Raw genomic sequence first — 102674 nt, 5'->3', positions numbered from 1 at the left:
CTTTCGTTAGCTTTTATTTATGTAACACTAGCGTACCCAGCCCGCTTCGCCGGGCTAGATTTAGCTTTATTTTATTTAAACAATAAACTTACATCATTAAATTTTTAATTTAAGTCTCATAATATATTAAATCATTTATTTCTCTCCGTATTCATTCTCTTCTATTCTCATCTCGAGCGGGTGAAGATCATTATCTACACCCATGTACACCCAACAATAGAATATCATCATAGTAAAGAATAGCTGTATTTGACAGTTTGACAGTTCAAAAAATAGGAGTGCTCCGAAACTTTACAGGATTCGGTCAGGCCAGGTCAATCCGGAGATTCCCTGAAAGTTTCATTGAAATCGGTCCAGCCGTTTCGGAGCCTATACGGAACATACCCACACACTTTCTCTTTTATATATATACTTAGATAAATAGATATCTAGGTATCTCCGACTTTTGAATAAGTACCTTATAAAAGTATTATAAGTAGTAAGTAATAAAAATATTTGAATTGAAAACATCGTGAGGAAACCTGCATGCCTGAGAGATTTACATAATTTTCTTAAAGGTGTATAGAGTTCACCAATCCGCACTGGGCCAGCGTTGTGGACTACGGCCTTAACCCCTTCTCATTGTGGGAGGAGACCCGTGCCCTGTAGTGGGCCGGTAATGGGTTGAATGTGATGAATTTATATATTCCTACTTATACGTGACTACGGCTACACATTTTCTAAATGTACAAGACTGTACGGTGTTGCCCGCAACTTTTCAGTTTTATTAGAAACCCCCGAGTTTCTATTGTTTTCCGGACAAAAAAAATACCCAATGCCAGTACTTCTTGAGGATTATAGAGAGCGTAGCATGCTTACTTTGCCCAGGTTAGAGTTAGTGTTAAAACTGATCTATTACCTGTCTCATTAATGTCAGAGAAATATTTCTATTTCGACTAGAACTTTAGTCTGAGCAAGGACTCTTATGCCTTAGCTTTAGAATAAGTTTTAGTCTGGGAAAACAAAAAGTTCTCGCAAATGTTTTAAAAGTCGAAAATATTTTGAGTGGGTGCCGGGAATCAAACCCTGTCTTAACGAAGCTCTAAGCTAATTATTTATCTAAATTATTAGTCTATCACCGCTTCTGATATTCAATTAATTATTGGACGAAGAATGATTCTTATTTATCTATTGTATTTTACATAAATAGTAATGAATTAATATGTATCCATACTTTGATAGCATCATGTCCAGCTTATCTTCGATATTTAGGTACCTACGTCGATAAAGAACAATCGAGATAAGTAAAAAGAAAAATTATCTTTTAATTAAAGTATGTGCGGATGTTAAAATCAGTGTAGTGGTTGAGAGAAACATGGGTAGCAGACACTTTCATCGTAATCATCAATAAATAGCCTTTAACCCTGTCCGCTGTTGGGCTAAGAGCCTTCTCCCGGCCACAGAATTTAGAACATACAGAACCCTCATTCAGGCATTATTGCTGAAATATTACAGTACATTGTGTCTAAAAGCAGTGGACACATCGCGCGTCTTACTTCACAACCGCGGAAAGCTCACAAGCATTGCCCACGGTTTCAGCATGGCTAGCATGGGCAGGAGAATTATGTCCCCGGGTAAAGGATATAAATTTATCTTTTCCCACTGCTTTATCAACTCTCAGTGCACTGGCGCACAAATGGAAATAATGCCTATATGTGTAATAATAAACGGCGGTGAACTTCTCTTACTCCATGTTCTCTCGCTTTAGCAAGTGGACACTTTAACCCCTGTCAGGGGATATAACCGGGGGATATAATTTTTGTCTCCTGCCTGTGCTAGCCCTGCTGTATGTTCCTATTTCTGTGTGTTTGCTCATAATCAACACGCTGAGCAGACGTTTTAGTGATCGCAGTAGGTAAATAGTATTAGTAGCAAAGAGGACGCTGCTACCCGTTCTTATTTATATTGCCTTAGTCGCCTTTTACGACACCCCCGGGAGGATGAGGGGTGGTGACAACTGTATTCAGCCGTCACCACACCGCATTCGTAATATTATATTTGTTATTGTATAGGTTTTTCAAATTCCAAAGTACTCGTTTGATGATACCTGTCTACCTTATAGAGGGGCTTACGGTTACTGTGTTGCGTCCAAAACGGATCGCCTTTCCAGCCTAACCTCAGAAGATACGACCACAACGTTTATCAGCCCACAGACTATAGAGCTATGCCTCCTGCCACTTGGAACTCTCTTAGCTACAAATTAACAAGCAAAAAGACACTTTGAAATTAGTTTTTTTATTACTCATGCGGGATAAGTAGTATCTTAGTACTCGCTGTTGCGGTTGAAAAAGAGCTGTTTGCCCATTTTAAAATTGACGCGTGAGTTTTTTCGTAAATGAAACTATTATGCGACAAGTTTACTTGGCGCACGTGATGGACACAGGGCGGCACTTTGTAAGTAGAATGGCATCCTTGCATGCCCTGCAAATGCTTGCTTTGTTTATAAGCGAAGGTGTATCGTGAGGTGGGCTATATATGTACTAGGCCCGTTAATCTTATACTAATATATATATGGCTGAAGTTTGTTTGTTTACTGGAACGCAATGATCTCAGCACCTTCTGGTCAGATTTGAAAATTTATTTCAGTGTTGCCCATTTATCGATGAAGGCTATAGGTTATATATCATCACGCTGAGACCCAAAGAAGCATCAATGAAGAATGTTTCAAAATCGGGGCTTTTCTCCTTTTGAGAGCTTCCGCTGCGTGCGCTGCGTAAACGATTAAAGTTTCGATAAAATCATGTAGGACAAAGTTGTTCCCTTTAAGAGTTCTAAACATACGCTACAGCATATGTCTATCTTTTAAGATTGATTTATACGCGGAGGAAGTCACGAGGGATTGCTAGTTATTACTATAGAAAAAAATCCCGAGAGCAGGTAGTACCTATACTATATAAACGTAGTTACAACGTAGTACCTACTACCTATAGGACCTATAGGTAGTAGGTACTCTTTAACTACGTTTTCATTTAGTTACCTATAGTTGAAATCGGTGAACAATAAATGGTACGTACCTGTTTTGGTCAGCCGAATCTTATCATCTTTATGACCTTACAAAACCAGTGAATTAACATATTATCATCTATAATTAAAGATTAAATTTTACATAAATTATAATCCAGATTTCTTGAATCTCAGCGAACAATAGTGTGTGACGATAAACTTGTGATTACTATCTGTGGTCAAAACCAGCAGTGCGGAACTCAAGGGGAAATAAGACAACATAAGACGAATATCCTAAAGCTCTTAACCTCTTGCGAATAGAGAACATAATCAAACAAACTCCTTTAATGTCTTTGATATTTACTTCATGTGAAGATGTTCTTTAGACATTCCCACAGCTCTGGTTCCTCGATCGACTCTGATTCATAATCAGCTAATTACACTTGACCCTTGTTAAATTAAAATATCAGTTTTTACAATTTTAATTCATTTGCGCCATTCGTGGGAAATCTTTTTTTCGTATTCGTCTTAAAATATCGCATTAATTAAAATTATTACTGAGCTGGTAGGTACTCGATACGTGCATAGATGCATATCGACTTTTATTATATTTTTTACTAAAATAACGTGAGATTTTCCGTTTTCCTATTCTGAGATTCTATTACTTTCTTGATTGTGGATTATTCTATAAATTCTTCATATTTCAGGCTAGAAAACACTCACAATGTTGATTTATAAATAACATTTTTATTTGCAAGACTGTTCATTTATCTGATTCGAGAGGTCTTCTGGAAGAAATCTACCAAAGAAAAAGATACCGAAGTTTTCCTTGTACACGTAGTGTCCTTCTAATTTTAATCTTTGGTACTAAATAAATAATAAGGTACGGAGTGGGGGTGATTTCAATAAAAGATAAAAAATTATTTAAATTCAGTTTTACTAAAATATTCATGTTTTAGAATTACTGTTCCATAATATCACATTACCGTAATTACATGAAATACAAACAATAAAATTCTTAAAACATGACCATTATATTATGTAGAAATACCAAAATGTAAAATGATAGAAACGCTTCGAGTAAACGGTAAAATGCCTGAGAAATCGCTTATTTTCATACAAATTGACGTCACATTCTTCGCGTCTAATACTAGTTCCTTGTAATACTGCTACTACCAATTCCATAAAATCATCAAATTCAAATTAATTATGAAGTGAAACTTCTTTTGACTTCGCAAGAAAAAGTTATTTAAAAATGTTCGATAAAGGCGAAAAAAAAATTGAAACCTGATACATGAAACTTGAAACTGGCTGAACCCAGACCGGACTTTAGCCGATCGAACCATAAGTAACGACTCAAAATTTGCTTATTTGGAACATATCGAGCCGTATTACGTAACCGAAAAATTTTTTTTGCCAAAAGAAGGTTTGTTTAAATATTCTTCAAACCTTATTTTGGAATATTGTAGATTTGTCGGTTATGTAATTCAGCGGTAAACACTCGATATTTCCGATTCAAACCTGGCTTTTTATCCAATATTACACGAGTGTATGAAAAATAAGTTAAAGAAGTTTCACTCCTTTCGCGTATACAAAATTACGTAATACACGCACTTTTTGTTTATTTTTTTATAAAAATATTTTTTGTTTTGTACTTATTACACTTTCCATGTGGAATGTTCGAAATCACACTTGGTATCCTAAATACACATCTTCATCAAAAAAAAATTGTACAAAGAAACGATTTGTATTAAAATAAATATAATTTCAAATGTACGTTTAAAAATAATTTGCTAAATACATCTAGCTACTTATCTACATTGTTCATTAGATTGTCTGTTATGTACTCAAATACACACAACGACGAAACGCGCCATGTAATCCGAAATAATTGCGTAACAAAACTCAAAAAGAAACAAATCATAGGTTCTTTCAGTGATATTATAAGTAAAAACAAAGAGGCAAGAAGTTTATGTAGACGTAGAATGCGCACAATAGTGTCATGTTAAAACTTGGGTAATTAGCAAACCTGAATTCAGTCTCTCGTCGTGACACATTCCTACTGTAGATAGTGTTCAAAATGCCCTTTTGACAAAAGAAAACTAACTTACACTTGTAAGTAATGTGTTGTATTTTGACTTTATAATATTGTTCCGAGTGGCATTACGTCGTTGACATGCCTCACCGCATAATTAATATTCTTCAATAAATAATGACAAACTATTTTTTGTATTATATTTGTAAACAAAATGCAGGAAGTATTGTCGTTACAATTAGTGCATAACCTCAAGTTAATAATAATAGTTATAAACCTCACTTGATGAAAATTAAATAACGTAATGAGTACCCTGCTATTATATGTGCAGGTATATTTGTTTTGTATCAATACAAGAGATGTGGTTCTTTGGTGTTTTCGCTCGATTTTAGTAATATTATAATAGCAAAGTAGTCGCAGTTAGCTGGTTTTATTAAATTCGTTTTGTAATTGTTAATTAAATTTAGCAAAAATATACCTATCAGAGACGATGTGTCATAACTAGTTGTCTTTAATGTAAACTATTTACCTCTTTACTTATAACATCATTGGGTTCTTAGATAATATTTCAGTCGACCTACCATCAACTTTTAATGACTTTTTTTAATATATATATATATATATATATATATATAGGTCCGCCCCGGGTTCGCACAAGCGCAATGTAGATACTAAATGTGCCCCACATTTGGAGTGATTGCAGATACGATTCCGTAATACATTAATTAAATCTATCTTGGAAGGTTTAGGTGGCGTTGTCAGTGTAAGCGTACAAAAATATGTTTGTTACGAAATTACTTATTTATTATCTTTGGATTTTTTTTCTCTGCTTTAATAGACATGTTTACTATATATAAACCTTCCTCTTGAATCACTCTATCTATTGTTGAAAACTGAACTAAAATCCGTTGCGTATTTTAAAAGATTTACGCATACAACCAAAGGGGAGCCACTTTGTTTAAGGGACTGTGTCCAGAACATAAATTTGGGTGAAATATGTTTTTCTCAGGAGAACAACTATAATTAAAACTGAGAGAACTACGCGACGCAAGAAAGTAAACGGAAATGGCTGACCAAGATACAAAGCCTGGAGCTTATCCAGTATGGGTACCAAAATAAATTATATTTATTGACAAACTATCTGTTGTCCGCGCTCTTCGACAGAAACCGTGCACACGACTTATATTGAAGCATCAAAAACCACTCCACTTTAGCAAAAAAACGATCACCCTAAAAAGGGAAAATGGGAAAAAATTTGCAAGCTGGCAACATTCCGCGGCTGTAAAGTGAGACGCGGGGCGTTTGCACTGTTTTTGGACACAACGCACTGCATAAAATAATTGATTGTATATGTTTTTAATTCAATGTTGGGGTCCGCTTTTTTCCTGAGATAAAAAAGCCTTTGCTATTCTCCGTCTTTTAAATTAACTTCCATGCCAAAAATCAAGTTCATTGGTTGCTTAGTTAGGGCGTAAAGTAAGGACAAACAAACACACTTTCGCATTTGAAATATAATTATGGAACATTTACTTTGAATAAACGTTATTTAATTTAAAAAAAGAAATCTATACAAAGTACTGTTATAAAATTAGTAATTTTTGTCATTGATGGATCACACAAAATTTAAATTTGAAGTCCTGCTGCCCATATAAATATTCGTATCTTATGTGATTTATCTAAAAGTGATGGTAGGCCTTTAAAATACGAAATAAATCTTCACTAAAACTATTACGTTCGCTTATAATATAACCTATAAAATTTATATTTGCCTTTTTATGTACCTAATAATAGCTCCCAGATATTCTAGATGCCTTTTACTTGTACACGCATAATCAAATTCAAACAAATTCACACCCTATGTTAAAGACTTAAAGTCCCATTTTCAGTGACGCTCACATAAACCTTGGTACATACACACACTTAATTGCAATATAATAAACACAATGACTCGTCATGGATTTTACAGCTATTTGGCCCCGAAGAAATATATTCAAGAGCAGAGAGATCTCTGTTTTATTAAAGTATATTACTTATAATTTCGAGAATGACGCATATTAAATGCTAGTTTTAGGAACTACCCTCATAAACTTTTCTTTTAGATTAACGATCTATTCAGACATATCAAGGTTAGGCTAATTCTGAAGTTAGCCCTTAACTGGAATTTAACCTAGTGGTAAGTAATGAAATCTATCGTCCGTTTTATATATTGAATCTGTCTGTAAACCGAGCAATGTTGTTATTTGTTAAAAATGGATATTTTTCCATAATAACAAAGTTGCTAAGAAATAAATCTATAGATTACGTATAGATTGAATACAGGAAAAGGACATAAGATAGTATGTTAAGATCGATATTGTGCCAAACATCTTACGCCTAACTAAATGTATCATCTATATTTTTGCGACAATCCCTATGATTTCACTGATATGAGTAAGGTGAACGACGTCATACAAATTTTAAGAAAGCAATTTAGTTTCCCGATAAAACAGTGAGCCTTATATGTCTGAATCGACCACCATGCAGATGATAATTGCTAATTTGGTTGTACAAATTCTTAAACTAAAGTTACAAGTCTAAATACAAGGAGACTTTTTTTTCGTCGTACAACAGTGACCCATTTAATCTGCCCAGTGTTTACTATTCAATAATAATAATGGGAAAGTTTAATTAATAGTTTGGGAATTAGAAGCACCCTATATCAATTGCAAGCGGCGCGGTGCGGGGGCGTTATAAATTCAAACAATTGCGTCGGAATCGCATGGATTAAAGGGACTGTCGTGTTTTTGACGATAAAAAAATCACTATGTATAGTGGTATCTTTTCCGCAAAGAACTTCGTGCAGCGTTTTTGGCAAATAAATTTAGTTTAGCGAAGTTTATTGTATTTCTTTTCATAGAAACACTCTCATATAAATAATTTGATCGACTTTCTTCTTAGAACAGTTTAATATTAACCACGACACAATTTACATATAATGTAATTTACTTAAACGATTATTATAAAAACAACACATTATATGGAAAAAATAAAATCATACCTAGAATATATTTACAGTGCATTTAAAATATTTCAACCCATGGGGTCACGGGTAACGCTATGCCTATTCAGTGTCTCGCAATAATATGAGATTTTCTACCTACGTTAACTTATTCGATCACGTGAACGTTATCTACATATTCGTATTGAATCGATATAGCGCCAACAATTTACAATACTTGGAGACAGTATTGACCCTGGATGGCACTTTTTCGATTCCGCTATTCAAAATTCACGCGAACAAATAAGTAAACGTAGGTAGAAAATCCTACATTTGGCCCTCAGGCTAAACAATATATGTTGAGACTGAGAATAGCCCACAAGAGTTTGCTTATCGTACGCGTCACGAAAGTTGAAGTCAAGTAAGTAAGTTGAATAGCAAGTTGCGCTAAAACTATGCCTTTGATTAATGTCTTGTATTGCATCTCATTTACCTTAAATGCTTTGATTGTTTTACTGCTTAGTTTCAACTTTCGCGGCGCGTGTAAAACCCTTATGAGCATAAGAATAACTAATTCGTATGAGTCTAAAAATGAAACGTCGGAAGCATTCGGGCTCGATAGTAATTAAAAACAATCAGTGTTTAGGACTCTATACATTTTACACTTTCCGTTGTTCCCATAGAATAATAATGACGTTGTACACCTTTGATTTTGTACAATTCGACTGAAATTTTGATAGAGATATGCTTCTTTTCAGCAAAAAAAAAACCATAGTTTGCAATAGCAAACTTCCTCGAAATTAATGATTATATTGAAATAAATACTTGTCACTAGATTGCTAACACACAGCTCGGTATTTTATAAAACTGGCATCTACAGTTTTTTTGAAATGTGTAACGGTCAAATACTAGTAGGTACTTAATTGGGAACCTCTGTGGTGTCATAGAGCAACATCAATGCCAACGGCTTGTGCGCGGCAATGTCAGGTCATAGACTAGTTATTCTTATGCTGAAGATACAATAAACTTACACAGAGCATTTTGGTGTTTAATCTCGACAGACAATCAAATCAATATGTCAATTGAAGTCAAAAACTTGTAGGCACTTTGTATTCTTACAAAATTGCCAAGACTTTCTAGCTGGCTCTGGCAAACGTATTTTCACGCAACTTGGGTATTATAAAGCTTTCAATAACTCTTTTAATATAAAATATCCTTAAGTCCGGACCATTTCTAAGAACAGTACCTAATGTATTATATCATATCAGTCACTGAGTCAGTCAAATTTACCGTTTAATGGCCAAAAAAAAAAGATTAAATCTCCTAGAGTCCGATGCTTGGTTTTGATATATGCATACAGCACTGCTTGCCTTAAAAACCTAAAGTATCCATAGTGCACTATGAATCGATGGTTCAGTTTTGGCTACCGATACCCTCTAGCTTCAGAGTAAAATAGAATCTATCCATTCAATGTGACGGTCCATTTACATGTGACGTTACTTTGTTTCGATACTCAAAAAGGTATCTACGATTGCGAGCGTTCAAAACTATGCTAAGCGTACTGTGTGTCTCATGTGAGATATTCTACTAAGTTACTGATTCGATCCCGTAAAAGTTTACTACTTTTTGAATGGAATCGAAAGAGTATATTGTGGTCATATCCGGATGTCCTTGGTCACGCGGGGGTATGGGCCTCGAGGCTCCACCTCCTTACCGGGGTTATTAGCGCGAAGAAGAACATTTTCCCGGTTTTGTTCTTTGAGTCTATCTAATCTACGCTGCCGTACGCTAGGGGCCTAAAGGTCATCATTCAAATCCAAGACCCGCTGAGAGGTTCGCTGTCATGCGACTGGGGGATACCGATGATGATGCTTGCATCGTTGTGATCCTCAACGTCGCCAACTCACTAAACCTGCGGTTTTCCGCGTTAGTGAGGTTAACAGGAGGAGCTTCCAGGGTATTGGACGCCCTAGACGAGTAGCGTTGCTGTTTCGTGCTGGTCAGCATTTCGATAGAGTGCATCTAATGACAATACTGTTTCCCAGTATGTTAACTAGATGGCGCTCTATTTATTTCATACAAATATTAAAATTCAAGCGATCCAGGAAGAAATGCAAGTAAGTAATTTCAAACGCCACCCATATGACTCGTGATACAACGCTTTTCTATTACTAACGCACGTGACATATTTAGCGTTCACGTTTCCGCTGAAGCACGTCGATGCATCCCACCCTTAATAGAATAGGATAATTACGACTAACACGATATCATCTAAATGTGATACATCCTCGATAATTATTCAAATACAATTATATAACTATGGTCGTTCCATTATGCTATTTTCTATTTGAAGTTTGCATGCCATACATTAACAATCCGAGAAACATGTTGTAATTAACAGGCAATTTTGCCGATTCTTTTGTACACAAACCTCTAAACTACACTATATTGACAGTTCTAATAAATATTCTGTCTTTTTCATACATACAGACCGGAACGCAACAATGCTGCTTGGCAGCAGAAATAAGCATAGGACATTCCCCGGACGAGCTCTACATGTTTTTAAAAAGAAAATGGGGAAAAAGTTTGCGTACAACGAAATCGACACCATTGTAAGTCTTATTTCTGAAACTGAATCGTTGTACTTTAAGCATTTAATGCGATTCTTCGGATGTACCTTTTGACCCTAGACAGCATAATTTTTCGCCACTATTTAGTGGCTTTTTTCGTTTACCATATCACACTTTTCTAGCGCAACACCTTCAGAGCTTTAGTCTGAGGTCAATAAAGGAGTACCTCAGATTTAAGAAACAGTCAAAACGAGACAAAGCTAAATGCCCGACATAAACCTGTATATATTTGATACCTACTTTACGCTGTACGGCTTTGTTGTACGAATTGCACGCTTACAATCCTAGAGTCTTGAGTACCGAAACAACAAAAGGTCAAAGTAAACTGAACCTACAATTATTTGCTTTAAAGCCGCACATTATGCACTAGTGATTTTAAGTTTATTTCTATTCCACGGGAGCGCTGGCTGAAGAAACGTAAGCGAACTTAACCTTTAAACAAATGTGTCTAAAGTCCATTTCACTCTTGTCGGTACAGTTTTTTTTGATACTTTCTGACCCAATGTCGTTACGAACGACGTCAACAGCATAGTCTATCCGAGCATTGGTGGTTAACTTTTACCGTCGTTTGGTTACTCACAGTTTAAGTTTGAACTTGGAACATGACAGACAATATAACATTAGTCACTGAACAGTCACGAAACGTGCTAGGGTTGTCACGCTATTGCAACGCCTCGGGCAGCCGATGGGCGTCGTGCCAAGCGTGTTCGGGCCTCATGACGTCATCGACAGGCGGGCACGTCGGCCGCGGGCCGGGCTCCGGCGTGTACGTGAACGTGAGCCCCGTCGCATAGATTATACCGTCATTACGGACTAGTGACACTGGCACCTGGGGGAAAGTTGCCATTGTTAATTCTCTCCCGCTATCCACTACTGGGCAAACCTCTTACGTCATTTGGGAGCTACTTCGTTGATCTATTAGTTAAACATACTGAATGTTTAACTACGGATCACCAGGAGCCGAGTTCGATAGCTGGATAAGGCTAAAAACTGAGGTATTGAAATTTCCCCTGTAATACTTCCAGTTGTTTTATATACTATACCTTGACGTCCCAAGAATAAAGAATGTTATTATAAAATAAGAAATTCAACAATATGAAAATAATACTGTTTTAGGCGATCGTAGTATCATTTTTATTAACCCATTGCCAACCCAGCACGGTTACTCTTACAGAATGAGAATAGTTTAGGCCTAGCGGACTGGTACACCTTACACACTTTTATGAACATTATGGGGAAGTCTCAGGCGTGCATTTTTCCCTTACCGTTAAAGCAAATGATATTTGATTGCATACACGGAAGTTACAGGGTGCGTGCGTAGGATCGAACTCCCTGGAAGGAAGGCCGAAGCCCTAACAACTAGGCTATCCATCAAATCTGGACTAAAGGCCTCTCCTAACGGGAGGGTTTACCCATAATCACCACGCTGGGCAGACGGGTTTGTCATCGCAGTAGATAACAGTAGTAACACAGAGGACGCTGATGCCCGTTCTCCATTATATTCAATAAGTAGCCTCGCACGACACTGCACCGGCGCGAAAAGAAAGGTTGGTGACAACTGCATTCTAATCTGCCGTCACCACACGGCAATCTAGGCTATTTCACCTACATAGCTATAATTGTATTTTTTTTTAAATTTTAAGTAATGTATATACATCGTCAGGAAACCTGCATGCCTGAGAGTACTCCATAAACTTCACAAGGGTGTGTGAAGTAGCAATCTGCACCTGGGACTAGCCTAAACCGAGCGGAGACCCGTGCCCTGTAGTGGGCTGATAATGATGATGATTTTGAACGGCACGATTGATGAATTTCTTAAAGACAAGGCTGCTTGGGAACAGGCCGCTCCGCTCACATATCTCACAAGATAGCGAAATTCTAAAGAATGTTAATGTAAAATGATGTTAAAAAAGAGCAATCTGCTGAGTTTTATGTCGGTTCTTCTCGGTAGAATCTGCCTTCCGAACCGGTCGTAGAGTCGCTACCAACATACGATATATGACATGACGTTTCAAAAGTGCTTAGGTATAAACTAGGTGATAAATGAATTTTGAATTAAATCTCTTAAAAGGTTTTTTTTTTAAATATTTATGAAAATTAAGCTTAATTTGCTATACTCCGCAAAAAGCTTTAAACAATTATTCATTGTAAAGTCAACATCACTTGATGATGCTCCGGTTTTGGAGCGAAACGTGCGTAGAGGGTACATTGTCGAAGATCTGTTCGGTGTGGAGTATAAAGATTAAAGAAATTATAAATTACAACATACAGATTCTCCTAATTTCCGCGGAGTATAGCAAATTGGGCTTCATTTTCATAATATATCATGGAATCCCGCAAATTTTTGCTTGCTCCTATCCAAATGAAGACATAATGAAAAAGGACATAGGTACCTGTGTAGGCTGCCGCACCCATAGCCACTGTCCTCGGAACTGCGAGATGTCCGGTACGACGCACAGCATTGACTCAGCGCAGCGGTACATGGTCTCTGCTTCTACATCGCCGAACCACACTTGGAGGGATGGCGTGAAATTGTCCCCGGCTAACTCCAGCATAGCTACGTCTCCGCCCCCATTTAAGTTCAGCGAATGGACCAAAGGCACTGGTGTTACTGGAGATCTGGACAAACGTTTTGCGATTTATAGTAGCTATCTCACTTCAATCGCGTTTAAAAAAAAATTATTATTTTTATTTAAGTATACACTACATTATTCAGAAAAACAAAAAAAAAGAACAAGCATTTTAAGAATGTAGTAGGATACAAAAGGTTGCCTTAAGTAGCGATCTCTGCCAGGCAAGGATTAGAAAGACTAAAAAGAAAAACGAAAAGGTGGGGTACACTGCTTAAAACATACATACGAAAAACTACAAACAAATACATAAACCAGACTATAATAATACAACAATACTATTGATAAATATTACTAATACATACTTTTAAACATACCATGAATACATAAATATGAGTTAGAGTAGATAAATAAATAATAGTCGTCTTTATTGAGCTATATAATGAGCCTTAACAGCATTTTTAAATATGCCCATTGACTCCTTTTTTTATACAAATTTAGCCCAAGTTTGTACTGATGTATAACTCGCGTCCAAATAATTACAAAGTTTACTGGATCGCATTTGTTTTAAAATTAGCAATAACTTTTAGTTAGTTATTTCAAGTTGCTTTAAAGTACTTGAAATAACGGTAATTAAAAGTTATTGTTAATAACTTTACAATTTTTTTTTTGGGTTTTTTATATTTTCCGGAAGCTTTCTTTCTCTATAAGACAAGGCGTGAAAATGTCTAGGTTTAATGTTAAGGCTCGCAGCTATACAGGCCATGCAGTAAATCGTTTACTAAGGCGAGCAATTTTCATAGTTACATTTAACATTAAGGAAATGATAATTAGATCATTATCTACTCCCAAAATGAGAAGGGGTTAAGGCCGTAGTCCACCACGCAATTTGTGGACTCCACACACCTTTGCGAACATTATGGAGAACTCTCAGGCATGCAGGTTTCCTCACGATGTTTTCCTTCACCTTTGAAGCAGGTGATTTTGAAATTGCATAAAACGCACATAACTCATAAAGTTAGACGTGCGTGCTGGGGCTTTTTTATATTCATATTATAGATTAATATGAATATAAAACAGAATAGATAGCAGTATTACGTCTACAAGTATATACACTAGTAGCGGCAGCTATTCAATGTATATGGTTACTTGATGTAATGACATGTAATGATGGGAATGACGGAGGGAAGCTAGGACTAGTACGCAGCATTGGGGACGCGGTCAATTACCTACTCAAGAGAATATTTTGAATCATAATAAATTCTTCGTTGGTAGAATACAACTTTAATAGGATTTGAAAATCTCACTGGTCAGTCGTGAGCGCTGTGGTGTTATAGGACCTCCAGGCAGATAGGGTCTATTTGTGAATTTACAATTTCCGAACTTTCTCTGGTCGGGTACAAATAAGGGTTTCATTATTTATAGTTCCCATTATTTACGTCTCACTAAGCTAAGTAACTTAAAGTTACTAAGCGGTGATAGACTAGTGGTTCGGACTTCGGCCTCACTTTCGGAGGCCCGGTTCGAATCCCACGCACGCACCTCGTAACTTTTCAAAGTAAAATGCATATAAATTTTAGCAGATTAAAATATCTCTTGCTACAACGGTGAAGAAGAACATCGTGAGGAAACCTGCATGCCTGAGAGTTCGCAAAGGTGGATGGAGTTCACAAATTCGCACTGGGCCAGCTTGGTGGACTACCACCTATAGTGGCGTGCACTAAGTTTTAGACCTAGAGTAGGCATAATTCAAAAACTTGGCAGAAAATAGAAAAATCCTCCTGGCAGGCAGTGCTTCCGTGCATGTATGAAGTAAATGCCACTGTGGACTACGGCCTTAAGTCCTTCTCATTTAAGGAGGAGATTGGTGCCCTGTATTGGGCTCGAATCTATAAGGTAACAGTGAAGTTAATGCTATGGTTTTTTTTCCCCACCACAAGTTAACCCTTGACCGCAATCACACCTGGTAACTGATGATGCAGTCTAAAATGGTAGCGGGCTAAATAGGTCGCTACGCAATATCAAACCGGAGCGATTTACTAATAGCTAAGCGGCACGTCTTTGTCGGTCGGGTGGTAACTTTACACGGCCAATGCCTCCCACCAGACCAGACCAGAGAAAATGCAGTAATTATAGATTCCCAAATTGCCTCTCCCGGAAATCAGGAACTCATACTTAAATTCAGAGCGCTCGCCGTTGAGCCAGGGAGGTCGTCAAAAACCTTTCATTTTTCGGCAGTTTAGTTATTTTTTCTACTTGCAAAAATCTTAATAAATATATCAGTGAAATATTCTACACTGTGGTCTAAACCGCATCAATCTCCGTTACGTGGTTCAGGAGTAAGCTGATAAACAGACAGACACGGAAATAAACTTTTTGTAAAAATGTAAATATAATTACTTTTAACCGACTACCGACGGCTCAGTTTGCTCTCTAAGCAAAGTTTCTTTGTCTAAGGCTAAGGAGAGGATAGCACCAGTTTCTAAAATATGGACTGGAATTGAAAATTTCTAGATTGATAAACTGAATACCAAACATTGACACGACCTAGGATTCGAATCCAAGATCTTTTGACCCATAGTCTATATATTCATTTTTATTTTTTAAATATGAATCACCCAAATTCAATTTTTAACATTATCAACTACTTTAAAAAGCTTATAATTCGCTAATCACAGTCGCATGTTTCCGCCTTCATTTAAATAGGGACAGTAATTTCGTGTACGGTAAGTCCACAAAAATTAGGTACTTTATCAATTTTATTTACTGTAATAATCACATGAGAAAACTTATTATCAAACCATTATTATTAACTGTACAGTGTCAATAGGTACAAAGTTATAACTGTGATTATGTTGCAACATTGGCTGATATTGTGATTCCTAAGTAAGTGTTTATGTCTTATATTTTTATGACTTATACTCTCGCAAGTTTGAAAACTTAGCACAATGTAAAATTTTGACTTTTAAATTCAAGAATATTGAATTATTTTGAGTTATTAGTTATGATAAAGAGAAATACACATATAATCTGATATGATGTACTTGATTTTTAGTTGTAGAACATTAAATTATGGATAAGTAATGTTTTTTAATGTAGATGAAAATGTCAAGCCTATGCCCCAATAAGAAGGACTGGCTGGTATTAAATTTAAATTGAAATAATAATTGTGTGTAGCATTGTCACGACTTAGAATTTGATTTTGCCAATTATTATCATTTAACTTTGTTCTTTATATGAACGCTGAGACTAATCTGTGTGATTTAAGAGAAAAATTTTTTTTAAATAAACTATCTATTAGGAAATGGTGATAGCCAAGTGGGAAGGAGCTACATTTTTGGAGGGCATAGTTAGAATCCGAGCACGCACCTCTTATGTTTTGAAGTTATGTGCATTTTAAGTAATTAAAATATCACTTGCTTCAAAAGTGAAGAAAAACATTGTGAGGAAACCTGCATGCCTGAGAATCCTCTATAATGTTTTCAAAGGAGCGTAAAGTCCACCAATTTGCACTGGGCCAAAGTGGTGGACTGGGCCTGAACCCTTCTCATTGTGGTAGGAAACTGGTGCCCTGTAGTGGGACGGTAATGGGTTGATACCATGTATGAGGAAACAAATTAGCTCAGCTTGCAATAAATCTTTACCTAATGAACACAAATTCAAAGTGAATGAAAATGGAATAAATTGCTATGCAGTGATATGGCTGCCAAATTGTGTTCATTGTTTTGATATACTTTTTTATACTTACTTTTTTTATGTACTTTTTGTCTGTGCAATAAAAGTATATTCATTCATTCATACATACAAATTAGAAATACAAAGTTCACAGTAAATATATATCACAGTAATATGCAATTTTTGCATATCTATATATTTATAAGTAAATTTTTGCAAAATATGTTCATAATATTTATGGTTCTTACCTGACAGGACCCATGCCTTCATAAAATTGGTATTCAGCCTTATCAGTAGAAATAATGGTCCAACAGGCTCCATCATTAATCATTTCTTTGTTTTGTTCTTTGGGGCATGGAGTGGCTTGGAACTGTATGATTCTCTCTTGTGAGAGGCATAGGTACATTCGCTCTGTATCTTTCATGTAAAATGCACATTTGTGGAGCTGGGATACTGGATCATCTGCTTCTAGGAGAGCCATTTGTTTGTCGACCTATGGTCAAAATGAACAAATAAATACCTGTTTTCTCAATTGGCTTTGATTAAAAGTCTGACACTTTTTCTTGTAAGATAAGTTTGCATGTCTGGTGCATTATAAATGAGATGTTTTAATACTCTAAAATTACTCAATTAAAATACTAAATTTGTTGTTAAATTGTTTATATTCAGTATTTGTTTATTTATATTTATGTTATAACAGGTGATAAATATTGTCTTAAATATATATTTTTTAAACAAACATCATTAAAAAATACTATATATTCTTCATGACTTCAAGTTTGATGCCTTAGCCCTTAAGATAGTACTAATTCACCCTAATAACTAAATGGTAATGTTAATGTAATGATAATTCTTCTTTTTATTGCAAACAATAATTTTAATGCAAACTTAAAGTTCTTGAGAATTAAACAAAGAGAGTTTTGTTTCACCATTAATTAATATTTTAAGATTAATTACCTTGCGAATTATAAGTCTAGGAAGTGCCATTCCAGTTACAGAGCATACAAGCTTTACAGTGGACCCGTAGTGGACATATCCATCTCTCACTGCAAACTCTTCAGATTCACTCTCGTTATCGTCAAGCAAGTGTATAGTGAATGCACCCCACTGTGTTGATGAAGCATGAAAGTTTCCATTCTCAACATGAAGGTACCTTGTTGATACTGTTTGTGACCTCAGTCTATTAAATAAAGCTACCTTAGTTCCACTAGCAATACATAGATCTGCATTTTTCAATGACTGTTTCTTTTTTGAAGGCTTAGATATAACTTTTATTCTTTTACTATTAAATATACCAATGTCATGGCCGTTGCCATAAAACATTTTTACAGAGAGCATGAAATGTTTACGCTTATCTGAATCAGATATGTACAATGTTTTGGCAGCACAGTACTGTTTCCCGTTGTTTAAATCTAGTTGCTGCATATCCTGATCTGAGTTGCCTATGCCGATAAATGCGCATAGCTGGGAAGCCTGCTCAGTTTCACCCTCACGTAGCATGCGCTCGCGCCTCAGTCGCCAGCCATCTCCAAACAAATATATACAGGGCGGAGGGCAAAAGAAGCGTTTCTCGTTGCCGTATGACTTTTGAGCGACTTTGGCGTGTAGGATGACGACAACCATGTCGGAGCGGTCACGAAGGTAACGTTCCATAGCTTCGCGGGTGAGCCTGCGCTCCTCCGGGCGATAGGCGCCGGCGCCGGGGCCCGCGGCGGCAGCGTAGCGCGGATACAGCGCGCCGTGCTGCGGCGGCGGCGACGGTGGACCCCCGCCCATGCCACCCGCGCCCGCGCCGTACTGGTGCGGCATGCTCGCCACGGCTCGCTCTCACCTCGATTCCAATAGCATAATGTGTAAACTGTGATAGCGTTCAGGCATAGTGCCACTCTTACATTATTATTATTACGAGAGAACAGTGTTTCTTGCTAGGGCACATAGTGTAAACAAGACTTTTAGCTTTTAGCGTCTTCTTATCACCTCAATGAATTTGCTTGTTTTACACCCTTCCACAATGTTGTGCTGGCTCCTTTCTTGGGAATAGCCTTCGTTACCACGATCGATACACTTGTATTCACTACACCATAAATAAATAATTACGATGGGAACTGCTGCACACATTCATTCAATAACACCTGTTTGACGGGAGAATTTTCAGACAGTCCAATTAACGTCTCATAACCGCATTTCTATAAATTAATTACTTACGAGTGTTTATTATTAACTACTCATTTACAATGAAAAATATTAACAAAGATTCTTACGAAAAACTTATTAAACATTTATGTTTATTCCAGTAATAAATACGACAACGCTAAAAATACGAACTGTCAATGAACGCCATAGACACCGAGGGATGGGTAAGGAAGAGTGTTGTCGGCTGAGTTGTCGATAAAACGCGCGCGAATAATCGAGTGGGTAAAGGGAGTTCGGTCGACTGCGGCACGTCGACTGACAGACAGCCGGTCGTAGGATGTGGGGTTACGCATGGGGCGTGAGAAAATAAAGTGTGGGAAAGAGTGGGCGTCTCGGTGTAGTAAAACATTTGATATTGTATGTATATAGTGAACCGAACACTTGCATGCGCCAGTAGCAGAGATCATTTCGTATTGTTGTTGTGTGCGTGATAAATAAGCCGAGTTCACGGACCGAAAAGGTTGCAATGTGTGAGGAAGAGACCGTCGATTGACCGGAGATCTCGTGGGAAACGACCTTTGTTATGTACACTGTTATATAGATTAGTTAAACAAAAAATCAGTTCTGGAATTTAATCGCACGCGATGGGAGTCACTGGGCTGTGGCGGCTAATTGAGCCCGCCGGCAAGCCTGTCCCAGTTGAGACATTAGAAAACAAGATTTTGGCTGTAGGTGGGTTCAGAATTTTTTAATAAATGACTGAAGTATTATACAATTAATTCTTTTCTAAAATTCTTTATTGCTACAGATATTTCAATTTGGTTGCATCAGATGGTGAAAGGCTATCAAGATGCCAAAGGAGCACCTTTACCCAATGCTCATCTTATAGGATTGTTTCAAAGACTTTGCAAATTATTGTATTTTAGGATAAAACCAGTATTCGTCTTTGATGGAGCATTCCCAGATTTGAAAAAGGAAACCATTGTAAGCTTCCTTCACTAATAATTTTTGTTACAAGCATTTTATTGATTTATGGAAATCTTAAGTTGCAATTAATAAACATAGAAGATTTACTCATACTTGCAACTGATATAGATATTGTTTCACTGTACGAGTAGTTTTGATGAAGCTATTGTTTTCATTTATGTTTTTTATTACTAGAACTTAATTATTTGTAAAATTTAATTAAATTTTAGGCTAAACGTCAGGATAACAAATCAAGATACAACTCTCAATCAGAAAAACTGAAGAGGGAGATTGCTCTTTTGCTGGGAAAAAAGACGGCAATCAGTGCCTTATTAGGCAACCAAATTTCACCAAAAAAAAATAAACAAGTTGAAGATGGAGATGACCTCTTTAAGTTACCTGCATTACCTGAAAAAGAATCCCAATCAGAATCTGAGTATGTTAATAAATTAAGGTGTATGCTTAAAATAAAGTAAAATAAAACAAAATTTCTTAGACAAAAAATAATGTTTCAGATCAGATGATGAACAGAATTCAAGTGCATCAACTGTTGATTTACATTCTGTGGATCTGGAGTCCGATAAGTTTAAAAATATGCCTTTGAAAGATAAATACGACTTATTGGTAGAGCTAAAAGAAACTAGAAAAATGAATTCTTGGGGAAAAATTCACACTTTGCCGAAGAAAAGTGATAACTTCTCAGATTTTCAAGTAAGTACTTTTGTGATTCTTGTTAAATAAATTAACTCAATGCTACAATGGCTATCATTTATTGTTTTTTATTGAATGAACTTTACACTGAAATGAAACAATTGTCCTGATTGTCAAATTTTGATAGATGCAAAGGTTGCTAAAGAGAAGGAAACTACAGGAGTGTTTGGAAGAAACAGAAAAAGAAATAGGGGAAGGTGGAATGTCCTTAACTGAGCTTGAATCATTACTTAATGAAGAAGGTATTGATACTAAACTTGAAAGTCTACCTGGTAAGAGAATAGCATCAAATAATACAACAAGGTATTTACTTATCAGTAGTGTCAAGCAGGCTTTGGAAAAAGCCAAGAAAAAAGAAGAAGCTACGAAACTCGAAGATCAACCAGGCGCATCAACAGATAACAAAGAAGCATCTTCAAATCAAGATGAATTAGAGGATGACTTACAGAAAGCCATAAAAATGTCATTAGAATGTGTAGATGAAGCTGATACAAGTGCGTGCGCATCTAAAACCGATGACTCATGGACATCTCTTTTAACTGATTCTGATTATAGTGATGATGAAGAAGCTGATGGGTATGAACAACCAGATATATCATCAGCAAAAGCATATATTATGCAGTACAGTGATTTTACACATAAAGCTATAGATCATATAGTTGCACACAAAAATAAGGACAAGCCTAAAGGACCTAAAATTGATGAGATAATTGAAGAACTTAATCAGGAAAAATCAATCATTGAGGAACATATAGAATTAACCTCTAGCGAAGACGAATCTCTTCAGAAAAGTATTAGTCAAACAGCCTCTAACGAAAAATCACACTCTGTTGTTGATGATAAAATTGCTCCATATACAATCAAGCTGGAATATGATAGTTTTAATATGAACGATACGCAGTCGTCGGTGGTGTGTGTTGAAAATCCTAACGAAGAGATTATCTCACTTGAAACGAGTATAGAGGACACAGAAGGGCAAAATCCGCAAGAGGAACAAGCTAAGTCAAACGTCAGCCTAGAAACTGAATCCAGTGAAGATGATTTTGAAGAAGTATCTGATAATGAAGAAAAATTAAGAAAGAATGCCATTCAACTGACTTTAAATATGGTCAAGGAAATAGAAGATGATATTTTTGCAGATATATTTGAAAACACTGATAACCATTCCAATATACTTCAAAGTTCAAAGTCGAAAAGTGTAAATATATCACTAAGTGTTCCCGATGGACCTGTAAATACAGAATTAAAGAATTGTTTAAGCAAGGAGATGACAGAGCAAGAAAATCCAAAACCGATTGAAATAACGCAAAAGGTAGAAAATGTTATCAGTCATAATACATCCACGAATAAACAAATAGACGCCGTACCTAAAACCTCTTGTGAGAAATTACACAACAAACATGAAATGTCATCTGAAATTACTTCAAAAGAAATTTGTACAGAAAGTATTAATAAATCATCAAACAAAGAATTCTTTACGCTTGAAAACCTTAATACATTGGCATCTGAAATTGAAAATCAGGAAGAAGACCTACTGCAAGAGAAGGGGCGACTGGACCGTATAGGGCGAAATATTACACAGCAAATGACCAAAGAAGCTCAAGAATTACTACAAGTTTTTGGCATCCCATACATTGTTGCCCCAATGGAGGCTGAGGCTCAATGCGCATTTCTTGAGAATGCAAAACTAACAGACGGGACGATTACAGATGATAGCGATATTTGGTTGTTTGGCGGGAAAACTGTGTATAGAAATTTCTTCAATCAAAAAAAACATGTTCTCCAATTTCTGAGCGAAAGGATAGAAAAATCGTTTAGTAAGTTCCTAATTTGAATGTTATTTTATTTATTAAGTTCCATGACGTATTTTTCATTAAATCCGTTAATCTTCTTTTAGACCTTAGTCGAGAGCAGTTAGTGCTTCTGTCTCTTCTGGTGGGAAGTGATTATACTACGGGAGTATCAGGTGTAGGTCCAGTTACTGCTTTAGAGATATTAGCTTCATTTCCATTTAACAAGAAAAAACTAATAAATGAACAACCAAATCAGAATTTATACCAAGAACTTGTAACTGGGTTACAAGAGTTTAAGAAATGGGTTAAAGCAGGAAAACGAACGGATAATATTAGCTTGAAGAAAAAACTTAAAAATGTTAATCTTTCTGATGATTTTCCGAGTGTACGGGTAAGTGCCATTTTGTAGTATGTTACCATTTGATAAGCAGTATAAAAATGTATTCAATGGTATGCTTTTTTTCAGGTGGTACAGGCATACTTGGAACCTAATGTTGAAAGAAGTGAAGAAAAATTCACTTGGGGAGAACTAGATATAACAATACTAAGAGATTATACAAAATCAAAATTTGGCTGGTCCCAAAACAAATTAGATGAAATAATAAAACCCGTCTTGAAAAGGATGCTTGAGCGCAAGAGCCAGAAAACAGTTTACGATTACTTCAAAAGAAAATTGGAATTCCAATCATTGGAGGATCAAATGAGTAAAAGAGTGAAAGCTGCTGTGCAAAAAATGGACCCTTCTGTGTCTATTCAAAAAACAAATGAATCAGAAATGACAAATGATAAACAAGAATCTAAACGAAAGCGGAAACCTAACACTAATAATTCTAACGATGCAGGTCCATCAAAATCAAAACAAGTGAAGACAACCGCAGCCAATAATGAAACAGAAAATATTGATCAAGTTGTTAAATCACACACAGTGATAAATGACTCTGGAAAAGGCTTTGATGTCAATGTTCCAAAAAGTGAACGATACCAGGAAATTATACCACAAAGGGAAAAGGACAAGAAAAACTTGTTGGAAAACAAGTTGAAGGCTATAGAGCTATTCCGGACAACAAGGATAGACCGTAAAACGAAAAAAACTAAAAGAAAACTTCCCGTGCCTAAAGAAAAAGCTGAGCTTTCCGAAAGTGATAGTGATTAATTGTAATAGCTGACTCAAATTTGTGAATTCAAGTCTTGTCACGCGAATGTTTCACACCAAATCCGATAATGTAGATATCAGCCAATATCGAAATGCAATACTGAAAAATGTGTCGTTTAACACTCAGCTCGTAATGTATTTGTAATAATGGGCAATTCCGTTTCCGTAGGCAATTTGAAATAGTGGTATTTGGTATAGAGTAAATTGATCGATAAATTTTAATGTCAAAATAACTTTTCGTTTCCAATGTGGTGAAAATGTGTGAGATTTCAACCAAAAACACTACTGAAGAAAAGTTGTTTCAATTTGTTGCATATTTTTTAAGATGCGAGATATTTTGTGACGTTCTTTCCCACTACGGAACCATTCACTGCGGGATCCGATGCGCACTTGGTCGGTTTTATTTTTGTTTAGTGCATGGTTGTGCGAAACGTTTAATCAGGCAGTTATTTGGCATTATTAAAATTGGCTTGTAGAAAATAAAAAAAACTTTTATAAAATAGTCGATTTATTGTTTACATTCAACTCTTGATGTGACAAAGAACATTAAATATAATGCAGTATATAGGAAAATAATGTTCAATGGTTACACACTCATAATAAAGCAAATAATCACAAGTAAGATAATAATTATGCCTATCTACCATAATGGCTATTACTAAGTGAAATCAGAGGAATCTCTTCTCAAATGAGGCAAAAGTAAAAGCATTGGGTGATGTGATACAAATAAATAAGTAAATTAGGATAGCATAAGTTATGATTTTACACATCATCAAACTGAATTTGAACAGTATCTCACAGCATACTTTTCACAGTTCAATACACTTAGTATAGGATTGAACGTTCCTAATTTAATAAACAGTTTCGACTATCGTTACTCTTTAACGTCGAGAGAAATTGAACTTATGCCACTTTCATAACTCTAATTCGTCCACAGTTCGACATCAAGCGCTCTTGTAAAATAAAAATCGGGATTACAGAATTTTCGACCAGTACAAGTAGCAAAAGGTCTGTTTTGCTTTGAAGTTAGTGTTTCGATATTCAAAAACTACTATTGGAGTGCAAATCTTGAACTATGCGCACAATCATAATTTCTTAACAGAAACCACTGCGGCATGCTGGCGGCTCGTATAGACTGCCACTGCGGCATGCTGGCGGCTCGTATAAACTGCTTATTTCGGAACGTCGATCACGTATGGATTTTCAAATAGTGAAATTAATACTCTTAATAATACGTTTAAGCTCTGGATTTAACGCCTCTAAAGAAAAAGCAATCTCGCGGCAATTCTTGTATCACGTGATGCATATGATGCATAAAAAAAAATTTATTCAATAATTTGTTGATAAAAACACGCCGCTCTATTGAGTTACTGAATCTCTGCAGGTTTTGTACCTTTTATTTTTAATTCCACAATAAGTTAGCCCAAGCCGTCTAAAATGGTAACGCTAACTCGCTAAATCGGTTTCTACGCGATATAGTACCGAAACGCTAAATCGGCGCATATTTGTCGGTAGTGTGATAACGGCTAATACCAGGATAACTAACCACGGCCAAAACCTTCCACTAGATAAGACCAGATCAAATTCAGTAAATTCTAAATTCCCAATTTGCCCCTGCCGCGGATAGAACCGGAAACCATCCACTTGAAACCACAGCACTCTCCGCTGCGCTAGGGAAGTCGTTAAAATATACTGATCGGAAATTTGTGATTAAATAGACATTAATTGTCTGGACAAGGTTTACAGAGTTAACAATTATTGTTCATTCTTACGTACTATACGATGCAATTTTAAGTTGAGCCAGGGAGGGGTGTTAAGTTTCAGTTGATTGTGCATATTCGTACCTAGTATACAGAAGGTTATAAGAAATAAATAATGAATGTCCATCTCTTACATTATTTACAATAACACTAAGTGTAGTTACGTCACAAAAGTTGAAACAACGAGCGACTCCAACATATGAGGCGCTATAACCGCAAAATAAAGTACAGAAGACCGGCTATAGAAGATGCACGCAAGCTAACTCCCAAAATCAATAATCCATCTTAATCCAACATTTTCAGGTGGCAATGAATTTTTTAGTTCTATTCTTTTACTACTTAAAATCTTATCTACAGAGAATACTCTGTGGATAAGATTTTGGCATACATTTTACTTCGGTAGACGATCTCAGATCTAGTGCTAAGGAACGTTGTAGGTACTGTTTTAAGTGTGACTCGGTGACATCTATACATACCTATATAAAAGGAAGTTGTGTTAGTTGCACCATTTATAACTCAAGTACGGCTTGACCAATTTTAATGATATTTGATTTTTTGGATTTCTCTTAGTCCGGAATAGTATATAAGTATTAAAATATAACATTTATCAAAAAAAAAAAAAAGATTTGCGGTACTAAGTTCGCCGGGACAGCTAGATAATAATAAATAAGCGGCCATATTTTTGCTGTATATTTAATTGAAAAAGAACTAAATACACAATCATATTCGTCAAAATTATATCAATGAGAAGGATGTAGGTCGTAGTTCACCACGCTGGTCCAGCGCGGATTGGTGGACTTCACACGCCTTTGAGAACGTTATGGATAACTCTCAGGTATGTAGGTTTTCTCACGTTGTTTTCCTTCACTGTTGAATCACGTGATATTTTAATTACTTAAAACGCACTAAAACTTACAAAAGCGTGCTGGGATTCGAACTCGGCTTCCCGAAAGTGGTGAAGCTGAAGTCCTAACCAATGGGATATCACCGCTTTAAATATTCAATAGCAATTATTTATTTCATTTAGGTAAATATGTACCTCATTGTGGTAGTGTCTTAGGTTGCTTATGTTGCTTTAATTTTTTAACAATTTTTACAGGTACTATAATTAATATCAAGAATAGACCGGCCTTCTGTACTTGGTCCGCTAGATCGCTTGAAATCAACTACTGCATAGTTTCAACTTCCATGATGCTAATTATAATATCTCAACGGGAGAACGCTATATAAAGTATGAAGTTTTCCAGATAATTGAATCTTTTCAAATTTTTGCTTGATGAAAAAAAAATTATCTAAAAAATCCTTACTAACATAGCATAAAGCAGAATAATATTTTATTATATTTTATATATACTTAAGACATCCATCAAATTAAAATAATACTCTTTAAACTCTACTCTTATTATATCAATGCCAATACAATGTCGTTGATTTTAATCAACATGACTAAAACAACAAAAATTATACAAATATTCTACACAATAGTCCCTGACCCACTATTTTAAATCGCTCAACCGTGCCTTTACTTTGTTTGCTTTGCTCCAAAATGTACCGTGATGATTGCGCATTAATAACCTTCCTCAAGAATGATACCAAAATATATTTTTCAAATCTTATTGTTTGCAAGTGACACCACAAGCAAGCAAAAAATAAACTACAGCTTTATTATTAGTTTGGATAAAGCTTCGGATTGCTTCTAATGGTTACAGATCATTAGTTCGAAATAAATGCATATCAAAAAATTCCCGCTGAGATAATAAACAACTTAGATCCTAAAACTAAAATAAATGGACATCAAATCGTTTGTATGACTATCAATTTATTTGCGATAATTTTTGTTTATACATTCAACCATATTGTGTACAGCAGTCTCTCAATCCTTATATTCACAATGGTGATAAATAGGTAAACATTTAGAAAATATAATAATAGTGCCTGGCACAAGGGTCGTAAGCAGCTAAGCGCAAATTACGATTTTCATTCGCGACACGTTGTCTTGCTGAAAAAAACCGCAGTGCGCGCTAGTCCTAACTGCGCGGGATTCGAACCGATTGCTGCACCCCAAAAATTGTACCTAAAATCGAGTACTGCACTGTTTACCACTCGTGTCTTAACAGTTATCACGGTAAATTAAATATATAATATTTATTTCTATACGTGCTATATAGAAAAAAAAAAATTCATCACAAAAGAAAAAAATTGGGTGAGTGTCTAAAGGGAAGGCTGAACCTAAAAGTTAAACCTGCGCTCGCTGTCGTGTACAAATATAAATTCCATGACTGAACAATGGTCAACGGATAGAGATAAGCAACGTTAAGAAATTTTGACATTTCCGAGAAACGAAAACAGATAATGTCCTTTTATCTAGCACGCAAATAACATCAAGGTTTAATAACATAAATTATTACTTTTCGTTGGCTATTATCAGTCCTATAATAAACGAAAAGAGGTAATTAACCTTCACAATCTTTGGTGTTATTTGCGAGCGAGAGAAAAGGAAACAGACTCCTTCCTTCTCGCTCGAAAATAACGTCGAAAGAGAAGTTTGTCAATATTATATAAGGTCGTAGTTTAGCTAGTGCCGCGATTATGCACACCGGACGCATATTTTTACGCAACCGCGGGCGTAGGTTTGCTGATTTGAACTGGCCTTCACTTAAGGGGCTACATGAAATAGAAGTGAGACTTTTTGGAGTATCGGTTCCTTGATTTATTAAGTCAAACAAGGTCGAAACAGCTTATAAACTGGCCTCTACAAATTGTTCCAGTCAAGATCAGGTTGGGTCAACACAGCTTATATACTGTCCTCTGCAGATTTTTCCAGTCAAGGTCAGGTTGGGTCGAAACAGTTTATATACTTGCCTCTACAAATTGTTTCAGCGTTTTCGATCAAAATCTCATAATCAAACTGATTTTTAAATCCCAAATAATTATCCTTTCTTTCTACTTTAGTCTATTTTGCTACTAAAAAGTTTCACTTCCAAAACACTATTGCAAAAAGTTCCCGTATAAAATTAAGAATCTGGGTGTTTGACAAACGAAAAAAAAAAATGGAACAGAACTCTAAACATGTTGTCTTTCCGAGAGCTTTTTTTTCTCAGTTAAAGTAAAAATCTTAATTAACCATCCTGTAACATACCAAAGGTACGGCGTAGAACAAATCACAGACTAAACTAAAAAGATAGAACATTTTCATACAAGTATCAACTCACTGGGTACGGAAATGTTACAAATTATATAATTTTTCTTAAACGTAGTTATTTTGATATCAAACTCGATACTTTACTTTTTATATACTATCCGCCATTTTGGATTTTTCATGACAGACAAATACTGTTGTCGCGTGCTAATGACGTCAATTGTATTTTCAGTACAGGATAATTCAACATTCTGCCGATATTCAAGATGCGTTCAGCTTAAGCGTTTATCATTTTTTTTTAGTCTGTGAAATTATTATACAGCAAAGTTTAAAAAAACTTAAGACATTCTATCTTCGACCTCACCACACAATCCGCTGTACCAACGCAATGTTCCTTACGCTAAACTAAAAACTAAACTAATCAACTTTAACCACACTATATATTTTCCTAACAAACCAGAAGCAAGCCATGAATCCTATGGTGCCTGTGAGTAGGAAGAACAGGAACACCATGATGACGGTGTAGCCGAAGTAGAGGAAGGTCGAGGCGGCGTCGTCAATGTTCAGCTTGGTCACGAAGTAGTGACAGCAGTACAGGAAGAGGTACCCAGCTGTGGAGCCAGAGCTGAGGAAGGCCCGCCACCACCAGTGGTAGTCTTCGGCGCAGAGGTGGAAGTAGCAAAGCAGTATAGTGGTCTCGGAGCAGGTGATGACAAGGATCACGAACACGAGGAACAGGAAACCGAACATGTAGTACATCTGGAAATTAAATTCATATGTTAACTACAAGTTTGAAACAATTAAAATATCACTTGTTTCAACCGTGAAGGAAAGCATCGTGAGGAAACCTGCATGCCTGAGAGTTCTCCACAAAGTTCTCAAAGGCGTGTGAAGTCCATCACTGGGCTAGCGTGGTGGGCTACGGCTTTAACCCCTTCTCATTGTGAAAAGAGACCCACCACAGGGTACGGACCCTGTGGTGGGCCAATACGGTCGTTAGAAGAACTTCACAGATCGAGATTTTACGATCGGCCAGGTGAGTGTGGTAGTGAGAGTGGGAGGTCCCGGGTTCGATCCCCGAAAGGGGCAATTTGAAAATTTATAAGCGATTAATTGATTAACCGAGTAGGAGTATGACTACTATGCTCACTAACAGGTTAGCCCGCTGCCATCTTTGACTGAATCATCACTTACCATCAGCAGGGCTAGCACTGGCAAGGGACAGAAATTATATCCCCTTTCAAGGGATGTAAATAACGTGTCTACCTGCTAAAGCAGGGGAACATGGAATAGGAGAAGTTCACACCCGTTTATTATTACACATATATTATTTGTTTAAATTATTTCCACTTGTGCGCTTCTGTGGGAGAAGATACATTTTTATCGTTTCCCCAGGGAAATAATTCTCTCCTGCTAGCGGTGCAGATGAGATGGCATTCAAAGGCTAACTTGTAGTAGAATAGTTACCTGACTGGACCAGAGCGAGTTGAGAATGAAGAAGAGTTGAATGAAAATGCAGCCAAAAGGCAGAACGCCTCCCATCACTATGCCGGGTACAGGTTGCGTGTACAGCGACTGTTCGGGGATCTGCCGCGGGATTTGGTTCGTTCGCACCGGGTGCTCCAGAATCTGCATAAAAGTTAACACATTACTCAAATATAAAACACTAGCAGTCCCACGCAACTTCGTCCGCGTATAATGGCGTGTGAAGGTATGCACAGGGTATGCAGATGATATAAAATTATAAAAATCTCTAGTACGAGTTATAAATACTTAAGGGTGTGCTTTTATAACTTTTACAATGCCTTTCTTAAGTTTTTTATAGACACCTTGAAGTTAGCTATAAGGTTTGACAGGGTACACTTTCAATTGTCAAAGGCTGCGGGCTCTTTCCGATGATTATCTGATTCAATTGTACAAAAATCTCAATTTGAATGTTGAGTGAAACTTGTCGTCCGATGAATGAGTCTATAAGTATTTTTGATATTTTAATAAACTTTATTTAACTAGATTAACTAGATAATGCGTTATAATAGAACTTTCAATGTATTAAATACCTTTTTTCTATTGTCAGTGTAGTTTTTCCTACAAACGTAGAATAAGGCGAAAGATAAAAATCTTGAATGGGTTTTTATCTTGTTACGCCAAAGAAGTATAACTTCTTACGCGTGGACATAACGCACACAAATTTTTTTTTACAAACGTGGGAAAACGTTGTTTTATTGAGATAAAAAGTAACCTATGTTACTCTCCTCTTCTCTAATGACTATATGCCAATAATCAACTTGATTGGTTGCTTGGGGCGTCAAAGAATACAATACACAAATACAAATAATATTTAGCCCAACGGCTGAGTCTAGCAATTCAAAGGGGCAATAGCGCCAGAATTTTGGGTACAATGCCCATAAGTGAAAAGTTAGACGACTTATTGCATTCTTGAATTCCTTAATGACAAGGTTGCTTGGAAGCATCCGGCTCCGCTTTCATCCCTCACAAGATAGAAAAATGAATGTTAAAATGTAAATTGTTTATGTTGGAAAAGAGCAACTGCTGAGTTTCTTGCCGGTTTCTTCTCGGTAGAGTCACTACACACAGACAGACTTGACGTTTCAAAAGTGCTTATATTAGGCCTACTTGAAAATAAATGGATTTTGAATTTTGTAAATATTAATTTTAGTTTGTAGTTATTAATCCTTATAACTTAAAGTCTGATTTTGGATTTAAAAAAAATCCAAATATAATAGCCAAAAAAAAAACACTTTCGGATTCTGATGATCAAAATGAAAGTGAAATTACCCGTTTCCTAAATCCGAAGTAAGCGCCGATGAAGGTGAGAGGTACCGACACTCCGAACCAGAGGGCGAGCAATGCGACCAGCGTGGAGAACGGTACAGCTGCTGAAGAGCCCTTGCCCCACAGCACCAGGTTCATTATGAAGAACAGCGAAAACACCACGCTGCGAATGGACAAAATAATTTCAACGGTAAGTTAGAGCTTTCAAGTGCGTAACTTAAAAACTTCATCATTCAACCATACTTATACCCTTTTTTTTTATTCATTGAAGCTAAAAGTTAGCCCTAAACTGCAATCTCATCTGCTCGTTAGGCATGATGCAGTCTAAGATGGTATCAGACTAACATGTAAAGGGGTACGGCAGTTATATAAACACATACACATAACAATAACTTGACTTTACTGAAATACTGAACTATATACATAACTATATTAGCAGTAAAAATATACTTGCAGTGCAGTTAACTAGGCTGCATAAAATTAGTAATTCATTTAAGGGTAATTGTTTGTTATTTTATAACAAATTACCAGATGAAATCCTTGAGATATCTCTCAATAAGTTCAAAGTTTTTTAAAATGTAAGCCTATAGAAAAATCCTATTATAATATTAAGGATTACATGAATGATAAAAAAGCTCTTAACTTCATAGCTCAACAAAAAAAACCTGGCTAAGTTTGTTGTGGGCTCTTCTTAACTCAGGGCGCGTTTGGAACCATCCTAGCTTTAGTTTTAAGTTAACGAATGCAGTTATCACCATCACTAACATTAGTGTAACATGTTACGAATGTAGTCGCCACACATTTTTGATGTAATCAACGCATCAGAAGTGCCATGTATGTGCATATTTGAATAAAGAAATATTTTACTTTACTTTGAATATTAGACAAGCAGTTTATATGAGTTGCCTAGTGAAAATCGATTGGTGAATGGAATATGACGTATGCCTAACAATCTCCTTTTATTCGTCGATAATGGAAACGGGCATAAGGAGTTGTTTTGAATTCTTAAGAGGACTATTGCCGAGCGCGAGTTTCTACATACCCTGGGCACACCATGGACGTGAGAAGTATGTTGCTCTTCCACCGTCGCCCGCCGAAGCTCTTGTAGACTCGCGCACTGACGTAACCAGCAGCGGCGCCGAGTAACACCCACGCGACTAGCGCGCAAGTCATCAGGGCTCCGCGGTTCGCCGGGGACAAGAAGCCGAGACAGGCGAACGCGAGGGTTACCAGCGTCATGCCGAATACCTAGTATTAATAACTACATTATAAACTTATTCATGACCCCTGTGAGAATTATACAGGCTTAAATTAAAACGTGTGAAGAGGGTACATTGCCGAAAATCTGTTTGGTGTGGAGTATAAGAATGATAAATTACACCATACATATTCTCTTACTTTTCGCAGAGTATAGCAAATAAGGCTTAACTTTTATAATAGGTATATCATTGAATTCTGCAAAGTAACGCCTGCTTCTATCCAAAAGAAAGCTCTTAATTAAAACTAGCAACTTTTGTTCTCTCTTTCTTTTCTTCTCTTTTAACCTCCTAGGGAAAATGGTAGTCGTATGCCTAGTCGGTTTCGGCGCGGCATCGCACCGGAACACTAAATCGCTTAGTTGCACGTTATTGTCGGTAGGGTGGTAACTAGACACGGGCAAAGCCTCTCACCAGACCAGATTAGATAACATTTAGAAATTATAAATTCCTAAAAAGTATTTTATACAAAGATCATGTTATTTCTGTAAAGTGACAATACACTGCAACCAAGTACTTGTGATTCGAGAACGTCACGTAGTCAGGTCATTGACCGCACTACGCAGTCGTGGTTCGCGCACTGTTGCAGATGTTACATCACAGAGTAGAAACATGTAGAGTATCCATGTAAACTATTGAATATTTCACAAACTATCGAGTTAAGAAAAAAGTCGTAGAACAACAAGCAAACGGTAAAAGTTTCGATTAAATCATGTTTTACAATGTTGTTCCCCCATTAAAAGTTCTAAAATAAAGTCCGCGACAGAATATGTCTATCTTTTAAGGTTTCTTATACGCGGACGAAGTCGCGAGGGACCGCTAGTTATGAAATATTTGTTATTTATTTTGAAGCTCTTACCTCGGAGCATGTTTAAATGTAACTTTGAAATTAATACTTGTAACGAAATCTATAGACCAGTAGGTAGGAGCTCAAATCCACTTTCAACTTTTCAAATTATGTGCGTTTTAAATAATTAAAATATCACTTGCTTTAACGGTGCAGGAGAACAAACGGTGAGGAAACCTACATGCGTGATTGTTCTACATAATATTCTCAAAGGTGTGCAGAGTCCACCAATCCATACTAGGCCAGCGTGGTGGACTACGGCCTTAACCCTTTCTCATTGTGGGAGGAGACCCGTGCTCTGTAGTGGCCCGGGAATGGGTTGATATGATGATGATCTGTTTTTATATACTTCATTCATCATCGATCCAAATATGTATACAGAGACAACTTACTTGTGACCCTGAACCAAGGAACACTGCCAGTAGCATGCCTCGTCGCGGTGGCCTGAAGACGTCTCCGTGGACGAGTTTCCAACCAAACTCCTCCTACAAATAATAAAATGTTAACTCTTCGAATTCCCGTGTCAGGGAGACAGAGTTCGATCGTCGACACGCCACTCTATTTTTTCGGAGTTTTGTAGCAGGGCCTTACTTTAATGTGGAAAGAAAACATCGTAAGAAAATTTGCATGCCAGAATAAATAAATATACTACGACAATAAACACATCGCCATCTAGCCCCAAAGTAAGCGTAGCTTGTGTTATGGGTACTAAAATGACAGATGAATATTTTTATGAAAACTTAGCGTACCCAGCCCGCTTCGCCAGGCTAGATTTTGCTTTATTTCATTTAAACAAGAGTGCTCCGATCGTCACCAAACTTTACAGGATTACTCGCCAGGTCAATCCGGAGATTCCCTGAAAGTTTCATTGAAATCGGTCCAATCGTTTCGGAGCCTATACGGAACATACCCACACACTTTCTCTTTTGTATATATAGATAGATATACATAATTACTAATATATTTTGAATATAATACACATAAATACTTAAGACAAACACCCAGACACTGAAAAACTTTTATGTTCATCAAACAAATATACAAAGCAGACTTATAATAAAATTTCAAAAGTGGCTTACTTTTTTTGTTTTAAAAATATCCCTTTTAATATTCAATTAAATTATATTACTAATTTATATCCTAGCCTAGGTTAAACAAATAAATAACTTATCGCTTACAGTTTGGTACGTTACAAACCCCTTTTAAAACTTTACAGCATATAAACTAAACATTTTTAACAACTTATTATGCCACATAACAGATGATAATAACTTTTTTTACGTAGAACTTAGTACAGACATACGTTTATAATAAAATTGAATGCATTAATTGTACAGGATATGTATCCTATATTTATGATTTAAGCGAGGGTAGAAATCGGAACTATGCAATAGTTACGTACTACATTACACATTCACTCAGTTGTCGCGGAAGTAGTGATGTGATAAGTCTATATACCGGCTTTTGCATTGCGGACACAAACGAATTTTCATGTTTTATATCACAAACAATATAGAACTTTTTGGATTGCCCCAGTATAAAAGCTTTCTGAAATAGTACAAAAGTAACTAATTTTACCTGTGCATCTTCACCACACTCCATTTGATTGTATCTTGCAATATCCTTGTGCAGAGTCCTCAACAAAATCATCGCGACCATGCCACTAAGGAAAAGCACAATGACCAACGAGTTCAATATAGAGAACCATTGTATGTTGGTCTGCGGCATAGATTCCAGGATGTAGTCCCATCTCGACGACCATTTGATAGTGTTATTCTTGATATATGTGACACGGTAAGAATATATAACAGTGAAATCCTCTTTTCCGGACAGAGAGGTTGGTATGATTAGAGGATTGTTTCTCGCGTTGCAATCAAGGCTATCAACGCTTTGGTGTTTGATACTGGCCGGCTTAATCTGAAATGAGACTTGTTTTAAAATGGAGGTTCTCAATTTGGATGTATTTTTTTTTTATTTGTTAGCTCAGAACTCTCCGAATCTTACTTGGCATCGACTTAATGTTGTAGAAATATTTTATTTCTTGCTTTTTAGTTGCATAGCGAAGTCGGTTCTTTTTGTGTCGATAAAAAATTATTACATTATTTTTATTTAACCACAACTAGTTAGCCTTTGACTGCAATTTCGCGGGCTTGTTAGTGATGATGCAGTCTTAGATGGTAACCTTTTAGGGGTATGGAAGTTTTGTTAAACACATACCGCTTATTGGTTTTTACGAGACCTCGTACCGGTACGCTGGTCCGCTTTGCGGCACGTCTTTGTGGTAAAAAGCCACGGCAAGTTTCCCACCAGATCAGACCAGAGAAGATTAAGAAATTATAAATTCCCAAATTGCCCCTGCACTGCCGGGGATATAACCCGGGACCTCCTACTTAAAAACAGTTTTCACCAACATTCAACAAAGCAATACCTAAATAAGTGACGCCTAATCATTCAATCAATCAATTTATTTTTTTCTATCTGACAAGTGTCAGTTTACGACTTCCATAAACATTACGCATCGCCGAATTGGTGTCGTAACTTTAGACAGTGCCTAAGGTCGTTAGTGATCTTCTAAGATTTAGTGAAACGTTTTTTCCTCTAGGCATCATTTAAATAATTCGATTTAAGAGTTTCCTAGGTTTAGTGAAAACGGGCATAAGAATTTCTTTATGGAAAAATCCAATACTATTCCAAGTTGATTGTTGCATATTTTCTATCATTTATTTATATACATTTTTTTTTATTTTCAACAGTATAAATTATAAAAGAAAAACAAAAAACACTTAAAAATTTAAAAAAAAATCACTAAAAAAGCTAACATATATTATTATAAAATGACTTACCTTAGCAGATATAATTCGTCCACCATTGTCCCCAACACCAACATCCCATTCCTCCTCCCTTCCACTGTGGTACGTGATCTCCAAATCCACATGGTTGAACAGAAAGTATGTGCCAAACGCACTCGATGCTGCATTAACTATCGGTGTGCAAGTATCCTAGAAAAGAACAAATTAAAAAAACATAAGAATAAAAAAACCATCAAAATGGAAATAACAAAAGCCAAAACTAGTTGTGTTAGATAAAGACTATTCATTTTATGTGTGGGCAACAAGGTTAGTTTTAGTTTAGTCGAATAGGAAGGTGTGGGCAACAAGATTAGGGGTTTGAATAGAATGTTTATTAATAGATAAACACCCAATGAATTGTTTTAGTTATAAAATGTATTTAATTGTTGCATAGTTTTTCTGCCATCTGTAAATGAAATGAAATGAAATTTTATTCGCTGAGTATGAGCTAACATAGGGTCCTATTACAATATGACATTCCTCCATATTCTACTATTAAGCATGCCAAATGTAAAGTGCACAACATTACACATGTCTTGTTGAGCAAGCATTGAAAAGGTAATAATTAAATTATACAGGTAATATCAGGTTATCATAATAATGTCAAAATAATATTATTTTTAATTCGAAGTCAGATACTCGGATATTGTATAAAAACATTTTGTACACAGCCAATGCGCCAGATTTTTCTTTAAATAACACGTAGGATGATTTTTTAGACCTGCATCTTTATTGTAGATTTAAACGCACATAGCAAAGGGGGATTTTGCGGTTTTTTAATTTATATTTATTGTTGCACAGCCGAATTTTGTTCCTCGTTTTAAAATGGCTTAAGTTCGAGAAAGTTTTAAAATACTCTGTAATTAACTGCTTAAATAATCACCTAATTCGAATAATAATGTTTACTCTTATTTTATAAAATAATGCAACTGGTATCTAAATCCATAAAATGCCAAGGAGATGGCTATGTAGCAATAATGCCGCCAAATTTAATATCCGGTTTAACGTTCTTTTTTCATTCTTTCATTAAATTTAAATTTATATCTCGCAAAAACTTCATTTCATATTTTTGGTTTTGTTTGTTAATTTTATTTTTATTAAATAATGCAAATTAGATCTAACGCCACTGGTTATACTGGTTTCCGGAAAGAGATTTCTATGTAGCGATAAGGCCGCCAAATTGTATACGCTGTTTTGTTATTGCTTTTCTGTTTATGTCCTTTTCGTGGTGTACAATAAATGTATAAGCATTCATTCATTCATTCATCTTAGTGAGTTGTGTCAAAGTTAAAATTTAATTTAAATCTATAATCTCGCAAAAATGAAAAGTTTTTGCTTGCAATTTCATTTGAAGGAATTTGTTTACCCATGGGAAATAATAATATCCCTCCATAAAGAGTATATACAAGACATTTTGGTGTCACAAATTTTATTCAAATGACTAACTTTCATATACATATATCTATACAAAAAAAAAAATTTTTAAATTTAAAAAAAACCGACTTTAACATACGCCCAGGAACTAAAAAGTTACATTATTGTTAATTTTTTAATAACATTTAAACCGATTTTGATAAAATTTAAATGGGACCACCTGGAAAGTATGCCGTTTAAAACAATAAAATAATTTTTCAAAGCGGTTCAAGCGTCTTCGAGTAATCGGGTAACATACATAAAAAGAAAAAAAGATTCCGACGAATTGAGAACCTCCTCCTTTTTGATGTTGGTTAAAAATATAGTGTTGCCTTACTATATTGTGTGATTTGTTCCCTTTAAAAATTATCAAAAACAACATTCAGCACTTAATTTAGGTTACATGGTTGGTTAATAATGATAACACTTGATAATATACTATTACTGCTGATAACCAATACGAATTTAATACGAAAGAACTTTTGCGATTTATGAGATTGATATGAATTTAATCTGTGACATCATAAAAATCATAAAGATATATTTTTATGATTTTTATGAATTTCTGCATATATCATGGATAAATTTCAGCAACAAGGAAACATTCTTAAGATACTGGCCTTAACTTGAACCTGCTTTTACAGATTTTGAAAAATATGCTCCTACCAGTCAGCCAGAAAATTGGCAATTTATTACACAAAACTTTTTTGTTTGTCAATCGAATCTATTTCCTATAGAGATTAAAATACGACATCTTCCTGGCACATCGGTGTTCGCTGTGATTTTAATTGGCAATTTGGAATTAAGTAATTAAAAAAATTTCTCTACTTTGGTCTGGTGGGAGGCTTTGGTCGTTGGTGGTTACCAACCTACCCAAAAAGACGTGCCGCAAAGTAATTTAGCGTTCCGGTACTATGTCGCGTAGAAACTGATTATGGGATATGGGTTTAACTGCCTCTTAACAGAATAGCCTGGTAACATCTTAGATTGCATCATCACTTATCACCAGGTGAGATTGCAGTTGGGGGCTAACATGTAGTAAAATAGAATAAAAACAATTGTGGTTATAGGACAGGAAATGTCAGAATATTTCATATCATCAAAAATACTTTTTTTAATTAATTTAATGTAATGCAATGAAATATATAAATGAATAAGCAGGATTAGAGGGGTTATTACATGAAATCTTTCTACTGCTTTTAATTAAACATATTGTTAGAGTGGAAGAAGGACATATGGAAAAGTGTAAGATTTGGCATAATTTAAGTTTATATGAAAAATTAAATCATAAAACATAATATCCATAAGTCTTGGTTATGTATAAAGAAATTGAATGAGGGTGGTGTCACCTATATATTGGAATTACCTCTTTATTTAATGGAATATTCACTCTAAAGTCTAAACAGTATTTATGAGCAATTACATGTTTTTTTCCACTAACTGTAGATAAAAATACCTTAATAAAAATATTAAAGTATTTATAGAGAATTTTAAACAATTAATCATACATTAATGACTAGTCAAATAGTAAGTAAATCTTATTAATGCCCATGCAACAATAGGTTTTTCCTTGAAACCAATTGAAATGTAAGTGGTGAAAACCAAATGTTAGGTAGGATGTCATCCTTTTTTTATCCATTAGGGCTATTGCCTCAATCACTTCCAGCACAAGATTTAATAAGAGCAATAATAGGCATCACTGACAATTTTAACAAACAAAAGATCCTAAGAGAAACTTATTAAATAATCTGATGAATTACCAAATATCAAACAATAAATATTTTAGAATCAGTATAAATAATACGATGCATTTCAAACTAACTTTAATAAAAAGAAAAATCTACTGTTAACATTAAAAATGCTAATTTCATCTTGGTTTATTCACAGATCATGCTTTCATCTTGGACACCAATTGAGATAAATTCAATGATTAATACTTAAGGAATTTGAATTAATGTAATAAAGAAAATAATTTTTAAGGATTAATAAATTCAGACAATATTTAATGTATGGTAGAAGTCAAAGTCAAAATCGGTTTTTTCAAATGGTTTTATCATTGAAATAGTACTTAATACTATAATAGGACTTTACTATAAGCTTACGTTTAATACAAACTTTGAACTTTTTCATAGCCAAGATATCAACTGGTAATTTATTGTAAAATTGTATACAATTTCCTTTAAAATTAAAATATTGCTGGTTATAGATTTAGTAAATAGATAAATAAATAATGAATAAATGAGCCAATTTAAGGATAAATAGATAAGCCATTTAATGGCTTATTTATAGTAAAGTTCATGAAAAAACAACTCACCAAATCTTTCCTAACTTGGCAACCCATAGGGAAACCAGTGCTGCAGTATGTTTTTCCTCCCTCATTTACTAAATAACACCAAGTCACTGGCATGTTATCCAAAATCCAATGGTGTTGGTAATAAAGAGCCATTCCCATCTTGAGGAGGTTCAACTTCTTAATAGATTCTGGATCAGATGCTCTATAGGTCTTTGTGCATAGTTCTTTACAATTCTCATTGTGTAGAAAACTCAGTTTATATGGACTTGGTCTGATCCTCTCTCCAAATACTACTTGACCAAGGTTTTCAACTGGCGACTGAGTCTCATCAGAGAGGCAGAAGTCAAAGTGATGATATTCAAAAGGTATAACTGATTCTTCTGTGTTAAGTCTGTTAACGTAGAGCGGTATCTCATTCTGAAAGTTACAACGAATTTCTTTAATCGTAAAATACTTTTCTTTAAGATACACTAAGCATCACATAATTATAATTCTGGCCATGTTTGCAGCGCTGGGAAATTTATTGAAATTTCATAAGAATTACAATGTTTACTAAAATTGCTTGAAGAATTTAAAAATAAGGATTACAACAATTCTAAACAAAGAGTGTTTTTGAATGTTGATAGGCCTACTTTAACAAATAATTTATATTTATTCAATTTATTTTATGTAATAGTTTAATTACATACTATTTAATTCAAATAAATTGTTTATGGACAAAACACTGCATAACTAATGCAACATTTTACCTACCACATGTATTTTTAAGGCCCTAAATGGCTCCAAACTACGTAAAAAGTATGTACAGTCCCTTGAGTATCTTTTAATAAAGTTTACACTGTATGTTATGTATATCACAGTTGTAAATGAACAGTTCATAGGATAACTTCAACATAGCTACATAGTCCTGATCTGTTCATTAACCTAATATAGTTAATAATTTGACCACAATAGACGTGGTCCAGTGCTATAATATAATACCTATAGCAAGAATATGACAGCTATTTGCAAGTGTTATTTCAGAAGTGCTCAGAAATAGCAAGAACTTACTTTACATGATTTCCCATTATCCTCGCCGGCTTTGCAGTAGTTCACAGGCGCTAATCCTGGTAAATAAAAAGCACTAATAGGTGTCAATAGGATATATGCGCAAACCAAATACAAGGAAAGGCCCATGGTGTGCACTGTGCTGTAGTTTCGTGTAAATTTAATGTAATTTTCTCAACGAAAACTATCATAAGTTGTACACATGCAAAAACGAAGTCTACATAATCGTATTTCACAAACTTGGACACAAATACCGGGAAATTCACCCGGTTTTTCAATAATTTACAAAATGTCTATTCGTCGTAGTTGCACCTTTATCGCAAACGTCACCTAACCAAAAAACACAGATAACATAGAACCTCATGAACGTCACCAACAATTGACACTTGACAGTTGAATCTACATTATCTTTGCCACTGAGATGATCTTATTTTTCTTTTATCAAGTGATAGGAGGCTGATATTATTATTTAATATGGTCATAGGTATTTGTACAGTAAGGTATGCTTTTTGTACTTGTATCGTATTAGTAATTATATTATTTTTTTATGCCCAACAATATGTGCCAAAATATGAAACACACTCACAACGGCTGAAGTGAGGCATCGATCCGGACGTTTGGTCCTTACCTACTGACTCTATTATGCTGTAGTATAAAAGAGGTCAGTGTCCATACCGAAGGCGTTCGGATGAAACTCTTGTACAAAGAGAGACACTCGTCTAAACTTCGACCTAAGCCAACGTCCGAGCCCTCACATGAGGCTCTTAACCATTGCATTTAACCGTTTACCTTTATAAATAAAACTAGAAATGGCCGTTACCATTAAAATTCACAACATTGAAATTATACATTCCTGTATTCATTACTAGTGATTTCCCGCAGGTCCATCCGCGTTAACTTAAGGTTGTAATGTGTTAATGGCCACTCGCACTTTAATTATAGACGTAAACCTGTACCTACGTCCTGTACCTTTTATTTATTATTATATCAAATGCGTCGTTGGTATAGTGGTTAGCATGTTAAACTACGGATCACGAGGTCCTGTATTTAAATCACGGGTTGGGCCAGAAGTTATATAAGGTATTATAGTATAGAAGGTATATATGGTATAGTATTTTCCATAGAGTTCGGAAGAGGGAGCCCGTTTAGGAAATTGGTGGTGACAACCCTCGTACCTTGGGGAGCACGTAAAGCTGTCGGTCCCGCAAGGTGATTACGCATCTCGCGACAGGTTTGCGACAGGCGTAAATCTTGCACTAATCAATCACTGCTGTCAAACGTCACTTTTCCATACAATAAAAAAACAAAAGTGACGTTTGACAGCAGTGATTGTAACATTTACGCCTGTCGCAAACCTGTCGCGAGATACGTCATCACCCTGCCAGTTATTTTCACTCACTTGTAGTAAAACTCAAATCTCTTCTATGCTCTATGCCCTTAAACCGTCTTCTATGAGAGATGAGGCCTGTGCTCAGCAGTGAGACGTTAATAGGCTGCCGATAATGATGATGATGTTTATCTCAACTAAGATACAATATAGGGCCAGGAATATCTACATATGATTGTCTTGATTACTTATAAAATAAGTCTATTTTTGTAAGGATGAATAGCCTATGCCTAAAAACAGTGATTCAAGATAGATTATTAATTCAATAATCTATCTTGAATCAAAATAGTTAATTCGATATAAAATGCGCTATTGTGACTTATTAATAAGAGTGGGATTTATACAAGTAACCACTACAAGTAAGCCTTATGTTACTGACTAGCTGTTGCTAGCACGCATCTCTAACTTTTCTAAGTTATTAAAGCCTGAATTATTTTCACGGGGCTAGATTTTGGTTTATTTTATTTTAACAATAAACTTACATCATTAAATTTTTAATTTAAGTCTCATAATATATTAAATCATTTATTTCTCTCCGTATTCATTCTCTTCTATTCTCTTCTCGAGCGGGTGAAGATCATTATCTACACCCATGTAGGTACACCTAACAATAGAATATCATCATAGTAAATAAAAGCTGTATTTGACAGTTTGACAGTATAAAAATAGGAGTGCTCCGATCGTCACCAAACTTTACAGGATTACTCGCCAATTCAATCCGGAGACTCCCTGAAAGTTTCATTAAAATCGGTCCATTCGTTTCGAAGCCTATACGGAACATACCCACACACTTTCTCTTTTATATATACGGATAGATAGATAGATAGATTGTTATGGCCTCTCTTAGTCATATGTGATCATTAATATTTTGGTCCAAGTCTTACTTTGGGAAATAACCATGGGTGCCATATGGCAACGCCAGGCTCTTTTCATATGCGAGTAGCTGGTTATTTTACACGATTATTACTTCTATTAATATTTTAACACCATTTGATAAGTATTATTAAATAATTCAGTCTTTTTGGTTCAAGTCTGAAAATGTATTAAAACTGTCATTTTTATCTACAATTACATTTATTTCGATAAAATTACGATATGATTGTTTGAAATTTATTTATTCAAATTATACGTTGCAGGTCACACGGAGCTGTACTTTACATTTATTGCACTGTAGCCATGTCTGGCTATGCCTAGACCAAGCCGTATTTACGACGCGACTCTGGTACTGATAAATGATTCTTGCCATCATATGCTGTCAGAGACGCGATAGCCAGTTCTCGGTGTTGCAGACGCTGAGGGAAGGCCATCACCTCGAGGTGAATTTTTGAAGTGTTGTTAGACATTTCATCACACCCCCAGAAACATGATCCACCCCCGAGTACCTAAGTAGGTACTAAGTTATCCCTACGTAGGTACTGCAAATTTCAATACAGTAATGATTAAAAAGTACCAATCGAATTGAGAAACTCCTCCTTATTGAAGTCAGTTAATAAGTTACTATCCTAGATAATTCACTAGGTATAACGTAAATCTCATTAAAAAAAAAAACAGTTAAGGAGTTCTAGGTATCAAAAGACGAACAAGACGTTAAATATTGTTACTCATAGAGCTATGTATATTTTATTAAAACTATTTACAAAAAAAAAATCTAAAATCGAATTATTATCTTAGTTAAAGTTAAAACAATAGTTGTAAGCAATAGGTTTTCCACTGATTCAAGGACTCCTAGAAAGGAGGCTTGTGAGTTCGCAAGTTTTTTTGCTCGTCTACCAGGATTCCAGTATCTGTTTCCAGGGAGAGACTGCGGGCGAAGGCAGAGATTAGACCGAGAGCAGCAGCTGGCTTGTCCGCTGGTACCATGTGACCCGCGCCTCGGATCATCACTTCTGTTAAGTTTCCAGCTGTCTTATAGTATCTGAGGACAGTAATAATAAAGAAATCAAGTACAAAGCGATATAAAAGAACGTTATTGAAAACAAGGGCATAATAAAAAAACATGACTGACGTAAATTTTTCAAATTTTGACATTTCAAAATTCCAAAGCCATACAGCAGATCGTTAAAAAACCACAAATGTCTGTTGTTCAGGTGTTGAGAAATTTTGGTCGAATAAGTAATCTCACATAGGTACACTTTTATTGGGAAGTCATTAATTATAATAAAATCGAATGATAGGTATTTACACAAATTCTTAAACTAAATTATCTGATCTTACAGTAGTGACATTATATTTGTAGTGTACCAAATTCGGCGCTAGCTTTTTCTCTCTCTTACTAATCTAAAGAAATATTCCTAAACGTGACGCGTCCTTGTAATTTCACTGTCAATTATTAATTCTCGTCCAAACTATGTTTTGTACCGCCGCGCCGTGCGCCGCGCTTTCACGTTTGCCTACTTATCAGTGGCGTACACGAGGGTAGACTCCTCGGTACTAAACCTACTATTACGTCCATAAGACCATCCATGACAAATTGACAACTAGGTACCAAAATATTCTTAGATGCATGAATAAATTAATATGGTGAACCACAGAGAAAAATCACAAAAATATAATAAGTATAATATATAATGTATAATAATAAAAAAAATAAGTACAAGAGACCGTTGCATGTAATTTGTTATAGTCTAAAAAGGTTAAATGAGCTCACCCAGCTAAACTTCCGTCGTGGTACCAAGGATGTCGCTTAGCTGTTCTAAATTCAGACGTGCCCGAGAAAGAGAGCGAGTCATATGTGTTCACTGATGGATGGTAGGCTACAATTATGTCTAGGTGGCCACTGGAAGAGAAACAAAAAGTTTTAATCAAAAAAATGCACCAACCTACGAAAATTAATACACTAGATTAACGTGGAGACATTTGACATCATACTTATTACTAATTACTTTTAATTTATTTGAATTCGGCCATTGGGGTGGAGTAAGCTGCGGCCTAAACCCGATTTGGACCGGTAATGAATTGATTAAAATCCTTGAGATGTCTCTCAATAAGTTCAAAGTTTATATAAAACGTAAGCTTATAGAAAAATCCTTTTATAATATTTAGGATTACATGTATGAAAAATAAGCTTGGGTATGAATTGCTCAAACTTCATAGCTAAACATTAACTCGACTGTGCGATGGTGATAACAAAAAAAAACTTGGCTAAGTTTGTTGTGGGCTCTTCTTAGATCAGGGCGCGTTTGGAACCCTTCTAGCTTTAGCTTTAAGTTAACGAATGCAGTTATGACCACCACTAACATTAGTGTTAACATGTTAAATGTATGAACGCTTTATAAGTGCCTGTGATAAGGTCTACTTAAAAAAAAAAATGTTTTTTTTTATTGGATTGTGATGAATTTTAAGTTGTAAATGATGTCAAATCATCGTCCTCATCATCAATGTTAAACTATTATAGCCCCACTACAGGGTACCGTTCTCCTCTCAGAGGAGAAGGTTTCTTTGAGGCATACATTCCTCACGATATTCCTTCACCGTTATAGCAAGTGATATTTAATTGTACTGAATGCACATAACTCGTAGTTAGGAGAAGGTGCCGAGGATCGAGCGCATCTCTCTTGAGAGGACAGACGATGTGTGATCCACGAAGCTTTCACAGCGTTTTAAATGTCCTAGAAGTGATAAATTGACTTATGTCACAGCAATTTTAGCCGGTAAAGATTAAACTTTGGATAGCTTTAATTTGATTTATGCCGCAATTTTTATTAAAATGTGCTGATAATTCTTATTAATAAACAAGTTTTCTAGAAATAATAATAATCAAATTTAATTCACAGCCAATTTTCATGACATTGTGCCGGTGGGTATTTTGATATAAATACGCGTGCATTTTCGATACATTTCAGTCTTAAATGAGACTCTAGACGATTTAATAGCTCACGGTGTCTTAGTCGTTATTCACTTACTTGTAGAGCATAACCCTGTAGTTTTCTAATAACTCCTCTAACCAATTCTTCGCACTCGCCATGAAGTCAGGAACCAGTTTCCTGTACACAACGCCGATCGACGTGAAGTTAGTGTTTCCGATATGCAAAGCTCTTCTGATCTCGTCTCTTTGAAGGAAGTCGAGGTATGCGCCTTCCAAACTTATGTCGTCTTGCAAATAGTTGTATAAGTTATTCAGCTTAGATTCTGATAGGAACAGTTGCAGTAGGTAGTTGTAGTACTGGAACGATGGAAAATCTGTTTTAACCATACATTTTGGTAAGCTAATAAGTCTTGAGGTTTTATAAAATATAATCCGGTGAACATTGATAATTAACTAAGAACTAATATATTACTTGTATAAATGCGAAAGAGTGTTTGTATGTAGGTAGCCAGGGCGTGAAGGAAAGACGTTTATGCTTTGTAACTAAGCAACGAAACCACTTGATTTTTGACAAAGAGTTAATTAAAAGGACGGTAAATAAGGCATATACAATCAAATTAAAAATTAAAAAAAAACTTAAACAAGTAAATTCATACTCATCTTGAGGGAGTTGTGGGTGAGGGAAAAAATGGAACTCGGCATTTTGTGGAGGCGACCATGTTAGACCGATTTGAACAAAATAAAAATTGGATCAATCGGTTGATGGATTCGAATTGTTCGGGAGCTACATATGTCCGACATGCACATTATAACAACCTATCGTTTTCGCGTTAAAAATAATGAATAATACTCACAGCGTATGCTTTAAGCATTTCCCCTGAGTTAATAAACTGAACGACAGCAGTTTCAAGTTGAACCATGAAGTTCGCCACTTTGTCATCGACCAGGCCAGTTTCGCGCACGAAATAACTGTATCTTTGCAGCGATAGCGGATCAATGAATCCATTTCCAATCGCTAAACCCTGCGAAACATATTGCAAATTAAAAAAAAACACAATTGTCATCTTTGTATAAAGTGATTCAAGGGAAAGATATATATACAGTACACAAGCATAATATAGGAAAGAAAAACCAAGATACTCTAACATATATAACGTTGCGTCGTAATAACTTGTTATAGTACGGTTACATTGCAAATGCTGGGCTAAACCTTACGAGATAGATCAAATTAATGGACCATGGAATGGTATTGTTAATGCACTCCAAAAAGCCCCACATAAGTATCAACATTGCACTCATGCATAGCCGGATTAGGGTCGCTAGTAAATAATATAACGCTACTTTAGAAGCTGGGTGTAGATAAATACAGAACGCGCTATGTTTTGGTTATCTCTTATATTATTGTCCATAATTGATGGACCAAGCAACAGCACGGCTAGCATGGGCAGGAGACAATTTTCTCCCCGGGATAAGAATAAAAATGTATCTACACTCACATCTTTATCAATTCTCAGAGCACTGGCCCACAAGTGGAAATAATATCCAAACAATATATGTGTAATAATAAACAGGGGTAAACTGCTCCTATTCCGTGTTACCGTGCTTTAGCATGTGGACCCGTTATTATATCACTTGTCTCGTTGTGATATAATCGAGGGATATTTTTTTGACGTGACAATGTCTTATAATTCGATGGAGCCGGCTGCACGCACGAAAAAACATGACGTATGCGGCGTTACCTCGCTCTGAGGCGTTCCATTCAAGGCTCGAAGTGCAAGCGAGAGCGCGGAACGAGCGACAAAGAGGCACAGTCGGCCTCCGCGTTCAACATCTGTCTCTCCTACTTGAGTGAGCGATGCGTCCGCGTGGACAGCTTCTATACAAAATAGTACATTTACATGTTTTCGGCAAGGATGAAGTGCAGTGAAAAGTGAATGTGGTGTCAATTGTTTATAGCAACGATAATATCTATCATACAAATAAAATTAAAATGTTCTTTTTTAAAATGCAACCATCCCATTTCTTACGACGTTGTCACGTTCAACTATCGTCTGTAAGCCGACTTTACAGACAACCAATTTTTTATCTTCTGCCAGTGCTAGCCCTGCTGATGGAAAAAACGATCACCTATAAAAAGAACACCTCGCAGGGCAAGCAAGGAACACCTCCTGCAAAGTGTTGCCATGTGTCCATCTACCTGAGGCGTAGATGCGTATCCTCACGTGCCTTTAATTACACCGGTAACCACGCCCTTCAGACCGGACCCCAGCATTGAGATAATGCTGCTTAGCGGCAACAATAAGCATGGTGGTAGTACTTCCCTGGATGAGCTCTGTCACAAACAGCTCTACTTCTGTTATTTAAAAGGTCTGACCTGTAGATTTATCGGCTCGTCATGATGTTTGTTCCAGAGAATTTGAACCGCGACTGAAGGTATATGTTTCCCCGCATAGGACTCTCCTGCAATCGTTAGAGGTGCCTTGCGAAGTTCAGGGAACAGTGTTAGGAATTGCTGCAACGCTGTGTACAGGTTTTCACCAATCTGTAAAAAAGTTATCATCAAAAAATTTTGGGCTACCTATAATGGAATGTTTTAAATTAAGTTGCTTTTTGAGAGTAGCATTTTTCTGAGAGCTCTTGCCTCATCGAGATCTACTACGATTTATTGAAAGCAGCTAACTTATAGGAATGAATTCCAGTAATTACTGACGTCGGTAAAAAAAAAAACAAGTATATCTTGCTTTCTTGGTAAAAATCTTTTAATAAGTTATGTTATATATATTTTGTCCCACAATAATTAACGTTAAAACATGAACTCACAGTGGTCTGGTTTGTTGCGAATCCGCGGTCGTCATCAGTAAAGCTAAAGCCAGTTCCGACAGGGTTATCAATGAAAAGAAGAGAGTGGTTCTTGCCCCAGGAGTACTTTTTTTCTGTAAATACGACAAAAATAAGGCTAGCCTAGTTCCTGAGCAACAGGCAGTTTTCTGGTCAAAGTCAAAATAAAAGTGCTGTGTCAAATATTAAGCTGTATTTTAAAAATAAAAGACTTGAACAACACAATTATTGAGTAAACTATGTATGAAGTCGTTACTTATTCGTCTACTTTTTATGAATCTAGATTTTATTAAATTGCTATGAAAAATGAAAAGTCCTTAAATTTATTTACTTACTTAAATTTATTTACTTTTCATATTAGAGTACACTGAATAATTGAGTACGTCATGAATCACGATTTCTTTTTTTCTTCCGATTCCGGAATCTATATAACTGTAAGGTACATACCATCAATCCGATAGTCATCTGAAATAGTAAACGGCCCTATTTCAGTAAAGAGGCCATAGAGAGAAGAAGCGCCAGGTCCTCCTTGAAGCCAAATAATCCAAGGAGTCTCCTCAACTGATTTCTCTGCGACAGGGAAATACCAGAACCAAAGATTCGCATTGTATTCTTTATTTACCTGTAATGTAACAATAAGTTATAGTTAAAACATAACGGAAACATTTAGCCGAAGCGTAAAAATCCATTATATTTACGTTACAATTATGTGGTTTAGCGTTCAACTTTTCTTTTTACACTTATCGTTTTTTCGTTTAATTGTCTAATGAAGAAATTTAAGGGCTTAAGATCCCACCTTTGTTAAAACCGATAAGACGTGCCTTAGACCAACACGCATGAAATTAACGTATTCTATAATTTTGCCTTAAACACAGAGGTCACCACCCTCTGCGCATGGGTGTCATACGAGGCGACAAGGGTAATATAACAGAGAACGGGTAGCAGACTCCTCTGTGCTGCACCTATTATCTATTGCGATCAGCAACCTGTCTACCCAGCGGGGTGATTATGGGCAAACCCTCAGGTTGGGAGAGGCCTTTAGTCCAACAGTGGACAGTGTTATAGGCTACTGATTGCTTAATTTTGACACTTAAAAAAAATTATGTCTTGTGCATTTCTATAAAAAAATAATCTTACAGTTAAATACCCAGCGTAACTTTCCATATCGGGCAAAATATAGTCAGAGTCGACGTACGCAGCACGTCTTGCTTCTTCAAGCTTATTCGCCTCTATCAAAGGCGTTAAAAGTAGTGGCTCCCCTCCTTCGAAGCCGGCTCTACTCCGTCCAGGTTGGTACGCCCTTTCCATGAAAGTTAATATCGGCTCAGGGGCCTCGCCGGGTGGTAATTCGGGTAAGGAATACCGATCCGCAGTTAAAACATTGTGAATGCATCTAGAACAAGGAATAAAAAGTTTGTCTTTACCCACCCTATCTCTAACCTTAACTAATCAACTTCATTTTTGGCATAGAGTTAGTTGAAAGGACCGAGAGATCTAAGTTTTTTTTTTTTACCGAACCGCGGACCAAGAACGTAAGCCACAGCTATTCATGTTATAAATGACATATGATTCACTGCACAATCTTGATAGCTTCATGCTATTCTTTATTCAAAAAATTGAAGGTTTCCAAGGGAAATTAAAAAAAAAAGAAAAAATCGCAAATGAAATCCCGAATAATAATCCCCTGTATAAATTTCATCAATGATATTAAAAAATTCAAAGCGTCGTAAAGCAAAAAACTTCGATAAGTTACGTCGATGCGTAGTAACTAGTAGCGTAAATGATTTCAACGGCACTCGAGCAGCAAAGTTCCCACGGCATTCAATCAGGTTCCATTTCTAAAGCTTTTGAGTTATGTTTAATCGTAATAAGTACGTTTATTTCAATCAAATTTTATGTTTCAGTAGGCTAAGTTACTAGTTATTTTATCTGTAACTTGCTTAATTATTTTAATAGGACTATGAATAGTTTAAAACTTTGATATAATTATTTTCATAACTACAAAGGCTTTCGGAGATTCCTAAATCATTTATACTTACGATCAGCAAGTTAAAACCAAACTGTTTACCTACTACCTACCTTTTGTTCCTATTTTTACAACCCAATTCTTACATGGAGATGGAACCCAATGAAATTACCAGTTTGCTTGCCAAGCGTGAAGATTACATGCCCAAATTTCCATAAGTTACTATAACATCGGATCCAGTACAACTTAGTTACCTACTATTAATATTGCTAAAACTTCTTATATATGTTATTTACAACGAAAAACAAAATTAAATCCCAATTTTGTTCCCTTAACTATAAATAACCAAATACTTAATAATAATAAATAAATATACTACGACATTACACACATCGCCATCTAGCCCCAAAGTAAGCGTAGCTTGTGTTATGGGTACTAAGATGACTGATGAATATTTTTATGAATAATATACATATAATACTTATTATATATAATACTTGTTATACCCAGACACTGAAAAACATTCATGCTCATCACACAAACATTTCCCAGTTGTGGGAATAGAACCCACGGCCTTGGACTCAGAAAACATTGTCGCTGCAAACTGCGCTTATCGGGTCGCTGCAAATTAACATGGGGTTTCCACTTAGATTGAATTTTCAAACAAGTCGGTGGGACATCAAACAACAATGACATCCAATGAGTCGCTGGGAGCCGCTGGACCGTGGCGTGTTTTGGAACTCCCTGCACAAAAGGCTTATGTGCGAACAGTGGACTTCGATCGGTTTAAATGATGATAATTTTTCTTGATCATTCAGTAGAAAAGGCCTTTTGTTGTTTACTCGTGGAAACCACTGCAACTCGGAAAGGCGTATCTACTGCTTTTGTTTGACTTCGTGTTCCAACTCGTTGCCTGGTGGCTGGGTCAACAGGACTCTACCAAACGATCAGGTGAAAGAAGAATGCTTTGGCACACAACAGCATCCCAGCCCGCCCAGCAACAAACAAAAGAAAAATCCACTTTAATTGAGAGTTGAGAAGTGGCGGTATTTAGTGTGGGGTAGCGAGGTCGTGGAAATTCATTCAATTAAATCTTTTAAAAATTTGCAATTATAACAAGTAGAGTCTAATAATGAGAGCTTAACATGTCCTATAAATCTTCACTTTTTTGCTTTCCAAATTAACTACGATTACCTGGTAGGTAATTATAATAAGTTATAATTTACTGCACACCCAAATATCTTTGAAAAGGAAACAATAAATACTCACGTAAAAAGGATCAGCCATTTCGCGAGCATATCGATATTTGGAATTCCCGGACGAGGAGTCGCGAAACCAAAAGAACTAAAGCAATCTTTTTAAGTAAAGCAGTGTTCCTCCCCAGGGGGATGGCAGGCGAATGGAGCCTCGTATTACCCGCTGCCGCTTGTCTATACTGCGCCTTGAACTTGGATTTATCTCGATCCATCTACAGAGTGCTCCGCAAAAATTCGCGATCAGCAAAACCGCCAATTTTGCCATGCATGGACAATCAATACAACCCAATTTCAACATTCCTTCGATCTTAGATCGCGGCGTACAAGAAAATAAGGTAATTTTCATAGAGTTACTAAAAACCTATTTTTGGCAATGACCTACATAACCTGATGCAAGTATAATTGGAGATGAAGTTTCATTGCTCTCGAAACAGGGCGGAGCTTTTAAAAGCACCCGATGCAGAAAGAAGAGTGAAAGTTGGATCGCTTTGTCTAACTGGTACTAGAGGTCCGTACAACTTCTGATTTATTTCCCTCGCAAACTTTCTTCTGCTAACCTACTAAACAACCCTGACTTTCTGCGTCATTAAAAACGATGTTTCTGGGACATATTATTCAAATATTCTACAAGAAGTTGTCTTTTCGGGAATAAAAAATCGTACAGATTAAGGTATAAATGACAACAATTAAAAAAAATTTGGATCATATTATTTAAATATTCTACAAGAAGTATTCTTTGCGGGAATAAAAAATCATACAGATTAAAAAGTCTAACAATGGTCTCAAAGTATTGCTCCGTTGGTGATGTTTAATTAAATTTTGCCGCATCAATTCACGTGTGGCATCCGAAAAAAAAAACACTTTCACGTTAAAATAAGATGAATCTTCAATACAAAAATCAGGAGCACACTGTAGAAACCATGCGAACAGGTACAGGGTACCAATGACCTGCTTAGCATAAACGCGCTCCCACGCTCCTTACGTTTTGCGATAGATTCTTGCACGCTCTTAAAATGTGATTTGCTCTATATTTAGGATGTTGATAGTAAAACAAACACCGATGCGTTACAGTTGCTACGTGTCCGTTGTTGTTAATCGTGGGTAATCACTTACAACTTACAACCCGGCCCGTATCGGGAATTTCCCACGGTCGACGTTTTTTTCTGACTCGTAACAGCGATTTGTACATTCAAATTATGTTTTCGATCGGCGATCGTCTATGAGATAAGAGGCGGCTACGAATCAGGTTTTCCTTTTAAATTATTTGATTTTTCATGAGTTTCAGCGTAGTTTTTTTTTGTTCAATATTAGGATTCATAACAATAAGTAAATCCATTTTAACATCGGATTAGCGCCTTTGAAGACTACACAAAGTGATGCACTTAAAAGCTTATTATGATTGAAGGTAGGAAGGTCTTTGATATAAGATCTTATTTAAACTAATGGACTTTTATTTTTCTTATTGAAGTTATAATTTAACCAAATTAAATGACATGAAAATAAAAATAAGTAAAACTGTTAAAGTATGTTGGTCATATATTTTATATTAATCTTAAATAAATAAATAAATAAATATACTACGACAATACACACATCGCCGTCTAGCCCCAAAGTAAGCGTAGCTTGTGTTATGGGTACTAAGATAATTACTGATGAATCATTTTTATGAATAATATACATAAATGCTTATAATGTAAAGATGAACACCCAGACACTGAAAAACATTCATAGTCATCACACAAATATTGTCCAGTTGTTGGAATCGAACCCACGGCCTTGCACTCAGAAACCAGGGTCGCTGCCCACTGCGCCAATCAGCCGTCAAATCTTCTCTTTAATATTTTCTTTTTAAACTTCTTCCACTTCGGAAGGAGTTTATATTAACTTTTAGTATACTTGTTCAATAAATTATAATTAAATATGACAATTATCGGTTTGTTACTTTCACTATATTCTAACACACTCAACTTCCTTACCTAAAAATTTTACATGGTGGTAAAAATATAAATATAAATATAATATAATATAATATATACTACGACAATACACACATCGCCATCCAGCCCCAAAGTAAACGTAGCTTGTGTTATGGGTACCAAGATAGCTGTTGAATATTTTTATGAATATCATACATAAAAAATAAAAATAGTTTATTTGGGTAAATAAAATTACTTTAAACACTAATGGCTGGAGCCTTCTTTTAAGGGTAGTATTACTACCCCTGTGTCAGAAGACACCGCTCTTCCATAACAAGAAATAAACATAAAAACGAGGGTAGGTATACAAACAAAAATATTTGTGTTGATATTAAAAATAATAGACATCTTAACAGAAGAAATTAAGTTAACTAAAAAATGAACATTAAAGAAAAATGACATTACAATATATTTAAAGTGTAAAGTGATTCGCGTGCGTGTTTGTGAGTATGCGTGAGGGTGTGAGTATGCGTGTGGGTGTGTGTGTGTGTGCGTGTGCGTGCGTGTGTGTGTGTGTGTTTTAACCTCTATAATTGTACTTAATATTAAATTATGCGTTTTAATAACGAATCCACTTCATTATAATTTAATGTTAATAGAAATTTATTTAATATTTCTTTGCATGCATGCAATTTTTGCGGATATATTTTAAGTTTTCTGTTAATCGTGTTATATAAGTAATTTGATTGCGAGAAATATTGATTTCGCGCAAAAACAGTTCTGGTGCGAAGAGGTTTTGCCACAACAAATCGATTACGTTTATTTAAAGCTATAAACGGTAAAGATTTGTGCCTTCTAAGAACATACATAAATACTTTTAATATATATATAATTATAATATAAACACCCAGACACTGAAAAATATTCATGCTCATCACACAAACATTTTCCAGTTGTGGGAATCGAACCCACGGCCTTGGACTCAGAAAGCAGGGTCGCTGCAAACTGCGCCAATAGGCCGTCTTATTATAAAAAAAACGGTGATAGCCTAACATGCGGTAATAGCATATTGTTTAGGACTTCGGACTTACCTTCGGGGTAACCGAGTTCTAATCCGGAAGCGTTACTCTAACTATTCAGTCATGTGCTTTATATAACTAAATATTACTTGTTTCAACGGTGAAGGTAAGCATAGGGGGGAAACCTGCATGCCTGAGGGTTCTCCATAATGGCCAGCTGTCAGCTGTCAGGTGGACTACGGCCTAAACCCTTCTCATTCTGAGAAGTTCGTGTCGTGTCATGGTGATCGTGTCATGGTGATGTTAAATGGAATTTATCAAGAATTTATCCACACCAATATTATGAAGACGAATGATTTGATTTTGATGATGATTATAAATCATTTGCATTTGTTAAATAATTTTAAGGCCTATTGGCGCAGTTTGCAGCAACCATGCTTTCTGAGCCCAGGGCCGTGGGTTCGATTCCCACAACTGGAAAATGTTTGTGTGATGAGCATGAATGTTTTTCAGTAACTGGGTGTTTATATGTACATTATAAGTATTTATGTATATTATTCATAAAAATATTCATCAGTCGTCTTAGAACCCATAACATGATAACACAAGCTAAGCCTAACTTTGGGGCTAGATGGCGGTGTGTGTATTGTCGTAGTATATTTTTTTATTAATTTATTTATTATTATGTTGAGTGAGCTCAAAGCGGAGCCGACTGCTTTCAACCTTGTCATTAAGCAAAATTCATCAATTGCCTTGATTTATCTACCTACATTTTAACTGGTCATGCTACTAATTATAACTATATCATAATTGTGGAATGAGTTAAGTGAACTGTGAACACAGGTGAATGTCCCTTATTACGTCTTGCTGTACATATTATTGTTTAAATAAAAATAAATACAGTTGAATATATAAAAGAGGCCTATCATATTCAGGGCCAGTTTTAAAATCTTGTGTTTGGTAAATCAAATATTTAATCCCTACTAATATTATAAATGTCAATGTAAGTTTGTTTGTTACGCTTTCACGCAAAAACTACTTAACCGATCCCCACGAAACTTTGTACACATATTCTTGGAAGTGTTAGAAGTAATATAGGATACTTTTTATTCCGACATTAAGTTCGGTTCCTTTGGGAGAGGGGATGAAAGTGTTTGACGATTTTACACCATAACTCCGACAACCGATACCGATTTAAATAATTAGTTTTGTAATATGTGTTTAATTTTGCCTAAACTTTGTGTGGATCTGATGAATGTGCTTTGAGATAGAGGACAGAACTCCTCAGCGAACAGCAGCAAACCCCTCATTTAAGGCAAATTGAATGCCACATCAAAAAACAAAATCAAACGCAGACGAAGTCGCGGGCAACAGCTAGTAATGATATAATTTTTGAATCGATACGTATATCCAATCGATATATATATATATATACTAGCTGACCCGTGCAACATCGTCTGCACCAAATCGGTTATTACCGGAAAACACAAATAAAATGTCATTTTCTAAAAATGAATCCTAGCTAGATCGATTTATCGCCCCCGAAACCCCCTGTATACTAAATTTCATGAAAATTGTTGGAGCCGATTCCGAGATTCCAATTATATATATACAAGAATGGCTCGTTTAAAGATACTCGTATAAGATAATATAGCTGCTTAATTAATCCGCATTGGTCTTGTGGTTAACAACTAAGAATCACGAGGTTTTGATTTCGGTTCCCGGTTTGGGTCACGGATTTATTAATGAATTCCTCTTTGGAGGGGTCCACCATCATGTCTCGGAGGACACAATGTTTCTTTGTCGTTATTATTTATATCTACACGGTTATTTTTTTGTTTAGGTTTAAGAGGTTGAAAAAAGACAAGGATGGGTACAATGAGAGTTGGAACTTGGAAGATTGTCTTATCGCATTTTTCATTAATTCAATTCTAAATATTTCATTCAAATTTTATTCTTCTCCTGCCATAAGATTGCGATTTACCCAAAACACTTTAATGCACTAGAGCATAAAAAATAGTTTAAATCAGCTTACACCGTGCATTAACAAGTACTTTCAGTAGTGCCTATAAGCACGAAATAGGGACACAATACCCTAACTAAGAGTTGCTTATTATTCTTATTACAGAGTTATCTTCACACTTCATCAGTGAACATAAATTACTTGATAGTAACAGTGGCTTGCTGAGTGTAGTTTATAAGTTGTTTATTAGTTATTACGTAAAGAATGGATATTGTGGTAAAATTGTTACTACTCATTACTTGGTAAATATAAAATTATGTTTCATTCGGTTTTGTGTTAAATAATATCGGTATTAGTGCAGTTCCCTTGACGTAGGTTTTTATATAAACAAATACTTAATCCAATTCTTGTTAACGCAAATGTGTGTACCCTTATCCGCTAAACTATGCGTCGTTAGTTTAATGGTTAGCAACTTAAGTACCAACAACGATGTTCTGGTTTCGATTACCGGGTCGAGTGACGTTTTAATTATTGGGTTAGCAAAAAAAAAACTTTTAAAAATTTTCTAGCTATGTACCGTCCGTACTCCTACTTCTTACTATATAGTCTTTAAGTTACAAAGTTCTTGAAATACCCAAAATATCGCATAATGGAGTCGCATAACCTCACATCAGTAATTCCGATTCAGGCAACTGAGTTCTTATCCAAATCTTTGTACCGTAGCGTTACAAGTCGTGCATTTTTGTTGCAGCCTCGAACTTATCAAGCCACTTGTAACGGCGGGACCTTGCCAGTCTTGCCTGATTTTGACTGAGCTTATAAAAAATGGCCACGCATCGCTCGCCCGCGCGATGTCCGAAGTTAACAGCACCAGTTTCCTTGGGATAAGAAGTTTCTCCGGATTCATCACCGTCAACAAACGATACAATTCCAATATGTTCTTCTGGTTCTTCCCTAAAGCTGATATGGGAAGGTCACCTTGGATTATATGGTTGCAGGGAGGGCCAGGGGCATCTTCTATGATAGGAGTGTTTGATCTTATTGGCCCGATACAGATCGTCGATGGCAAAGGTGGGTTACAATAGTTATTAGAAGCAAAAATAAACTCGTTGTGCAGTTTACTAGGCTAAATAAAATTGCTAATTCCTTCAAGGGCTACTCTATAACAAATTACCGAATGAAATCTTTGAGATGTCACTCAATAAGTTAAAAGTTTATATAAAACGTAAGCTTACACAAATATCCTATCATAATGTTAAGGATTACTTAAACGATAAAAAAAAACTTGGGTGTGAATTGCTCTAACTTCATAGCTTGATATTAATTTACTGTGACATGGTGATAATAAAAAAAAATCCTCTTATTAAATAATTGTTGTAGCTCTTCTTAGACCAGGGCGCTTTTGGAACCCTCGTAGTTTTAGGTTTAAGTTGGCGAACGAAGATATCACCATCCCCTTACAATTATGTGAACATATATGTATGAACGCTTCATAAATGCCTGTGCAAGCAACTTAAAAGTAAATAAACGCTTTCTTTACTTGTCGTTGTAGGGGACCGGACGATGCAAATCAACAATCGTCTATGAAACCTAATTCCTATACACGTTTGAGTTTGGAAAATTAAACCATACGTTAGCTGTAAATTGAAAAAATATTGTAGGTACGATTTTGTTCAGGTGACTCATAAAGGTTATCTTCATTTTACAGTAACTTCTAGAAACGTGACATGGGCGGAAGAGTACTCCTTGCTGTTCATAGACAACCCGGTAGGTGCGGGCTTTAGTTTCACTGATGACGACCGTGGTTATCCGGATAATGAGCATGACGTAAGTTGGCTAGTAAGATACTCATCCTCATCATTATAATATCAACCTATTACCGACCCACTACCGGGCACGGATTTTACTCCCACCATGAGAAGGTATAAGGCTTAAATAAGTAGTAAGAAAAGTAAGATACTCATTATTGTTACAGGCTAATTTTGCTATAAAAGTAGCCTATCCTACTAATATTATAAATGCGAAAATGTGTAAAAACACATTTAATACAGCGAGGTTAGATTATGATATATGATTGAGGTAAGATTGGAAGCAGCAAGCCTCGCTCTCATCTCCCGCAAGATAGAAAAATGATTCTAAATGTTGATGTTGGAAAAGAGCAACTACTGAGTTTCTCTCTTTTCTCTCTGAGCTCTTCTCGCTAGAATCTGCTTTCCAAACCGGTGGTAGAGTCGCTACCAACTTACATACTTGACGTTTCAAAAGTGCTTATAAAGTAGGCCTAATTGAAATGAATGAATTTTGAATTTTTTTGAATTTTGAAAGTTTGTAAGGATGGATGCTTGTTACTCTTTTACGCAAAAGCTACTGAACCAATATGACTGAATTTTGGAATGCAGATGGATTATACCCTGGATTATACACATAGGCTGTTTTTTTATCCTCGAATAATGTACGGTTTCCACAGGATTCCTAAAACCTCGTACGAAACCACGGACTACATCATCATCATATTCAACCCATTACCGGCCCACTACAGGGCACGGGTCTCCTCCCACAATGAGAAGGGGTTAGGTCCACCACGCTTGCATAGTGCGGATTGGTGGATAACTGCTTAAAAAATAATACGTGCGTTGTAGAAGAGCTAAATAGAGCTTTCTGGGACAGACACCTTTGGGGGGATCTACAGGAATAAGCAATACGTACCATACGTAACAAACCATGCTTATTCCTGTCACCAATCAGCATTGCTGTGTTTCGTTCTGTATGGCGCGGCTGTCGGTAAACTTACAGACACATTTTTTTATAGGTAGGCAGTCAAATGTTCGAATTCTTGCAACAGTTCCTGCAATTGTTCCCGGAACTGCACGTAGCGCCGCTCTTCATAGCTGGCCAGTCGTACGCGGGGAAATATGTGCCCGCGCTAGGAATACAAGTTCATCGACATAGGAACACTAGTTCCATCAATTTAAAGGCAAGTACTATGTTCACTGTGTGCTGAGTGCAAGATATTTCATCTACTCGATCGCGTACAAGTTAACTATCGATCTTAACGATCGCGTAATGATTTGTATGGCGTCAATCTCAGGCGCTCTTTCAACGCCATACAAATCATAGTAAACTTTTACGCGACCGAATAGATAAGAAATCTCGCTCTCAGCACACTGTTTACACAGATCATATACTCGTACGGTACAAAGCGGCTTGCTTGTATACTCGTTAAAAACGTATAACTTATTTTATATACCTATTCGATTGTGTAAGCTTTTAAAAACATCTGATTTCTTTGCCGACAAGGTAATTTCAATTGTATTTGGTGTTCATAGATTTGCTTCAAAATTTAGTGTTTGAACGGGCACTTGAATGGACATCTAAAACAATTCTGACAAATATTTGTAACAACTATCCATCATCAACTTAAGACAATCTGACTTTATATATATCCGTTCCGGCTTTAAATTGTTCTTCCGTTTATGGGCGGTCTAAGTCGATCTCCGGATCGAACCGTTAAACTTTTCGGAGTTATGTGTATTTTTAACAACTACTGAAATAAAACTTACTATAACATTGAAAGAAAACATCTGGAAAAACCCTTGATGCTTGACCATTCTCCATATACTAACTTTGACGGCCGCTTGATGCAGTGGGCAGCGCCCTGCTTTCGGAGTCCAAGGCTGTGGGTTCGATTCCCATAACTGGAGAATGTTTGTGTGATGAACATGAATATTTTCCAAGGGCGTGTGACGTCTAACTTAGCTTAGCATGGTCTTCGGTCAAAATAATTCTCATTCTGAGAGAAGACCGTGCCATGTAGTAGACCGCTAATAAGTTGATAATATTAACTTAATTGGACTGGTTTAGTGTTCGGCGTATTCAGATGCAGCATATAGAGGATTTCAAAAGGTTGTGGTATTTTCCGAACAGTTTTTTTATTTTTTTAAATAAATATACTACGACAATACACGCAACGCCATCTAGCCCCAAAGTAAGCGTAGCTTATGTTATGTGTACTAAAATGACAGATGAATATTTTTATGAATAACATACAAGAATATTAATAATATTTAACATTTTCCAGTTATGAGAATCGAACCCACGGCCTTTGACTCAGAAAGCAGGGTCTCTACCCACTGCGCCAATCGGCCGTCATTGTTTATTGACTGAAACATAAATAGACTGATTAAGCAAGCGTGATCATGGGTGGTATTTGATAGATCCAATAGCAAGATATTTTAAGATCATGTTGGTAAGCGACATGTCGTGATTTATACGACAACCGGGCAATAAACTTTCAGTATCATATTAGCATAATGTAATGCTAAACTGTTGGTGACTTTAAATATATAATCGACTATAACTCTGCAGTACCCAGTTCTATTATGGTAATATCACATATTCTAAAATACTTAGTTGATAGCGTCTTCAAAGGAATTATTTTCATCTTTCGATTCAATATATACCTATTATAGGTAAGAAGTAAGAACATGTAATTTTCCAAATCGTTTGTAGATGGTAATACTATAAAAGGTGACTATAAGGGCCGACATCTACATAAAGTTTAAAACTCATTTACATTTCAAATCCTACGTTATTATAAAACAGATTTTTATGCTAATTTAATAAGTTTACGATGCGATAACAACTCGTAAACCTGTTTTTTTGAAAATAGACAGAGCTTGTTCCTCTTTGAAATTTCCGCTAACTTTTCTCTATGGTTCATAGTTTCAAATATCGCCCTGCCGATATAAATATGCCATATTAGGCCCTATGATGTTCGGAAGTCAAAAAAATCTTATTTTTCCAGAAATTAGAGGTTTTGTTGATAAAAATCGCAAATTATATTTCAAAAAAAATATTTTCCACGAAAACGCTAGCGCGCCGGCAGCATAGTCGCTCTCGAGATCTCATAGGCAAATGAGAGACTTAGTAAGTCCATAGCTAAAAATTTTTAATTCCGGTATTGATAACAAAAAACTTAGCAAGTGATAGTTTGAAATCGCATAATACTATATTACGAAAAGGTTTTCGAAGTTCATGCGGTACAAAATTATGTTTATAGTATATACAAGGTGTAAATGAAAACCGAAATAATACTTCACAGGTTTTTTTTTTTTTTATACGACAATACACACATCGCCACCTAGCCCCAAAGTAAGCGTAGCTTGTGTTATGGGTACTAAGATGACTGATGAATATTTTTAGGAATTATATATAAATAAATACTTAGAAAATACATATAAACAGTCTACAGTCAGTGTCTGGGACACTGAAAAACACTTATGCTCATCACACAAACATTTTCCAGTTGTGGGAATCGAACCCACGGCCTTGGACTCAGAAAGCAGGGTCGCTGCCCACTGCGCCAGTCGGCTTTAAAGGTACATACAACCTTATGTACTTTCCCAGAGACATATCTGTGAAAAGGAAAACCTAATAATTTTTGAGTAAACTACTGCCATAGTTTTAACTGAAAGAAATCAGATACTATGTGTGCGTCGCTCTTGTATCTTTAGAAGGGTTGTCACATACACACTTAGACTGATTTGAACTCGATGGTATGGAAATAAATATACCTTTTTTTGATTTGATTCCTTATGTAATATTCTTATGTAATATACTTATGCATTCTTCAATATTATTTCGTAATACTGTTACACGTTGTATTATTCGGCTTTTACTTGTCATTGCGAATTTGAAGATATTGCAGTTTTATTTTATTAAAATAAATACCAATCGCACTTCGAATATAAATAAAAATACGTTTTTCATAAAACATGAACCATATATCGTTACATATTTTAGCGATTCACTGCTACTGTCATCATGCCTATTGACTATTGTCATATTCCCAATGAAATCAGAATACGTACTTATTTTTCTTATTCTTGTATAGCATGGCTGTTGATCCAAAGGCTTTAGCGCACGCAGCGAAAGCTCTCACAAGGAAAGAAAACCACGATTTTGAAACATTATTTATTGGTGTTATGCTCTCATTGGTGCGTGATGATATAATATAGCTTATAGCCTTTCTCGATAAATGGGCGATGCAACACTGAAATAATTTTTCAAATCGGACCCGCAATTCCTTAGATCATCGCGTTCAAATAAACAAACAAACAAACTCTTCAGCTTAATGCTTAATTAGTAATAAGATTAAGATGCCTCAAAAACGATTTTTTTTTCTTGTTTAAATTTCAGGGTGTAATGATTGGAAACGGGTTAATCGATCCGCGAAGCATGATGCACTATGGCGAACTTTGCAGAGTGCTCGGTATCTTGGATAATGACCAGATAAAGAAGGTCAAGGCACTGGAAAGCTCTGTTGTCCGCTTGATAGACAACAAAAACTGGACTATGGCTTCCGAGGTATGAAGGACTCTAGTCATTAGAGCACGGGAAGTTTTTTGTGTGAGTTTAAGTTGGTTGATGCCTGGTACATAGCGGCTGATTCGAAAACATGCGTTTTTGCGTGAGTCGAGTTCTTGGCATGGGATTCTACAAGATGTAATAGCTAATAGGAAATTCCATTCGATAAGAAAACCTTTCTTTGGTATTTGCTTATCTATTTTCGTTTCTTTTATTTTTGACTGCAACTTAACCTGGAAATAAGTAATAATGGACCAGTAATTGATGTTGCAGTCTTACTTGGTAGCGGGCTAACGTTTTAGGGATGTGCCAGTTCATATAAGCCCTTAGGTACCCCTTATCGCTTAATCGCTTAGCGGCACCTCTTTGTCAGTAAGATGGTTCCTAACTAGAAACAGCCAGATCCTGTTCTAAGTGATAGTTAATAAATAACATACATAGTTGTGATTGATAAAATGTTTATTGTGTCCACTTAGCTAAGCCAGCGTCTCTACCTTTTTTGTTACATTCGTATATATGGCCTGCTCTCACAAGTGCCCATACCCTCTGTGGTCTGGCACACCATAGACCAGATGAACATAGAACAGATATACATAGATACTATAGAACAGATCCTACCTACCAGATCAAACTAGAGAAAATTCAGCTATTATAAATTGTTATATCGCCCTTTTCGGGATCTGAACCCAGGGTCTCACACTTGACCTAAGCGCTCACCAATGCGTCAGGGTGGTCAACCTACATTTGTATTGACAGTAAATTTTGGCAGCCCTCTTTCCGTCCGTCCGTCGTGTTTACAGAGGTTATTGGTAACTGTTTCCTCGAAAAAGTTTTTAAACTAACCAAATTCAGATTTTTTTTTATCCCCCTCGATTATGAGCATTTTAATTAATATTAGATTATCAGACGCCACCTTACTTACTTTAGGCATTCAACGCAACAATAGAATATATCAAAAAGAACAGTGGTGTCAGCGTGTACAACTACCAAAACAACCCGGATAGTTCAGTGCCTAGATTCGAAGCTTTCCTCTCAAGGCCTGACGTGAGAGAGTGGCTCCACGTGGGCAATGCCAGCTTCGACTACGATAATCAGCTGGTATACGAGAAGATGTTGCCGGATATCATGAAGACAACCAAACCATGGCTCGAGGAGTTGTTGGAGCATTATGGAGTTATGTGCTACAGGTACTTTCTAATTTAGTTTACAACTTTTTATGAGTTATTGCTCTTGTTTTTACTTAATAGGTAGGTACATAATCTCTGGGCCATTTTAATATTCATTTTATGTTGAAAACTTTACAGTACCTTACTTGACTTGTACCTTATTTATTGACTAAACATATAACCAAAATTTCCTTTCCAAATAAAGTCTGCGTCAAATTATGCTGATCAGCTATCCTTAAAATATACCTTCACTAAAACCAAGGAAAATAATCGTTGCTAAGACAAGGCTAAAGACAAGTAAGTGGTTAGCATCTGTGCTGAGCAAAAAATTCCCAGTTTGACGAATTACAACAGGCGTTCCCTGCCCTGTCTGTAGACACTTTCGTATAGCCGTTCCAAACAGGGATAATCCGTATCTAACATTGTTCTGTGATTTCCGTAGTTGATTCACGTAGTTTTTCTAACTAACTCACGTAACATACGCTCCCAACGCTCGCTACTTTTCGCTCAGACAACGGAGCATCCTGTTGACGTTGAGGATGTTCTCCACAATGTTCACTTCACAAATCAACACAACAACGTTCGTCGTAGATTGATCATAGACAAACTCCTACTTCTAGTTGTTTATTCTTTTATTTTACTTGCAATGTTTGTATGTTCATTTGTTTAGTTATAATCTGACAGTTGAATTTTAAAACATTTATCCTTATATCGCTTAAGCTGAAATGTTAAGTAACATCATTTTCAAACCAACATGTCGGACGACCAAAGAAAGTAGGCCAAACGTTGGTTGGTAGGATAATATTATCATGCAAGAGTTTACGTTGAAGAATGTACCTATAAAGCTTGCTTTATAATAAGTTATTTTTTCTTTAAAGTGGTCAATTGGACGTTATACTTGCGTATAGTTTGTCCAAATACACGTACGACTTACTGCAGTGGTCGCGTAGAGAAGAGTACGAAAACGCGAAGCGGATTCAATTGCGAAGAACTCCTAAAGACCCGGTTATAGGGTGAGTACGCTTGAATATTAATTAAACATTTTGACCATCGTGCCATTATGTCCTATAAAACGAGTGCTAAATAAATCCAAAGCACAATTTATTAAACCCTTAGGATATTAATTACCAGTCTAATTTTATTTTAATATAATGATGTGCTGGCCGGCTCACGGCTGGCTAATCGACTTGATTTCAGGTAGTTTGCACCCGGTCTGATGTCATGTTCCGTTTAAATAGCCGGGGCCAAGCAAGCCTTCTGGCAAGCTTTTGTTTTGAAATAAGTTGAAATCGGTTCAATATAATATATCTTATGGGGTATATCTGACGGGAGTACAATATATTTGGTACGTAATTATATAAAGAAAAATAATTAAATTATTAAATAAATATTGCGCGGGAAATGTAGGTAAGGTACTTGCACCTAACTCTGACGTCTGCTAGGCGAGAACATATTTTATCACAGAGTTAACACGGAACTAATGATACAGAGGTCCGGCGAAGCCCTCTAGATAGAGAAATAAAGGTTATAATATTAACAAATAATTAATATGGTTATAATATTATTATAATATTAATAAATAATTATTAAGGTTTTAAAAAGGTTTTTGATTTCAGGTACTACAAAAGGGGTGGAAACTTTGTAGAGGTGCTGATCCGGAACGCCGGTCACGGCACCATGGTTGAACAACCAGTGGCAACCAAGTCTTTAATGGACCTGTTCATAAATCAGTTCAAATAAACTTTTACGACGCTTACTGAGTTTTAATTTAAATTCTGCTGGAACCTATTCATTTTATAACTTACAAGCGTACCCAACCCGCTTCGCCGGGCTAGATTTTGCTTTATTATATTTAAACAATAAACTTACATCATTAAATTTCATTCTCTTCTATTTTCTTCTCGAGCGGGTGAAGATCATTATCTACACCCATGTACACCCAACAATAGAAAATCATCGTAGTAAATAAAAGCTGTATTTGACAGTTCAAAATAGGAGTGCTCCGATCGTCACCAAACTTAACAGTACTCGCCAGGTCAATCCGGAGATTCCCTGAAAGTTTCATAGAAATTGGTCCAGCCGTTTCGGAGCCGATACGGAACATACCCACACACTTTCTCTTTTATAAATATAGATTTATTTAAAGTTGGTAGGTACCAACTTTATGATTACGTTTGAAACGTCTAGTCTGTGTGTTTGTATTGAATACCTACTACTACTGGTTCGAAAGGCAGATTCCAGACGCGCATCCGCTCCGGCGTAGACGAGGGTGAAAAAGACTGCGGCAATTTTCCGCTCGCCAGCTTCTTTTGGGAGGCGGCGGTTAGCTATTGGGCTATACCCGTCACTACACAAGCCTCTCTACGATCTGAAGGGGGGTTCAAGCTGTCCAGATGCAAGGAGGGGCCTCGCTAGCGCGGGAGCTGGCAATAATGACAATATTTGCTATAATTTCCAATATGAACATTTTAAAATGTAAAAATGCCTTGGTAAGCACCAAAAACAAAACATTGCTATCAGTAAAACCTACAATTTAAATAAATTATCAGAACTAATTAGCTACAGTCGATTTTGACATTTACGACTACCTTTTGCCCGCTACATCGCTCTCGTCAATTTGGTTTGCAAATGTACGTATATAATCAACGTAAAATATGTAGGCAACTCTAGCCTTAATAATTTCATAATATCTTTAGGTTTAAAAAAAATACGCAAATCCGCTGCTTCAGTGGTTCGTGAAAGAAGGCCACACAAACAAACACATACGATATATAACATTAGTACCTATGATGATAATTTAAATTGGCTCCAATTTAGATGGTATAAAAAGTTAGTATCTGGGCTTACATACGGGTTTGGAATATTGATACAGACATAAAGCTCGGTTTATCAGGTTTCGCTATCATGAAAATAGAATTGTTTTTTCTATTACTGTAAGTACTTAAACATGTCCAATTTCTTCATTTTCTAGTAAAATTATGTTTACGACGGATGCATCGTTTTGTCATCTCGTTTCCACAGTTTCCACACATTCAACAAGTAATTTTGAGATATTATGGTTGCTTTTAGATCAGAAATATTTTGCAAGGAATTGGCTGCTCTAAATTGCATGGGATAGTTATCTTTAAGCCCGCTATAACCTCCATATTTACGTAGCGCGTATGACGTAAGCTTTAAATCACTCAAAACTGAGAGGGGAGGTGATTTCCCTTTAGTGGGAATTAATAGGTCCACTGCTGGACTAAGGGCCTCTCCCAACAGGAGGGTTTGCATATCACCACAATGGTCGCTGGGCAGCACCTTACTTGGTGGTAATTGGAAGTAGTAGCACCGAGGACGCTGCTGCCCGCTCTAAGTTAATATAATAATATTTAATTTAAATTTCAATTTGTATCTCCGTTCTCTTGCTGTAAGTCCTATTTTCAAAGGTTGCCTGTAAGAGATTTCTTGCAGCAATAAGGCCGCCTTTGCATGTCTACATTGTGTACCGTATACTCCTTACTGTTTCTTTTCCTGTATGTTATACGTTGAATGATAATAAAAAAATTTACTTGAGAAACAGTTCAAATGAGACTTTTTTTTTGTCTGATTGAAGTTTGTTTCGTTTTCAAACTAAGTCTAAGATATCATCTTTTGTGTAAAAACAAAACTGTCGAGTTGAAGTGTACGTCTAAGATATTATATAAGACTGTGCTTAGTGTAACTTAGAGAAGCGCCGTAAGCGCGATCCGTCCTATCTTTCGTCGTAATTTAAAGAAATCTTGTCAAAAATAACTTTTTGGGTGTCAGTAAATGTTCACGTAGGACTAAAACAATGTTTTTAGATGTGCTCGATCTATCCTAAGCCACGACAAGTTCCTGAACAATGCTGACGGGTACCTTAAACTGCTCCAGCGTACCTACGTCACAGGTTACGAAGGGGGAGTGGCCGACGACGAGGACTGTGGAGAACCCCTGATCTTGACTCCGTACATAGAGAAAAATAAGACTTCCGAAGCTAGGCTCGCTGCATCTGTGAATTCTTCCTATTTTGTGCCTGGAATCGTTAGCTACGCTGGGTATCTGACTGTAAGTTAAAATGCCATGTACTTTTCTTGTCTTCAATCTTCTAAGATTGTACTGTCTGTACCGACAAAGACGTGCCGATGAGCGATTTAGCGTTCCAGTACGTTCTTGGACAACGATTAGGACTATAAATGCGGTACTCCTTAACAGCTTAGCCCGCTACCCTCTTAGACTGCATCATCAGGTGATACTGCATTCAAGGGCTCACTTGTAGGAGAATAAAAAAAAAAAAAAAAGGTCATAGACAATCCCAATCATCATCATGAAGTTTGAAAGCATATGCTACATAAATTTTGTGTAGTGAATAAAAAATTATTATTTTTGCAAATACTTACTTAATATAAAAGAGCAACTGCTGAGTTTCTTGCCGGCTTCTTCTCGGTAGAATCTGCCTTCCGAACCGGTGGTAGAATCACTACAAACAGACAGACTTGACGTTTCAAAAGTGCTTATATTAGGCCTACTTGAAATAAATGAATTTTGAATTTTGAATTTTATTATAAATGCGAAAGTGTGTTCTTGACGCCCTAACTAAGCGACAAATCAACGTGTTTTTTCCATAGAGTTAGTTGAACGACGGAGAGTAACATAGACTGTTATTTATCCTGGAATAACAAACTATTCTCGCGGGCCTTGTATAAAACCGTAAAAACGCAGACGAAGAACGCGGATAACAGATTGTATGCTAATAATTGTTTTTTGTTTTATTTAATCATTTCCATAAATAAAAATAAAGTTTACGACGAAAGTTCATGACATTTTGTCGGTGGCTATTTTTTTATTTAAATACGTTTAGATTAATATATAATGTATGCATTTCAGTCGGTGATAGGTCGGTAGATAGGTCCAGCTGTGATAGCCCAGTGGGTGAGGCTTCGGCTTTCCTTTCGTAGAGACCGAGTTCTAGCCCCGGCAGGCACCATCGCTTCACCTTACCATCATCGTGAAGAAACTTGCAAGTTCTCCATAACTTCAGAGGGCGTGTGAACACTACTAATCCGCACTTGTATGACTATGCACTCCAGTCTTGTATTGAGACTCAGAAGGTTCAATGATACATCCTGGTGTCTTAGTGGTTATTACATATTTTTACATATTTTTACATATTTTGAGTATTGTCGGACCAAGCAGCTGAACCAATTGTTTAGTGAAATGTTAGTGAAAACGAATACAAGTAGCGATGCTATGTTTTGGTCTCGGCGCGCCAATGTAAATTTCATGCAAGGCGTGGCGGTAGTAGGTACTTCCCGGGACGATCTCTGTCCCGACGATTGAATTTTGCGATGAGTAACGAAAATGCTCTTTGGTGTTTTAACAACAGGTCAACGAAGAATTTAACAGCAACCTCTTCTTCTGGTACTTTCCCGTAATGAACAAGCCGGTCAACGAAACGCCGCTAATACTCTGGCTTCAAGGGGGGCCTGGATCTTCCTCTATGTACGGACTGTTTGAGGAATTAGGTCCTTATACGGTAACGAAGGATTTAAAAGTTCAAGGTAGTGTTCTTAATTTTAAATGATTTTTATAACTGACTGCCGACTGGTAACGGGCAGGAGCGTTGCCGGTGCGAAAAGACCAGCACTGCGATCATCAATCCGCATGCCAAGCGTGGTGATTATTGGCTTTACTTTGTAATGAGTAGAGGTGGGCAGACGACATGAGGTGGGCAGACAACATCAAACGAGTCGCTGGGAGCCGCTTGCTTCCAAGCGGCCCAGGACCGTAGATTTTGGAACTCCCTACAAAATACCTATGTTCAGAAGTGGACTTCAATCGGTTGAATTGATGATGATGATGATGAATGAATGAATGAATGAATGAATGAAAGAATGAATTAATTAATTAATTAATTAATTAATTAATTAATTAATTAATTAATTAATTAATTAATTAATTAATACACTTATATTGTACACCAAAGAAAAAAAGTATTTACAGAAGTATAAGTACATAGCAAGAGAGTACAATTTGGTGGCCTTATCGCTACACAGCAATTTCTTGCAGGCAACCAATGGCGTAAAAGGAAGATGATGATGATTTTTATAAAATTTTCAACCAATTAATAGCCTATAACAGACCACTGGCTGGACTAAAGGCCTCACCCAACGGAAGGGTTTGCTCACCACCACGCTGGACAGACGGGTTGGTGATCGCAGTATGATATTAGTAGCAGAGAGGACGCTGATGCCAGTATTCCGTTGTATTCCTTTAGTCGCCTCGTACGTCACCCGTGGGAAGAAGAGTAGTGACTAATCTATATTGATCTACCTTTGCCACAAGGCACGCCACGCATGTAAAACAATAACAAAGCTAATTATAAAATTTTAAATTTGTACAAACTACCGGTAATATTATCTTTAAAATAGAGAAATGTGTTTTCAAAGGTGATCAAACATTTCAGCTCGTTAAAAATGTCGACTGATTAATTTTCTAGAAAATCATTTTTCTGGATCACCTGTATTCTCCTGTTGAAGTAAAAGTTAACTTATACGATATTGTAACGTCTACCGTAAAATAAATTGAAGCATTTCGACTAAGATAGAGCGGAGTAGTCTTTGTGCAAACGTAAAAAAATGCAATGAGATCTATGTTTTACAATATGTTACCTTTCATTTCATTTATCAATTTCATGGATATGATAAACTGATAATTTTTTTGCAGCAAAGGAGCACTCTTGGAGTAAGGACCACTCTCTCCTATTCATTGACAATCCAGTGGGGACCGGATTCAGTTTTACGGACTCCGATGATGGATATTCAACGAATCAGACCACGGTGAGGCCATGAGGCCAGTCATTATATCATAATACCTATTTGAACGTATTGACGATACTTGGTTTTGCCAAATTCTAATAGTGCGCAGTCAAATTCAGGATATAAAGTGTTTCGTGCGCATACTGTATGCGCAGTATAATTGCCACTACATAGCATAAACAAAGTAGCTTCCCGCTGTCTGTCTGTCCCTATATATGCTTGGATCTTTTAAACTACGCAACGGATTTGGGTGGGATAGAGTGGTATATGTTTATCTCCAAGGGAAAACCCAGTAACCATTTTTATCTTTTACAAAATAATTATGGGCTATTTACCAAACTATTTTAAACGATACAGTATTGTTATTTATCCAATTCAATACTTTGGATACGTTGTGCTTTTCATGTGGATCAAAATTCCTTGAAGTTGAATACCTTCGAAAATATCAGTGATTTCAAAAGCGGGAGCAGGGCGGGTCGCGGGCGCGACTTTCTACACCCCGAAAAACAAATTCAAATTATGTACACACTGACGTAAATTCCGCCCGTGCGAAGCCTAGGCGGGTCGCAAGTCAAGTACAAATTACCTAAGTATTTAGTTGAAATGCAATGCCCCTCTCAATTCCCCTTCTTTCTTGAGGAAACACTATATGTCTGTGTTCAGTAACGTGCACAGGGTTTTCGACCACATTATGCATACAGAAGGTTGATGCAATGAAATGGAAAAATCCTTCGCATTTAAAAGTTATACAATTTTTTTAGGGTAGGCAGCGCTTTTCCGCCTGTATGAAGTGCAAGCCACTGTCTGCGTTTTTATGTTTTCGCAATGCAGATTGGCGAGAACCTCTACAAAGCACTGCAGCAGTTCTTCCAAATATTCCCCGAGCTCCGGAAGGCGCCGCTCATCCTCGCCGGGGAGTCGTACGCCGGCAAGCATGTCCCTTCGTTGGCTATACAGATCCATTGGCATAAAAACAAAAGTCAACCGATCAACCTCCAGGTACATACGTTTAATATCTTACAATCTTTTTTTTGACGGTCGATTTATAAATAAATATAAATATACTACGACAATACACACATTGCCATCTAGCCCCAAAGAAAGCTAGCTTGTGTTATGGGTACTAAGATGACTGATGAATATTTTCACGAATAACATACATAAATACTTATAAAACACCCAGACACTGAAAAATGTTCAAGATTATCATAAAAGTATTATTCCAGTTGTGGGAATCGAACCCACGGTCTTAGACTCAGAAAACAGAGTCGCTGCCCACTGCGCCAATCGGCCGTCATATATTACAGGATATATATTGTATAAAATAAGTGTTTATATATACTAGTGATCGCATAGTGGTCGAAATTAAACCATAATTAATTTAAATTATAAATTTAAACATTCACAGATTTCGCCAAGGGTACATTGTGAATTTGTCTTATGTCCGCGCAATTTTCGTAAAAAGTTGTACCTACAAAGTTTTTCGTTTCCGTATTAATTTATTATTTATAAAAATATTCATATGTCATATTAGTACCTATAAAACCAGCTATGCTTACTTTGGGGCTAGATGGCAATGTGTGTATTGTCGTAAAATTTATTTACTTATTTTTTTCCACGTGAAAGAAGGGACATAAAGGCTTCTATTATACTCACTTATCTAAAATTTACGGCTAACAGGGAAATCGATTATAGAACCCAACCTTTAAAGTTCTTGTCATTCTCAACGACAAAGGTCTGCTCATGAGCAGATCTTCTAGGCCGTAATCCACTACGCCGTGCTGGCTAGGCGCGATTTTTTTAATAGACACCAAACGCCTTCAAGAGAATGAAAAAAAACTAATGATTACGATTTAATGCAGATCTCTCAGCCATGCAGGTTTTCATTAGAATAGAATAGCTTATTAATATGTCTACTAATAGTAATAAGTTAGTTCGGTGAGATTCGGTGGATCGTCGCGCCAGGAGACGACAAATAAATAATAGGCGACAAATCGTTAACACATTGTTGCCTGTTTATCGGTTTTTTACCGGATATACTTCGGTTAGTGCTCAGGAACTTCACAATCACTTCACAATCTTGTTCCTCCTTCCCCGTTCGACCACAGAACAGCGATACACCATGAGCGGTGGCATCCTTATGTGGTTGATATTCCATCAACACGCACGTAAAGTTTTTTATCCACGTTTCTGATACGTGTCGCTAAGATGTGGAACGCCCTCCCGGCAACCTGTGTTTCCTGCCACGTATAATTTGAGTACCTACCTTCAAGGCTAGAGTGAATAGGCTTTTTCTAGGCAAGCGTGCTCAAATCTAGACCTCATCATTGCTTTCTAACGGGAATGATTTTCGTAAAGCGCTGTCCTATCGTTAATAAAAAAAAAGTTAAAAGTGAAGTAAAATATAGTGAAGAATACAAAAAAAGTAACGCTGCCAACCGGGACGGACTATTGCAAACAAACTCTTCCGCTTTATATATTAGTATAAGATTAGCAAGAAGTATTGAATGTAACTAAATCATTTGTGGGCAATCTTTGAGTATACGCTTTTATAATATGATTCCTACGGTAATTTTGGACCTAAGTACCAATGCATAAGTTCAAAGAATATGTTAAAACACATTTTATTACAGCGAGGTTACTATACAATTGATGAATTAACATATTGTTTTCCTGTGTAGAACTTAAACTACTAAGCGATAAGGCCTCCTTTTGTACTCTGCTTCCTCCCTGTTTTTCTGTTCTTCTTTTGTTTCTTTAACTTGTATTTGTGCGAAAATAAATAGTATAAATAAATAATAAATTAAATAAATGTTAATGTTGTGTGATCCTCAATTTCGAATTCTTAGCATCTTATTAAATAACACAGGGCTTAGCAATTGGCAACGGTTACGTAGACCCGGTGACGCTTCAGACGTTCAGCTACGTGGCGAAAGAGATGGGCATCCTGGACGACGATAAAGCGAACGATTTAAGAAAAATAGAAGAAAACGTAGTCAAGTGTATCAACGAGCAAAAACTTAACCAAGCCTTTGAAGTGAGTTACTTTTTTATTAACTTTAGGTACTAATTCATAATTGAGCACTCTAAACTATGTGAAACATCGAAACTATCTGATATGAAACTGTCACAGAATTAAGAACATACGGAAACCGTGTACACGACTTATATTGAAGCATCAAAAACCACTCCACTTTCGTAGTGTTTATCGAACAGGCCCCTTCATTCCATTTAGCAGTTGACAGTGATTATTTTACCATTGGAAAGAAGCAGGCGTTACTTTGTGGAATTCCATGATATGAAAATTAAGCTTAATTTGCTATACTCCGCGAAAAGCAGGAGAATCTGTAAGGTGTAATTTATAATTTCTTCAATCCTTATACCCCACACCAAACGATCTTCGGCAATATACCCGCTGCGTACGTTTCGCTCCGTAACCGGAGCATCCTCAGGAAGAAATTATAAATTACACCATACAGCCTGCTGCAAGTATAGAAAATTAAGGTAAATTTTCATAATAAATTATTTTACCTGTAATGTTTGTAACGTTTACCATAAAATGGGAAAAGTTTGTGAGCTAGCATCATTCCGTGGGTGTGGTTTTGGACTGCATGCAATTATAGCTGAATGAGGGTTCTGTATGTTCCTATTTCTGTTGAAACTGGCCTACCACGTCTATAAGATATGACTGTTGGTTTTGAGGGCCATTCTTGACTTTATGCATTTAATATTTTTCCTTAAAGAACACTGATGTGCTTTAAAAAAATTGTATTAAGTATAAAAGGTAATTAAAGTCGTTTAAAATACATGACTTTCACAATATAAGCTACTAAAATTTAACGGTTGGCGCCAAAAGCATCTCCGAGTTAGTGAGATGACTGGTAGTTTTGAGGGCCATTCTTGACTTTATGACGTTTAATATTTTTCCTTAAAGAACACTGATGTGCTTTAAAAAAACTATATTAAGTCTAAAAGGTAATTAAAGTCGTGTAAAATACATGGCTTTTACACTATAAGCTACTAAAATTGAACGGGTGGCGCCAAAAGCGTCTCCGAGTTAGTAAGATGGATACATATTTTATTTATATTTGCAGTATCAGTCGGATGCGATGGAATCGTTGCACATTAATACGCTTCTTCCGAATCCCTACAACATTTTGAGCAACGAGATGGATCTTGGGGGCTGGTATGTGATGTTTCTGCAGAAGCCGGAAGTAAGGCGAGCTTTACACGTGGGCAATAGTACATTCGATAACTTCGGCAAAGTGTACCAGAACCTTGTGCCTGACTTCATGAACAGTGCCAAGGGTTGGCTTGAGGAGTTGCTGGACCATTATAGAGTTTTAATGTACAAGTAAGTTCGAAAAACTATCTTACATTTTCCCTATAGTAAGTACATTATATTAATATCAAGTCTTGTTTAATGTCATATTTTATTCATATGTGTTATAGTTATCTATATATAAAAGATAAAAAAAAAAAAAAAAAAATATTTTTTTATGTAACATGTACTACTCATGTATACATATACCAATAATAAGTTTATAATTGGTATATGTACAAACAATATTTAATACTAAAAAAATTATGTCAAATTATACCACTAATTTTGAAAAAAATAATATTTAAGGGCTAAATTTTTATTTGCGCAGCAACCCGTTTCTTAGTAATTAGTTTCACAAAGGGTTGTCTCACTTTAGCGATAAGACCACCTTTAAGCACCTAAACTAGCTTTAAAGTTTCTTCGTTGTTTCTTTTGTCTATTTGTTTTTGTATGTGCAATAAAGAATTTAAAAAAAAGAGAGAGGAAACAAGTAAGGTTTATTCCTGATCCGCGGTATGGGCTCGTCAACCCGTTCTGTCCGCAACCACGGCGTTTATCAATGTCGGATATGCCGATAATGGTTTGATTAAGTTGTGACTAGCCATAGAGCGTTGGTATGCCCATTGTAGGTGTAAACCCACGAGAACAGCCCCATGTTGTCGAGTGTTCTTTATCTCATCTATATCTCTTGATAATGAGTCAGAAGTTTTATTTTGTTTCAACACTAAACTGTAAAGTTAAACAAATGGCAATTTTCTGTAAAGACCACCAATAATTAATTATTTCCACATAAACTGTCGATTTCTGTGTGTTGTCTGCCAGTTTACTTGTCACCTAATACTTTCTATATTTGTCCCCAGCGGCCACCTTGACACGGTAGTGGCATACCATCCATCCGTCAACACCTACAATTCCCTGTCATTTGCCGACGCCGATAAATATAAAAACTCAATCCGTGAAGTTTGGATTGAAGACGACACCGTTGCTGGGTATGTCGAAGCTTCCGAATATTTTAAAAGTACACCAAGTGTAGATTATTAGACATTATACGCGTTTCAAAATCAATGAAAACTCTCTAGTATGTAGGTTTTCTCACGTTATTTTCCTTTACAGTTAAAGCAAGTTATTTAATTTCATAAACGGCGAAAATGTTGCGAGAATTAAAGAATTCTATTTCCTTTCTCTCTTTCTATGATCCTCAGGTTATTAATGCCCATTTATATAAGATTTATAGCCTGTGACGGTTATTATCACATGTAAGAGACAACAACCTTGACAGACATCTGATCCAATATACAAGTGTACCTAAATGAAAACCGAAATAATTCTTCACAGATACATTACTGTTTCTGAGAATTATCTGTAATACCGAAACGCTAATAGTTTTTGAGTAAATCATTGCCATAGTTATTACTGAAATATATTTTTGCACAGGTATCAAAATCAAATACTACTACAGCACTACTCAATAATTGATCATATGTCATTTGATTTCACTACTTATCACCCGCGGTTCTAGCGTACGCTAGATATATCCCCTGTCATGCTAGCCTTGCAGGTGTAGGTAAAAAACTCTTTAATAAAAAATATAAATAATGCCTAATCTTAGAACTGCAAGTCATTGTAAGCTTGTGTACCAGATTATATTTCCCGCGCAGGTACCACAAGAGAGCCGGCAACTTCTGGGAGGTGATGGTACGCAACGCAGGCCACATGGTGCCCATAGACCGACCGGCGGAGGCTCTGAAACTTATCTCGGCCTTTGCTCTCGATCTGCCATTGACTACGTATCCTTTAAATTAGTATATCAACACGCCACAGTTTAAACAATGTAGGATCTGAAATCTGCCAGTTTTTCGAACGAAATTCCTCTATCGCGGATTGCGTGATTTTCATCACAGAAAAAGCGTTATGCGAACTATTTGCCAGTTGCTCATCTGGTTGAAAAATGACTTTTTTCCCAATTTAACGTAAATATACAACATCTGATAAATCATGATTCAAAATAACACTTTATTTTTAAATATAAAATAAGTTAAATATTTCCCTAACATAATTCTTAAAAGGAAAACATGCGACTAGCTTCTCAATTAAAAATCCTAAACCATCCGAAAATTTAATCCTACTTAGTTAAAGTTGCAGATTTGCAAATCCGACATTGTTTATAAGTACGTGTATAATATACCCGACATAAATATTATATCTCAATATCTGTACAACTAAAAACCTTTAAATGCAAAAATTAAACAAAATTTTCATGTGCTGCGTAAAAGTATATTTTTTAAACCTCTTGTACAGTTATCTGTTGGAGGAAGTATCTACAGTTTTTAACCAGTAAGTATAAAAATATAAAACCTCAAAAACAATAATGTTTTACAAAATATCTTATAACTTCTACTTCTATTATATTATTATTACCAATTAAACTTTACAACTAAAAAGGAACATGGATCACAACTTCGTAATGCCAATAACATTTGCTTAAACAAACTACGAACAAATTACGGTAAGAAAAACATAAGGTTTGAAGGAGCATTAATGTATAATAAATTACCTAACGACATTAAAATAGAAGAAAATTTCAATTTTTTTAAAAAAAAAACTTAAAACCTTTGTAATTGACAAAATCTGTATGACAGTATGAAGTATTTATAAATTTACCCTCAAGTTTTTTATTTAATTTCTGATTGTTTTGTACGTGCCGTTGTTTTTAGTTGTAATATTACCTACATAAAATAAGTTGTAAATATTCTCATTGAGTAAAATTGTAATTTATTTTGAGAAAATAAACGTCTTTAACCACAAATATTTATCACAAACGACTAAACGTAAACGTACACGACTAATATTGAAGCATCAATAACCACTCCACTTCGAACCTCACCATTCACGTCACTTTAAGTAAGTATACCATTAAGCAGTTTAAAGTAATTATTTTACCTATAATATTCTAAACGTTTACAATAAAATGGGAATTTTTTTGTGAGCTAGCAACATTCCACGAGTTTAAAGAAAGACGTGCGCGGGGCGTTTTTCTTGTTTTTGGACACAACGCACTGCATACAATAATAGCCGAATGAGAATTCTGATGTTCTTAATTCTGTGATAACAACCTTTAACGTAGGTTACTAGATCTCTGAGATGCTGCGCTATGCGCTTATATTTATATTTATTTACATTTATACATTTTATTTGTACACCACATCATTCAGAAAAACAAAAAAAAAAGAATAAAAACTTAAAGAATGTAGTAGGATACAAAAGGCGGCCATATCGCTAAGTAGCGATCTCTGCCAGGCAACATTAGGATTTCGGTTCGGTTCTCAATTCTGTGGTTCCGCTTTATTCACTCAGATATTCTTTTCGGAAATCTTCACTACATCCTCAGCGAGAGACTCCAACGAGAGAGCCCAATTAAATAATAAAATAATCATAAGCAGGCCTTATTTCACGGAGATATGAAGAAACATTGGCAATAGACTCAAGTCATATCTATCATCTATTTTTGGAACACACTGTTTATGAATAAGTCAAAGAGGATACAAACACAAATTGAAGTATGAAATTCGAATGCAGAATCGTCGCAGCCTGTATTTTAATAATAGCACAGAGTAAGGATAGTCGTCCAGACAGAGCAGGTACTGACACAAACATATTCAAGTTAGCACTTTACTACAATCTCATCTGCTGGTAAATGTCTAAAATGTCTAAGATGGTATGGTAAAATGGTCAATACCTGTTAGCGATAAGACAGTTATATTAAACCCACACCCCTCATCGATTTCGACGCGACATCGTAACTTTTATGAACGTTTTATGAACGTGGGTGAGAGGTTAGTTTCAAAACTTGCACTCAAGTAGGTTCTGGTGAGATGCCGAAGGAATTTCGCTATGCCAATGTGAGTATATCATCGCTAAGAGGCAGGTTAAAGTAATCGTTTTCTCTTTTCCACCGCATCGTCATAACACCTCCAATGACAATACCTACTAACAACAGCACGTTTAAAACAACACTGGCTATCAAACCATTTCTAATTCCAGAGCTGTTCGGTAAATCTTGAGAAGTCCGTAAATCTGTGTATTCTTGATACTTTGGGTTGGCCCCTGTGACTTTATAGTCTGGTGGTACGAGAAAGTCTTGACCATTGATGAAGTTCTCTACAATGTGCTTTGCTTGCGCCGGTTTGTCCGCTGGTACTATGTGACCAGCGCCGTTGACTTGTACTTCGGTGAGATTACCTCCGGATTTTACGTAACTGTAGGCAAATAAAAAGTTATCATGGATGTCACTATAGGAGGATAATTTTGGCAGGTGCACGTCCATTAAGTTTCGAATTATTTTGCAGCAAAACATAATAAAGATAATGTCTTATTTCATTAATGGGTACCGCCCACTGAGTGAATGCCTCAGAAGATATCAGTTTTGAAATAAAATTAATCGAACTTTCAATCATCATAATTATCTCACTATATTTTTTATTTATTTGTAAACATTAAAGTTATTTGCAATAACTATCACACAATTATTCGAGAAATTAAATATTTAAAAACCTGTTACATAACAAATATTTTTGAACTTAAGATTAGAAATCATTAGGTACAAATGATTATTGCCAATCGTGTAGAATGTAAAATTCACAGATGGGAATATTTTATAAAAAAAGAAATGAAAAATTAAATGTTTTGTGTATAATCGATAATCGAATAGGTTCATTAATTAAAAATTACAAATATCTCATTCATTATGTGAGCTGTCAAAATTATCATCCTGAATTAGACAAAGCATAGTTATTCAATCTTACTTCCGGAAGCGCCCTTCGTTCTTCTTCTTACGTTACAACAAAATTTTTGTAAACAAAAGTATTTAATCTTCTTCTTCTTCTGAGAGAGTAACCAATTCAATCGCGTGGTAGTGAACTACGATTTGTATGGAATTGAATAAACGCCATCTACTGGCAATAGTTTCCCAGCACTAAGAAAAGTTCGCTTACCCAGCAACAGTATTATTAAACCACCAAGGTACGCGAGGCGCGTCAAGAAAGTTTTCTCTTCGACTCCACTGCCAGTTCTTACGACGAGCCTCGGCACTGAGCACGCATGGCGCCAACAGATCTAGCTGACCGCTGCAGAGGAAATATAGATATATATATCCTTCTCTAAGAGAGGTGACCTACCAGATTAGATAGACACACTTTAACGGGTAAAAAACAACGAGTGGGTGCGTGACACACAGAGGCGTGCACAAGGTTCTAGACCAGGGTAGGCATAATTCAGAAGTAGTACAAGATTTGCTCGCTCGCAATCGAGGAGTCGTTTTCAGTCGTTTTCATTAACGAACTACCTTCAACGTTGATCCAAAATGTAAATTTTAAAAACACACGACGAACACAACGTAAACTCAAAGAATACTTTTTAGCGAAGTTAGTTGGCTGACTCTTTTGTATCTCGTATAGTTTATATTCATTTATTTTAGTACTTATTTTAGTTCCTATCGTTCTACAATGTAGCAGCATGTTTTTCCCACAGCTGGTTTTATTCTTCTAATTAATACTTTAATCGTTGCAGATAGGCACCGAGGACAAATCTCTGGGTGCTTTCATACTAACCATTTTATTGTAATAGTTTTAAAAAAAAAGAAAGGGCAAAATTTTACGTTAGAGTAAAATTGATCTTATTTACTTAGTTTTAAAGATAAAATTGACCTACAATTCTTTACCTCGAGCTTTTGACAAAAAGTTTGTAAAACAAATTGAAGTACAGGATTTGCGACTCCAAAACAAGCAACATTAGGTCCATTTTACAAGGATACAGAGATAGATATGCGATAACGACCGCTTGGTGTTAACCACTGCGCCAGCGGGTTGTGTAACAGGGGAACATTCAAACTTACCAGTATATTAAAATTTTGTAACTCTCCAGCAGAACATCAACCTTTGGTGTCACGGGGGACAAGAAATCCGGTATAATTTTCCTGTGTACAGTCCCATTGGAGAAAGTGAACGATAAATCGCCAACGTGCAGGGATTCCTTCACCTGAGGTCGCGTGATAAAAGGTACGAGATCTCTCAATCCTTCAGTGTTTTGTAGCACATTATTTAATTGATTCTTGTAGGCTATGTCTTGGAGCTTGTCCAAAAGATCTTCGCGTAACTGAAAGATATGTAAATTCAAAGTCAAATATTTCTTTATTCAAATATTATTATATATTCAAATTGAATGTATTGTAGACATCAAAAGAGCTACTTTTAATGAGTAGCTACATAACTTACTGAGAATTAGTGGGTCATAACAAGGTTTCTATTTATTTTTGCTTTCAGAGTCCAAGGCTGTGGGTTCGATTCCCACAACTGTAAAAATGATGAACATGAATGTTTTTGAGTGTTTATCTGTATATTGTAAGTATAAATGTATATTATTCATAAAAAAAAATATTCATCGGCTATCTTAGTACTTATGGGTAGGCTTACTTTGGGGCTGGATGGCGATGTGAGAGTTTTCTTAATATATATTTTTATTTATTTTGCAATTTGATTTATTGCAAATAAATACTAAACTTTATTGAATAGAAATAAAAATGAATTATCCATAATACATGAATCTTTAGATAAATACAATATTTTAGCGATTCTTTGTTACTTATTGCTCCGGCCTAGGGCATTAAGATGCTGCGGCTCAAGACATTGGAAACACCAATTCTTAGTTAAGTGTACATTGCAGTATATTTCCGTCAGGCTTCGACTTACTTATTGTAAGGTTCACTTGGAGCCAATGGACAGTTCGCAAATGTCATTCTACCAATCAACACTATCAAAGCAACTAATGTCATAAGTTAGTCTTATATTTGTTTTATCTATCTATATATATAAAAGAGAAAGTGTGTGGGTATGTTCCGTATAGGCTCCGAAACGGCTGGACCGATTTCAATGAAATTTTCAGGGAATCTCCGGATTGACCTGGCGAGTAATCCTGTAAAGTTTCGTGACGATCGGAGCACTCCTATTTTTGAACTGTCAAACTGTCAAATACAGCTTTTATTAACTATTATGATATTCTATTGTTGGGTGTACATGGGTGTAGATAATGATCTTCACCCGCTCGAGAAGAGAATAGAAGAGAATGAATACGGAGATAAATAAATGATTTAATATACCCGCTACAATACTAATTTTATATATTTGTATAATTTATGATACACTTATAGATGTAACGTGATGATAAGTTTTTCGAGACTCCAACCAATTACTTTATATACCCATTATATCAACTGGTTTAAAGAAACAACAGCGGCCTAAAAGGACTGGTGCAGAAGGCAACGAGAAACCACTGCACTATTTTTCCAAGAGAGAAATGGTGGGGGGGGGGGGTGTTACTTACACTATGTGCAACTATATTATCTCCATCATTTATCGCTTTTTGATATTGCTCCTGCAAAGCCTTCGCTGCGAGTGCGCCCTGCGCCCCGGCCCCAGTTGTAAAACACTCTGGTGTAGTCCACAATGCTCGAACGATCGGTGACCGGGTTACCCATTATAAGACCCTGGAATCATCACCAATTTTAGAATTAAGATATTTGAAATGAAATTTTAATTTATTTGTTCACATACTTATTACAACAGCAGATAAAGCGGAGAGAGAGTCTGTTTATTTTAAAACCTGTGTCAGAAGATCTCACTTGCTTTCACCCTTACATAATATTTTTTTAGTTAAATTTAATAATATTAAACATTTATTCATTTATTTTTCGACATGAAAATTAAGTGCAGTGTGTGTGTGTGTGAGTTTGTACCTATGTGTACGTGCGTTTGCGTGTGAGCGCGCGTGAAACTGATTGAATGTCATTTTGATTTCTTTTACAGAATGAGAAAAATTCGCTTACAAAAGCAAAACAAAACTTAAAACTATTACATAAAACTATTAAACGGTATTTTTACTTGTTATTTTTTATTTCACTACAAGTTAACCCTTGACTGCAATCTCACGTGCTAGTGATGATGCAGTCTAAGATGGTAGCGGGCTAACCTGTTAGCTATTACGCCAGATATATTTAAGAGCGGGTATAAAGCAAATAAAAAATATAAAATTTCACCCGCGCGCCTCACATGCCCCGCTGTAGTACGTAAAGTTCCGAATGCTACTCGGCATTCACCGCCCCCCGCACGGTTCCACGCGACATCGAACCGGCAGGGTCAAATCAAACGTCAAATCAAACGTCACTTTTGTTTATTTATTGTATGGAAGAGTGACGTTTGACAGCAGTGATTGCAAGATTTACGCCTGTCGCAAACCTGTAGCGAGATACGCAATCACCCTGCGGAACGCTAAATCGCTTAGCGGCACGTCTTTGTCGGCAGAGTAGTAACTGGCCACAAAATGATGTCCAGCACATACCTACTAGTGGAATGTACTAGACAGTTAGAAAAATAAAGGACGAATAGAGAGAAACACAAAGACTGGAGTAGAATACAAAAGGCGGCCTTATCGCTAAATAGCGATCTCAGGATTAGGACAACAAGAGCGAGAACAAATAGGTGGTGTAATGTAGATTTATAATAATATAAACCTACATTCAAATAACTATACACGTGTTGCCAGTAGCGTGCACTGGGTTTCTTACCAGAGTATGCATACAGCAGGAAAATTGCATAAAACGACACAAATCCTCCACCTATACGAGTTATATATCAATTTTAGGGTAGGCAGTGCTTTCGTGCATGTATGAAGTGCACGCCACTGCTAGTGCAGGCAGGACGTGCTCCTTGCATGCCCTGCGAGTTGAAGCTGTGTTTATTAGCGACGGTTTTTCACTTGTGCTACTACATCTTGTGCACTTTGATGTAGGACCCGTACTCCACAGGCACCTATAAAGCGTCTATAAATTCAAAAATTCAAAATTCTTTTATTCATGTAGGCCTATCACAGGCACTATGAAGCGTTCATACATATTTGTTTACATAATTGTAATGGGATAGTGATAACTTCGTTCGCAAACTTAAATCTAAAGCTACGAAGGTTCCAAACGCGCCCTGGTCTAAGAAGAGCCCACAGCAAACTCAGCCGGGTTTTTTTGTTATCACCATCTCACAGTAAAATACGTACTACGTCCGTTATAATTTCTGTCATGGAAATATCTACAATACATTATTTGTAGCCGATTCAATAACATGTTATGTTTGACATGTTTCTTTGCCTTTGATTGCCTGGACTAAATCGCTATGTAGCCATAAGGCGACCCAATTGTACCTACTCTCTTGCGTATATCTCTGTAACAATTTTTTCTCTTTGGTGTACAATAAAAGTGTATTCATTCATTCATTCTTTAGAACTAAAAACTGCATATCAAAACAGCGCTTAACGATTTACCTGTAAATTAATAGAGGTTTTAGTTTGATATCTTCCTTCTGAAATCTTCGTCGCCAAGGCAGGCACATATCGACCTGCGTATGATTCTCCGGCGATGTATAACGGTGCCTTGCTAAGCTCTGGATAAACCTGAACGAGCTGTTTGACAGCGCTGTAGAGGTTGTCTGCATACTGGAACAATTTTTTTTTTAACGAGTAGTTGGTTTTTTTGATTGAGTTCGTCCGGACTGGTTCTAAGGTAAATCTCTTGACAACGCGTCTTTTTCGGTATGGACTTGCCGAACTAACTCAGCTGTGTCTATCCGCGGAATAGACTAGGCTGATGCCTCCGGTCAGACTAGACCAGAGATAAATCTGAAATTATACCCAAATTGTCCCCAAGTTGTTGCCGGGGATCGCAACCGTTAGATTTTAGGTTGTTGTATGTACAGTCTACTGAAAATGCATGTAAATAACCTATCTAAGCTAATGTATGTGTGAAATATTAATATCTAGTAATCTGAAAGTAGATCTGTTTGACAATGAAATATTAGTATCTAGTAAAATGAGCTAGTTCTGTGTTACTTTGAAATATTTATATTTAGTAAAAAGAGGGCATAATCTGAGTGCCTGACATTGCTTAGTTAAAAAAAAAATCTAGGATTTTGAACTAGATCTTTATGAATTTAGGAATAAAATATCTAGCAAAAAAGGTAGATTGGTGTATAGCATATTGCATAGCTAAACCTAAATTATCTAATAATGTGAACTAGATCTGTGTGACTTTAAGAATAAAATTATCTTGTTATCTAAACTAGACCTGTGTGCCTGACATATTGATTAGTTAAGAATATAATGTTTAGCAATCTGAAATAGATCTGTGTTTCTTTAGAAATATAATATTTAGTAATCTAAACTAGATCTGAGTGCCTGACGTTTTGTCTAGAAATCTGAACTAGATCCGTGTAACTTTGGAAATATTTATATCTAGTAAGCTAATCAGCTAGATCTATTTGCCTTGCATACATCTGTACTAGATCTGATGATGATGACGATGTTCTTAATCTACCTTCATTATAAGAGTATTTCAACAAATTACTCATATGTGAGCTTATTGATATGGTAGGAGAGGTTTCCTCTCTAGCACAGAGAATATCACCGCGTCACGGAGGTTGTGCGAATTATTGTTCAAACAGGACCCTATAATTTTTCTTTTCTTATTGTCCCTGACCCAATTATAAATATATAAACATGGGGCATTAAATGTAAACACAGCTAATGTAATGGTTGTCACAGTTTCTATTTAACAGTATTCAAAAAAGAAGGAGGTTCTCAATTCGGTTGTAGATATTATTCGGTTTGTATATATTTTGAAATTTTTTACCGCTTTTTAATCAATACTGAGTCCAAAACAGATTTTTATTTAATTTTTGTCTGTCTGTCTGTCTGTCCGAGCATCACGTGAAAACTACTGAACGGATTTGAATAAAATTTGGGATTGTGGTAGCTGGTACTCCGGGTTAACATATAAGATACTTTTTATCCAGATAAACAATAAGTTTCCTCAGGGAAACGGGATGAAAAATTTTGTCAATTTTCCTTCATAAATCCGTTAAATTTGAACCAATTTTAATAATTCTTTTTTTTATTTGAAAGCGTATACTATCAAGCATGTATTGTCTAATTTTAATAGAAATCTGATAAATATTGTCGGAGATAAAGGACATAACTCTTCACAGATAACAGCAAGTCGCAAGGCATATAAGACAACGATCGAATGCATGCTTAACAACCTGCTAATATTATAAATGCGAAAGAAATAAAATAATATAAATATTAAGTTTGATTATATACCTGCAAATTCATTTTTAAATTATTCAAATTGAACCTATCGCTTAGAAGTTGCGACGGGTATAGAATAACACGTACGGCGACGACGGGCCGCGAATAACATAGTTTGGAATTAAAACAATTGTAGCGCTGCAATTAGTTTCTAGGTTTTCTAAGACATTAAAACAATTTGGTGCAGACGAAGTTGCGTGGGTCAGCTAGTTATTTATATGTATGTATATTCTCAGAGCTTTGCGCACCGCTATAAGGATTCATTTGTGAGCCAATCCCTCATAATGGTTGCCTGGAAGAAATCACTATAAGTGATAAGGCCACCTTTGTTACACAAATTTAAATGGCTTGTACCTTTGTTCTCTTTTAATTATTTCTTGCGTGCAATAAAGTATTTTTGATTTTTTGATTCTCTAAACGTTTTGATCCTAGGTAAAAGTTGTGGGACAAAATTGTTAATTGTCATGAATACCTACCACAAATACCCCATTAGAATAGTACCCACTAACAAACCTAGTGATCCATTTCAAAACGAAGATGCTAAATAACCTTAATCCCAAAAAAAACAGTTATAGCTTTTGTAAGAGAGAGAGAGTTGAGTAGAATAACTTTGATTCATACCATTTCCATGTTCCGAACAAAACCTTCTTCACTGTCCGTAAAACTGAATCCAGCTCCTACAGGATTGTCGATGAACACCATCGAGTATTCGTCACACCATGAAAACTGACGTTCTAGAATCAAAGTTAGAACTTATATTAGGTAGATACTACTCGTACCTACTACTACTTAAGCAGCAAAAATCCAATTTCATCGGATTCGGGTGTTATGTACTGAAGACTGCTTAGTGGTATTATTATATATACCAAAAATTAAAAAGAAATTTGTTTGTATGTTTGTTTTTTTCGTAATATTAATTAAGATTATAATATTTGTAACTTACTCTATGTTGTATAGGTACCGTGTTAGTAAAGTTTATTTAAATAAATATGGGCGTAACAGCCCTCTATTCCAAACCGATTCCTTATTTCTAGAATTATAACCGCTGCTTATAAATCAATATATTGTACTAATGTTAACGATAAAAAAATAAGTGAGGCTCAACTTGCAAAAATATAATTTACTAACTCACTTTTTAACTCTTCGCTGATAACATCATATTTGAATGGGCCCATCTCTGCAAAAAGGCCAGCCAGGCTCGTAGCGCCCGGGCCACCTTGCAGCCAAATGATCCACGGTGTTTTATCTACCTCTTTAGCCACAGGAAAGTACCAGTAAAATAAATTAGAGTTATATCTCTCGTCAACTGTTAGGAAGGCGGAATAGCTCGTGGTGTTGAGGAAATCCTTCGGGTTGACTGTGGAAGCATTTCTCGCTTGCTCTAATTTGTTTTGCTTTATTAGTGGTGTGAGGATTAATGCAGGGGTTGCGGTTAGTGATGTTGCTACAGTAAGTATTGTGATCCTGAAATAAATTATTGAGAGAATTGGTAAAATCCGAAGTACGCGGCGGGTTTAAAAATACCTTTGATACATTTGTTGGCTTAAAGCTAAACCGGTCGTTGCGAAATCATGAATCTGATACTATATAGTATATCTGATATATACTAGGTATATATCATCATCATTATCATCATACTTTGAGACTAAACAGACGTATCTTGTTGAGACTATATTAGTAGTGATTTTTCGGTCATAGTATGTCTGTTATAACCAATCAGAAACCCATCGAGATATGTATGAATTTTATAAGACATAGGTAACTTCATAAACGTAGGCCGAATATCCGCGTCAATTTAGGCGCCAATACAATTCGCATGCTCTGTGTGCCTAAGCGTCATGAAACCGAACGCATAGCGCTCCCAATCTTTAATCTGTGTACAGACTATAGCTTAAAGATAGATAAACAGTTGTAAAAAATTATTAGTGTTGTAACCAAACATTATTTATGCAGGTCAATATGATTTTCAAAGTTTTTACTGTTCTTTAATTTAATTATTAACAATTATTTTTGTTTCACTATAACTATTAAGATTTTCCTATTACTAGGTACCTAAGCTATGGCTTAGTCTGTTTGCACCACAGACATAGAAAATTATTTCCCCTTCTTAACTAAAAAAAATGTTAAAAAAATATACTTACACAAAAGGTACAGTTCGTGTCGTGAAATACATTGTTTACAAAATATAAAAACTCTGTTAAGTAAAACTTATCATATGCTCAGTCCAGAGATCCGGTTTTAACTTTTATGCCACTTTCATTTATAAAATAAGGGAAAACAATAAACAATAACAATGAACTCTATGTTTACAGTTAAAGAGTATTACTGTAATAATATGGTACAATATTGTATTGACATAGTGAATAATACACTGGGTTGCCACCCTTAAACCCAGGTTTCTACTAGTTTTTACCATAGAAGTTCCTACCTACTTTTATAATTTGATGCGAAACTTTATAAATTATGTTCTCAATGATCGGGCGAGTCCTTTTAAAGACTTAAATAACAAAAATCTTTCGAGTTACTAAGGCAGTATGGTCATATTTATATGAAATTAATAAACGGTGCTTTTTTGCACCTTTTTAATCGTTTCCGTCCGCTGCGCCACACCGTTTCTAAACGAGTTTGATGTGTAACATGACATGTGACACCTCTTGGCCGTTCCTCTCTATTTATGGAGGGTAGAGGTAAGGAGAGTCATCTTATATGGGAGAAAAGTTGAAAAAGTGTCCAGTTGTTGCGCTAAATAACAGTTCAAAAATACTCCACAATGGCGCTGGTGGATGCACAGGGTATGGTATGAATGTAGCAATCGTAGATGAATTGAAGTATGCCGAGTTAAAAAATTTAATGTCATTATCGACTAAAGTAGTTAATTATTGAGAATTTCAACAACTTACGTTGTACAAAATATTGTGGTAAATATAACCTTACAGATTTATTATAACCAAACGTGCGTTTAGAGTGATTTTATTTCGTAAACAGTAAATAGTACGGTATTTATATTTGTCGCTTCTTTTAAGAGTTACCCTGATGCAAATGTGGCGCCATCCTAATTTAATACATTTTGACGACACTTTTTCATATACACAGATGACTCTCCTTACCTCTACCCTCCATACCTCTATTTAAGTATGAATAAATGTAACCGGTTGGACACGAACCTATGACTAACAGATCACATCTAAACGAAAGTGGGCGTACAAAATAAAATCACAATCGGCCGCGGTGATCAATCTTAAATAGATTTTCCGACTACGCGGGAGATATAATAGTGCACAAGTTTGTGCGCAAAAACATATGCACTCTCTATTCCCCCACTCTCAAATTCTGATAAGGTGTTAGATCCGACACGAACCGAAAGGGATCAGTTATTTAACGTGGGTATATGGCCTAGGTACTTATCTTTGTCGCAAAAATAGCTATGTTAATAGATACTATCACTAAGCTGAAGTGTTTATTTTCGGTAAATAAAAACTTAATCTTTATCCAATATTAATGTTGGTACTGACTGTGTAATTATTTTCAACACATTAAAAATTGTGAAAAATTAAAATAGTTGAATAAATTACATACTTTTACCTTCATAACTTTCTTACTAAATTAGTAGCAAAGTTATGAAGGCTAACCACACTGAATTAACAATTTCCTAGACTTGTTAAAAATAGAACCGACCTCATATGTTATCTTTAGGTTATATAGTTATCTCAAAATACCGGTTTTCTTTTAATTCATGTCGGTACTATACACTACAGAGTACTTGTAAATAAAAAAGCCCCAAGCCTTATCAGATCACAAATGAACTTATCAGTTGACAGAATACATTTTATTGTTTTAGCCATTGATTAAAGTGACTATTATTTATAGGTTCATTGGTTAGAGTGTCTGTGTTTGTTACCTATGTTCGGCTCGACCGCTGCACCGATCGATTTCAATAAAATTTGGCACAAAGATATACCCTGAGACACTTCTAAGTGCTTTCGCTCGTTGACCAACGTTGCATTCCTTGCATTCCGGGTATACCAAAATTTGCTGCTCACAAAACATTTTACGTTATTTTACTAGACTGTGAGATGGTGATAACGAAAAAAAAACCTGGCTTAGTTTGTTGTGCGCTCTTGTTAGACCAAGGCGCGTTTGGAACCCTCCTAGCTTAAGTTTTAAGTTAACGAATGCAGTTATCACCATCACTAACATTAGTGTAACATGTTAAATGTATGAACGCTTCATAAGTGCCTGTAATAAGGTCTACATGAATAAAACATTTTTGAATTTGTATTTTTTTAACTTGGGTAGAATGCTTGAGGTATGCCACACTAAATCGTAAAATAAAGTGGATAATATATATTTTGTCTATAACTTAACGTAAGATTTACTTTTGTAGGTGTCCAGGTACGTAATAGATAAGTTTATTAAAAGATCTACAGTCTACAGAATTAAAGAGCATAAATCAAAGTATTCACACATTTTTTTTTGTCATTTCAAGGACCGGATAGGTGATGAATAAAAGTATTTTCAGAGGAATAATGTAGGGAGAACCTTAAATCGTGGTAATTTTGTAGTTAATAAGTCTTTGTTTTTAACAAAATATTTGAAACATTTTCTTTCACATGTTTTGAAAACAAGTTTTTGGTGTTCCTTTAATAAATAAATAAAACAAAATTCTCGGTGATAGTGTTACAATAAATTTATTAAAATGGATGTTGTACATCTCTGTCGCACAATATACAGACAACCATATATTGTGCGAAAGAGATAGCACGACATCGGCCGCTTTTCTAAATCTATTCTTCAATGGCGCGGGTTGTACCTAAGATGCAGCTTTTCAGCTGGATGGAACACCGTAGTGATAAGTGGTTTCTTTCTATATTAATATAACTTATTTTAATATTGCCATAAACTCAAAACAGCGGAACTCAATGTCATGTTCAACCTGAAATAGGTAAATAGGTTATTGTTATGTATATGGCTGAAGGGAAAGCCCGAAGGTCGACGAGAAATTAATAAAACCACAATAATGTACTTAATAAAGATTATATAATAATCATCTTATAGATCTTAACTTAATAACTATACAAATTATTCAATTATTGGACATTTAACATAACCTTGTTCTGTTAAATGTCCAATAATCGAATAACCGCTTACAATAAAAAGGCCCTAGAAATGTCCTTTAGAAATTCAAGCATAGAAAACACTTGTCGCCGAAAATGGACAGAACTCATCTTTACGAAAACTTTTATTCGTACTCTTTACGTGGTTATGTGTCCATATATCTCTAAAACTAGGAATAAAATCGATGGATTTAATTGAAATGTTTACACATCAGTTAGTTTACTTTAGAGATGTGTGTGCATCAAATTTAGCAACAGTGGTGGAAGAGCACCTTTATGGTACTTTAAAAACATCTTATTGCCTGTAAATATTAATAATTTACATTTAATTTATATTTAAATTTAAAAAATGGGAATAGGACAGTCGAGTTGTAATAATAAAAGTCAGTATTAAATATGGAACGCATTTAAATCACTACAAGTACGATACAGAGTGGTTCCGGACGTACTCCTGTAAGAAGGATCCCCCTGGCATGCCAAAGCGTGGACTCAGGGGTTGATTGTGCGTCCAGCGAGCTATGAGACTCTGTGTGGGCGCCGGTGCGTCCATGGGTACCATGTGTCCGGCGCCTCGGATCACTACCTCCGTGAGACGTCCCCCCGTTTTGTGATACCTATAAACACAAGACAACATTGACATTTAAAGTAGTAGTAGAACATTTTTAGTAGAAGTAAATTTTTGAGACGGAGCTCGTCCGGGGAAGTACTACCCCCAAACTTAACCGTGAACGTTGAATTTTGTCTGCTGGTTACCGACAAAGACGTGCCGCCTTGCGATAAGTGGTACGGGTTTAATACAACTACCCACTGAGCGATGATAGCTCCGTGGGTAGGCCTGCCTGCCTGCATGAGAGTCCTACACAATGTAATGTTATTTATTCACTCTACAATCATGATTTCGAGAATAAATACATTGCATCTTCAAATATAACATTGTATTTCTTTCGATTTTTTCAGTCAGTGCATCAAGTAACTATATTAATATCGGAATCGATACTTTACATTCTACGCGCAGAAAAAAACTCTTTATCAAAACTCTTAAATGAGAAATTCTCTATCAGTACGTCATAAAGTTGGAATTAGATTGCTATCACTCACCCAGCAAGTCGGCTGTTAAAGATATACGGGTATCTGGCAGCTTCGAGGAATTCCGACGTTCCGTTCCATTGCCAGGTGCGGTAATGGTCCGAAGTAGACACGCAAGGCAGCATCTGGTCCAACTGACCACTGTAAAAAATGTTACTGTTTTTTTAAATAGATAAATGCCATAAAAATAGTTTTTTCGGTAGTACCAATATATCACTGAAGCCTTTCTATGAGTAGTTTACTAATCTTGTGTCAGAAGACATTACAGTTAAAATAAACCTAAAAAATTATGTTGAAAGTTTTTTCTGCAGAAAATTGTAATTTCCTAAGTAAAGGATTTTATAATTATTACAATTATTAAAAGGAAGGAGTAGGTACAAAAAAAAGACTCATGAACTTCTTTTTATTTCACTTTCGTATGCCTGCTTCTATACATTGTTCAAAATTTTGTGAATTGCTTTATGTGTAATACGCATATCTAACGAAAAAAAATCGAAGCTGAAGGGGCAACTCAAGTACACACATAATAGATTTAATGGTGCCAATTGCTTTTTTCATTATTACTATGTTCAAGATTAGTTCTATTTTTATATTAATTCTATATTTATTCTACATTACTTTAGAAAATCTCTAAACTAATGTAGAATATTTTAATTTTTCGTAAACAAAAAATTGGCACTACTGACGTTCACTTTAGAAGACTTAAAATCTATATCAGATTTTAGGCGGTACAGTCAAGCGGTTCCATGGTGTAACGGTTAGCACTCTGGACTCTGAATCCAGCGATCCGAGTTCAAATCTCGGTGGAACCTGATTTTTTTATATCTTAATATAAGTTTTTAACTTTTTTATTTTATATTTTTTTTATTAAGTTGAAATTAATTTTATATAAAACTCAATACTTTAAATTTTTGCTCGTAAGTTTGAACGCACTAGTCTCAGGAACTATAACAGAAAAGTTTGTGCGTCTTAACTCACTATTGTAAGCAAGTCTGATTTGAAACAATATTTACTTTGCGTTGGTTAGCCTTTCAGTCATTGCAGTAACGTAACCCGTAACTGAGCGTTTTGTCTCAATTTTTTATTTATTTGAATTAATTTACTTAACCTTATTTAAAATAGTTATAACTATGCTAGTGCTAAAATATACTTATTGTTAGCTTCAAAATAGCATTTTGGTTCATTTACGCCTATTGTTAGCTTTAAAATAGCATTTTGGTAATATATATTAGAAACCCTAAAATAAAAGCAGTCAAAATACCCTATTGCTATTTTTTCTATTTTTCAGGCGGTCAAATATGATTTTTTTATATTTTATTTTCCCAAAACCAGGATAGAGGTGTTTGTTAGTTTGAGGTAAACATATGAGGTATAATAAAAAAAAAGCAATCAAAACAGTCAGTCAAGTTACTTTCTATTCTACATTACTACATTTTTTCGTACTGTATCATATTTAAATTATATTGAAGACATGGCTGTACGGTGATATTTACCTTTGCCTTTTCCCTATAGGAAAAAAATAACAAAACAAAAAATGTATTTGTGTAAACAAACACATGCAAATTGTGTAAAAAAACATTCATCCACGGTGTTTACAATTTAACTGTCTCTGTGTCTCAAAGGCCGGCCACACATTGGTGGTTTCACTTTTACTTGAAATGACGTCAATCGCTTGGTCGTTTGCTCGCTATTTATTTATATTAAAAATAAACATTTTGCAATAAAAATCTTACCAATAAGCCAGAACTCGATAATGGTCAAGCAGTTCTTCAAACAGTTGTTTGGAGCTGCTCAGAAAATCGGAAGCCATAACAGAATTGACTGTTACATTGATAAAAGAGTATTTGATGTCGCCGACGTGCAAAGCTTTCTTTACTTCAGTGCTTGATAGGTGGGCGGAGTAGCGGCCAAAAGTAGGTTCGTCCTTCAAGAAGTTGTAAGCTTGCTTTTGATGCGTCAGGAACATTAAGATGGATATAAGACTGGTCCATTTCTGCAAAAGTTTTCGCTTTATTGAATTCAAGCAGCATTGACGCAATGATGTGTTCCAGTCTGCAGTGGCGTGCATAGAGGGTATGCACAGAGTATGCAGATTATATAAAATGAATGAATGAATGAATATACTTTTATTGCACAGCACAAAAAGTACATAGAACAAAAAGAACAAGAAGTATAACAAAACAACGTATACAATTTGGCGGCCTTATCGCTACATAGCGATTTCTTCCAGGCAACCAATGGCGAAGATGGAAAACAGTTACAGAAAATAGTTAGGTGGTGCATATTATACATATACCCATAAAATACATATTTCATTACATAAATATATACATATAGTATATTAAAAGACAATATTTGTAACTAAAGACAAATAAAGAAATAAGTAACTACAATTATATAGATATATAATATATAAAAATGTTATGTTGGTTTGTGTACGCTTCAAAAACTCAAAAAGTTCTGCACCTATCGAGCTGTAATATTAGCATGATATATAATCCGCATGAAGGATTGTTTTTGTCTATTTTTTTGCATCAGTCACATATCCGCGAGTCTTTATATCTACGCAGACAGTGGAAAAACAAAAAATATTGTATATCCACGATTATTGCAAAATTAAACTTAAAAATTAAACTTAAACAAAATATATAAAATAAATAATTATCCACAAATAAAAATTATTAAAAATGAATAAAAGAGAAAAAGTGAGCAGTGAACTATCCTGGGTCATCAGTTGATTGAGACAAAGTGATCAAAACTCTGTATCTTGAAAGTAAAATGGAGTCAAATCATGTCCTTGTAATATATACATATACATATATATATATATATATATATATATATGAACCCTCGTAGCTTTAGATTTAAGTTGGCGAACGAAGTTATCACCATCCCCTTACAATTATGTAAACAAATATGTATGAACGCTTCATAAGTGCCTGTGATAGGCCTACATGAATATATAAATTTTGAATTTGAATTTTGAATTTATATATATATATATATAGTAATTATTGACAGACACATCGCCTTAATCTATCGCCTATAGGCAACACTTAACAGGTCATGCAGTGTTGCCCTGTGTACTTTAGACTGGCAGTTCAGTGGCGTGCATAGAGGTACAGGGTATGCTGATTATATAAAATGAAGAAAATCCCCAGTACGTTGTATGCATGTAATTTTTTTTTTAATTCACGTCACGCAAATACTCCTGAAAGGATATGACTTAAATTTGGAATTGATTAGATTAAAAACTTGGATTAACACATTTAAAAAACATGTGTGGTAATCCATGTTGCGCGACAGGGTAAGAAATATCCATCCATTCATGCAAACTTTCCTATTATTATATTAACAAGAAAGTAGGATGGGATTTATCAGAATGTATAATATATAATATATAAACTCACCCTTTTTGCAGCAATACTGTTGTTTTTGGCAATGTCTTGCTGGAATGCGGTCAGCAACGGATTCACAATTTCGATTTGCTCCCTGTTCAGAAGACCGAAATATAGATACGGGTGTGTCACATTGGCTATCTCACTGGGATCCACGAAAGCGTTGCCAATCATAAGACCCTGTAATAAATTAAATGTATTACTTAACTTTTTTTTAACTTAACTATTTAAATATCATATCATTCACACAACGAGTGCTCAACAGGGAACTTACCTTCGTTAGTTTTCTTATTATTTATTATGTATAGGTATGGCCAATTTTAATTTATAATCTATCTATATAAAAGTCTATATATATAAAAGAAAGTTGTGTTAGTTACACCATTTATAACTCAAGCACGGCTGGACGAATTTTTATCTGAATTAAACGTTTTTATTATTATTATATCCACCCATTACCAGCCCACTATAGGGCACGGGTCTCCTTCCACAATGAAAAGGGGTTAAAGCCGCAGTCCACCACGCTGGCCCAGTGCGGATTGGTGGACTCCAAACACCTTTGGGAACATTGTGTAGAACAGGCATGCAGGTTTCTTCACGGCTTTTTCCTTCACCGTTGAAGCAAGTGATATTTTAATTACTTTAAACGCACATAACTTTGAAAAGTTTGGGGTGCTGGGATTCGAACTCGGCCCCGCGAAAGTGAAGTCGAGCTCCTACCCACTGGGCCTAACTGATATTAGTGGTGGATTATTATACTGTATCTACCAATATTACGTATTAACTTGTAACTTGGTGCTTATAAATTAATATTAATATCATAAATGGAAGTCTCGTAGTACTTGGTTAAATAAAGTAAGAAGTCACACATGGTCGCCACGATACTACAGGCCACCTAGTGTGGAGAATAATAGCAATTGACGATTGTAACCTTATTGCAAAAAGTTATTTGATGTTTTTTTTTATTATTTGTTTATGTAGTATATGATTTAAGCGCCCAGTGGTAAACACTTCGGCGTCCCTTTCGGAGGAAAGAGTTCGATCCCGGCATGCACCTCTTACTTTTCGGAGTTATGAGCGTTTTTAATTGAAGCTATTGTTGCCGGCTCCACATTACCAAACTAGATGGCGCCACAAAGAGCCTAAATCGCGCTAACGAGGTGTTCACAAAAATTAACCATATATACAACTTCCAAAGACGAAAGTTCGGACCCCTGATAACACGATTACATCGAGCACATATCAAAGCTTTTTTTTTGACAATACAAACACACGTCGCTATCTAGACCCAAAGTAAGCGTAGTTTGTGCTATGGATACTAAGTAATAATATACATAAATACTCTTAATATACAGATAAACACCCAGACACTGAAAACATTCATGTTCATCACACACACACACATTCTCCAGTAGTGGGAATCGAACCCACAGCCTTGGACTCAGAAAGCAGGGTTGCTGCCCACTGCGCCAATCGCCCCTCAAAGTAATATTTAATTTCCGTAGATATATATATTACCTTTAAGTTGATATCTGATCCTGGCAAATCTCTATGTTTGTGAATCTCCATGCCAAGCGCTGGCACGTATTTTCCCGCGTAAGACTCCCCTGCGACGTACAACGGAGCTGTTCTCAGTTCGGGAAATATTTGGAGAAGCTGCGATACTGCTTCGTATAAATGCGTACCATACTGGAATAAAATATACGACAACATTAATTTATTAGTATAATCAATTAAAAAAAATACTGTTTTTTTTTATCTCTTGGGAACCCGGAATTTCCGGTGTAAGTATTTTTTATGTGTAATTAAAAAAAGTCCAAATTTTTACAAGCTACTAGCCGTTTAGTACGATCTCACCTACTCAAAAATACCTCTTCTTGCTGGCTTTATTTTTACTCCTTTGACAATGTATACAACGGGTAAATAAAAACCGAAATAATATTGAATAGGCTTTAGAGGTAGGAGGTTCATCCGTGAAACCGAAAAACCTTTGAATTAACTAATGCTATAGTTTTTACTGAAAGAAATGAGATACAGCCCTAAAATCACATGCAAAATTAAAATCATGTGACTCCTGCCACTTTATTAGGTACGCGTCACCTACCGTAGGTACTATGCGCTTGTCAGTCTTATATCTTCAATAGGGTTGTCAAATTTTAGAATGTTTTCAATTCGTTAGTATCGAAAAATATACTCTATATACTTTTACTCTTTATTAGTACACCAGATGAAGAATTATACAAGAAAAAAGAAACATAAAAATAGAAGCAGAGTACAAAAGGCGGCCTTATCGCTTAATAGCGAGGAGATATATATGCTTCTTTTGCTTTAATATTTTAACAGGGTGATTCCTTATGTAATATACTTATGCATCCTTCAATATTATTTCGTAATTCTTTTACACGTTGCATAAAACAAGATTTATTTTTAAAAAAACTTCCAAAATGTATTACTTATTTAATAGATTACTTGGCGTTCGCAAAGAAAATTATTATCGCAATAGCAGCTTTAAGAGATGGCCAATATTACGACCTTTAGTTTACGCGGTTGTAACCGCGTTGAAAAGCTAGTTATATTATACTATGGATTATTATATTAATGTTATTATGATTACCGTAGCCATGTCCTTTGCGAATCCATCTGGATGTTCGGTGAAACTATAACCGGATCCAACGGGATTGTCAATGAAGACTAGAGAGTGGTTTTTTAACCACGTATGCGGATTCTCTGGAAAATTACATTGTGTTTATTTATTAAGTTCCGAAATTAATAATGTATCTAATCTCAAATCTTTAACTTAAGACACTTCTACTCACTTGCCAGACATACCGAACTATCATGAAAGACACTTTCATAACTAAAGCGAGAGACAAAACTCGCATGAACGACAGTTTCAACTCGCATGCGAGACATACGAAACCAGCATAAAGGATATTTGCAACTCAAATGTAATGCACATAAAACACACTTAAAACACTTGTAACTGACATGCGAGTATACAAAACTCGCCTAAAAAACACTTGGAGCTCACAAACTATGCATACATAACTCACATATAAGACAATCAGGACTCACATGCAAGACATAGAGAACTCGCATAAAAGTAACCTTGGAATCGGACACTTGCATAAAAGTCACGAGACTATCACACGCTAGGAAAACGAAACTCGCATAAAACAAACTTTCATATAACATGCGAGACTTACAGAACTCGTATAACAGACAGTTGCAGCTCATGTGCAAGACATACAGAACTCACATATAAAACACTTCTAACTTACATGCAAAAAATACAGAACTCGCATAAAAGACATTTGCATCTCGAGATACTCGCATTATACAGTCTCAACTCACATACGAGGCATACTCGCATTAATATACACTGCACTTCAATTTGCATGCGTGACATACAAAAATATATACAGAACGAGGCATAAAAAACTTACATAAAAGACTTTCGACTCGCACAGGAGATATACAAAACTTGATAGCACACTAGGACACCTGCTCACTCACACTCAAATCATGGTCACTGAACAAAGTCAATATCCTAAAGAGCTTCAGGTTGATAAACGAAAATATATCTACTCTACAAATACTCTGTATGCGTTATGCCCCATTCACGATTTTACGTACATTCGTTACGTTATGTTACGTTGCATCGACAAAGTTGATTCTTCTACAGATACATTTCATGTAAGCACATGGATATACTGCAAACAAAACTCTTTCGTAATTTAAAACCTTGAATAAAAGCTTAATTAGACTCAAAACACAAATCATCGTTGGTTGCGTCAATGAATTTAAATTAATTTATTTACACGATCGCATATCAGAATTGATTTAAAGATAACCCTTTTAAACACTTACCTTTTAAGGTCCCTAAAGTATTATATCGAAACGGTCCTATCTCGTCGAACAATCCAGTTAAACTGGATACACCAGGACCTCCTTGCAGCCAAATTATCCAAGGTGTTTCGTTAACTTTTTTATTTTGTACGGGAAAATACCAGAAGAAAGTGTTCGAGTTATAAGTTTTATTCACTGTAAGGAAACCTGAATAACTTTCATAACCTAGAAACACTTCTGGGTTAACCTTGCAAGCATTCCGAGCTTCTTCAATTTGACCCTTTTCTATAAATGGTGTTAATATTAACGCTGTACCGTTATCAACTCTTTCGTTAGTGTCACAATGTACAGGTTCATCTAAATTTATTATATTATTGTATAATTCATCATCGTCGTCTAGATTTACACCACATTTATTTGATAGACTCTCATTTGTAAGATTCTTATCACTGCTATTTCCAGATAAGGTTATATTGTACACTGGTAATTCTATATGAATTTTAGCTGTGTCTTTCGGAATTATATCGTTTGTTATTTCTACTAAATTCTTTTCTGTATAGTTTGCAGAACTAATTGTTAGATTCTTGTCACCACTATTTCCAGATGAGGTTGGATTTTCATGAATTATATCATTTGATATATATACTAAAGATTTTTCAGTTGACTCTTCAGGAACATTATCTGTCTTTTCTAAAAGTTGATTTGAATGCGTATTATTTTCTAGATCGTTAGATAGATCGTCATTATTAGATAAAACCACCTTTCCTTTACTGGAACAAAGATAAATTATAAATCAAAGTTTATTTAATTCGTATGCAAATCGGCAGACCCTAAAATATAGAAATTTTGTTACGAACGCAGGTATAAGCCTTGAAATTTGCTTAATCCGACATATCTACTACCAGCCATTGCCCGCGACTTGGTTTGTCACCAATCTAGCGGGAATTGTTTTAATCTATCTAATCTGAGTTAACCCAGGGTCCACCAAATCTGCATTATTAATTTCAGTCAAATTGGTTCAGTAGTTATTTCGTTAAAGAGTAGCAAACATCCATACAAACTTTCGCATTTAAAATATTTGTGTGTAATTATATGTCAGAAGGTATGTAGTAAAAATACACCCAAAGTTCGGTTTCTCTTGGTTTTCCTAATTCTAGAAGAAATCACTACTATGCGATAAGGCCGCCTTTTGTATCCCACTTTTTAAGTTTCTTTTTGTCCATGTCTTTTTCTTTTTGTGGTGTACAAATAAAGTGTATAAATAAAATTAGTAGGATATACTTAATACGAAAATGTTTCAAATAAATACTTAACAATGCATGAATGCAATTATTTTTTTCAAATATTAATTCATATGAAAAAAAGTGGTATGTAACTTGATAGTTTCTATTTCAAATTAATATTAGAAAAGAGTTTGATAGCACTCACACCACAATTAATGAATTAAGATGCATCCTAAAGTCAAGCGTACATGCTTGGTCGATGGAAGTAACTTTTAATAATAGATGGTGAAAATAATCGGAGAAAATTTGGACTGCTAACGAAATTTTATTTGACAAAAATCTCCGAAACAAAATGCGAGAACTCACCTAATTGTCACTAAAACTAATAACAATATCACAGTTTTCATCATTCTCAATCCTTTAACAACATCGATTAATATAAATCTAGACTAGACACACACAAAACAAGACGCTATTTGTCACATACGCAACAATTAAAACAATCTATTCTCTTTTAATCATGTATCGTATTACACGTTATTCGTACTTCATCATACCGTGATTAGCGTATCAACTTGAACTTTTTGAACCCGGCACGTTTAATAATAATGTGATCTCGTCCACATTTTTACTCCCTGTGTTTCAATGTCAGATTGTTCGATTTAGAAATAACTATTCTTATATATTTACTAACTAGTTGTTGCTCGCGACTTTGCCGCGACGAAATTCTGATAAGTAAGCCTATGTTATTCTTTAACCCCTGAACTACCAGTTTGAAAGAAATGCATGTGAGTCGCTTGCTCTGTAAAAACACTAACGTACAGTTGTCCGGGATAAGAAGTAACCTATCTCTGTGCTTAATTGAAGTACTACTTAAGATTAGTAGAGTAGTAGCATTTTTGCAATGCTGTGTTCCGGTTTGAAGGGCGTAGGTGCAGCTGTAATTACAGGCATATGAGGCTAAACACCTCCGCCTC

General features: G+C 35.7%; 7 protein-coding genes, 1 non-coding gene and 1 pseudogene across 9 annotated transcripts; 4 read left to right on the top strand and 5 right to left on the bottom strand.

Moving 5' to 3' along the window:
• Window positions 1-10537: 10537 nt before the first annotated feature.
• Window positions 10538-19083, bottom strand: LOC120636556 (suppressor of hairless protein). The gene is made up of 4 exons (XM_039908096.1): window positions 17827-19083; window positions 17118-17362; window positions 13018-13243; window positions 10538-11453 (listed from the first exon to the last, which is right to left on the bottom strand). Exons 1-4 carry the CDS (start codon window positions 18676-18678, stop codon window positions 11286-11288), a joined length of 1491 nt encoding a protein of 496 aa, XP_039764030.1. The 5' UTR covers window positions 18679-19083; the 3' UTR covers window positions 10538-11285.
• Window positions 19084-19274: 191 nt separating this feature from the next.
• On the top strand, window positions 19275-24130 carry LOC120636636 (DNA repair protein complementing XP-G cells homolog). The gene is made up of 7 exons (XM_039908200.1): window positions 19275-19734; window positions 19811-19986; window positions 20199-20404; window positions 20484-20679; window positions 20807-22496; window positions 22577-22863; window positions 22939-24130. The coding sequence occupies exons 1-7, from the start codon at window positions 19647-19649 to the stop codon at window positions 23623-23625; spliced, it is 3330 nt and encodes a 1109-aa protein (XP_039764134.1). The 5' UTR covers window positions 19275-19646; the 3' UTR covers window positions 23626-24130.
• A 2379-nt stretch (window positions 24131-26509) lies between these two features.
• Window positions 26510-41341, bottom strand: LOC120637039 (transmembrane 9 superfamily member 2). The gene is made up of 9 exons (XM_039908633.1): window positions 41026-41341; window positions 39997-40392; window positions 36264-36419; window positions 34999-35337; window positions 33813-33905; window positions 32360-32565; window positions 31321-31480; window positions 29992-30153; window positions 26510-29283 (listed from the first exon to the last, which is right to left on the bottom strand). Exons 1-9 carry the CDS (start codon window positions 41149-41151, stop codon window positions 28942-28944), a joined length of 1980 nt encoding a protein of 659 aa, XP_039764567.1. The 5' UTR covers window positions 41152-41341; the 3' UTR covers window positions 26510-28941.
• A 2700-nt stretch (window positions 41342-44041) lies between these two features.
• On the bottom strand, window positions 44042-52389 carry LOC120637042 (venom serine carboxypeptidase-like). The gene is made up of 9 exons (XM_039908636.1): window positions 52288-52389; window positions 50190-50445; window positions 49500-49674; window positions 49035-49147; window positions 48589-48756; window positions 47069-47236; window positions 46312-46571; window positions 45057-45185; window positions 44042-44324 (listed from the first exon to the last, which is right to left on the bottom strand). The coding sequence occupies exons 1-9, from the start codon at window positions 52314-52316 to the stop codon at window positions 44135-44137; spliced, it is 1488 nt and encodes a 495-aa protein (XP_039764570.1). The 5' UTR covers window positions 52317-52389; the 3' UTR covers window positions 44042-44134.
• A 4989-nt stretch (window positions 52390-57378) lies between these two features.
• LOC120637043 (vitellogenic carboxypeptidase-like) lies at window positions 57379-66460 on the top strand. 2 transcript variants are annotated; one of them, XM_039908637.1, is made up of 8 exons: window positions 57379-57474; window positions 57924-58243; window positions 58881-58999; window positions 59982-60146; window positions 63371-63538; window positions 64466-64725; window positions 65583-65717; window positions 66321-66460. In XM_039908637.1, the coding sequence occupies exons 1-8, from the start codon at window positions 57437-57439 to the stop codon at window positions 66442-66444; spliced, it is 1329 nt and encodes a 442-aa protein (XP_039764571.1). In that variant the 5' UTR covers window positions 57379-57436; the 3' UTR covers window positions 66445-66460. The 2 variants fall into 2 exon arrangements, with proteins under 2 accessions (XP_039764571.1, XP_039764572.1); XM_039908638.1 differs by having other exon boundaries at window positions 65583-65709; window positions 66321-66457.
• Window positions 66461-67865: 1405 nt separating this feature from the next.
• Window positions 67866-77649, top strand: LOC120636956 (venom serine carboxypeptidase-like). The gene is made up of 9 exons (XM_039908535.1): window positions 67866-67870; window positions 68529-68772; window positions 70091-70265; window positions 71431-71543; window positions 72354-72521; window positions 74392-74559; window positions 75617-75876; window positions 76707-76835; window positions 77505-77649. Exons 1-9 carry the CDS (start codon window positions 67866-67868, stop codon window positions 77647-77649), a joined length of 1407 nt encoding a protein of 468 aa, XP_039764469.1.
• Window positions 77650-79146: 1497 nt separating this feature from the next.
• Window positions 79147-89306, bottom strand: LOC120637041 (annotated as a pseudogene).
• A 2739-nt stretch (window positions 89307-92045) lies between these two features.
• On the bottom strand, window positions 92046-102195 carry LOC120637040 (venom serine carboxypeptidase-like). The gene is made up of 8 exons (XM_039908634.1): window positions 102064-102195; window positions 100496-101244; window positions 99240-99352; window positions 98144-98314; window positions 96638-96805; window positions 94961-95220; window positions 93240-93368; window positions 92046-92755 (listed from the first exon to the last, which is right to left on the bottom strand). Exons 1-8 carry the CDS (start codon window positions 102105-102107, stop codon window positions 92557-92559), a joined length of 1833 nt encoding a protein of 610 aa, XP_039764568.1. The 5' UTR covers window positions 102108-102195; the 3' UTR covers window positions 92046-92556.
• Trnaq-cug lies at window positions 93968-94039 on the top strand. The gene has a single exon. It is a non-coding gene; the product is annotated as a tRNA-Gln (tRNA).
• Window positions 102196-102674: the final 479 nt, after the last annotated feature.

This window comes from Pararge aegeria, chromosome 3, assembly GCF_905163445.1.
Source record: "Pararge aegeria chromosome 3, ilParAegt1.1, whole genome shotgun sequence".
NCBI classification, from domain to species: Eukaryota; Metazoa; Arthropoda; class Insecta; order Lepidoptera; family Nymphalidae; genus Pararge; species Pararge aegeria.
The sequence above is the reverse complement of the archived record's forward strand: the minus strand, read 5'-3'. Positions and strand labels throughout refer to the sequence as shown.

What these genes read in the sequence shown, in the direction of transcription:
- LOC120636556 (XM_039908096.1), bottom strand. Translation starts at nt 18,678, where the DNA reads ATGCCGCACCAGTACGGCGCGGGCGCGGGTGGCATGGGCGGGGGTCCA. An exon ending in GAAGGCATGGGTCCTGTCAG is followed by an intron (nt 13,244 to 17,117) that starts GTAAGAACCATA and finishes ACGTTTGTCCAG; the next exon opens with ATCTCCAGTAACACCAGTGC. An exon ending in GGGTGCGGCAGCCTACACAG is followed by an intron (nt 11,454 to 13,017) that starts GTACCTATGTCC and finishes ACTTTCCCCCAG; the next exon opens with GTGCCAGTGTCACTAGTCCG.
- LOC120636636 (XM_039908200.1), top strand. Translation starts at nt 19,647, where the DNA reads ATGGGAGTCACTGGGCTGTGGCGGCTAATTGAGCCCGCCGGCAAGCCT. An exon ending in ATTTGAAAAAGGAAACCATT is followed by an intron (nt 19,987 to 20,198) that starts GTAAGCTTCCTT and finishes ATTAAATTTTAG; the next exon opens with GCTAAACGTCAGGATAACAA. An exon ending in ATAACTTCTCAGATTTTCAA is followed by an intron (nt 20,680 to 20,806) that starts GTAAGTACTTTT and finishes AAATTTTGATAG; the next exon opens with ATGCAAAGGTTGCTAAAGAG.
- LOC120637039 (XM_039908633.1), bottom strand. Translation starts at nt 41,151, where the DNA reads ATGGGCCTTTCCTTGTATTTGGTTTGCGCATATATCCTATTGACACCT. An exon ending in AGTGTGGTGAAGATGCACAG is followed by an intron (nt 33,906 to 34,998) that starts GTAAAATTAGTT and finishes TATTATTTGTAG; the next exon opens with GAGGAGTTTGGTTGGAAACT. An exon ending in ACGTCCATGGTGTGCCCAGG is followed by an intron (nt 31,481 to 32,359) that starts GTATGTAGAAAC and finishes GTCCATTCGCAG; the next exon opens with CGTGGTGTTTTCGCTGTTCT.
- LOC120637042 (XM_039908636.1), bottom strand. Translation starts at nt 52,316, where the DNA reads ATGCTCGCGAAATGGCTGATCCTTTTTAC. An exon ending in GTTACGCTGGGTATTTAACT is followed by an intron (nt 49,675 to 50,189) that starts GTAAGATTATTT and finishes GTTACATTACAG; the next exon opens with GTAAATAAAGAATACAATGC. An exon ending in CACGACGGAAGTTTAGCTGG is followed by an intron (nt 44,325 to 45,056) that starts GTGAGCTCATTT and finishes TACTGTCCTCAG; the next exon opens with ATACTATAAGACAGCTGGAA.
- LOC120637043 (XM_039908637.1), top strand. Translation starts at nt 57,437, where the DNA reads ATGGATATTGTGGTAAAATTGTTACTACTCATTACTTG. An exon ending in ACAGATCGTCGATGGCAAAG is followed by an intron (nt 58,244 to 58,880) that starts GTGGGTTACAAT and finishes TTCATTTTACAG; the next exon opens with TAACTTCTAGAAACGTGACA. An exon ending in ATCCGGATAATGAGCATGAC is followed by an intron (nt 59,000 to 59,981) that starts GTAAGTTGGCTA and finishes ATTTTTTTATAG; the next exon opens with GTAGGCAGTCAAATGTTCGA.
- LOC120636956 (XM_039908535.1), top strand. An exon ending in AACTTAACCAAGCCTTTGAA is followed by an intron (nt 74,560 to 75,616) that starts GTGAGTTACTTT and finishes TTATATTTGCAG; the next exon opens with TATCAGTCGGATGCGATGGA. An exon ending in GAAGACGACACCGTTGCTGG is followed by an intron (nt 76,836 to 77,504) that starts GTATGTCGAAGC and finishes TTTCCCGCGCAG; the next exon opens with GTACCACAAGAGAGCCGGCA.
- LOC120637040 (XM_039908634.1), bottom strand. Translation starts at nt 102,107, where the DNA reads ATGATGAAAACTGTGATATTGTTATTAGTTTTAGTGACAATTAG. An exon ending in TTAGTTTTAGTGACAATTAG is followed by an intron (nt 101,245 to 102,063) that starts GTGAGTTCTCGC and finishes TCTTTGTTCCAG; the next exon opens with TAAAGGAAAGGTGGTTTTAT. An exon ending in ACAGTATTGCTGCAAAAAGG is followed by an intron (nt 95,221 to 96,637) that starts GTGAGTTTATAT and finishes AAACTTTTGCAG; the next exon opens with AAATGGACCAGTCTTATATC.